This window comes from Diplotaxodon limnothrissa, linkage group LG7 (genome assembly GCF_057381915.1).
Source record: "Diplotaxodon limnothrissa isolate DT_005_m linkage group LG7, D_limnothrissa_male_GT1.1, whole genome shotgun sequence".
In the NCBI taxonomy this organism is placed as follows: domain Eukaryota; kingdom Metazoa; phylum Chordata; class Actinopteri; order Cichliformes; family Cichlidae; genus Diplotaxodon; species Diplotaxodon limnothrissa.
This window is the reverse complement of record NC_140602.1, coordinates 52,599,310-52,743,488: the sequence shown is the minus strand read 5'-3', so window position 1 is coordinate 52,743,488 and position 144,179 is coordinate 52,599,310. Positions and strand designations below refer to the sequence as shown.

The following is a 144,179-nucleotide window of genomic DNA, read 5'->3' as shown; positions in this document are numbered from 1 at the left end:
CTTTATTCTCCAACATAGCCTGAGCTCTCTTGGGCAACTTTTTTTCAGCTTTGTTTCGTCTTAAGGAATAGTTTTCCAGGTTTCTTGTTGGACATTCAAAGCTTTTCTTTTGATTTTGTCTACCTTTTGTTCTTTTCTCTGTTAAGATGGTCCTGCATTGCTTTAATAATGTTGGGGTCCATGCTCTGGGGAGGCCAATCTGTGACCAGTGGTGGTCCATTGTGTCGCTTCTATCCAGCTATTCTGTTACTGTTTTAGCAGTGTGCTTGGGATCATTGTCATGCTGTAAAATGAAGCCAGTCCTGATGACATGCTTCTCAGATTTTATTGCTGGATAGATTAAAATATATTTATTTATGAGTCGATCAGTTTTGAAAGCATCTTTGACACTATCATCAGTGTCATCACTCTAACATGTTCAAACGAATCACTTGTTTCCCCAGTCCCCCTTACTCTGCTGTAAAATGACAGTGAAACGTTGTTGTGGAAAATATGTTAAAATTCAGTTTTTTGCTTCATTTGCCAGAGACTGGGGAATTTAAACATGCACCGTATGTTAACACGATATGACCCAGTGTTGGTGACAAATCCATGCATCCGTCTGTTTAGTTGAAACAACGAACAAGCTCTCTGTCTTGTTAAGGGAACTTCATGCACTTCTCTTCCTCTATTCCCCAAAGTGACTGCTGAACACTGCTGAGAAAATACTTCAGGCATATCCTCACGACTTGCACGGCTCAAAAGAAACGTCTGCCCTATTTAAACGACCCATTCCATTTTTGATTCACTTTTCAGGTCCTACCTCAGGCTATCCCCAAACACCCATCGGGAACAAGAATAGCCTAAATTATGAAGACTGCAGTCTATTTCTGTTCCTTCAAGCTATTACTTCTGTGTTGCACTGTTCAGTTAAGCAGCAAGCACTCCTGAAGAAAAACTCTTTGGATGTGATTCAGAGGAATGGCTCAGAGCTGTTTGGTCAGTCTCCACTCCAAATATGTCAGATGTTTAATTCTGGTTCTTCATAGTTCATCAAAAAATGAAGGCATCAAACTCTTGAATTAAGAGTCACAGAGGTATCTTGAACTTAAAGAAATGTAAATCAAAACAGAAACCTCTCGGCACTATTGTTATCAACTCAGCCAGACTTCTGTTTTTTAAGCGGTTAATAATGTTAAACGTGTGACCAGCTATCTCAAACAGGAGAAAGATAAAATAGTTTCTTTTAGGAAGAAAAAGCTGGTTGGGCCTATTTATTAAAGGGGAAATGAGATGATGCAAAATAATTATTCATCTTAAGTTTAAGTTTGTTTCCTGTTTTGCTTTTAAAAACTCACCATCTCCAATTCCTGCCCTTGTGTACTTTTCCAGCACTCACACCTTTGCGTATTTAGTCTACATGTTCACTTTTTTACCACAACTACTTCTTGTCAGATGCCCTGCCTTTGTACTGACAGGATCATCAAACTGTTTATTAAACCACATTGAAAGTAATGATTGAGTTTTAAACTTTTTTCATCCTACTAAACCCTTCTATTGAGTTCATATTTGTCCAGCCAACCTGCTGAAGTTCAAACAGAACATCAAAATGGACAAGAAAGGTGATTTAAGTGGTTGTTCAAACCCGACCAGCTGGTGTGAGTTTTTCAGAAAGTGCTGATCTGCTGGGATTTCCCCACAAAACAACCTTGCCAAAAAACAAAAAAAGCTAAAAGAGATGAGATGTTTCCAAGTCCACGGATCTCAAACTCAGTGGGAGGGAGTTCCAGAGTTTGGGGGGTTACTGATGCAAAGGCTTATCCCGTTCTCATCCTTGTATGACGTACAGCCAGCAGGCCCTGATTACATCACCTCAGGGACCTGTTGGGGATGCACTGATGAAAAAGTTCACTGATGTATGTCAGTGCTTGTCCATCCAGAGCTCTAAAAGTCAAAACCAGAATCTTAAAGTTGACCCCGAAGTAATAGGATACTCCGTGTATCAACCATTTGCGACAGCTTGTTTTGATACTTCTTAAATTTGACATTTGTTTTTATATTAAAACATGTTTTAAGAGCTCTTAAGAAGGCTTCTGCTCTTTGTGCAGACAATAATCAACATGAAATTTCTTCTATAGACCACTCTGTAAATATCCTCTGTTGTTCCCTCTGACGTTGCAAAACCATTATGCACCACTGTCACATCGGTTGACGTGTTCATCAGCCTAAACATGAACATTGTTGTAAATCCTACATACAGCATCCTGCCGCTGTGAATACTTGCATCGCCAAAAATGTATCAGTCCACAGATGAAAATAGTCCCAAACAAATGCATTATTTAGTCCTGCTAAAAACTACAATGCCCAGCATATTCATGGAGAACAAATGGCTTCAGACTAATGCATTTCCAGCCTTTTTGTTTGTTTGTTTTTTGGGGGTGCGGGGGGTGGATTCTGCGCACCTACTGATGTGCGCTTTAATTAGTTCCCCGGAGAACAAATTTAATTGCTAATCAAACAGCAGCCCCAGTTAGATTAGTAAGCAGCTGTGTAATTCAGCTCCTCCACAGTGGAATGATTTGTTGGGATCTTGTGTGCCATGTTAATCGCTTAACGGCTGGCTGATATGTATAAATGGTACGTACCGATTTCAGCGAGGCTTTGTATTGTGTCGTGTTAGCCTGGCATTTTGCTTTTGTAATGGCAGCTAATGACACATGTGAGTTGTGCCAACCTGTGGCTGTGCGAAACCGAGACAAACAAAATGTCAAGCTCCTCATTCCTGTACAAATGACGTAATCACATGGTGGCGTGCTCGGAAGCATAAATATTATTTGTATGCACAATCTGAACATGATAAAAAAAAAAAAAGGGGGGACAGAGAATAAATCAAGTTTACTGGTTGTATTTTACAAGCTTATTTGTATTTGTCCCCTGATTTGGTTTCTTTCTCCTTTAAAAGCTAACCAGGCTTCTGTGAATAAAGGGCTGCCTCAACATTTATTACAACAAACACAATGGCTATCTTTCTAAGTTGACATTTCTGTAAGATTTTTACTTTCAGACAAGTTACATTTGTGCCAGCAGACACTGGCAAGAATTACAGTGTGTAATCTCACTGGAGGTTGGCAGCAACTTTGAGTGTGTTCTGTCTTGGCAATGGAAGCTGTTCAACATCTCTGTTCAGATTTAAAGAAATCAAGAAGCTTATAAAGGCTCCTTTCCCTTTCTGCAGTATTTACATGGTAAGAGTCGTACCATGATTTGACACAGTGATTCCAAAGAGTCTTCAGACAGTTAAATTATCAGCAAATTTCAGTGAAGTCCACAAGGCTTATTATTATCCTTAATTTGCTACATAAACTGTGTAAAACAAGCATTTACAACCAGTCTACATAAGTGATGTCCTACTGAAATAAATCGCCCCTTTAAAATACCGGCGACCACCAGTGCTACCCCTCAGCCTCCTCGTAGACGTGCCTATGGAATCAATTTCAAAATCCTCTTGACCTCCGACCTTGAACTTGAGGTCAAGGTCACTGTAGATCCCATCAGGGCGGATTTACTGTGGTGGCATGAGGTGGCCACCCCTAGTGCCACCCTAATTTTGCATATGGCAGTGTTGTTTATGAATATAAGCTAGCGTTAACACTTAACGCTACAATTAACACTGAATATGATTTCTAAAACTGAATATATACATATTGTAACTCCCCTTCTTTGAAAAATGGTTTACTCGAAACTTCAAAATGGCACAAGGATATTGTTATTAACCCAATAAATCAAAATGAGGTTTACATTTTTGGTGAAAAATACACAATTTTGTTCATGACAGAGTAGATTTCTGACTTTCTTCTGTCAATTTAAGCACGTAACACTTAAAAAAAAAAAAGTATGTCCAACGCCGCCCATCTGGTGGGGTGATGTCAATACCCTAAACTAAGTGCTTTCTATCTAACATTCACACTGCAATGAACACACTGAGAGCAACTCAGGGTTTAGTATCCTTCCCAAGGATACTTTGGCTGGAGCAGTCAGCTTTCCAATTAGTAGAAGACCTGCTGTACCTACTGAGCCACAGCTGCCCCAGAAAGTGAGGCAAGTTAGATTAACTTATTTGTTTTTAGTAAGAATTACTTAAGGTTGATGCAGTCATTTGAAAAAAAGTTTTCACAGGGCTTAAAAAAGCTTGTAAAATCACCATAAACAGCAATAAACGTGCAGTGTTTGTTTTCTGTATGAATTTATCAGTCACTTACATTGTTATGGAGGGATTTTGGACCACTCTTCCTTAAAATATTGCGTTGGCTTGTTGATGCACAGCTCTCTTAGGGTCCTTCTACGGCATTTCAGTCAGGTCTATGTCTGGACTTTGACTCTGCCATTGCAGCACCTCGATTCTTTTCTTTTTCAGCAGTTCTGTTGTAGATTTGCTTTGTACCACTGTGCTCGATAGTTGGTTTGAAGTGCTGGTGCTAAGTTGAGATGTTCAGTTGTCTCCAAATGTAGTGCTGAGCATCATCCCCAAACATCTTCACTTTGGTCTCATTTGTATGCTGCACTGTCAGTGAACTTTAACATGCCGACTCAGCATTATAGAGCCTGAGATGTAAGCTTTTAGGCTTTTTGCCAGCTTCTCGACATTGCACAGTCTGAACATGGGGTGAATTTGCTGGTAAGATTATGGCATTGTGTGAACACACACTTGAATGCTCCAGACCTGGATTCTGCTTTTATAGCAGAGCTTACACTTCCTGATCAGGTGCATTTGATTAGCAGCGCCTAGTTGCTACTTACCCTCTTAGTTCTGATGAAAGCAATCAGGATGTAATTAGTTTTGTATCAGCTGTAGCACTGGTATCACTGGTATGAACCCAAGAGTGTAACGAGGCAAAGAAGCTCTACTTAATTACAAGTTAAATGAACGTCAAAATGAGTTTATTAAATGGTAGTTAAATCAGTGTTCCTGTCCCTGTGTGGTGTGGGGCACCCAAATACAAGAAAATCTTTACATTATATACAAAATGTAGATATTATGTTTAAGTTAATGTTATTTTTTCTCTCCCGAGGCATGCAGTGAGTTTACATTTTTAAATAATAAATAAAGGTAAGTGAATTTGTCACAGAAAGACAACTTTCTGAAAGGCAACAGCATAAATTTAGAAGAACATACCTACTGAGAATTGGACGATCTTGGAACTGGATAGTAGAATGAAACTGCAAAAAATGGCAAAGACAAGTGAAGTATGCTCAGAGAAAAGGTCAAACACAGAGAAGGCTACTCTCTTTGTCAGCAAAAAAACAAAAAGAAAAAACTTTTTCTATCCGCCACAGATGGGAATATTGTCAAGGACTGAAAACAGGCATACCCAGAAATACCAACAGCAGATTGGAGCACAATCTGAGTGAAGCATGAAAGACCGCTTTGGAGATGAACAAAATGTCCTACTAAAACCTAATGTACTCACAGTTTTATGATCAACAAGGAATAAATAATGATGTTCATGCAAAGAATCATAGCAACACTTTAACCCTATATTCATATTATAGTTATAGGAAGAATGAATTAGCAGCAAAATTTTATATATATATATATATATATATATATATATATATATATATATATATATATATATATATATATATATATATATATATATATTATAATTATTAGACACTCAAACTGCAATATTTATTGAAGCCAAATACTTTATCTTCATCTTGAACATCAATCCCAAATACATCTTGTTGCTGGATATTTTTGGTTTAGAACAGTGTGGTATCTTCCTTTAAAAAAAGTAAAATCATTTGCTTAGATGTCTGATTGCCAAATAAATTAAATTCAGTTATTGAAGTTAGTGTGTCTCATTGTATTGAAACTTTGTATCCTCATATTGGGAAATGTTGACTTTATTGTGTTATGCTGTGAAAGAACCCGATGACTGCATATGTGGACCCCCATTACTTAGAGATGTGTGACTGCTATGGAACAAAGTAATAACTTCCTGCTCATAGAAGAAGCTTAGTATATATACTTATTAGGTTCAGCAAATCACAAATGGCTAGGAGAAATTAAAAATGGATTGCAAACAGGAGCTCGGGTTTAAGGATATTAAAAACAGGATTCAGTCTCTAGGAAAAATGGAAATAATGATTTTTAGTATATTTTGTATGTTTTCCTCTATTTGCATACCTAATGAAGGTAATTTTCAGCATTTAGATAACATATGCTCTAACTACAACTATAATTCAGTCTACATGCTATGATGGAACAAACCTATGTATTCTGTATGCTTTATATTTGACTTTACTGTTGAATGAGTACCACTAGATGGCACCCAGCGCACATTGGCAGTGAGCAGGTTGCCGTCACACACACAAAGATAGTACAGGTTTATTGGAACTCACCACCAATCAAAACACAAACACTGCACCAATTTGCACCTGCTGTGTGGCACAGTTAAATTAAATAAAACACAATGGAAAAAGAAAAACCCCCAAAACAAAATACAACAAAAAGGACAGTGGAAGTGTTTTTGGGAGAGGTTGATGTGACAGAACAGCTGTGAAGAATTGCACTTACACACTTAAAAGAAGCAAAGGATTCATTGGTGTTGTGACAGAGAAAAAGCTGCAAGTTAATGTGTGTTTTAATCATGTGATTCATATAATACTGTATGTACGTTTGACATTAGCCATTTACTATTAGCTTGTCACGTTATTGTCTTCCAAAAACCACTCCCACTGTGTTTTCCAAGTTGTTGTTTTTTGTGTGCTTTTGACGCATTTTTCATTTGCTGATGTTTTTTGAAAAAAAAAAAATGCAGTGGATATGACCTTTCAGGGCCACTGTATTTTATGCTTCAGATTTGTTGAGTGAAATCCCATTTAATACTCTGTCTCTGTGCATTGCACTTGCACAGTTCTGAAATTTGCTTGTAAACTATATTTGCTAACAATAGCTGATAAGAACTCCAGCCTCTCATCTAAATATGGTAACTTGTAGCTCCCAAATACTAACACAGCATCCTCCAAAATGCTAAAGAAAAAGGGAATTCCAAAATCACTGGGTGATGGCTCTGTCCATCTTTGATATATAGTCCAGATACCACAACAAGACTGATATCACCTTAAAAAATCTAAGTGTTTCACAAAATACTTTGGCAGTATACTTGCTTGTTTCCTCACACAGATTTCTTTTTCTCCTTTTCTTGTTCAATAGTGTTTAATATGTTGGGAGCGACTGTCTTAATCCTAGCTCACTGGGTTCATTGATTAAGTCATAAGTCAGTTGATATACAGCCAGTGCATGAGAAATACAGTATGAGAAAATATGGCGAAAGTTCACCCTCACGTTGGTTTGATTTGATTATCCTGATTTTGTTTCCAGTTTGTGGATGACAACAACACAACTCTCTGTTTTATTTTTCAAACAGAAGATCTTGCAGGTGTATAAATTCTTGCTGTACTGCACACTGAGAAGCTATGGGCAGACACAACACTTGTGGAGCACTGGAACACATAATACAACCAAAACCACTGTGCATCACTGGATACAGGAAACTCCCAACAACCTGCTGTTTTGAGCATCCTGGTGTCCAGCCCTCACAATATGATTTTCACATTTTGCCTATTTTTCTGCTTCCGGCACATTGAACTGTTCACTTCCTGCCTGTTTGGTCCAAGTCCTTGATAGGTAGGATATGAGCAGATAAACAATGTTATTCTTTCCACTTTCAGCAGCTTTAATGTTGTTGGAGAACTATTTGACCAGTCTAACTGATCAAACTGGAGCTAATTTTGACTTACTGGGCATTTTAGTGTCTAGTGGTGCAAATTCTTCTATAGCTGAATGAAAAAGAAAGTTAGTGTTAAAAAAGTTAGTTGGTAAAAAGAAAGCGAAAAATGAAGATTCAACAGCATCTTGAACCATCTTTAGCAGCAATAGCATGCAGTATTTGTTTTCTGTATGACTTTATGAGTATTTTTCATTATTGTGTAGAAATTTCAGTTCACGGAGGTGAAGGCATTCATTTAAATACAGCCGTCCTAAGGTTCCACCACAGCATTTCAATCAGATTGGAGTCTGGGGGATTGTAAGATCTTGATTCTTGTCTTTTTCAGCAATTCTGTTGCAGACAGTCTGATCTTGGAATGAGTTTCTGGGAATGTCCACTCCTGGGAAGATTGTGGTATTTGGGTTAACACACATCTGAATGCATCAAGCCAGCAAACTGCAAAAACCTTTGCTTTTACAGAGCTGCTCGTACTTATTGATGATGAATTAATCAAATAATTAGATTAGCAGTACCTGGCTGCTACTAACCTTCTTATTTTGTATGGAAGCAGTCGGGATATAATTAGTTTTATATCAAGGATAACACTGGTATCAGATTGCTGTAAGTCACATCATCTCAAAAGTGTAACAAAGTAATTGAGCTCAACTCAATCTGATGTAAATGAACTTGGCTTATTTATTTATTTGTAAAAAATACATTCAGAAAATATCACATGAATGACTTTATTCATATATTCATTTGTTCCCCATTTAAGTGGGCAGAGGTCCCTGTGTGGTGAATGGGGGACCTTAATCTAAGAGAATCTTAAAATTACATACAAAATGTAAATACTTAATTCCTATGGAGGCAGTAAGGATGTACTTCATTTCGTGCAGTCAAAATCATCTGTCATATGCATCGCTGGCTATTCAGCCTGCTTTAATTAAATGTGATTTAAGCAGGCTGGGGAGTTATTTCTAAGAAGATAGACTATGGCATGTTGCTGCACTAAAATTATGATAACTGATTTGCAATTAAATACCGGAGAGAATGTTTTACAGCTCTAATGCATTTTTTTTACATGCAATACAATAGGGATTTAAATCAAGATATAAATGAATTGATAAAGTAATTAAATGCATCTCATTTTGTTTTGTTTGAATAGAAACTGAAGTAACTGATGGAAGCTTTCGTGGTAAATGGAAGAAGAGTAACTGGAATAAAAATACATTCCCATCTTAAATGTAGTGTAGTAATAGGATGAATTACCATAAAATGGAAGTACAAATATTAAAAAGTCTGATGCGCTTCAGTAAATATCATTTATGTAAGTAAACATAATTTTCGTGTAAATACTTTTAATGGCCAGACCTCTCTCCCTGTCTTTACATAGGCTTTCCACTTGGGGGCAACAAACACTCACCTGCACGGGTTGTTTGGTTCAAGGACAAAACCGCTATTTAAAGGACAAAAAACGAAGGTAATTGATATCGTCATTAAATGTTACTGAAGTCTACTATTAGTTTCACTACACATCTAACAAATGGCTGGTAGACTTAAGAAGTGAAAGACTTTGTAAAAGCTTTGATTGCTGAGATTTCTTTTTTAGACCTGTCCTCTCACCTCCAGCAGTTTTATTCTTTATTTAGACACAGAGAGAGAACACTGAGGGAAAGAGACAAGAGTCTCCGACAGGTCCCGCTCCTGGGCCAGTTTCTAAACGTGTACTTCTATTTTTACACAATATCAAGCTCATGTTGCAATTTTAATATTCTCGAGGATGGAACAAACAGAGCAGTGGTACAGTTCTCAAGCTGTGGTCTGGCACTATTTATACCAGATATTGGTGTGCGTGAAACATCTGTTTATGTAGCCTACAGCTGCTTTTGTGAAACCCCAACACATTCTTATTCCCAAGGCATCACATAGTGATGCTTGTTCGGAAACCTTGGGTGTCAAATTTTAAAGCACTGGGAAACCCTGTAGCATAAAGGTAGCATTATGTCGCATTGTAAGCAGCTGTTTTTGACTGTTTTGCTTTTTTATCAATTAGCTCTGAGTACCTATTCTGCTTGTTTAGATTACTGATAAAAAAATGCATTATATTGCCACAAGTATTCACTCAAACATCCAAATCATTGAAATTGATATGTTTCAATCACTTACATGGTCACAGGTGTAAACAAAACAAAAAAACACAGAGGCATGCAGACTTCTTCTACAAGCATTTGTTTAAGAATGAGTCGTTCTCAAGAGCTCAGGGAATTACTTGCTATTAAATATTCCATAGTCAACTGCTAGTGCTATTTTAACAAAGTGGAAGTGATTGGGAACAACAGCAACTCGGGCACAAAGTGGTAGACCATGTAAAATCACAGAATGGGGTCTGTGGAAGCTGAGATTCATAGTTAGCAGAGGTTGCCAACTTTCTGCCAAGTCAATCTCTCCAGACCTACAAACTTCATGTCATCTTCACATTAGCTCAAGAACACAGCGTAGAGCTTCATGGAGCAGTTTTCCATGGCCAAGCAGCTGCATCCAAGACTTAACTTGCCATACTCAATGCAAAGTGTTGAATGCAGTGGTATAAGCACATCGCTACTGGACCATTGTTACGCCGGTTTATTGTCGGTTTATGTCCGACAATAATTTCACGGACCAGCCTTTAAGGTGTTGTAGATAAATACAACAAAATAAAACCAGTACCGGTACAAAAAAAAATTATTCACAACACAAGGGAAAAGAAATAACGCTCAAAACTCATAAAAATCCTGAAAACCATAAATTTCACAACCGAGCCTCAACCCGGTACCAAAACGACTCACGGACCGGCCCAGGGGTTGGGGACCACTGCTCTAGAGCACTAGAAATGTGTTTTCTTCAGTAACGAATCACGCCTCCCCGTCTGGCAATATGGGGAGGCAGTTGTGACTGTGGCCACGTCCACACTGATCTCTGTGTCTTGGCCTCCCGTCCACAGCGAAAATGCAGACTTTTGAAAACGATGACGCACGTTAGTCATATGATGCAGTCATGTGAACAATTAAACTAAGATAGCAGAGGGGATTATACAGCAGTTGTTTTGTTTGCTCTCAATTTTGACAGCCCCATTGAAGCTTAATATCAGTTTGTACATGCTCCAGATAGCTTTTCTTCAAATTCTCAATTGCTTTTGCAACTTAGTACTTTTGTGTTACTCGCAGCAACAACTCCACCTCATTGTTAGTCCATTTAGAAAGAGCCAGAAAGTGAATAAGCGGCAGACAGAAATGAGGCAGGTCGAATCTTCTTGCGTTTACTGCAGTACTGGAACGTGAGTGTTTTCGGCCGTTTCAATGTGGATGTGCAACTCTGTAAAAACGACTGAAAACGCTAGTGTGGACGCGGAGCGTTTTCAGACGAAAACGCCGTTTTCAAATCTATCCGGGCTAGTGTGGACGTAGTCTGTATTGTGCCAAGCGTAAAGTTTGGAGTAGGGGGATTATGGTGTGGGGTTGCTTTACAGGAGCTGGGCCCCCTTAGTTCTTAATACTTCAGCATACCAGGACATCCCCAAACTGACTTTACAAATATGCTTCTGGAAGAATGGTCAAGAATTCCCATAAACGCTCCTAAACCTTGTAGAAAGCCTTCCCAGAAGAGTTGAAGGTGTTATAGCTGCCATTAGATTAAACCCTGTGGATTAGGAATTGGATGTTACTGACGTTCTTATACAGACAAATGAGCAAATACAGTGTAGTTTGGGTTAATATACAGCCTTTTACACTGGTTTTCAAAACCACATGTTAGAACTAACATCTGATATCTGCAAGAGGCTGATAGCATATGGTGTTTATGTAAAGCCCTTACAGTGCTGCTTTATCAAAGCTGCCCGCACCTCAGTGATATACACTATGGTCCAGATTTACTAATGTGTTTACTAAAGCGCAAACTGGGCTTTGACTTCCAAAAAACCCCCAAAAACATGCTGTTGGTCTTTACAAAGAGAGCGCAGCGAGAAGTACAACAGCTTATCGCTTACTTGCCATAATATAACTGTGACTCGTAATTTGCTTTGCACTACGAAATTTGATCCTGGTCATTTAGCTCACTGGTCTGCCCACTCTTTATTCCTGACCCCCTCTCCATCTTACGTTCGCCATCACACTTTCGCCTCCTTTGTCCTTTCTCTCTGTGCCCCCCTCCCATCTTCCTTTCTACATCTTTTCACCTGTTTTCTTTTACAGCAACACTTAACCTCTTCACGACTCCAGATCATCACTTTGCCTTACTACCTAGCCTTTTATGTCTTTTCAGTCTTCACTTCCTATTGATACCTTTTCCATTTCACAGCCGGACCTTTTTTTGTACTGCCTTCTTCCTTGTGCTGCAGTTGCTTGTACGGTTAACACAGCAGCCACGAACTGATTCAGGTGAAGGCCGATTTCTTTCAAAATTCCCCTTACTTTTGACTTCAGGGCACAAAGAAGATGTTAAAGGAACCAAACAACAAAATGTCTTTGCTAATTCACATCGCTTTAAAGTAAACTAACATGATAAATAACAGATTGCAAGACCATGACCTGTGCATTATTAAATGGTTTATACATGAGACTGAACTCAGTTAAGTTGAATCTGCGAGTAAAACTGTGCCAGTATTGACCTCGTTGTGTTTGTGCTTTTCTTGAGCTTTTGCTTCTTTGTATTATATTCACACACTTTCAGAAATAAGAAATAAGGGTACAGTAAAAGCTCCTTTCTGTCCTTACAGGAAGATGAATGTATCCCCTGGGGCTATTAAATGACATAAAGGTAACTGTGTGTACTTTTTAGAGCGCCAAAACTGGCACATATATGTTCCCAAATAGTAAAATCTACACACTTTCACTGTCTCCTCTAGATTTTATGAATAATAACAAAAATATAATATAAATAAATGGGTTCCCCTACACTGTTTTGCACCCTTTTTTAAAGGTCAGTTTTTGTAGACCAGAATTTATATGGCACTTTTCTAGTCCTACTGATCGCTGAAAGCTTTAGACTGAAAGCGACATTTAAGCATGTATTCATAAAGTGCTTTTAATCTTTACACTTCTATCCCACATTTGGCTCACAGCCAATGCCAAATCACCAGCTAAGTCAGTGGTTCCGCGCACATGCACGCACGCACGCACATGCACAAACACATCCTCCAACCACACACACCCATATGTTGCTCCATTGCGGTTTATTTCACATCTCAAACATTTAGTAAACAATTAAGCAAATACAAGTAATCTGCAATAAATTACAGGTAGTAAGGAAATAGACTACTAACTCTTTTAAGCTACGTCCGCACCTACACAGGTATTTTTGAAAACGCAGTTGTTTCATCCACACGTAAACGGTGTTTCGAATCACTGAAAACGGAGATTTTTTTAAAACTCCTTTTTTTTGTTTACTTGTGGACACAGAGGTCAAAGGTATGTGCCTTTTTTCACGTCACGCTGTGCGCCACGTTATTGTTTACATGAGATGAATTGCAGAATGGCAGATAGTCAGATTAACAGTATTTTGTCTCTATCTTCAGGTTTTACAGGCTTACATATACACACGCAGTTACTGTCCCACTATTTAGAAAGGCAGAGGCGTCACAGTGTAATTATTTTACATGTAGTTGGATTTTTCCTGTGTAATAATATTCAACATTGCTATCAATACATTTTTCAAAAAAAAAAAAGCCTCTCTGTGCAAAATGGGTTTAAAAACATAAACAGCTGTGGGATACTGTTTGTCCGTGATTTATTGTTGACTATTTTGAATGAAACGCTTGATTGTTCGATGATCACGCTTCAGAAGCTTTGCAATTTTGAGACTGCTGCATCCCTCTGCAAGATATCTCACTGTTTTTGACTTTTCTGAGCCTGTCAAGTCCTTCTTTTGACCCATTTTGCCAAAGGAAAGGACGTTGCCTAATAATTATGCACACCTGATATAGGGTGTTGATGTCATTAGACCACACCCCTTCTCATTACAGAGATGCACATCACCTAATATGCTTAATTGGTAGTAGGCTTTCGAGCCTATACAGCTTGGAGTAAGACAGCATGCATGAAGAGAATGATGTGGACAAAATCTCATTTGCCTAATAATTCTGCACTCCCTGTAATTCTGCAGGGGAGACCTACCTTTGCACTTGTGCAGGTGAAACCAAAGGGAAGATATGCTTCACCATATTTTCTAGTCTTTGGCTTAGAATGAAGTTGGTTTGGTAACATGTTCAGCAATGCTTCATCTCCTGCTTTGCGTTTGTGTGGGCGCCCCGTGGTTGCAGTGTACAAGCATTGTTTGTTTGTTTTTTCCCTTTTCATACCGCGCCCCCCCTGCAATGGCTCTGCGCCTCCCCTAGGGGGCAGGCCCCACACCTTGGGAAGGTCTAAGCTAAGTAAACACGCATGTGCTTGGACTTTGGGAGGAAGCTGAAGTTACCCAAGGAAACTCATACAGACACAGCAAGGACGTGGTTACTCTACATAAATAGGTTACAGCCATTCTTGGCTCAGGAGGTAGAGCAGTTTGCCCACAAATAAGTAGGTTTGTGGTCCTTCGTTGGCTACAGACTGTCCTTGGAAAAAATATTAAATATATAATAAATGTTTGTTTTTAAAAAACAAACAAACATATAAATGTTAATAATTACTGTGTATGGCCAATCTTAATTCACAGTTTCACCAAGATCGGCTCACCTGCTAAGGAGGAGACAGACAGACATATCTTTCTACAATTATAAGGCTGTTGTTGAAATTAAACCATATCAGCCTCGCTTCCCTAACTGTACCCATTTCTAATCTTTTCTAATCCCAATAAAAATGTTAAAATCGTCAGCTCTGCCACCTCCAGCTCAGCAAACCACACATTTTAGCCGGTCAGTCCTCTTCTCTCTAGAGCATACCTCCACCTCTTCAGGCTTGCTTGTTCCCTACGCTCACTACCAGAGATGGGCAGTAACGCGTTACTTGAAACGCGTTACTGTAATCTGATTACTTTTTTCAGGTAACGAGTAAAGTAAGGGATTACTACTGCAAAAACGGTAATTAGATTACCGTTACTTTCCCGTAGGAACACTGCGTTACTAAAACCGTGATTTTTTTTGCGAGAATGTCTCATGACAGTGACGTAAGCGAGTGCGACCTTCGTGACAACAGCTGTGTGCAGATCAACAATGGATCATATATCGAGTGCGGGAGAGAGTATGAGCGTGCAGCGTTTAAAGCGTGGAAGTACTGACCTCATTTTGAGTTTGATTCCATAAAAAGTGACAAAAACATTAGTGTCCGTTGTATGTGGGAAGAAAACATCTTTTCACAGCGAAAAAAACGAGTGCACTACCACGTAATGGGAAACTCACAGAGAAACTCGCGGATTCTTCCACTGACCGCTGCGGCACACCTGCACCAGGGTAAACCTCCGCCTACCACACTCCTGCTTTACAGGTGAAAATAGAGCAACAGGACCGCTAGTCTTTGATGTTATTTATTTTCTTCTGTGTTTTACTTGCATCTATTGGAAAGAGTGAGTGTAAACACACACACAAAAAAAATATTTTATGTGCTGGAATGTGCAGAAAATAGGTTTAAATGTTAAACAAATTTCTTCCAGTCAGAGAATGTTGCATTTAATTAAATTTTTGCTTGATGCATAAAGTTAAAAGATTAAAACTAATAAAACAAGTTTTAAAAAGAGACTTTTCCATTTGATTACATTTTGTATGATGGATTATGTAGAAAAAGTTGAATTGGGCTGAAAGATCTATCGCTTTATCACCTATTCAGGTTGTAAATCGTGTTTTTAAAAAGTAAGTAACTTAGTAACTAAGTAATTAATTACTTTTGAAAATAAGTAATCAGTAAAGTAACAGGATTACTTTTTTTGGGGAAGTAATCGGTAATTAGTTACTGATTACTTTTTTCAAGTAACTTGACCAACACTGCTCACTACAGATCACACTGTCATCTATGAACATCTCATCGATGGAGACACCTGCCTGACCTCTGTCAGAGCTGATCCTTGATGTAGTCCCACCCCTACTTTGAACCCATCTGTCGCTCCTGTCTGTCCTCATACAGGCCCTTCATGACCCTCTTGTACTTCTCTCCCACTCCTGATTTCCTTATGCAGTACCACAGTTCCTTTCTTGGCACCCTATCATATACTTTCTTTAAACTGACAAAAACATGGTGAAGCTCCTTCTGACTTTCTGTACTTCTCCATCAACACTCTCATAGCAAACATCGCATCTGTAGTTACTAGAGATGGACCGATCCGATATTACGTATCGGTATCGGTCCGATACTGACCTAAATTACTGGATCGGATATCGGAGAAAAATAAAAAATGTAATCCGATCCATTAAATATCACGAAAGCACCTCACAAAACTTGCAACACGCCGTAACTCACCTCAGAACGTTAGCACGTCGGAGCAGTATGCATCACGTGATAGAGCAGCTGTGGCATGCGGGACCTGTCGGTGGTCTGGATAGCATGTGGAGCTTCGCTAGCAACCTGGCATTTCATCTCCGACAAAGTTATCCCCGAGAGAAGTAAAGCAAGTGTGTAAGTCCATCTCTGAATGTTTGTAAAGCATTCCCACGTTAAGCTTAACAAGCGACTGCCTCTCGCTCTCCGGCTGCTACTTCAATCATGAAACTGCTTAAATGATCAGCTGATCGGCTTTTCTGTCGCGAGTCCGTCTCTCTTGTTTGCTTTTGGCCCACTTTGCACCAGAAAGAGGAAACCAGCGGCTGAACAACAGCAGAACGTTTAAGCTTGATAAGCTGTTGTTAGAATTTATTTAATATTAATTTCTACACCAGGATCTTTTTCTACGTAGCTGACGCTGGTAACTGTGCAGGGGCGGATCTAGCAAAGTTTAGCCAGGGGGGCCGATAGGGCATGAACAGGGAAAAGGGGGCACAAAGACATACTTTTCTTTCTTATTCTCATTTAAAATGTCGAGCTTTTAATAAATAATTATCTGACACCCAAAGTTTTAATTTGATGTAAAATGAATAGAAGTCAATTACTGTATATAGTGACTATTAAGTCTAATATATACCCTAGTAAGCTATAGTACTTTTTACTTTGGGAAGGTACCATCTGTGCAGTCTGCAATTTTGTTGAAGAAAGATGTTGAATCTATTTAATATTTCTTGAAAAATAATTGATTTCTGTGCATTTTTTTTCACACTGCATCAAATTAAGGTTGATTATGTCGATTAAGCATCATGAGGTGGCGCGTGAGGGGTGGTTCCTTATTTTTTATTTATTTATTTTTGTTGTTGCTGGGAGTTGGAACCCTATTAGTTAGGTTGCTTAATATTTACGCTAAGTACTCTTTAAAATACCAGAATAGGGAGGATGGTGTAGGTCTAAGTTTATTAGATTGATCAGTATTGCTGAACTATGAAATATTTTTTTTGTATACAGGTATAACAGAATAGCTTTAGTGTAGTTGTTGTTTTAAACTTGAGTATGAACTTGCAGACTTGCAAAATGCAGCAAGATATTTTAAAAAACAGTTTTGTTGATTAAAAAACACTATATCGGATTCATATCGGTATCGGCAGATATCCAAATTTATGATATCGGTATCGGTATCGGACATAAAAAAGTGGTATCGTGCCATCTCTAGTAGTTACTACAGCTAGATCAAGCTATCCTTGATCTTTAGAATCAGTACCAGTACACTTCTTCTCTCTTTGTCAGACATCCTTTCAGTCTCCAAAATTGTGGTAAACAATCTGGATAAAAAGTCCAGTGCCCTCTCGCCCAGACATCTCCATACCTCCACAAATATTGTCATGGTCCGCGGCCCGGTGTCTGAGGTGCTGATGGGATGCCCACTCCCGCTGACTCCACACCTGCATCCCATCCCAGGCGATCACCAGGTGGACCATTTAATCCTGCCCAGCCTGCTGCTCCACGCCAGTCCGTAATCGTCCTTCAGCGGTAACGCACACCTACGGGAAAGTCCTTAGGCAATCCTATCCGTGTGAACTAGTACTAACTCTGCCTTGTATACCCAGATCACTGCTCGGCGTGTTTTGAGTCACCAGCCTGTCCACCTGCCTGTCCAGAATTTGGATCACGATCAACCCCAGCCGCCTCGCCCTTTCTGGAGCTTCTCCCCACGGACCCTCACCCCTCCCTCCGGTTCCCTTGGCCCCGCTATCATCGTAAGACGCGTACACTACCTCCCCTCGTATGCTGCCGGTTTACCCGCACCCCAATAATCCTTTTTTCTTTTTCTGTTTCAGCCTCCCACGGTCCCGCTCTCGGTGTTTCCTGCGCGATTCTTCTCCCGGTCCCTCGGTTTCTCTGGTTCCGTGCGTTTTCTCCCTTCTACTCTCCCGGGACACTCTCAGTTATAATAAAGTTTATTTTTTCTCTCGTACCGCTGTGTGTGTGTTCTGCTCCTGGGTCCAGCTTGTGTGTTGAACTTCGGTTCTTGACAAATATGGCATATGGACCAAACACCTTTCCTTCTTCTTTACATGTCGCTAATCCTATGTTGACTTTTGAAATATATACATTTATATTTAAAGTAAAACTAAGCTTTTTTTGTGCTCATTGGATGTGTGTACTCCTTGTGAATTCTTAAACTCTAAGCACCTTTCCTATTAGGTTATCAGGCAGACATCAGGCTCAGGATTACAGCCAGGATCTGTCTGCATTCCTCCCGCATCTTCATAATCCTCACAGTCTGAAAGAATAGCTTGTGAGCCTTCTTGTGGTTATGTGTGTTGTCACCTGTTCATACTTCTGTTGTGTCTTAACAGGGATGTTGACGCTTCCCATTATAGCTTCTTATTATCATCCTGTACCGTAGATGGGCTGCTACAGCACTCTGATACAAAAGTTGTCTTCGAGGGAGTTTGAGTGAAAACCAATCAAAGACAAGAATTGGCGTAATCCAATTCAGGAAAAATTTGAACTGCTATATTTGTGTAATTTGTATGTGGAGCAGCAGGTGAATCACTATCCAGTAATACACAAGAAAGAAAAATTAATGGAAATTGTAATATAATAACCATAAATGAATGCATCAGATTTGTTTTTCTCTTCTCTCTCATGGCAGATTTGTCCTTTATAACTCAAATATAACAAGACTTTTTGCCTATATCCATCTCCTATGTTTTCCACTGTTTACAGGAATCACTCAGATAGGCTTTGTAATGTTAAACGACTCAACAGCCCAATCAAACTGATGAAGGCTTCAAGATAGTGAGCACTGGACTTTACTAGATGTAAAATTATTATGATGATTTCAGTCTCACATCTAAAATATGACAAATCTTTGGTTCAAGTTAAAGTTTTGTGCAATCTAATGTTCTCATTTTTGGTTTTTGCCATGATCTTTGCAGGTTAACCTGAACAGAATGCTGCCTGTGTGATTACTCAACTTTAAGGGCAATGCCGCCAATACCCTAAAAATACCCCAAAATCTCAGTTTACAAGTCTCCGGCACTCATTTTATCAGACCACAGTCTTTTGCATCATGCACTTAGAATCTTTCAGTGCCTTTTTGTAAACTCCTGTCTTCTGCCATCTGGCCACTCTCCCACACAGTCCAGATTTGTGAAGTGCAGCACTGACTGTTGCCTCTCCAGAAAAATGTCTCGTTGCAGCCAAGCAGTGCTGTAGCCCGGTTGGGCAGGTCCTGGGATCCCTGTCACCTGCACGACTGGGGCTGGCCGTTGCATGTCCGGATATCCAGTTGTGGAAAAGAAGCTGAACTCTATTGACGTCCATATTTCTTACGTTCTCATCATCCATAGTATTTTTCATGCATTGGCGTATGAATTTACCAAAACAGTGACATGAATTTTCTGCGCGTGTGATTTGGTGGCTCGGTTTTGTTGTTTTTCACTGCAGTACTTCTGAATACTGCACTGAGTTAAACAGTAAGTTATTCCTGAGAAGCTCCTTGTCATGCTTTGTGTTTAACTGATGGTACGTGTCACAAAGTGTGCAGTGATGGACAGCAGAGATCCATCTGAGAGCTGCGGGGAGCTTAGTTCACATGCTTTTCTGATTTCTTGAGCTTTCTGACAGCATCATGAATATTTGCCCGTATCGACACCCTTCACCACTGCAACGTTTCTGAATGTTTCCTGAATCTCGTTAAATTTTCAAACACCACAGGGTGTGCAGCTTTTAGGCAAGCTCTAGTTATTTGTTTATTTATTTTTAACAGCAGCAGGCCAGCAATTAATAATTTTCCACCGTGAAAATCAGAGCAGCAGTTTATCCTCGAGGATTTGCCTTTGTACATCAAATCGTCATTTGAATCAACACATTTATCGATTCCCTAGTTTGAGGTCAAGCGCAAGGCTCAATACAAGGTAGTTATTGGAAGGAGGGATTAAAGGAGAATCGCAGCAAAGCCTAAAAAAACAGAAATAGAGTGCTAGTAAGATAAATGTTGCTCTGTTATGCTTCAGTCTGACTCTTGTAAATATATATATATATAATGTGTGTGTATATAGATCTATGTATTATTATTACTGCTTTGACCTACATCTCAGTCTCCTGACCTTGAACTTGATGTCAAATATGACATGATATTTTAAATCTTTATACAGTACTTACACCACAATTTCAAAGGTGTAAGGCTTTTTATCAATTTTTGACCAATAAGTGATTACGTTGACCTTGGCTGCGGACTGTTAACATGAGCACACTCTACACCCCTACAAAGTTTTATCAAAACATTTTCAAGCTATTGTGTTTACAAAATTTAACCTCGTAACAATAACACTGTTACATGTGTTGGCAGGAACTTTTGTATGTGTAGTATGATGTATAATTTTTTTTTAGAAATTTTTATGGTAATATTTACAGACTTTGATATTTTTATGGGCATATTTTTAAGCATTTTAAGGTGTTTACATTCAAAGCAGCAACAGTAAAGATATGATAATAATGAGGATGGTGATGATAATGATTATTTTTAAATGAGCCATTATCTAGGATTAGTTACTCCTTTTTTGACAAGTCAAAAAGTTTCTATTAGTAATGGTTTAACAGTATAGAACTGCATGGAGCACTGCTGCTCTATAAATGCATTAAGGAAATGCTTCCAGTTTGCAACACTTCAATCCATCTGATAACGGTGTGCAAGCAGTTGTAAATGTTCATTTTAAACAGCAGGTACAACATCGGGTTTTTGCGGCATATCTTGCAGTTTTACAGAGGACTTTATTTATTTATTTGTTATCTTACCTTTGTCAGAGCTGGGTAATAAGAAAAAGGAAACAAATGACTTAATAGGCACTGGTCTAAAACTAGAATGCTCCTAAAATAAATGTCACTTTACTAAATTTGGGCCACTGAATTTTGGTAAAAAAACAAAACAAAAACAAAAAACATTTTAAGTGTGCAGAGCAATATGTGTGAAAACAGCATTTCTCATGGCCACCAGGGTGTTTAAAGAAAGAAAAACAAATGACGCTATTTCCTGTTGGCTCTTATCTGCAGCTCTCCTGCTGTGAAAGCACAAGTCATGTGCTCCAGTACGTCGCCATCGTCAATGGCAGTGGTACAGCATATGATGGCATGGCAGACCTGGTCACAGATGGTACACTTAGGCGCCCCAGAGGCTGCCTGCTGGCAGGACACACACATTACACAAGAAAACACTGTTATGTTCTGCTTCCGCTTCAGACACGCTGACCAAACACCTTCGTTAGGTCCTCGCCTGTACAAATATCACTGATATGCTCTTTGGGTATCTGGCAGATTCTTCATAAAGCTCAGTCTTTCTTTCTTTCTTTTTTTCTTGTGTTGAGAGCGGTGGATATGCAGTGGATTTACAGCAGTTGTGAATGAAGTCTTGCTTTCCCTAATTGTTTTGAACGTGCTAAAATCAGATCTGCAAAACATATGCCGCAGCATGCTGCAAAAAGAAAACAAAATTCTAGCAGTATGCAGTACATTTTAAAAGCTTGACACACAGATGAGTGTATTAGTATTTTCTCATATCCTCAAGATTGAAAATCTTACATTTTTGAATTATGTTGATTTTTCCGAAGAGCTATTTTAAACACAAGCAGAGTTTTATGTAAAATCCAAAGATGTTGATAACCGGTCGCGCGACAGATAATTGCACTCCCTGGTGTTAGTTCTGAGTTCGGGTTCCTAGGTCTGCAGGGAGACGCTGAACAGGCTGCCTTTCTTGCTCTTTTTAAATTGACCTTATTGACTTCATCTCTCTCTTTCTTGTGATAAAGTGCTTTTGGCAGATCTCATTAAAGCTAGACTTTACATCTAAAAGAGGTATATAGCAGATCTCCTCAAGGCTTTGCATCTCTTTAGCAACACTGAAAAGTTGTTGAACTACTCAGAATTTTTAAAGTCCCTCCGTTTCTTTTCCTAACCTCTTCAGTCTTGATATTTAGAGAGTTCAGTGGTGACGCGAGCTCTAAGACGCCAAAAATAAAAATGCAGATGAAAGGCTAAATAAAAGTAAGGCTTGTAAGTTAACTCATTAGCAGAGTGAAAATGACTGTGATTGCTTAGTTTCCTCATTTTTGGGGTTGTTCTATGGATTATAATGGGTCCCAATTAGCACACCTCCTCTCTTTGATTTGGACTGAAAACTCTCATATATTATTGGAAGGATTTGTGTCTTCAGAGTGAAATCTCTTGAGAAGTATCGGATTACCATGAAATTTACATATAAGTCTCCTGTAAAGTCAAATAACAGCAGCTTCGCCAATGCCAAATTCAAATCCAAGTCACATGTTTATTCCTGCACAGCAGTGTGGACTTTGAAAACCTGCAACTATTGTTTTCTTATTTTAGAAACGTATTTCTTTTTCCCCCATCAGTATACAGTAAATGCACATCTGAAGCTTTCATTTGATCATTTAGACGTGTGACAGTAGCTGACACAGTGCTCTGCCATCCATGAAGAAGCTCCAAGAATGGGATGACTGTGAGAGGAGCGTTTGAGAGAGGCACGCAAGAGCAGAGACCGCAAAAGGGATGGAAATATATTTCCTAACAGAGTGTTCAACAAAAGCAGGGCAACTTGGGACGTCCTTTCAAAAACTGTTAAAAATGGAAAGAAAACAAATACATTGAAAAAAGGAGTCTTTTCTTGAAGAGATACAGGAGGGCAATGTGCACTCAAGATTTAATATAGTATTTAACACCCACAGGTTAAAGAAAAATAAAGAAATAAGCAAACAAAAAAATACTGCATTAAAACAGTGGAAGCATATATGTTACCCTGGTCAAATATTTTCACAGCATCACTTTTACTGACTTTTTGCATGCCTTCTCCAGTTTATGCTGACAGTTTCACTGAGAAGAGACCGAGCTGTTTTGTATTTAAGGCAAAATTCTCAGTCTTCAGGTGACCTAAACGACAGGTAGCGATGATGTTTACTCTGCAGATATGCTTTTCTTAAATCCTGGTGATACTTTGCTCATGTACCAAGCTTATTTAGCTGCCACGTTGTCTCTCTTGTGTCTGTTTCTTTTACAGTATAGTTCTTGCTGTGCTTTGTTTTGACCTCCATATTGCTGAGTGGCGCAGTCCTCTCGGATCTCATTTTTAATCGGCTCAGTTGGACAGGCTGAAATCAGAGAAGCTGGTTTGTGAATTCCCTCTCGGTGCTTGCACTGAATAAATGTGTAAACCTAACTGCCTTGATGTGTGATGGTTCAGCGGAAGAGGACCCAAACACGGGACACCAGAGAGAGATAAAAATAGAAAATCCAATTCTTTACTGCCAGCCTTAGGCGTGAGATTTTTAAAATAAGAGCGTTAAATATGTATCTCTATTCTTCACAGAATATTTCTTATTTTCTGCAATAAAATCTCAATTTGTCTTTTTTGTTTCGTGACAGAGTGAAGTCAGTTCATTTTTTCTGGCACATTTTTGTAAGCCTCTGTAAGCCATCACAGAGGATTTTAAATAAGACAGTCAAGATGTGATCGAAGCGCAGACTTTCAGCTTTAATTGAAAATGGTATCGCAAAATTATCTCATTAACTGTTTAGGAATTACAGCCATTTTTATACACAGCTCACACATTTTCAAAGTTTCAAAAGTAAGGCGACAAACTGACATCCGTTTAAATATAAGGGTTACTTTTAATACTCGAACGAAGATCTTTTGCAGTCAAAGACGAAGAACTGTCTGATCGGGTTTGCAGCATTTGACTGAATTTGAGCAGAGACTACAGATGTGTACACTTCACAATTCCTTCTGATACTTCTATTAGCTGTGACATCATCAGTAGACACCAGCGAAATGGCGGTGATACATGCCACCATGTTTAACAGACGATGAGGTATGCTTTTGCAATACTTTTATCTTCCCATCACTCTAGTGCAAGTTAATATTGCATTTTTTTCAGAAATGTCGCCTTCCTCTTCTTCAGTGTAACCAGTTGAGTGCACCTTGATGCAAACCTTTAATATAGAAATTAAAACATCTCTTGGTTATGGACTTTGGCATTGCACATCTATCTACTTAACAGTATCCTTGAGTTGTGATGTTGTTTTTCTTAACCAAGGAAACAATTTTGCAGTCGTCTACTGTAGCTGTTTTCTGTGGTTTTCCCCACCTTTTGATGTTGCTGAGCTGGCCAGTGAATTAGCTTTGAGGATGTGAAAGATTGTAGATTAGGCCACACCTAGCATGTCTAAAGTTTATTTGGCTTTTTAAGCCCAATAATGGGCTGATTCACTTGTGTTAACAGTTCGACACTTTCCCTTTGGTATCTTGTACAGCGCTTTCTGCTTAATTTGTCATGGTATAATAAAAGGACAGGCCTTACCATCTATGACCCTTATCGTCTAAACTCTTGATAAGTCACCAGTCACATCTTGTACATCTGATTTAAAGGCTCTGCGTCTATCTGCAAAGGTATAATTACAAAAAATTGTGCCGCTGTCTAGCTGTAAACATTAAAGTACATGGACTCTGGAACTTGAATGTGGATGATGGGGAATGACAGTCAGGTCCCTGGTGTCCCTTAATGGCTAAAGTTCCCTCATATGAATAAAAGTGTCTAGTCTGCAGATGGCGGCACCCTGCACCTGTGATTTTGGCATATCATTGCCAAAACGCATACCAGATGTATCAGTGATAAAAATGCAAAAATATTCATGCTCAACATTTCATGCAAACGTTGAAATCCCGCTGTAGAGCTTCAAACATTCTCCTTAGAACCATTTTATCAAGTGCAGAACTTCTGTCTTACATTGCAGAGACAATGCAGATGACAAACAGTGGAGACATTTTCTCCATGTGTAGAATTGGATCAATGAACTCACCACACGCTACAACAGACTGCGAGCGTGCAATATTCTCAGCACATTTCTATTCCATTTGTTTTGCAATTTTCAAGTAGGGTCATGCTTTAAAATAGCTGTATTAGCTCATGAATGTCCTCTTTTTAGTTTCAAAGAGACATGAGGTACTTCCCAAAGTCTGACCTGCACAGTGTCCTCCTCAGTCATGCTAGTTACCACTACAGGATTGCTGCAAAAGCACCAAACTACAGTGAACCATCAGTAATACGGATGTTTAAGTTTACATCACCAAATGGTATGCATTATTATAACCTAAGCAAAGTGTAATAGCAGAATTCAGCTGTGGGGGAAGGGTGATTTTATTGGGTGGACCTGGACCTCTGAGCCCCGTCCATAATGTTGACACTGGTGTGGAACCAGTTTCAGATCAGATATATTGCTGTGTCACTTTGTGTGACTTTACATCATCCCGATCGGTTTCCTTGTCACACAAAAGTCTTTGTTTTGTTTTTACATTTTTGATTTGGATAGTTTTACAAAGTTTTGCAGAATTTCTTTTTCTCATTTTTTCATTACAAACTGAGAGGCAAACAGTGTTAAATTTGCATATCCGTGAAAAAAAGTAGTTAGCACATTTAGTAATGAAAAACACGATGGAGTTAGCTTGTTACTGCTGTTTTTCTGACCTCCTCGTTTTGGCTAGCTGCAGTGTTTGTGTAGGAAATAAGCCACTGCTGTGAGATGACAGCAAAAAATAGGGCATACTAGATTAAAGGACTATCTCCACGAAATAAACAAGCGTGGACTTCCACGAAAAAGTGAGTCCAATTCACACCTCGTTTGCCTTGTTTTTCCTGTTTCTCTCACGCTTTCATTATTCGTGGTTAAATGTCGTGCCATCGCTGTTTGCACAGTATTTAACTACCTGCAGTGAAGTTCCTGCGGAGGTTTTTCACAGGCCTGGGAAATCAGGCATTCATAGTTTTCCCAGTGTGATGTTCATTCAGTCACCTGTTGTCTTTGTGATGATTTATAAAATGTGCAAAAAGGCTTAAAAAAAAGTCCTAATTTATCCATTTATGTTTTGTAAGTTGTGTTTCAGTATGAGTCAGGAGCTTATATAAGAAGTCAGGAAATATTAGTATTTAAAGCTGAACCTTCATCAGTGTACGGTTTGAGTTCTCGTTCAAACTCACTCTCATTTTTATTTTCAGCAGCACAAATGAAAATTCTGAGAAGAAATAAGAAACCTGATGATGATGATGTTAATGTAGTATTGCAAGATATTAGACTTAATATTGTGAGTGCTTTGATTCACTTAATCTGTGACCCACCCTGCTCTCGTGGCCTCTGCTGCTGTGGTGTGACAAAGGCTCCTTTTGCAATGAAACAAAGCGTCTTGTCTGCAGGACATGCTTTCTCATCCGTCCTCTGCCTTCCTAATTGTCTCCTATTTTTCTATATTGTGTGTTGCTCGAGAAAGCGATGAAGTCAGCATACGCCAAAAAGCTGATTGCCAGCAGAGGTGCATTGGAATCAGTCTTATTCATGATGATTTACTCATCTATCTAGCCTGCGCTCACAGTGCCCTTGACTGTCCAGGCCAGAGTACAGTTTGTCTCAGCATCTTAACTCCTCTCTCACCCTCGCTATCTCTGTCTTTCATGCACAGCAGGGCTTTTGAAATGCACTCCAGCAGAGCTCACATTTCAAGATTTTATGCATTTGCAGTGACACACTGTCCTCTCACGTATTAGCAAAATTTGATTGGTGGATTTGATTGATTTTTATTTCAGACGCTGCTGTCACCGAGGAAGCATTGGGGATCTGTGCCTGGGCATGACATGCAGCAATCATGTCAACCAGTCAAACAAACTGGACTTCGCACTCAATCAGTCACTCTTGGGTACCGTACAGGTGGCCTAGTGTGAGTACAAACTAAAATGCTGCTTCAGCAACAGAAAACAACCCCCTTCCTTTTTCACCTCAAGCCTTGTGTGTACTTTGGTGCCTTCATTTCCCTTTATCTCTCTCTCCCTCTCATGTGACTCTTTTTTGTTTGTTTGTTTTTTAATGTGGGAAGGTTGCAGATATTCTAGTAAAATTCTTAAAATGTCAGAATATAATTTTTCAAGCAATATAATTGTGTCAGTGGAGGTGGGAAGTAATGAAGTACAACACTTTGCTGCTGAACTTTTTACTTTTACTCCCCACATTTTCTACTTTTTCACACAAATACCTGTACTTCCTACTCCTTACATCTTCAGGCTTGTTACTTTTGGTTTTGGTTATTATTTCTGGTCAGTGCAAGCCTTCAAATATCAAACCAATTTAAGTCTAAACAGAGACACATGAAAGGCAGTCCTGTTTGTGTATTAATCGCCAGGGCATGTAGCTTAAAAACAGATGAAACCTCATGCCATAGTCAGGGGCCTTGTTACTGGCTAAAGGTCCAGCAGCTGTATTTCACAGGGAGAGAACAGAACGAGAGCTAACTTCACTCAGAGATGGAGAAAGATAAGAAAGACAGGGCAGGAGAGGAAGAAGAGAGGTTAGATTTAAAGATAAGAACGGCTCAGTAGGATTTGATAAACTGGAAATGTAAAGGTTAGATGTTCATGTTTTTAAATCAGAGATTGGGTCTGTACATGTGACATTATGTTTTTTATATTGTGAAACATGCTGCAAAACAAACTAAGGTACACTAACTGTGTTATTTAAAGCTTGTATGAAATGCAATGCATGGTGCACAGTGGCTGTGGTTCTTATGGTTGGAGTTAGGTTACATGAAGTGTAGCAGAGATTAATATAGCACACATCAGCTGATCATAGCCTTTATATCAACAAAGTCTCTCTGGAGCTCTTAATAGCAATTATTGTGAGTTGTTTCCCCGTGTTGAGTCACTACAACCGATTTCAGGGTTCCCCCAAATGCTGAATCCCACTTTAACCTCGTTCCCACTCATCTTGCTGTTTAGAGGTAAAGTCACTCCCTACAATGTCGGCAACAGAAAAGAGAGATAATGTTTTCCCGTCTTTTCTTTGCTTGTGTTCTACTTCAGTGATTCAAGCTGATTACAATTAGAATTAAAAATTAGGAATACAAACTTTATTTTAGTCTCTCTACTAATATTATTTTATTATTGCATTAATATAGCACAAGTTCGTTTTTGACTTTCTTTGAGTATATTTCAAAGTACCATCTGTGTGTCGGTATAAATGTGCTGTTTATATGCATTTTACTTAAGATGCATATACAGATTAACCCTGTTCCTTAAAAGGCACTCCAAACTGTGACCAGCAGTAGTAGGGATTATAATGCAAAGAAATTAGACTAGAAAGTTTTTTTCCCCTAAATTTGTTTTCAATTTTTCTGTAGTTACTAACAACAAGTATGTAAAGTGTTAGTTTATGAAGTTCACAGACATCAAGTTGTACATTTCCACATTAATGTACATTTGCAGAAGCAGCATAAAGGCCAGACATCTGAGCCCTTAAGTTTTACAACTGGTATTCTGGAGCGTTGGTGTCAGAACCACTGCTACCCTGAGCCTGACAGCTCAGTGAATTGACAAAGATTTTATTTTCTGGCCTGAAGCACCGACAGTTTGAGGGTTACATGCTGCACAGCAGCAGCCATTTCTCAGACATATGCCAACACATTTGAAATATGGGACACTGATACTTCAGAGGTGCGAGTGCTACTAAAGGACAGTGTGAGAAATAAGAATAGGGAAGACAGCCAGTCTAAGGGCCATTGTAAGCTCTTCCCACTTGCTTATTCGTCAAACAGTCAACAGACAATAAAACCATCACCTTGAATGTTTCAGCAGGTTGTGACAACAAGGTTAAACATTTCATTTTAGGTGGCAAAAGCATTGCCACTTAAGGATCTAGGACAACTAGAGTGTGTAGCTTCATATTTAACACACTGTAATGTGTCATTCAGTGGGCATCACTGGGCGTTTACCTTTATAGAGATAATAAAGATGGTAATGTTGCATCTTTTGCAGATGTTACACCTGTGCAGGGATCCGTGAGGTTGTTAGGATACGATGACGTGTGAACAGACAAGTTTTATTGTTTTCTGTGAACAATCTCTGGCCCAGTACTTAAAAAATATATATAGGGGGACTAATAATTATGTCCTCATCTGTACATCCATAAATACAGTCATTCATTTTCTGTATGAGAATACACCACTGAGACATGTCAGCCTTCCTGCTCCTACACTTTTAAAATATCCATTATGGGTATTAGTGCTTGACATCAGGGGGTGCACAGCAGCAGAGACTGCAGCCCCAGGTGGAGACGAGTGGCTGTGTAACCCAGCAGCCAACTGATGTTCTACATTTATGACACTAATAATTATTTCAATAAACTAGTATTTACTAGAGAAATTCTCTATACTGTGGTGAAATCCCCAAAAAGTATTAAGGTATGAAAAAGGGCCCTGCTAAAGTCAGAAACCCTATACAGCATAAACTTTGCATGCTTAAAATCAATACTGATTCTGTATCATTTATGCCATATACAAGTAATAAGCTCCGTTATAAGAACATTATTAGTATTTTATCCCTGCTGTCATTAGGGATGCTTCTTTGTGACCCAGCACTAATTTGATTTCCTCTTTAGGTAGATTTCATTATTGCTGACATGAACTGGCTGCTCCTGTGTTCATGAAGTTGTACATTGTTAGTAGATTCTTTTGGACCGGCCACTCCTCTCAGCGCTTTTTGTCTTTTTTCTTTTTTTTACGGTAAATTTGCTCTGCTCAGCAAATAAGTCGCTCTCACAAACTCACATAGCCGGTGTGTCGTAGTCTTACATAGGAGTAGTGCCTAGACACCTCACTGAACTATTTCATGTGCAGAATTTTAGCATGCTCTTTCTCTGTAATGCATCTGTGAACCTGTTAATTTGACCGGTTAATTTTTTTCATTTATTTTTAAATATTTGTGTTGGATTTTGTACCCAACAGATTTTTTACCTTCTTAAATATATATATAAATATTTTGCCCTCAAAACTGTAGTGTAGCAGTATATGGGCTGTTTCAGTTTTGACCTGTCATTAGCATCACTCACCTCCACCGTACATCTTGATCCAACTCGTTTCTTCTTAACTACAATCCAACATGTGGACTTCAGAGTGTTGAAGATACGTTTATTTCAGCATTTATTTCGGTTGGTCACTCTTCATCATCTCTGGTAAGAATTGCTAAGGATTAGAAATAATGTTGAATAAAATGAGTACCAGTATGCTAATTCTGAATGTTAATGTAGAACTTATAGTATACCCACATGACCATAGGTGGTTTAGTTTGTTTGCCATTTGTTAATTAAGGTATCTCGATGAAATATGTTCGATACATTTATATGGAAGCCCGTTTCTGCCACTAAAAAAAAAAGGATCCATAACTCAAAATTTCGAGTTACTTTCTCGAAATTTCGAGTTACTTTCTCGAAATTTCGACATATTAACTCGAAATTTCGATTTATTAACTCAAAATTTTGAGAAAAGTAACTCGAAATTTCAAGTTAGCGCTGCCAATCAGTAATCTACGTGAATGACGTCATTTCCTCGTTACCTGGAAGCTGAAGCCGTCAGCTACAAATGCTACAGCTAAGCTACCGGTATTACATCCAGCCGTGAATGCACAGATTGCTGAGTGTTTTCAGCCTGGCTTCACAAATGATGAAATCCCTGTGTTATTAGCTGAATCACATGGTGTTACTATCAGCAAACGTATTCGCGAAAGCGCCAATTTGTTGGGATCCGTTTTTGAGTGCGCGTTCCTCTGCGCCATATGCTTCCAGGTAACAAGAAAGCGACCTCATTCACGTATATTTTTGATTGGCAGAGCTAACTCAAAATTTCGAGAAAATAACTCGAAATTTCGAGTTAGGATACTAGCTTTTTTGTTTTTATTTAGTGGCGGAAACGGGCTTCCATACATTTAGAACATATATTCGTAAGAATTGTTACTTCTTGCTAACCCTATCTGCTTTTGTAGGTTGCTTAACAGTTAAAAGAACTTCTGTTGCTGTAGCGGTTTAGCTATTAAGTGACTATTTCTAAAGCAAAATTCTTACGACTAAAGAAAATACAAAACTCTTTTGCGGTATTCTTGCCTTGGTGCTTTCAGTTTTTATCCTTTCTTCATGTACTTGCAATCAGTGAATTGGAGTCCTTCAATTTTATGGAGGTTACTAACTTCTAGTACACATCGGACGAAATTCAATAAAACATCTGCAAGATTTGAACACGTTTTCACAAATATTGCAATAGCAAAATACCAGATTGAACCTGGTCTCACAGACTTTTTATGTGACTTACTAGACTTGTCTGAACAGTAAACAGTTTTAGTCCGTTTTTGGTCTTAATCTTTTTATTTTGTTAATTTTATTCATTGTATATTTTATTGCTTATTTTATTGTTTATTCTTTTAAATATTAAAACATTTTACTCATGTTTTAATATTTAATATATATTCATTATTTTCATCTTTTCTTTTTTCATTGTATGTATTTATTTTATTCTTATTTTTATATATATTTCTTTGCTTAATGTATGGTTTCTAACTGTCATCTCTGTTTTTTTTTTTTTTATTACTGGAAAGCACTTTGGTCAACGATGTTGTTTTTAAAGTGCCCTCTAAATAAAGTTGGATTGGATTGGATTGAATGCACGCAGTTACATTAAACTTTAATGTAACTGCGTGCATTCAAATGTTTTTGTGTCTATGCTTTAATGATTAAAGCATAGACACAAAAACATTTGAGTGTGCATGCCTGTGGTGTATTTTTGTGAGTTGCTTAGCTCACAAAAAGACATGTATTTAAAGAATATTCCAAAAAAGCAGTACCATGATAACAAATGAAGGATGCCCACTCTAACGCTGTCTCTGTTGTTTGTGGTAGTCTCTCCTCTGAGTTTATCACAGGCTAATCCATGAAAACAGTGTCAGTCTCATTAATTGCTTACAATAAACAGATAATAAGCAAATCCATTTTATGAGCTACTTTGCTTAAATTCACAGTTTAAGAAGTAAGTTTAATAATCCGAGTCACTTCCTAGTGTTTACTAAACCATCTATGGACACCATATACTTTCTTTTACAGTGTTGCCTCTTTAATTAACAACAGGACTATCAAAATGATTGCCATGCTAATAAATCCTTATGTACTGTATCAATCACTTAATGTACCCTGACTGAATGGATTATTTTCATGGATTGATGTGGCCAGTAGTGATACGTCTTCTGTGGTATTGGGTTTTTGTGTAGCTAGTATCTCAACTTATGTTACCTACGTTAAGTTGAGATACTACGGACTTACGTTACGGATGTTATTACTGGTCTATCCCTTTTTTCCTATCAAGTGATGTAAACAGATATCACAGTATGAACAGAAATACACAGAGTTGTCAAGTCATGTCAAGTCTGTGCAAGTTAAACAAACTCCAAAAAACCCCAAAACATGAGGTGTTCTGTCAGGCTTTTTCCACGGGGATTGTATCGAGCAATGCTTTGCTAACCATTTTTGCAAAAGATGATGAAACATGAGTAAAACTTCAGAGAAACAACTGGCCCTAGAAGAGAAATCAGGTCATGTACAAGAGATGGTAGGCTGTGTAAAGAATGACTGGCAGAGATCCCTGGGCACCAGCCAGGGGGAAGGTAATCGACAATTGTATCCGCAAAACAAAAGACGTTTAGAAAAGGAAATATTAGGGCAATAAAGACGTAGAAGCCTCAAGGACCCAATGGAAATCTAAGAAGCTGAAAATTTAAACAGGAGTCAGTGTTACAGCTGGGACGACAGTGTCGAGATGACGTGGGCAAATAGAGACGGTTTTCAGCAAACTGAGTCAGATTCAGGAGTTACATTCAAGGCGATAAAGACAAACTTCAGCTGTCGTTCTTTGTCTCTGATCTTAAAAATACACACACACACCAGCCCATCTATAAGATCATAGCGTGGTAGTGATGTCGGTGGAATGTATGTGGCACCATGTATTCATTCCTTTATCTAATGGTTGGCTGTTGAAATTGAAATCTGATTTTACACAGACCCATTCTCTATTAAAACATATAAAGCATTAGCATAAATTAAAAGATTTGTTTCGTTTTCACTAAATATTCAACTATTAAGAGGTGAAGTGAAAAGATGAGCCGTCTGCTGATCAAAGAGTTTGCTCTCATTCATTTTTTTATAGATCTCTGGGTTCAGCTCAGACTAGCAAAACACAGTGTTGCTCTGTTTTAATTTAATTGGGTAGGTTAATTTGAATATTCATTAATGTCTATAATAAACCCTGGTGTTAAAAGTGCTCAGTTTTGCCTTGAATAGTGGCATCTTTTGTCAGTTCCAAACTTATTTGTCTGTTTCTAATCACAAAAAAGGGAAGTGCACTATTTGTTTTGATGAACTACAGCCCTGTTTCCAGAAAAAAGTTGGGTTATGGTAAAAATTGTCTGTAAAGGTAACACAGCAAAAGTGAGGAACCATAGTTTTCTTTGAAACATAAGAAAATTTGAGATCTAATACCAGTAAGCTAGCTTATCTGGTTTTAAATTCAGAGGTGTGTGAAGGCCCACAGATTACAGCCATTTGTTTTAGCATTCATCTTTGTACTCAAACACTAGTTATTTCAGTTTTTGTCTTTTGTTGCTTGTTTTTTATTTTCTTGCTTATTATGTTTAATCCAGTATATGTGTCGATCACTTATTATAATCATGAGTGAGTCTTTAGGTAAAATGACAACTTGTTGCTTTTTCAAGTTTGTAAAAAAATGAAACAAACCTTCAGACTTGCGTCTCAGACAGTGTTGTGTCCCACAAATGATCTCATGTTGCCTCTTTACATCTATCTTCTAAATTAAAGCTATCTTGCGACTGCAGTTATCAGTTGTATGTGGAAGCTCGGTTGACTCGGAGCTATTGGTTTTCATACTTTGTCATTTTCATGGGTATGTTTATATCCCATTAACAGAGGCTTTTTTAGCTCTTTGCACATACACATTGTGGATAAACCTGAGCTGTCTGGCTCGAGGCTGAAGGGTGACTAGCTTGCTTGCTACTCCTGACTCTGCTTTAGTTCTGATCTGTAATTCCTGACGTGTGAAAGCAGAGTAAACGTTAGCAAGTGAACAATCAAATTACTCTAATGTGATTTCTTATCTTTAAAGATATGTTCTGCTATAATTACCTATTATTAGAAAGAGAGACTTTTAAACATGATAGCAACAAAACTCAGACTGTAAAGAAGTAACATCATTACCTAGCCTATCAACTCTAACAGGTGCAGAAATCAGCTTGGTGGACCAGATGGACCAAGTTGAACTAGTATTTTTATTTCCCTGTATACAGTATACTGACTGTTAAGTCTGTTACACATTGCTCAAGACTTCTAATTCAGCTGTGATGTTTTTTTTTATATTATATGAATACATTTTAATTTTAATTAAGGTGTAGGATTGTTTTTCTGAGCTTACAGAACACCCCTGCTACTAACTTATGACAGTGCTTTAGATTACGATTTATTACCTTAGATTAAAGTGTACACAAAGCAATGTATTAAAAATTAGCTCAAACGTAACCATCTATAGCCATAATAATAACCCAAATAACACTGATGGGGAATCATTTTCTGGAGAATGAGAACCTTTACATTTGATATTTAAAGTTTGCTAGTAATACACAGGAGTCATGTGTTTTCGTAGTGTAGTGTTGCTACTTTTACTAAGGGAACAGTTCTTGAAAAGTCCTCCACCATTGCTCATTGTCATCTAATGGTAAATATTTGATGGTAAGCATGGAGGTAATAACCTTTTTCAGCCAGGCCAGGAAGGAGTGCAGAAAATACTCAAAACTGTCAGGACATATAAAAGACTAGAAGTCATTTATCACATAATCATAAATCTGGACGTTTTGTCTCATCATTAGTGCGTTAAATGTGTGTAGTCAGGGGATGTCTTCTCTCATTAGCGCTCTACAAAAGTCACTGCATGGAACTTATATATATATAGTAAATGTGTGTTTTTTAAAAAAAATTCCTGTAAACCAATTAAACCATTAAAACCATCTGGTAAAACTGTGTATTTCCCTTTCACCCATAACAGCGCTGGCCGGGTGGGATATGAGTACAGGAGCTCTGGGGAAGTCTGGCACCAGGACATTGGCAGTGGATCCTTCGGGTCCTGTGGGATACAAGTGAAGCCTCGATGGATTAATCTTTTACCAGCACATCCCACGGATACTTGATTGGAATGGGAAGTTGGCAATGCGTTGATGAGAGTGCTTCTACTGTGGGAGCCCACAGCAACAACCTTTTGGTGGGTGGTCAGAAACAGAAATGCCATAAGCCAGTGTGTCCCAACATAACATTGTGTTGCAACCAGATGATCAGTAGTATTCAATGTCGTGGCCTATGTATTATTTTACAATGGCTTGCTATTTCCTTGCGCTTCAAACGTGCCTAATAAGCCAACCTAACTACCTTCTCTCTGTAACCTTTCTGTGTATTTTCAGTATGAAGCTGATATATATATTCTTAATAAATCAAATCTGCTTATTTCCAAAATGTAAAAGTATTTCTTTAATTTAAAATACCGTGCGCTGTCTTTACAGTCCTGAACTTCACGAAGTAACTTAGTAAGGTCATGCACTTCTTTATCGTTTCAAATCACCGACCTTATTATCAACCAGACTTAATCACGTTTTCCTTGTTCACAAGGTGGATATTTGTACTGCGTCTAGTACACTCAGTCAATAATGCATTTTTTTCTCAGCATGACTATTACCTGGTCTTTGATCCACAATGAAACGTGGGCTTACATCATCTCTCAGTGTTCTACATTCATAAACTATTCCTTCCCAAGTCTCAGTTCTTGACACCGTTCAGGCTCTGAGGGGATGAGCCCTACACACAGAATAGCTAATACAGCTACCAGCAGCTCAGACAGAGGGGAGTAATACCAGAATCCCCGTCTTGTCATTTCTCACAGGCTTAGTCCCGCTTTCATCTTTGATGTACACTGTATCCTAATGTAATGCAGCATTCATGTATCTTGATCCACTTTGTACTTCGACTGACTCAGCAATGGGATAAGTGTAATTAAACTGTAGTTTTGCATAAAATAGAAGCTTTAAAGACATTTTCGCATGAAGGTCTCGTAGCCTTGAAAGTAGAGAAGAGTGGAAGATCTGGCGTCAGGGTCAGTCCCTTGGTCACTCAGGGCTGACGTGAATCACCGTGTTTATACTGTGGAAAAGATTTTTAATTAGCCCCTTATTTTCACTGCATCTGCAAGTGGCATTTCCAGATATAAAAACTCTTTTGCAACTTTTATCAGAATAAAATAATTTATATTCTCTTGACAGGAAACAGTTCTTTGTGATTGTCAGACAGACTGTCGGTGGATAAATCGGAATAATCCGTTCGTAGTAATAAGCATTCAACACTATGTCCAAAGAGAATAAAATAGATAAAATGAATGACTTGCAATGATGCCTTTTTTCTTTCTTTCTTTCTTTTTTTTTTTTTGGTAACACCCCCTCTCCGCCTGCTAACCCCCCCCCCCTCCCCCCCCGAAAAAGAAGATGATTAATAGCAAGTAACTGTGGACACCGACTGAATGAAAAAAAGTACAATCAAGAAGGCAAATTAACAGTCATATTTACTGCAAGGTTTAGACTCAGTGTAATAAAATGCTCTTTTTGGAATAGATGTAAATGTATTTCTTTCTTTTTTTTTATAATTTATTGTAACTCCAAACAAAAATAATTTCTACAAAAAATATTCAAATAATGTCATATAATATCGATACGTGGTTCATATCTTTTCTCTCTCTTTTAGACTTCTGATTAGTTAAATTCTTCTTCCTGAATACTGTGTGAAGATTAAATCTCGCTAAGTGTGGCAACAATCACTCATTCCTATAACAACCATAATAGTGACTAATGTATTATAATTCATAACCCCCTGGATATTATATAATATGTATAATCTCAGCAACTGCTAGTGGGCACATTAGATACAATGACTGAAGATATATATATATTTTTTTTAGAAAAAAAAATGCAGCAGGAATAGAATAAATGTAAAATCAAGTCTCAGATTAAGAGAAAAAAATGAAACCTGGTTAATATACTACGTAGGCCTCAGCAATAGGATCAAACAAGCGCCTCTCCGCTCGACCCTTGTCAACATGCCTTGGTCCTCACTCTGAGCCCGACCGCACGCCCTCGACGTCAGTTGCAAGTGAGATCCGCAAGTCAACCGAGAAAGAGAAGAAATTTAAAAAAAGAAAAGAAAAGTCTTGTGATAACAACAGCCATTCCCTTTGATGTGAAACAGTGGTGATTAAGTTTTTGTCTATGCTTTTTGGTTTGATGCACATTGCTCCAGCTTAGGAATAAAGGGAACAGTGGTTGGTATGATTTTTCTTCCCCCCCCTGCATCTTTTTTCTGTGAGGTTGCTCATATTTATTCTCTGTTTGTCCTTCGCACACCTGAGTGTACACCCAGTGCCATTACAGTCCTGTGAAGTGCGCATGTGTGTTTGAAACGGGAACGGGAGTCGAGTAGTGATCGGTGAGCGTGTGCGCTTTTAAGAGTGCTGCAGTGTTGGGTCCATTACAGGGACGACCCCTTCCCATTTTGGGTCACCCGTCGCCACACAAATACGCTCTTATACACATGTTTTAGGTGTGAGGCAGGGGGGTGGGCGGAGTTGGGGGGTGAGGAGGATTTTCGTGGCTCAATGGGGCGTTAATGTGGCCAGCAGGTAGGTTAGCAGAGTGCCGAGCAGCAGGGTGGCCGTGGAAGGGTGCGGCAAAGAAGCGCCGCTGCAGTCCTTGCCCGCCTCACAGCGCGAATGTTGGCACAGTACCCCCTTGAACTCTGGAGGACAGATGCACTTCAGGTTCTGGTAGCACGTTCCTCCGTTCTGGCACAGGAGCATTTCCTCGTCACAAACGTTAGCTGCAGAAAAGAAAAGAAAGGTGAGAATAGAAAGTGCAGCATAGGGAGGAAGTGGCGTAGAGGATGGAGGGTGAAGGATTTGCAGAGGTAAGGTGAACGGGAGAGACGAGTTGTGAATAAAGAGCATGCGGGGAAGTGACAGAATGACAGGCGGTAAAAGGATAGTGGGGGAGTAAAGAGCACAAAGACGAAGGAAAGATGTATGGCAAAGAGGGAGACAGGTGGGGGATGATAGAAGGGGCAATGTTAGACAAAACATGATAGGAAACAGAAATGGGGAGGAGGAGAGGAATCCAGGGCAGAAAGAACAAAGTAGAAAAGAAAGAGCAGGAAGGAAAGAGCCGAGATAAATTCTCCAGTCTTTGCCTTGGGGACTACAACAGGTAACACCTGTCTTTTTTTTTCTTTCGTTATTGCAGCCCTTTTCTTTGACTGTTTTTCTTGAGCATGCACTTTTTCAGGGTGAGGTCAGAATCACTGTATCAAATCCAGCAGAAAATACACAACATGTGTTTTATTTGTTCAGGAGTCTTTTGGAAGAATGAGCATCGTCGGGAACCATAGGTACTTGGGTAACTGTACCACATAACATACTTGACCTAAAAATGTTCTGAGGGGAAACGCGATCCAGCTTCCGTGACAAGAAGTAATTACATGTGCTAACATTTTTTTACTACACCAAAGATAATTGGTTCTGTTGCCTGGGAGTATCTGGAGTAAGATGTCACGGCTAAAACAAACTGCACGGCCTTTTAGTGCAGCATGTTCCATATTGTAATAAAAAACTCACAGACAGATGCATTTGTTTTTGTGTGTGTGTGGGTAGTTGGGTCTACTTGAGACTGAGACCAATGGCTCGATGGTAGATGGCATAAGGAAGGCGTTTCCCCATAATAGGGTTAAGGTGCGACAGGGTCATCAATTAAATAAGAGGCTGATGTCACTAATGAGCTACGTGATCTATTCCTCTGTGAGAACGGACAACATCCAGAGCTGCACGAGCTAAATGGATGGTGCACTTGCAAAGGCCCTGGAAAGACTGCAACGTTTCCTCAACTCGAAATTTTTTTAAACCACCAAAAGTCAGTATCCCCATACTCACGGTAACAGCCTTGCTTCCAGTAGTATCCTGGCAGACAGTCGTCACATTTGGCCCCCGTGGCCCCGTCTTTACACTGACAGAAACCTGTGCCGTTACACCGGTCATGAACAGAGCCCATCTGGTTGCAGTTACACTCTGGAAGAAGAGAAGGGTGGAGAAGAAGAACAGAACGAGTCAGTTATAAATGCTTGTCTCATTTCATTTTTTTTCTGCTTTTTGGGTGGGGGCGGGGTTAATCTAGACTTGAAATGAGTTTGGCTCAAAATCTACACATTTGTATTCAGACCACTGAGTTGTGTTTGATGTTCAACATCTTCAGAGCTCTGGTTCTGTGCATGTGAGGTGAAGTTTCTCTAAAGGCGTCCAAGCGTTGAAGACATTCAGGGCTGAATTTGAGGCAATTTTTCAGCCAGAAATATATTAGTGTTTAGCCTGCAGTGTATCACCTTGTTGAACATTCAGTGTAGTTTTTTCTTTACTTTCTTTTTTCATGCAAAACTCCATGATTATGTGATCAATGTAGTCCTGTCTGGGCTACCAAACTGTTATGATTTCAAAGGCATCTCACAGGTAACATTTATTCTAAAACAGCAGAGCACAAATTGAATTTGGAGACAAATTTTCTGATTTGTCTCCAAATTCAATGCATATGCTAACATGCACAGTATATAATTATGAGTATAGAAGGAAAAAACAGAGTTTGTACGATTCTAATGAGACTAAATGTCAACATTTGGTACAGCCGCCTTTACTCTCTAAATAGCCTGAGCTCTCTCAGACAGCTTTCCTGTACTTTCTTAGTAGTAGTCTTCAGGAATAGTTCTCCAGGCTTCTTGAAGGACATTCAAAGCTCTCCTTTGGATGTTCGCTGTACTTTTTTTGTGTTCATAATTCCAGCAATTTTGACAAGACCCTCAACATCATTGGCTGAAAAGCAGCCTGAAACCAGGACAGGTCCTCCACTGTGTTTCGCAGGTTGCTGTAGACACTCACTGTTACACCTCTCTTCTCTCCTCTCAATGGTTCTTGTGTAATTACACATGCCTTAGCTTTTTCTCCCTGTTTCTCTTCCTTAAGAATGGCTTCTTAACAGCTTCCACTGAGACCATTTCTGATGAGGCTTCATTGAACAGTAGATGGATGAACTGAGGGGCCAGATGTAGCTCTCAGGTCCTGCGTCAGGTCTTTACTGGATCCCCACCCCCCCACTTGTTAGAGACAAGATTTTCAGATATTGTTCATCTGTTATAGATCGTTTTTTTAGGCCTGGCACTTCTACTTCTAGCCTCCACTTGTCCAGTTTCCTCAATTCTTTTTAAAGACACACTGCATACCATGCTGAAAAATGCCAAGTGTTCATCTATTTGCATATTTTTAAAAAAATTATTTTTGGCATTATTTGTAGATTTAACTAAAGTAATGGGAGCAAATGATGGGGTTTTGTGACAGGCTGCTAGTAACAAAGTGCCTAAACATACAATTTAAAATGGTTTCTTTTGGTTCTTTGCTAACTTTTGTGTGTAGACACTACACTGGTTCTTCCCTTGAATTAGGTAACTTTTTAAATGCTCGAATGGGTGAGAAAACCTGGAGAACTAGTGCTGAAGACACCTTTAAGAAATACAAGAATGTCTGGCTCCTTGAAAGCAAAATATCAAGAACTGAAGGATGGCACAAGACCCTTGCAGGTAAGGATTTTTCAACAACTTTAGAAGCCTTCTTAAAGTGTGAGTTTTTAACGCGGGGAGCATGGTAGTGTGGTGGTTAGCACCACTGCCTCATAGCTAAAAGGTCCTGGGTTCAAATCTACAGGCTGTGATCCAGCTTCCTCCTATAGTTCAAAGACATGCACATTAAGTTAACTGGTAATTGTAAATTGGCTATAGCTGTTGTGTCTCTCCCTCTGTGGGATAGACTGGCAATCTGTCCAGGGTATAGCCCACCTCTTGCCCTATGACAGCTGGGCTCCAGTCCAGTTATGACCCTGAATTAGATGAACCGAAGAAGATGGATGTATCCCAATGCCATTATCAGGTAGTTTTTAAATTGGGTTACAAACTGCCTGTGCTGGAGAAACAGCTGCAAAGTCACAAAAATACTCCATATACACAGTGTGCTGTGAAGTCTCCCCTGCCTGCTGTAGTTTGGTTAAAACACTCTCAGTTCATTTGTCTATTTAGTGCATTTCACTTGAGCTGATGTGAGAGCTGTCAGTCAGTGCACAGGCGCCCTATATTAATATGTATAGACTAAACATAATACTATTTTTTCTTAATAAATTGCTTTATTTCCACTAGTCATTAGGATTCCAAATCCATATATCCTTGAATAATATTGAGATCAGTGACAGCTGGCAGCAGATAAAAGGCTCACAAACTGCAGAGCTGCGTATTTAGGATACATTTGTCAGTGAGTTGATGATGAACTGATGATTCTATCATAATTTGATGTAAGTCAATAGCTTGTCTTTTGAGAAAACCCGAGATCGCCTTTAGTAATTTATTATAAAATTTAGCATTAAAAATTAATAGAAGTGGGAAAAAGTCTGAGATTAAGACAACCACAGCGCTGTGGTTGGCATTCCTGTGTTTGTGGGTCATGTGCATCAGTATTGGTTGACGTATGGGAGCTTTTATCTGTGAATGTGTGTGGGGAGACTGAGTGCAAACACATTTGTATTTTACAGTGTTTGGCTTCTTGCTCTAGAGATGCTAGTTTGAACTGATTTCTGTTGCCACACTTGGTGTGCCAGTGTGCTGGCAGATAAGCTAATGGGACCTTATTTGTGCTGACTCCAAGGCCTGGCCCTGTGTGTGCCCTGACCGCAGTGAGTTTACCCTCCAACCCCCTGCAGTTCACCTAGAGATGGATCCAAATCAACACCAGATTTTCCGCTCCACAGCTATGCAAACAGAGTGACCTCTTATCAGGACGTGCCCTTAATGTGACTGACTTTAAAACAAACACACATTATCCTGCATATCACTGCAAATAACAATACAAAACTATTCTTTTTTTACAGTACAGTTATAAAATAATCCCACAGTTTCTGTTCTTCATTGTTTTGGCTTTGCATGGTAGAACAGAAGACATGATATGAGTTTAAAGAGTTGGCTTCTAGCTCAAAGGATGCCTGAGGGTGTTCGCATTAGTACTGGCTGAACAGTGTCTGACTTCTTTTATTCAAACTGTAGTCCGCCAAGCTTTAAGATAGTAGCGAAAAAGCCCTTAGAAACTCACAAAGCTTTGATTTCCAAGCAATAAAAACTTCTTGAGTGGCCACATCAGTCACCTGTGTATACTGTTCCACTTACTTAAGACCGCGCTGAAAGGCAAGAAAGCCCTGAAACAAGCAGAGATTTCATCACAAGTAGTCGTATCATCCTTTGCTTTGTTTGTTCCTATCAATTAGAGTGGCTTTAAGATTTTGTTAGAACTGTATGTTCCCTGCAGTTTGAGAATAAGTGTCTAAAACAAGGCTATTTCTTCACTTTTTCTCTGATATGGATGTAAACGCACACGGCTTGAATCTGACAGCACTATAATCCCGTAATTATCGTGTCCTATCTAAATTCAAAGCAAACATAGGCAAATATGTTTTATAAAAGTGCCGCTGAAAAAACATTTGCATTAAACACTACGCATTAAAATTTCACTGCTACACCACCAAGTGTTGGTAACTTTGTTTTTAACTTAAGATGCATCATCTTGTTGTTTGAAAATTTAAACGCGCCTAATGGATCTTCTTACCTGTTTCACTGTCAGTCACACACACACACACACACACACACACACACACACACCCACTGCTGTCGTACCGATGCGCCCCCCCCCCTCCACATATTCTCCCCGTTTCCCAGCAGACTCACCGATGCAGACGCTCTCATCATCCAGTTCGGCAGAGGCGTTGCGGTAGAATCCCAGTCTGCAGTGTTGGCAGTTCTGGCCCCTGGTGTTGTGCTTGCAGCTGACGCATGTGACGATGTTCAGGTAGTCGATGTAGCTGCAGCGATTGGAGTGGCCGTAGCACTCGCAGTCTGAAAGAAAAAGTGGTGGATTTCAAATTTCTTCTCAGGTGTAGGAAAAAAAAAGATTCATGAATGAAATGGGATAGAGGGTGGGGGGTGTTGCAGTCTTGGAGGTGTTTTTGGGTGACACAAGGAAATGATAAATGAGCTGAGCTTATATAAAATGTCTGAAAGTTTTACTTTTAGATGTCAGTGGAGAAACAAATGATGCCGTGTGTGTTTTATGGCTTTCCTTTCTCACTCTATATTGGTTCAATAAAGACAGACCACTCCCTCTCCATTACTACACTCACAGGTTTGCTGAGTCTGCTTCACTGCGCTGCACTGATTACTGATGGGAATTGCACTATCCTGGCTATGGGTGTGTGTGTGAGTGTGCACGTGTTTGTGGCTATGTGTGCAGCTGTGTGAATACAAGCATGGTAATTGTCTCTGGGAATTTAATTGTGTTACAGAATGAGCAGATTATAAGCTGTAGAATAGTAACTAAGGGAATTAGTTTGAGGTGAGTGGTACAGTGAGTGTTTGGAGACTGCGCTTGACAATATGAAAATGGTCTGACCCTGGTTAGGCTGATGGAAAACTGGCCTTTGTTCACGCCTCGGCAACGAGTCAATCTGAATAACTATTGGAGCATGTGTAAAATACCAAAAAGTCGTTATAGGAACAGTAAACTTTGTTTCTTTATTTTTAAAATGTGATGATTTTTTTTAAATTTTAACGCAGCGATGTGTAAATTCCCACCAAGGTCAGGTTTGCCCCATGTTGCATCAGGTCTTCTATCAACAAAACTCAGTTTAGGAACTCGGTGGATCAAAATGTTGACGATGCAAATTGATACCGAATTCAGCTGCTCAGCAGTTCAGGGCTTCCTTTATAACATGCATATTATTATTATTATTTTTTTGTTTTAATGAGTGAAGGGTTTGGACTGAAGACAGGCCAGTTTAGCACCTGAACTTTTCAAAGCCATATTGTTGGAGTATATAAAAGCTTTAGTTTGCCGCTGTCTTGTGCCTCAGTCACACACTTTCTTTCTGGACAAGTTCAACCTCATTTTGATTACTTTGGTTGCTAGCATCTTGCTACAGTCACCCACTGTTTGAATGTAAGATGCCGACTGGTCCCAAGCAGTAGCGGTTTTTGATATGGGCGACACGGGCGGTTGCCCGGGGCGGCATCACGGGCATCGGCAAAAAAAATAAAAATAAAAAATTGCTCGTACTCATGCTGCCCCGACATCAACCAGCGCATATTGGGAATGGCATAAGCACCGATCGGTTTTCTATCGCCCATTTGCTGGGAGTAAGGGTGCCCTTTGTTTGCGAGGTGCGCCTGCTGCTTGCGGCGCAGGCAGGAGAGGATTCTCTGGCTAGCTGGAGCAGCATCTAATAACCAACAATATTATGATACAGACTCATAATTTGCACCGATGTTTTTTCAAAATTCTATACGCAAAAAGTGAGCGCGAGAGCCCTCAGTGCGCCTGCTTGCTGCTGAAGTCAAAGTAAACTTGATTGTCATCTCCGCTACATACAGTCCAGTATATATTGTTTTATCTTGTTGTTGTTTTAATATTGGGCTGTTTTTATTTTATGTTTTATGTGTTTTATTTATTTATTTTGGTGTTTTCTGTCTTTCTATTGTTTTAACTTATTTTCTGTACAGCACTTTGTTCCTGTGCTGGGTATTTTAAGGTGCTTTATAGATAAAATTGGATTGGATTGGATATAGAGAGACGAGACGACGAGGCTGCAGTTACAGCAGTGCAAGTGAACAAACAATAAATATAAGAACAGTAAGAAAATAAATATACACTTTAGGAGGTAAAGGGATCAATAACAATTTAAAATTTATAATTTACAGTTTGATGATTTAAAGTCTCACACACAAGCCGTCGAAAGGGGAGGAGGGCAGCTGCTTCCAAATAGAGCACATTTCATTCATAATGCTGTAAATCCAAGCCCATTATGTATTCATGATTTGAATCCTGGGTTGTGTGAAATCCCAGAAATAAACCCTTGACAAAGCGAATCTGTGAACTAAGGTGTAGGTGTGTTAGGTTATGTTGTGGTGACCTCGGGTTGGGGGATGGGTGTTCATACTGGAATGCAAAATGAAAACCAATGGAAGATGGACAAGAAAAGTTCAAAGCCATCAGGTCCTCGGTTTAGAAAAAATAGAAAAGAAGAGGAGGAGAAATGAGCAAAAGATACAGGTAAGCAGATGTGTCACTGGATAATGGCAGGTCATCCTGAAACAATCAGAATCAGAATACTTTATTAATCCCTAAGGAAATAACGTGGGTTACAGTTGCTCCAAAAAGAAATGGTAAAAATAGTAACAGTAACAGACTAAACTCCAAACAATATATTATGTTACAGATTTTAATATTAATTTGTCAGTGTCAATTGTTGATTTGTCCTGTTCTCATTGTATGACGAATTATGGCTGTTTGCATACTATGCATATTCTCTCTCTCTTCATATGTGTGTGTGTTTGTGTTTCTCTGGTGAATTTCGACAACAGTCTTATGTTAATGTACAATCCTTAATATGCTTTATGTGTGTGTGTGTGTGTGTGTGAGGGGGGGGCAGAGGGAGTGTTAGCCCGGGGCGCCAAACAGGCTGGTCCCAAGCACACTCGGGCAGGAGCAAAACTTAATAATGTGCAAGTGAGTAATTGTTGAGTGTTTGCAGAGGAGTTGCAAGGTTTTCAGTGCAGCACCATGTAGCTCTTTGCAACCAGTTTTACTTTGCAACAACAGTCCCACAACCACTTGCTAACTACTCGTTAGCAAGTGGTTGTGGGGAACTACTCGTTACAGTACTTTCGCTGTTACCCAGTAAAGGACTTGAAACATACTGTCACTGTAATTACCAGGTAACTACTGAGGACACATATAAGACCTTTCTTTTAGTGTTTATGTACGAGCACAAGACAAAAAGACAAAGCAAAGATGAAAACTGGCACAAAGAGACCTTAAAATGATTGCCATGGTGATTCTACTGTAGAAATGGAGGCAATAACGCTAAAAGCCTGACTGCTCATCACTGTCTTTGTTGCTTGTTAAAGTTCAGGGTCTGGCTGCTGGGCTCGGGTCAAAATGCACTCAACTTTAACATCAATCTGAGTTTTTTGCCAGCTTTGCATTAGGACCCTGTCTGATACTTCTCAGCATATTCCATCTGTTTCTATCCTGCATGCAGTTTGCACTTCAGCAGTAATTATAAAAGTAATGCTGATCTCTCCAATGCTCAAAAGTTGCACACCTCAATGCCAAATTTCCTGCATGTGAACAAAAATTGGGAACAAAACACAAGTTTGTTTGTGCTTTTTTTTTTGTCTTTCCATGTTCCCGGCGTGCAGATAACTTAAGAACCTTTACAACCTGAGTAACAACATAATGTACAACAATCACTGAATTATGTACAGTAACTTGTTACATTACTGCATTACCCAACACTGTAGTAATCAGGTAGTTGACAACTTCTTTCTTTATTTAAATAATCAGGACCTTGCAAAATGTCTGGCTGGCAACAAAGCTTTTATGTTGTTCAGCAATAACTGTGTCCTCACAGGTGTGCAAGTTACCTACCTGCACTACCAGCAGAAAGGTGCTGTCTACAGATTTCAGATCTCTTAATTAAACTTCGAGTTAAGTTTTTTTGTTTTGAATTTGTGTAATTTTTCTAATTGTTCTTCTTAAAAAAATCATATGTTTATATCAATGTGGACACCAGGACAAGCTGTGCATAAATGTGCAGATGCCGTTTCCTCCTTCATTATTCTATATTGTAAATATAAATCAATATAACAAAAAATGTTGTGAGTATTTTTGGTCCTACACTGCAGCCCAGCTTCCTCCTCTTTTCACTGTTGGTTTTTCCATTCACACTGTTTTAAATTCCCTTTTATAAAGTGCTGCGTAATCAGAGATCTTAATTAAAATTTCTCTTTGTAATTCATGAATTATTCGAGCGGATTTGATTTCAGGTTTTTACTCCCTTTGCTTGTACACTTGATAAGTTAAGACTTGTTACAAGTTTTGCACCCTAAAACCAAAACGAAGAAAAAAAGTGATAATGTGGAGAATGGTTTAAGATCTCTGGATAATTTTTCCACAGAGAGAGAAAAAAAAAAAGCCGGTTATAACCTAGTGTAGGATCTGTGTTGTGCAGAAGGGTGTAAGAGAGGAGAGGTTGCTCGACAGTCTCTTTACGATTATCTTGGCTGAGACTCGTACCTAATTAAGGTTTTATTAAGCTTTAGAAGTTGGCTGCAGTGGTGTGCTGCAAGGCATCACTGTCCTCTAAAGAGGCGTTTACCAGGCATGTTTATGCAAATACACATTTAAATGCACATTAAAAAGTCGGAGTTTAGCTGTTTAATCAGCCGTCACATTATTATTTTATTATTGTTTGGTTGATGATGCCAGCTGAAATATTAATGAGCTGGTTTAAAGGAAGCCAGCGAGAGGAGCACAGTAAAGTGCCTCTCTCAGCACTGAGGGAACCATGCTAGCAGTGGGAGGAAGAACTGCCTAATTAAATACAAATGGCCAATTACTCCACAGACTAGAGAGGCAATGGGACATTGTTCCACAAATGAACGTTATGAGTCAAGATGCTGCTTTATAGGTATTTATCAATTGTGAACCGTTAACATTAAACGACAGTTATATTGCAAGACTGAGAGGAAACAACCTGCATCAGAGAAGCTTCAAGATTGGTGGAATAATGGTACATTTAAATCCAAATTCTTACCTTGATCATGCACATAAACACAACCACGAAGGAGATGCATAGAGAAAGAATGAGTGAAATGAAAAAAAAAAAAAGCCCAGACAAAATACAAAGGAGGGAATTCTTCCACAGGTTTTCTACTTGAAAAGCATCATCAACAGTTTAGTGAAATGACAAAGAAACACTTTACAATTCACTGACCCAAAATCCACAGGATTTAATTAAGCTCAGATTTTCTGTCTTGTTCTTCAGACCTTGTGTTTGTGTTGGTCTCTTACCTTTGAAATCATCGTATATGATCCCAAACAACTGTTTGGCCTGGGGCTCTCCTGAGATCAAAAGTTTCAGCAGCCCTTGAGGGATGAAGCAATCTCTCTTCAAAAGTCAGCTCCAGATCATTCACTGTGCTATAGCCATCTACAGCACCATAGCTTCACACAGCAGGAGCTAGTATACCCTAAAGGTCAGTGTCAGTACTATAGAGGTGCTTATTGGAGGAGGTGGCAGGGATTCCCACTAGATCCTACCTTAAAAAAGGGGATTGCTTTGTTCTATAAAGCTGACAAAATCTTTAACTAGTGCAGTGTTTCTTCACTGGTCAGACCGCAGATTTTACAAGCATTTATATGCAGTAAAGAAAGTACAGGTATGCCACACTTGGCTTCAGCTTGGTATAGCTGACTTTTACATGTAATTTTGTTGCATAAGTACAATGCAAAATGTAAAATCTTGTGGAATTGGTCCAACATAAATGCAATTGACTGGATACACTGACTGGATATATTCAGTATATATCAAGCATATTTCCTTATTGTTTAATAACTTGAAATTAAAAAAAACTTTCATTTTAGGTAATCATCTTTTAGTTCTTTTTTTAAAAGCATATTTTTAGCTTTTAAGATTAATATCTGGTCCTGAAACACTGCCAATTAATTATAAACAAATGTGCACAAAAGTTACACAATAAATGATCATATTCAAATTCGCATTATACCAGAGGCTAAAGACAAGCCACTAATCCCACCACAGTGCTGCAGTGAGACTGTGGTGAGACTTTGGTGGTCCAAAGTAAAGAAAGGACAAGGGCGATTTCATACACATTAATATAGAAATTTTAACAGATAACTGGGTAAACTTATGGTAAATATTGTATTAACAAATTTAAAGCTACGCAGAAAATTGGTGACAACCCTGTTTCAGTTACTAGAGGCAGAGAATAAAATCCACAACATTGCGACATATTTAGCAAATCTTGTGTCCAGACAGGGACCGAATGAAACATTGCACATAATTTTATTTTCATATGTAGATAATGAAATCTGTTAGGGAGCTCAAATGAATAAAGTCATTACATTTCACGGGGTATCTTCCATGCTGGCTTTTTATAACGTTTTTATAAATTCAGGACATTGTCCCCTGTTAATCTCATCACGATAAATTTGTCTGACCAGAGATGAATCACTGAGTGATTATTTCACATTTAAAATCCCACCTCGCCTTTTCCCTTTTTGCTTCTCCTCTTCTCTGTCTTCATCCTCCTCACGACCGACTACTTCCCATTCTGCTTTTTCAATGCCATGGTGTGCTACAAATGAGCAACAACTCAGAAATCAATCTATATTGATGCTGCACAGATTATCTCAGGTTTTTGTAAAGAAACAGAGAGACTACAAAAATCAAAAAAAGATTTGTGGAAAAAGCCTTTGCTAATGCAGATTCCATTCATGCATTCTAATGTAATACGATATGTGTTCTTTCTGCATTATAATGTGTTGATCAGACAGAACACGACGGTGTTTAAAATGTGGGAAAAACACAGAAACAGCACTTTCTTTTTTTCAGGAGCATCTTCAGTGTGAAATTCATCTTCCTTTTCTACTCTGCCCATTTATTTCTGTGCCATCCTTTATGCTATTTGCTTTTTCTGTCCAGCCCTTCTGCATCATTCATTGTCTTAGATAAAAAAAAATGATTAAAAAATGGCTCTGCTTTTGCTAACAGACTTAAATTTAGCCTTATGGTTCATGTTGACAGACAGGCCATCATGTAGCTGAAGACATATATTTAGTTATTTTTTCCAGTTTTCATTTTTCACCTTAGGCTGCCAAGGTTAAGTGATGGTGAAAGTTTCTTCTACTGCCTGCATCACAAGTAATATACTCTTTCTAGCTTGTGTAACTCAAGTGAACGTCAAAAGGGCTACATATTAACAAAATGTCTTTTCAAATTTTATTTCGCTATGCTCATTCTCTTGACCGTGGTAAAATTAAATTTTTGTTTTTGACCATGAGTCTCGCATACATGTCCCTCAAATTTATGGGAGAGTGAATGACACATCAAGAAAAAATGAGCTACATTTCATGATGAAATTCCTAGCACAACATATAGCATAGATAGCTTTCCTTTCGGCTGTTGTTCATGTGAGGCTGGAGGCTTTGTGGTCACAAGTCTCATGTACATGTTTACTGTTCACAAAATGTAAAGGAACACTTTTTAACCAGAGTGTAGACTCAGCTAAGTAAACTTCTGGGATATTGATCTGGTGAGTTAAGTAGCAGAGGGGGTTGTTAATCAGCTTCAGCTGTTTTGGTTATAATAAAATTAACAACAAGTTCACTAGAGGGGAAACCCAGAGACAACCCAGCAACACAGAAATGGTTTACAGGTGGAGATATTGACATATTTTCCCTCCTTATCTTTTCTGTCTGTTTTCTCATTAGTTTTGCATTTGACTAGGTCAGTGTCACTACTGGTAGCATGAGGCGATAACTGGACCCTACAGAAGTTGCACAGGTAGCTGTTTGCTGTCTCCCAGCACAGTCTGAGGAGCATTCAGGAGATTCCTTGAAGGGGGGGGCATGACTCTAGCAGATAAGGGCCTAGCTATAAGGCCCTTAAACCATCAGTAAGACTAGTATCTACGCCTTTATGCAATGACTACCAGGATGAGCATTGCCGGTGCCCTACAATATGACCCCCAGCAGGCCTTGGTGAAGATGTCAGAAACAGACGTCATGGGTGTCCGACATCATCTAGTGGACCCTGTTCTCACGGGCACAGTGGAGTCTGACAGGGATTTGCCACAGAATTGCAGATTTGGCAATTCCACCGCTAGCGCCCCGTCCCTTTTACGGATAAGAGTAGGTTCACCCTGAGCACATGTGGAAAAACATGAAATGGTCTGGAGAAGCTGTGGAGAACGTTATACTCTGTAACATTGTTCAGCATGAGCGATTTGGGGAGGGATATCCATGGAGTGACGCACAGACCTATACAGGACGGGCAATGGCACTCTGACTGCCAATCCTTCTCAGAGCCTACACTATCGCAGTGGGTCCTGGATTCCTCCTGGTGCACAACAATGCCCGACATAGAATGCAGACAGTTCCTAGAGGAGGAAGGAATTGATACCACTGACTGACTCCCACGTTCACCTGATCTAAATCCAATAGAACATCTCTGGGACATTATGTTATGCATCTGACGTCAGGGTGTCTTTGAATTCAGCCCAGTCCAGTCCATATCAGTATAGATATCCAGAATGATTTTTTTCCCATTGACGTCTCACATGTTTTCAGTGTTCCCTTAACTTTTTGTGCAGTGCACGTCACACATGTGGTTGACAGTCATATCAAAACCAAAAAAGGGATAAGAAAATAGCTCTTTCCTCAACTAACAAAAATACTAATTGAACAATGTCGATCTCTGTTCCTTTACTTGGTCCTACTGCAGTTTCTGTCATCTCAGTTAATATGATGCTGCCATTAGTTTGAATTTTGATACATTTCTTCTGTTTAAAGTTGCCCAATTTTTAATACTTGTCAAGTGATATTGTTAACTTGTAAGAAAAGTTTTCTGCTGTATGTTTTATTATATAACTAACAAACTGACCACCATCAAATACCTTTTCCTTCTCTATGACTTTCTTCCCCCATGCCCGAGGTTGTTAATGTCATGTGCCCATGACTCTCATGAACATGTCCGGCAGACTTGTGGTGGTCTGAAACAGCCGTTGTCACTTTTAATAACTAAAACTTGGAAACATTAAAGTTTATCCATTGCATATTTCACTCACTAGCTACCCAAACACATCTACCACTATATCTAAATTATATACCTTGCCTGGGTGTATGCTCCTCGCCATGCTCAGATGAGGTTCTGTGGCCATGTGTGTGTCCCTCAGAGCTGTGCGAGACTGGCAAAATAATTGTTATCAACATTAGATGCAAACATTTCTACAATTTCCAATATGCAGTAGCAGATTAGCTAAGGTTTCTTTATAGAGAAAGACTGTTAGTACAGGTGTACTACACAAGGAACTATAACTGCAGTAAAACAATCCCAGTCACAGATACCTCTTCTTTCTGTATGCCTCTCTTCCTCCCTTCCATGTCCATGTGTTGTTATGTGGCCATGGGCCTCATGCACATGTCCATGAGACTCGTGGTGGTCTGAAACAGCAGTTGTTATTAACGCAAACAGTTTAACAACTAAAGCTTGGGAACATTCGTCTCACATCTGAGACCCCATTTCTCTCTTTTGACATTAAAAAAAATGTAATTAAAGTATATCTACTGCGTATTTCCATCACATGGGTGATCACTACCACTACCCCTATATCTAAAAAAGATATACCTTGTCTGTCTGTATGTTCCACCTCTCCATGCTCAGATGAAGCTTTGTGGCCATACATGTGTCCCCCAGAGTTGTGTGAGTCTGACAAAATAATTGCCATTGGTATTAGACAAAAACATTTCTGCTGTTTTCAGTATTCAGGTGGAATTTTCTTCTAAGGGTTGCTATGCTTTATTTATGGAGAAAGATCATCTGACAGTACAGGTGTACAATAATATACACTCACCAGCCACTTCATTAGTTACACCCATTGAGTTGTTTGTTAATAATGGAAATATCTGATCAGCCAATCACATGGTAGCAACTCTATGTATTTAAACACATAGACATGATCGAAATGACCTGCTGAAATTCAAACCAAGCGTCAGAATGTGAAAGAAAGGCAATTTAAGTGACAGTTATGTTTGTTGATGCCTGAGTATTTCAGAAACGGCTGGGATTTTGTCACACAATCATCTCTGGATTTTATGGAGAGAATCCAGGAGAATGGTTCCAAAGAAAGCCAAACTATCCAGAGAGCAACAGTTCTCTGGGCTAAAATACATTGTTGGTGAGATCAGAGGAGAATGGCCAGACTGCCCTGGGCTAATAGGAACAGCATTAACTCAAATAACCACTTGTTAAAACCAAGGAAAGCAGAAAAACTTTGAAAGCTTGAAACTGGTTGGCTTCAACAGTAGAAGACCACACAGCAATCAACCGTTGCAAGCTGAAAACAAGAAACTGAGGCTTGATTTTACAAGGGCCCACCAAAACTAGCCAACAGAAGTTTGGAAAAATGTTGCCTGGTCTGATGAGTCTTGATTTCTGCTGCAATGTTCACATGACAGAAACATGAAACCATGCATCCATCCTTCTTAACCAATGGTTCAGGCTGTTCAACCTAACGGTATAGTGGATATTTTCTTGGCACACCTAGGGTTCCAGCAGTTCCAAATGAGTACCATCCATGGACTTGACTATAGTGTACCTATCTTCTGATGGCTGCCTCCAGAAGGAAAACAGTGTCAAGAAGCTCAAATTATCTCTTTCTGGTTTGATAGATAGATATTTTTGGTTGTGACAACACTGCACTGAAATGGCTTCCAAGCTATCACGTCAATAAGAACTAACATCTCTTAGCACTTGGAAAAATTAATACAGTTCTGACAGCAAAATGGAGTTCAATCCAATACTTGCAATGTATACCTAACAAAGTGTCCAATGAGTGTACATTAAACTATTAAATACACTGCTAATCATACCTAATATATCAGATACCTTTTCTTTCTGTATGTCCCCTTTCCTCCCTTCCATGTCTATGTTCAGATGAGGTTGTTATTCTGTGGCCATGAGTTTCATGCACATGTCCCTCAGGCTTGTTGTGTCCATGTTCAGATGCTCTATGGCCACGAGCTTCTTCTACATGTCCCCCATGCTCATGTCCATCATGGTTATGATGTCCATGTTCAGTTGTTGGTTTGTGGCCAATAGCTTCTACTAAATGTCCCCCACGCACATGGCCCTCAGGCTTGTGATGTCCATGTTCAGTTGTAGGTTTGTGGTCATGAGCTTCTTCTACATGTCCAACATGCACATGTCTCTCAGGCTTGTGGTCTCCATGTTCAGATGCACTATGGCCATGAGCTTTTTCTACCTGTCCACCATGCACATGCCCCTCAGGCTTGTGATGTCCATGTTCAGATGCACTATGGCCATGAGCTTCTTCTACATGTCCTCCATGCACATGCCCCTCAGGCTTGTGATGTCCATGTTCAGTTGTAGGTTTGTGGTCATGAGCTTCTTCTACATGTCCAACATGCACATGTCTCTCAGGCTTGTGGTCTCCATGTTCAGATGCACTATGGCCATGAGCTTTTTCTACATGTCCTCCATGCACATGCCCCTCAGGCTTGTGATGTCCATGTTCAGATGCACTATGGCCATGAGCTTCTTCTACATGTCCTCCATGCACATGCCCCTCAGGCTTGTGTTGTCCATGTTCAGATGCACTATGGCCATGAGCTTTTTCTACATGTCCACCATGCACATGCCCCTCAGGCTTGTGATGTCCATGTTCAGATGCACTATGGCCATGAGCTTCTTCTACATGTCCTCCATGCACATGCCCCTCAGGCTTGTGATGTCCATGTTCAGATGCACTATGGCCATGAGCTTTTTCTACATGTCCACCATGCACATGCCCCTCAGGCTTGTGATGTCCATTTTCAGATGCTCTATGGCCATGAGCTTCTTCTACATGTCCCCCATGCACATGTCCCTCAGGCTTGTGATGTCCATTTTCAGATGCTCTATGGCCATGAGCTTCTTCTACATGTCCCCCATGCACATGTCCCTCAGGCTTGTGATGTCCATGTTCAGATGCAGATCTTTGTCCATGTGCTTCTTCTGCATGTCCACCATGCACATGTCCCTCAGGCTTGTGGTCTCCATTTTCAGATGCTCTATGGCTGTGAGCTTCTTCTACATGTCCACCATGCACATGTCCCTCAGGCTTGTGGTCTCCATGTTCAGATGCTCTATGGCCATGAGCTTCTTCTACATGTCCACCATGCACATGTCCCTCAGGCTTGTGGTCTCCATGTTCAGATGCTCTATGGCCATGAGCTTCTTCTACATGTCCTCCATGCACATGTCCCTCAGGCTTGTGATGTCCATGTTCAGATGCTCTATGGCCATGAGCTTCTTCTACATGTCCACCATGCACATGTCCCTCAGGCTTGTGATGTCCATGTTCAGATGCAGATCTTTGGCCATGTGCTTCTTCTGCAGGTCCACCATGCACATGTCCCTCAGGCTTGTGATGTCCATGTTCAGATGCTCTATGGCCATGAGCTTCTTCTGCATGTCCACCATGCACATATCCATCAGGGTTGTGGGAGGCTTAAACACCACAACAATTAATAGTAGCTGGGAATTTCAAGTCGGGGGAACAGTCTAGCCATTGTTTAGCAAAAATATAATGCAGAAGATTATTCATATGGTACCTGTAATTTCAGCTGTTCTGTGCTCAGGTGGTATATTGTGGCTCTGGGCCTCATGTATGTGTTCCTCAGACTTGTGTTGGCCTGACAAAACACATTTATATAATCAGGAAACATTTCTGTTGTTTTTTTTCTAATATTCAGATAATGTATTATATCTGAATATACGTTGGTATAATGTATATAATATGTATAATAAATTCATATTAAATTCAGGAGAATAGCTATCTTAACCTAATTGCTGTGAATCCAGCTGCTGAAACATCAAATTGAAATTATTGTTCTGAATATGATCCTCCCAGTTCCAAATGCCAGTCCTTTCAGCTTTGCTTCCTGCATGTTCCCACTAAATATACTGTAAAGTGGATACACCTCCTGTCCTGATGCCTGTGCTCAAATACGGTTTGGTGGCCACGAGTCCCATGCAAGTGTTCCTCATTATGGTGGGAAACTGAAATGCCAATTTAGTTTGTTTTGTATTTTTTTTATGCTGTTATATTTAAAATTTAGCACTATATCTTAAATGAACCAATACACAATCTAACTGCTGAGACATTAAATTCAAATTATTTTTCTTAATACAGTCCTTCCAGGCCCCAATTTTTAGGAGGTTTTTGAGTTTTAAAAAGAAACTTGTTACTACTGTGTATTAAACTGAGAGACTTTCAGCTTTGCTTCCCACATGCTCCTCCTCCCCATGTCCATGTGATGTTTTATGACCATGAGTCCCACATTGGAGCTCAACATACTAACGGGAACTGGCAACCCACAATTGCCTTGAACAGAAGAAAAAAGCAAGTTGCCATATTTATTCTGAAGGAGACTTTTAACTTGTGGTTAAAAGTCACCTTCAGAACAGCTTCGATTCATGATCGGGCTATTGGTTTTGATTTCAGAATAATAAAAACTATAATAAATAAATACAAATACTGCTACTAGTACTAAAATTAAGCTAAAATGCTATATTAAATCTAAAAAAAAACCCCTGCTACTACTAGATTTCAACAATACCTTTACCTTCAGGTTTTCTTTCCATATGCTCCTGCTGTCTGTGCTCAGGTGAGGTTGTTGTTGTGTGACCGTGGGCCCCATGTACATGCCCCTCCAATGTGTGGGGGTCTGACACAACACAGTCATTATTGTTAACAAGTTGTATTTCTTCTGTGTGCTGTGTTTCGCGTGACACTACAACATAAAAGATAAAGTACCTGTTGTTTCAGGATGTATTTCATTATTCTCCTCGTGTCTCCATCCATGCACATGCGAGGTTGTTCTGTGGCCATGAGTCTCGTGTGTGTGTTCTCCTGACACAATTTTCAGTCAGAACCAGAAAAAAATCTCACTGGGCAAACATTAATTTCTTCTGCTTTATTTATTAATAAAGCCCATGTTAAATCTATAAAGACTTTGTCTCCACTATGCTCTAAAAATACCTTTACTTTCACTCTCCTCCTCCTTTCTTTCCACCCCATGCTCAGATGAGGTTGTTGGTTTGCGGCTGTGAATCTCGTGTACGTGTTCCACAAAATTGTGGGGAGCTGAAACACCACAATTGTCACTGACATAAGCCAAAACTGAGACACATTTCCATGTCTGGCTTCTGTAGTAAATAAATCATGTTTTCATTTATCACCTGCATATTTCCTTACTCGCCTATGCCCACTGCTATATAATTCTACAGTGCATTTGTTTAGCATGAGCAGGAAGAGTGCATTTGTATACCTTTCCCTTCAGCTTTTCTTTCTTCATGCCCGTCGCCATGCTCAGGTGAGGTTGTTGTTTTGTGGCCGTGAGTCTCACGTGTGTGCCCGTCAAACATGTGGGAAACTGTCACAAGACAGGCATGAATGTGTGTTTAAATATAAAAATAAAAATGCATCTCTGCGGTTTTGCGTCAGGACACTACAAGTTTACTACAGTTAGCTACAGAGTTGCCACTACAGTGCATATAGAACTGTCACCTTTCCGTTCTTCTCCTCGTTCTCGATGCACCACCTCATGTGAATTTTCACCGTGCTCAGATGAGGCTGTTGTTTTGTGGCCGTGAGCGTCGTGTTCCTCAAATGCGTGGGAAACTGTTATACCACAGCTTTTATTCACAAAACGTCCCTCAAAAGCCTCTATAACATGTTAGTATTTAACTGTAAAAGTTGCTTAAAAGAAGCTAAAAGTCTTCTGTTTATGATCTCCAAATCGAATTGTGAACACTATGACATCATTTGGACCACTGTGCACAAAACGCAGTACCTTTGCTTTCTGCATGCTTCTCTTCCCCGTGCTGAGATTGGGTTGTGGATGCGTGTCCGTGAGTTTCCTGTACGAGCTCCTCAGACTTGTGAGAGACTGAAACACCACATATTTTTATCAACTTAACGGGAAGATGTGTAACACATGGCGAACACTACTACTATTATACACTTTAACTACAGCTCTGGTTGTCATGTATGTGTCCCTAAGACTGGTGGTGGTCTGAAACGCCACAGCTGTGATTGAAATAATGAGGAGAATTTATGATAAATACTCTGTCATTTCCAATGTATTAGGGGACCTAGGGATTGCCAAGTTTCATTTAAGTCTACAGCACATCTGCACAACAAGTAAAGTAAGGTACATAAATCTACATATGCTGTAGATTTTCGTACTTTCCACCACTAGATACCTGTCTCTTTGGATTTTCTTTCTTCTTCCTCATCTTCCTCCTCCCTTCCTGCTCCGTGTTCAGACAAGGAAGTAGTTTTGTGGCCACGAATCTCATGTGAATGTTTTTCAGACTCATGGGAGACTTAACACATCACAACCACGATTAACATAAGAAACAAAAATTTAAATACAGTTCTACTGTTTACAGTTTTTGTTTTTTGCTTTAAGTTACAAAGTGCAATCTACTTACCATGCACACCACTAACTACACTGAGCTACTAACTACAGTCGCTACACTTCATACACAAGGGATACCTTTTCTTTCCGTTTCTCCTCCTGAATGCTCCTCCGTTTTCTCCCCATGCTCAAACAAAGATGTAGCTTTGTGGCCATGAGTCTCATGCAGCTGTTCCTCTGACTTGTGGGTTTCTGACATAATCCAAAATATTCATTTGCAGAAAAAGCAACAATGCAAGATGTAGTTATTAATTTGATCTATTCCAAATTATCAAATTAACATACATAAAGAGTCACATCTTGATTCAGCCTGTTTCTCTGTTGCCTCTTAAAAGATGAAAGAACTAAAAGAAGAAATGAAGGCATCTGATTGCCCTCGTTTAATTCCACCTGATGAACTTAAAAGTAATCTTCTGGATTTGGTTGGTTGGATTACCAGTTGGGTTACAGATTATGTAAAAGGAAATATAGCTTTCTAGTCTGGAAAGTGAAGCCAACAAACGTCAAAACGTCAAGTTATCGACTACAAGAAAAATCTTCAAAACGGGACACAAATAAATAGAGTGACGTCTTCCTAACTATGTCCATCTTTTGTACTGTCCCAGTGTAAAATCAGCCTGAGTTAGTTTTCATTTACTTTTCCAATGGGATTAAGTCCACAGGACCTAATAAAAACACAGTCTTATCTTATCAATCTGTGAAACCTAATCTATATTTCACTTTTGAGAAATCCAACAAAGCTACCTAAATGTTCATTTTAACGACTTTCTTTTATAATTTAAATATAACTACCATACACAAGGTTTTTGGCTGGTTGACCTTTATCAGGTATATAGTTAATGTCCATACTTTCACTAACACCACACACACACACACAAACACACACACACATCCTCCTGAAATGTTTCAATCATCCAGTCAGAACTTAAAGTGTGATTAGCACATTTCACATGTATGTGCCATTAATCAGAATATTATTTAAAAAAAACCCAAAGCATTAGACTGAAGCTAACCATAAATAACATCTATCCAACCCTTTTCTTACCTGCACAGAAAACATCACCAAAATAGCCTATACTCATTAGCAACAACACCATGGCAAAGATCTTTCACAAATTTACACAGTTTTTTCCCACATATTCAAATATATAAACCGATGAAGACGAAATACAAATATCAAGTAGTACAAATAATTACCAACTTGTTCATAAAGTGACTTCCTACCGAGTTTTAATTAACATGTTGCAGAAGTTTTCCGCCAATGCACCTGTCATCTATGCTGGTGCGCAGGTATTTTTTAGCTGATTGAAAGAGTTTCACACAATAATCGTCAGAAACCTACCTACAACACTTTTTATTGAATCAGCCTTCTATATTAAATCAAATGCAACCTAAATCTAAACATAATGTAACAAACATGTTCAATTAAATTCAGTTTTATTTATATAACTCGAAAGTACATTACAGTATTTGAATTCTTTGAGCAAATTTAAGCTAGCGCTAGTTAATCTGTTTAATTGCATAATGCATTTGGGTTTAAATTGTGTTTCTTTTTAAGCCTAAAACCAAATAAATGTACTGGAGCCAACATTTTGGATAAGCTTAATGACAGCCTGTCAGCGAGAAGCGACATTTAGATATATTTCTGCTTCAGTTAAGAATCATGAGCTGTCACATTTCTATCACAAAACCGAACACTCAAAGAAATCGAGTAATTTACTCCACTTAGTTAAAGAAATACCCGTCTTTTCAAATATTCTCTCTGTTTCCTCCTCCTCTTCCTCCCTTTTCTGCCCATGCTCAGAGGACGTTGTTGCTTTGTGTCTCATGGAAAGACTTGTGGGAGACTGGCACGCCGCAAACACAGTTACCTCACAGGATGCCCATTCTTGTTAAGCTATTTTACAGGCACCTATCCTCGACAACCTGAACAATAAGAGCTTTATAATTAGGCTGATACTGCAGTGGGTAAAGATTTCTGATATCGTCTGCCTGCTTTCCCCTCTTCCTCCGAGACCTTGTTTTCCTCTTCTCTGCCTTTCTCTCTGTCAGATAGCGGATTGGCCCATCAGGGGCCTCAGCCCTGGGCTTGGGAAAAAGCTTTTCACTCTGGGTGTGAAAGAAATGACATGCACTTCCTTTTATCTGAATGTCATGAAATGTTCTGACTTCTTTTGCACTCGTTCACTTTGTTCCCTCGCATAATGGAGGAGGATGATCCACCTCTGCTCTTGTTGTCTTTTTATCATATTAAACTAGAACTATGAATATTCATGAGACGCTATGGATATCGGAGCAAATTCTTCTTATGGGTGGATTTCCTTGGTTTTTAGATCTAACGTGCTCTCTGTTGCCACAGTCACACAAAACATCTCAAATCAATACCAGAGACACATTCCACTTTTGCTGCATTTATAATTGTCACTCGCTCCTGCTTTTCCTTTTTCGAGCATTTTCCTTTGTATATTCCACTTTCCCAGAGGGGTTTATGCCATACCCAGAATCCTTTGCTTCAAGTTCTTAGGGCTAGAGAAGAGAGATGTAAAACTAGTTCAGTTTGTGGATCAAACCACCTCCAGCTTACACCTTTTCCGTTAACTGCACCACAGAGCGGCACAGTTCAATAAATTAAAAAAAAAAAAAAAAATCCACCACAGAGATGGTTAAAAATACAGATAGCCAATCCCATAATGTGACCACACCGTGCACGTCATCGAGGGACTAATGATCACTAGACCGCTAGAGAATACATTTCTCCTGCATGCCTCCATCTGTGTTCCCCCCCTTGAGGTGTTTTTCATGCAAGCAATGTACGTCTCCAGTTGTTCTTGCCCAGAGAGAGGGGCATCCTGCAAGCGTCCCCCGCTCCCCTGCGGAGCATCCCCCTTCAGGCAATCTCCCGCCCACATCGCTCCTCCTCTTCATCCCTCCCTCTCCCAAGGGCCTCCAGGGAGACGGGACGCCAGCAGCTGTTCTCAGAGCACCCGGGATCGTTTCACACAACTGGCACTGCGCCATCATTACATCTCATCATAGTAACCCCTGCCTACCTCTACTCATGTCCTACTCTGGCCCCACATCTGTCACAGCTGTGTGAGTGAGTGAGAGAGAGCGCACACACCGGCTGATGAACTCTCTTGTGGGAAAGCAGGATTCTGAATCACAGTTGTTTCAACTGGCTGATGTAGCACAGCGGTGAGCATAAACGCATTTAATCTCAGTAACCCGCGCTGCCTTGGGGGGGTAGGAGTGATCCGAACCATTCTTGGCATTAATCTCAATCAGCTCAGTTCGAACCATCTGACAGGAGACGCTGGCAGCCGGAGCCTTCGGTGTTCCCCCTTTGCTCCGCGCTGACTGAAAGAAGGGCATGTGTAAGAGTCAGTTGGGCTTAGTAAACCATGACAGTGATGGAGCTCTTCATTTGCTTCCTCACCGGCAGGTTGACGCTGTGCCAAAACCAGCAGAAAATGACCCCAAACGACACGGGATCGTTTTCATCTCGGCACTACGCACAATGCTTCCGGCAGTCTTTTTAAAGAAAAATGTGCTGCAGTGAGTTCACATAAATTTGGGCTCAGTCTCCGATCCTCTGATGCTCTGCAGTTCTCTCTGTGACTTTAAATGATGCAAAGACGATGTCGGCCGAACTAATCCAACTTTCTGTTTCTTTCTGTAGCTTCTCACACGCTCATTCACCCACATTAAGTGGATTTCACTGTCAGCACCTAAACTGAGCAAGGCTTCAGACATATGATATAATGGTGAGCGTAAAAGTGATGGTAGCTTGTGTATAAAAGCATGTTAGGCCTGAAAATTGCCCATTTTAAAAGACTTTGACACCCTGTAAACCCCATCACGCTGGCTGTAAAACGATCTCATTCTAAATTAGATTACTCTCATTTCTGTGGGCCTCCATTCTACTCTGTATCTACTGCTATCTATGTCTTACTTACCGCTGAGCCATGTGCAGAGTTCTTCAGGACTAGATGCGACAGATGCAAGTGTTCGGGGATTGTTTCTGAAGGCGTAAACTCCTCTGGTGTCAGGGGAACTCTGCGCTGCTCTGGCAGAGAGGATGGTGATGGAGGGTGAACCTTTGTTGTAATATGAAGTGTGTCAGATTCTCCCGTGGGTATCAGTAGAGGCTTAGGCGCAGCGCTGGTGGGTAACACATTGTGTGTTAGCGGGGCTGAGCTCTCTGTAACTCGGGTTTCTGCTGGTGGAGCTCTGCTGTCTGTTGCATCAGTTGCATGAGGACGGAGAATGTAAATGCAATGAGGAATGTGCAGGCTATGGCATTAGCATAAGAGATGCTGCCTCAGATTGTTTATCCAAAGAAAGCCTAGCGCTCCCCCCCCCTTTTTTCCCTTCAAATGAGCACATATACGCGCACACACACTCACACACAAGTATGCGCACGTTCACACACGAACGGAAGTGAGAACCCGCAATGAAAGTGCGATTTCACACTGCTGAGACAGGCTAAACTCAAAAAGCTGTTCCACAAACCCTTTCTGTGCTGAAAATTGTGTCCTTTCTGGAAAACGCTGTGACTGCTAAAAGGTGTGACTATTGTTAATGCGGTTGTAAAATGAAATCACACAGTGTTTGTCAAAGTGTATTACGCCGTTTTCTTTGCACTTACATGGATGTGTCCGTATGTGTTTGCACACACTCAGCTTTGTCGTCAGACAAAAACAATGACAAATAATGGCAACGCTTATCTCTCACCTTCAAAACAGCTACAAATCAGTTGCTGGATCACTATAAATGTAACACAGCTGCACAGAGGTGCACCAGATTGCCACATAATCTAATTATACGAAACTGCATTGAAACCGCGGAAATGTCCGGGTTGATCGTCATGCTATTTTCCACTTAAGTGAATCATCAGTAAGCAGTTAATGAGAGAGAATAACTGAGTGGTAATACTAGCTGCGCGGTTCCTCTACACTTCACTTTATTGCATCGTTAATATATTTATTTTGCAGTTGGTTTATTTATAATAATTTAATTAAGACATATATTGTGTATGTTTCCATTGAGCCATTCATTTTCTCCGCTTATCCAGTTCAGGGTCATGTGGGGGGTGGGTGGGGATTGGAGCCTATCCCAGCTACCACGGGGCAAGAGGCGGATACACCCCTGGACAGGTCACCAGTCTGTCTCTGGGCTTATTGTGTGTTTGTAGAATGTAATACATGTAAATACAGGATTATTCCCCTTACAGATCCAGAACAGTCAGATACTTTAAACTTCCTGTATGATGAGAACAAGATCAAAGCTTCTTTGTAAGATGTTTGGTGAAAAGTACATCATAAAACTCATTCTACATTCTACAACAATGTAACAAATCTATTTCTGGAAGGACAGTAGGCTGTCCAGTTCCACAGAGAGGTTTGAAAGCAGAACCGGGAAAGGAATGGAGAAGAGGAATCTGGTAGGTTTTAAACTCGGGCTAGCAGTGGATTTTGAGTATGAGGGTTTTGAAAACTCTGAATCAGATGTAAAGGAAGGCATTTTAACCATCGCACTCATAGCTATCAATCCTAATATCACTCTACTGCAATCGAAACTAAACTACATTAAGTGAGTCTCACACGGCGCCTACCTTCACTTGTATTGAAATAATGGGGGGTTTAGAGAGCTGAAATGTGATTTTCCGACCCCAGAAACAGAGCTGTGGAATGTAATAGACTCTGTATATACAGAAAAAGGGTTAAAAAATAAAAAAATAAGTCTTTGTATCATTTCCAGCCATGCAACAGTGCCACCACTCTCACACATAATGCATTGGCAGTCTAAGCTGATTCATTTTTAAATCCCTTAATATGTGCCTGTCTGTCTGCGCAAATGGACTCACTAACTGTCCCATGACACACTCTTCCATGCACACACCTCGCCTCAGCGCGCGTGCTGAAGCGAGCATGTAGTGTCTGCTGGCGCGCACTGGCATTTTTATGCATTTGCATGTAATGAGATCATTTGTCACTTCAATTAATGTAGCCCGGGAAAAAAGTATAACAATAATTTTTAATGCCACCTGTCAGTCTTAGCATTCTCATCATTTATTACCGGAGTGTTAAACATTGATTTAGAGTCACACTAATGAATACATTGGGATTCATAGGCGGTTAACATTTTGCCCGAACACCTGACGGTGGCAGAGCGCATGGATGTTATTAATATGTCACATGATTTTCCAGACATGATCCAATCTCTCCAAGACCAAGGCCAAGTTCAATCTTTTCAAAAAATGCAAGTAATTCAGTAGAGTAATGCATCATCAGTGTGTGTGTGCACACATGGTCATCTGCATGTGCGGTTCAGCATGTGACAGGTTATGCTTGTATGGCTCTTTTTCAGCCCAGAGGATCTGGTTTTGGATAAACGATGAAGTCATGGGTCACGAGGGGTCATGCGTCTGGATAGGTAGATGTACGACAGGGTTTGGGGATTTTGGTTTCTCCCACCAGCCCTCCCCACTCACCAAACACCCATCTGTCCAGCTGACCAATAGGCAACGGGCTCATTGGATCAGAGCCTCTTGCCAATGCATCGCTAATCCTTATCTGAGCATGCTCACTGACTTAACTGGGGCAGAGGCACGACAAAGGCTGCGACTACTATAACATCCTGTCCAAGCATAAGCTGCTGTAATGTTTTTTAAAAGGTACATCTGCTCGGGAAGCACAGAACATATTAAAAATACAACTTATCATTGTTTGATTTTACATCAAAATCAATGAATAACTAAGCCTGGATTTTCATTTTTATATTCCTGGAAACGGTAATAGTATTGAAAATATTGCTTATATAACCGGCTTTTTATGTGGATATAAAAAAAATCAAGCATTATAAGTGGGAAAAAGTTAAAGTATGTATTGTTACTTCTAACCTGGAGGTTTTAAAAAGGTTCTTAAGATACACTTATATAAGATAAATGAAATAACAGTTTATGCTGTATTATTCAAGACTAATGGTGTTATTTGATCTAGATATTAAAGTCAGGACCTTCAGTTACATGATATGATAAAACCTGTGTGTGTGTGTGTGTGTGTGTGTGTGTGTGTGTGTGTGTGTGTGTGTGCGTGTGCGTGTGTGTGTGTGCGTGTGCATCAGTGTGTGCATGTACAAACAGTAGTGGCGAACACTCTGTGAGAATGGAACCTAAGACCTGAGATCCCTGGGAGGTGAAGGAGGGGATGAAGATGATTTATGGGTTTTACTGAACTGCACCATATGCTCGCCATAAATCTAAACACACCTGCTCACAAACACACATTCACATGCACTTACACACACGCACACACACACAGATAACAGAGGTTTGCTCACATCGGGGTCAGATTCAAGCCAAATACATTTCTCTAAAGCTGAGATTAAAAATAGGCAAGAATACAATTCTACAATAGGATGATCTTTCACGTTGGTCTACCAGAAGTGTAACAGAGCAGTGTTGTATATTTTTTAATATTGCTGCATATTGTACATTTATATCTGGTATGTACAGATAGAAGTCAAGCAGAAACAACTTTTATGTATTAAAACTTGAGCCACTCCTCAGTTCTTGATATTCGGAACTTTTTCAGGATTGTTTTGCATGGTGAATCACAAGCTGAAAGTATTTTTTTGCATTCATAATTCCATCATTATTGACAAGATCTTCAACACCTCTGATTTCACCGCAGCCCCAAACCATGACACAGCCTCCACCGTGTATTACATCACATTTTATGTTCTTGCAACAGGCTGCTACAAACAAAGTCTGTAACACAACACACTGATAACACTGGTTCAATCTCTCAGTCCAGTGTTTTTTTTTTTCATTGCAAAACATTTCTCCAATTGTTAATTCAGTATTTTGCGTTTTGTCTGATTAATGAAAGAAAAAGAATGAAGTAAATGATAATAAAAGAAGCTGTAGGTTGAGGCCCCATTGGGAATGCATTGTATTGCTTTATTGTAGCATTATGACTAAATTTAAAAGTCTACGTGAGATATTCTGTAAAGTTTGTGTCCTTCAAACAGGACTTTAAAAGGCTCTCTGAGGGTTGTAGTCCTGTTTATGTAATGTTAAAGCTCCTGTCAGGCTCACCTAAATCAAAGCAAATGAGTGGGTTCTTTGAGTTCCTGTCGTCAGCCAAACAACAAAACTGCTGCGCTGTTCAAAACATGCTCTTAATGGATTTCCTTAAGACCAAAAAAAACTATCACAGCTCCTCCCACTTTCTAAGTGCTTTCCTGGTACAACATGAGAGGTCTGCTGCTTACCAGCAGTGATTATAGACAGGATGCACGTGAGACAGTTTTATTCCATCATCTCACAGTAACTCTAACACAGTGGAATATAATTTTAATAGCAGGATTTAATTTAGTATGAAAGCAAGCCGCGCTTTACAGGCCACTTTACCGTACAGTATATCGAGGCGGCTGACCGAAATGTTCACATCTATCCCGGACTGCTCAAAAATCATTCAATCTGAATGAATAAACTCTGAATGACCTTGATGACCTTGCTCTCAAGATAAGACAACCAGCTTTTAACATTACCATTAGAGACAGGCCGAGCATTAACACCACAGAGGCACGTTGCTCATCAGAACTGCTTTTGCATCATATTGAGGACATACTGAAAAAGTATAAAGCATCAACTTTCAATCTACCTATTCCTAATCTACTTTGTCGCACCTTCCTGAAGTGGTTTGTGGGTAACAGCGGGAGACCGTTCAGCTTCAGAGATGGTTGTGGTTGTTTCCACGTCGCCCTCGGGCCCGCCCTCACCTTCAGTTTCACCCTTAGTTTCAACTCCAGCTTTCACCTCTGTCCCGTCATCAGCTTTGGGAGCGGTAAACGTCCTAGATGAAGTTCCTGTTGTGGCTATTTGGCAACAACAAGTACAGATCTCCATTAATAAACAGAAGCTAAATGTGTGGGTAGGCTGAAACTGGAAAACCGAACCCGTAATCATCCCATTAGCTAGAATCATTATTTTCTTTGATAAATAACACCAATTTTTTTCTTTTCATTCTCTAACTAACCAGACAGTTGTGTCTAACTGTCAGAGGAGACCATTTAAAAAAGAAGGCTTCTGCAGTGCAGTCCAATTGCTCAGTCTATCCATGCATCAGCCTTTACTGTTGGGCCATGTGGAGAAAAGCCCAGTGCTGTCAGGGTTGATGTTGCCACTTTGCCGATCGTTTCTGTCTAACAGCTCGGAGGCTGCGAGTCTCTCCACAGAGAGAATCCCTAATCAAATTCCCTTTTATTCCTGCCTCCCCACGCTCCTCACCCGGAATCACACTGCATTACAACACACTAACATATGCCCACATCCTTCTCTCCCTTTTCGTTCTCTCTCTCCCTCGCTCAGCTCCCTTTTCTGCTCCATCCACCCGCCGTTCTCTCACTCAGCCCTCTCTCATCGCCCCTTTTCTTCAATCCATCAACAGAACTGTCTTTAGTCTAAATAAAAAAAACAGCAGAACTGTGGAAGAAATCCTCCTGTGCAGGTTAGTGTGATGTGTTGGGATGAAAGGACATGGGCGACAGAGAGGCCTATTAATAATGAAGCACGCGGGGCTTGAGCTGGAGCAAGTGAGGAGAGGAGATGCAGAGGGGGGGAAGAGGAATGACTGAGTCGAGAGCCAGCTGAACATCACAAAGAGAGAGAGCAGGGTGGGGTTTAGGAGATCCAGATGGCGAGGTGTGGGGTTAAAACAATGCAACAAAAAGGGGACCGAGACGAGACAGGGAGAGAAGCAGAGTAGAATAGCACTTCTTCTGCTTCGCTTTGCATTATTACTTACTAGAACCAGAGGGGGAACCAGCAATTGTACCTGAAAGAGAATAAGAAAAGGGAAGAGGATATGAGATGAGAGCTTGTTTATTTATGCATTTAGTTTGCCTAAAGACTTGACTCTGCCTCATTCATCAGACTCAGGTGGCAGAGAGAGCTAAAGAGCTGCTCTGCAAAAATAAAGGCTTGTTTTGGACTACCTCTCAAAGTCCTGAAGTAATTACTGAACCCGCCTCCTCCATTCTTCCTAATTTTATTTTGCTGCTCTCTCTCTAATCCCCATATTCACGGGCGCTCATCACATATGGATGTTTTAAGAGAGCACTACCACTTTGCTACACTCGCATCAAAACTTTCGCCTCTCTTGCATATTTTTTTTTCCCCGAGATTGTACTAACAGTTAGCCTAGCCCGAGCATGCATAATGCAATCTGTAGAGGCTCTTTCGTGAGCCGTGGCCGTTTTGTGTAGCATTTCGACGGAGCGAGCTGCAAACATTTGAATTTTTAAAATTCCACTAATGGGATTCAGTTAAAAAAAAAAAGAAAAAATGGGCGGTGGGCTCGGGAGTTGCGTCGGTACCATTAGAACTGGGTCGGAAATGTCAGGCAGATTTAAAACAAAAGGCTAACAATAGAGCCATTCTCTGCAGTGTGTTTGTGTGTGTGTGTGAGTGCACAAGTACAGGTGTGCAGTTGCGGGTTTCTGTGTGCATCTCTTGTGCTCCTAAGTGTCTCAGTGTCTGTTTGGAAGGAGAAAGGCTAGGGAGGGGCTGGCCTAGATTATTATTTTATCATATCTAGCTACTGTAGCTGGCTACTGAGAGGATTTCCTCCCCACACACTCCCACGTCATGACACGGCTCTGATGTGCTCTCTGCACAGAGGTGACAACAACTCAGCCTCTTCACCCTTTTCTTTCTTTTCCAGCCTGCTTTTATGCAGGACGTCAGAGTGACAGAAAACCTCTTTCATAAGTCGGCAACGATGGAAGCCACGGTTCAGATTGCTTCCGCAAAAAGTAGTCTTACAGTTGTGCAGCTCTATTATAATAAAGAAGGCTGATAGGTGTTATTAAAAAGAGTCAGTGATGTTATTTCTAACTTACACGTGTTGGGGGTTCCGTTGGGTGCCGGCAGGTAGGAACCTGCTTTCCAGGACTTGGCTTTGAAGCCCTTCTTGCAGCGCTGGCAGTCCTGGCCTGTGGTGTTGTGTTCACACTGGCACTGGAGGTTCCCGCCATCCTCATCTGGCAGGCACTGGGAGGCGTGGAGGTTACACTTACACCTTAAACAGAAATAGAACGGACGCCCGTAAGACAAAATGTTCATGCGATGTGTGAGAGCTGACTGTGTATAAAGCTGCGGGAATAAGCTGTAATCACACCCAGGTTACAGTTACAGTGTTAATCATACTCTGTATTTTCCATGTTCACCAAAGTGCAGCTGTGGACTGCTGAGTTCCCTGTGCACAGACATGCCGCACACTTCTTGTTCTTGTGTTTAATTCTTTAGCGAATACTCTAAATCAGCGGTCCCCAACCCCCGGGCCTCGGACTGGTACCGGTCCGTGAGTTGTTTGGTACCGGGCCGCGAGAGATGAGGCTCAGGTGTGAAATGTATAGTTTTCAGGGTTTTTATCGTTTTTCAGCGTTATTTTGTTATCGTTTTTAACTCGGTTTTCCTGGGTCTTTTCACGTGTGTTATGAATAAATCTTCTGTTTTTCGGTACCGGTACTGGTTTTATTTTGTAGTATTTATCCGCGACACCTTAAAGGCCGGTCCGGGAAAATATTGCCGGGCATAAACCGGTCCGTGGCGCAAAAAAGGTTGGAGACCGCTGCTCTAAATTACAGCACGTCACAAAGAGTCAACTAAGTGTGGCCTCGCCGGCGCACTTGTACCAAGCAAACGAGACGAGCAGAATCATAGTTAAAAAATCGCGATGCCCTTGAGACTTGTCACTGTGATAGGTTTATTACTTAACTCTGTTTTTGCTCTCAAATGTATTCAGTGCTTTCTCAGAAAGTACTGGCAGAACTTCAGCGCCCATTTCTATTTTGATGTTTGCTGGTAAAGTTTGTACAGTTGCCAGTCCATCTGATTCTGTTTTTTTGTATTTTACTGGCAGCTGTACTCACACTGACAGTCTAAAGTGACAGCAATGAATTAAACTGCTTAAAAAAAACCTTGCCGGGTAACAAAAGTCCCAACTGAGTCAAAAACACTTAATTCATCAGTTTGTCAGGTGATAGAAAATAAATCAGCAGCTATTTTGATAATCTTCTCAGAACATTATTTCAAATTTTTTGGGTGCAAGAAGTCATAGGTGAGGTTTTTCTTTTAATCACATATAATATTAAACTAAATATATTTGGCTTGTGGGGCAACTTAAAAAGGTCGATCTGTACTCCTGGAAATTTTATTAGCCCTTTGTCACACATTGTACAATATTTAGTACTACCACTTTATAGGACATCTGAGCATTAATATGATTATAATAGCCAGTAGTATAATAGTATATGAAATAGAGAAGTAACTGACAGTAGAACACATGAGATATGAGTAATAAATACTCATATGATTTTTTTTTTACATTTTATTTATTTGACTCATGATTTTTTTTCCACATTTAAACATATCAATGAACAGTGATCGTAGTAGTATTTTTAATATGTTGGTAACAATGGGATAATCTGCCAGCACATCAGTGTAATAGCTGGACTAACTAACTAATCCCTTTTTAAAAATTTTGTGATTACTCTCAGTATAACTGTGTATGTTGGAACAGGGTAAAGGTCCTTTACCATAATAATAACATGAAATGAAATAGAAACTGGTAGCGTTTAGCAGCCCGCAGTCATCAGAACTTTTACTGAACTTTACAAGGGTCTTCAGGTAGCAAACACACAAATCACAACAACAAACATAACATTTTTTACTGTATTGTCTTGAAACAAGGGAGCCCTGTATGGAACATAATGCCTGAAGGTATTTCAGTATTAATTACCGGTGATATAGTGTTAGAGCACACCTAGATAAAATACAGATCACCTCAGTTTGGTCTATTAAGGACCCCCGTACACCACACCTGATATCTGCACAAAACCGCTGCCAGGCAATTTAAAAAAATGAACAAACAAAGAAAAAAGCAGTGGGACTGTACTGCTATTTAAATGAATTCCAGTACAGAGTGATGCATCACTGATAGTAATCTGATATGCAGCAGTAGTCTGTAGCCAGTAGTCTGACATGGATCACTGGTGCATATCAAACTACTGGTGAGACCTAGGTGAATGTTAGTATGGCATCTATGTCGATTTATTTTATTGTTACTAATATTTTCATTGGGAATTTGAACATAATTTACAATTTTAATGTTATTTAGAAGTTATTTGGAGTGTGTGGATCTTCACTTCATGACATCATTCGTGTTAGTAATGGCCCTCTATATTAGACTGCTAGTAGCCCATGACGTTTGTAAAATGAACATACAGTACCCCCTTTTAATTTAAATAATGCACTCATTAAATTATTTAATCAAAAGTATGTTACCATATTTTTAATATCTTTCAAAACATATTGTAAAGATATTACTACGCTGCGATCATTACACAAATTATTATTGCCAATATTAATATGTAACTATAGTAACAGTGGAATCAGCTGATTAGTTTAATCATAAATTAATTAAAATCAAAAACAATGACTGAATTCAGTTTAATTCAATGTTATTTGCAACAACATTTGTTTACAATACTAGAAAGGAAAACCCAACGACAAGACAACTCCCTATGAGCAAGCACTTTGTGACAGTGGGAAGGAAAAACACCCTTTAACAGGAAGAAACGTCAGACTCAGGGAAGAGCAGCCATCTGCCACAGCCGAAGTCAAACTGGGAGCTGGTTCCATAAAACACAGCTAAAGAACCACAAGCAAGCCTGCAGTCCGAGAGTGGCGTACTCTATTTGAGTGATATGGTACTATGAGATCTGCATAGTGTAATTTTATCAGCTTATTTATTTGTGAGTCAAAGTATATGTTAATGTTGTTCTTCCCTTCTCAACCCCCCCCCAACTAAGTCTGGACTTTAAAGAGAAAACAAATCAGAGTACACTGAAGGTGCCACAACTGTTGATAATCCATTTATCCACTTGCTTTCTGACACCGTCATTTCTGAGCAAATTATTGTTTGCAATTAGTGCCGGTGAAATTCAAGCATCTGAGCGTAGGTGCTTCTGTGGTTGTGTGTGTGTGTGCGCACCTTTGGGCAATTGACCTCAGCAGAGGACAGGGCCCAGGTGGGCTGATCCAGAGGCTGAAGTTCTGCCAAAAAAAGGAAATGAGGATCTTAAGGACACTCGGCAGCTACGACTTTAAATTACAGCCTTTTCCAGATGAGCGACTGGACTCCAATCTAGTTTGTTCCACTGGAGTGAACACCTATCCGTCTGCATCAAATATTCAAAGAATGGCCTCTGTATTCTGACGAGATGACTACTTCAATCTTCCTTTTGCATCCTTTTTTTTTTTTTTGGGGTGGGGGGGACTTTCAAAAATATGAATTATGATGACTAAAACTTAAAACGGAAAGAAATCGAGACAGTTGATCTGCACCATGAGTCTTACACAGAGTCGCGCAGATTACCTCAGTTTCTCTCCGATCACTGGAGGAGTTGACAGGATGTGCCACAGAGAATCCATCCACCAACAAGGCCTTGTTTACTGCCTGCTTCCTGAAGGACACGAGCTGTCCACTTAGCAAAGACTGAAATTGAACATCTCTTTTTCATGGAGAGAACGGTGCGTGCGCGAGAGCGAACGTGTTTCAAATGAGACGAGTGTGTGCGTGCGCGTTTGTGTGTGTGTTTCTGCTTCGTGTGACGCATTTGCCTGCGAGCGTCGATGACAGACAACAGATCAGAGAAGCTGAGGCGCGGTGACTAATGCCGGCACTGAGTGACTGACAGCGCCGAACATATCACTACTTCTCATCTCCTGTATCTTCAGTGATAAATCTCATCTGTCTCATCTTGAAAATGTAAGCGGGCTGAGTCCAAAACCTAGAAGCTGGAGATTAAACACAATGCTGAGGAAGAGCGAGCGGTTTCTAGGTATGCTGCTGTGCATTTTCAGGCTCACGGGCTTCATGCCATCAGAAATGGCCTTCTTTCTGTCACTTAGCTGGAGAGCACAAAAACCTGCGTGTGTGTTTGTGTGGGTCTGTGTTTCGAGTTGTGAAATATCACTTGCTTTCTCATCTTAACAAAATTCTCTGTTAATTAACTCGCGTTCAGGAAGCCTCAGAGTCTCACAGGCTGAAACTTTTTCTCGGACGCTTCATCTCCTTGACCTCCTTTTCTGACTCCTTCCACACAGGACAACCCAGGAAGACTCGGAGTACATCTAGCCTTGCACTCTTTCCGCATGAATGATGTTGACACTCTTGACTTTTCAAGTGCAGTGTTCCTGTAGCTCTCTCTGTCTCTCTTTCGGATGACAGCTTGCACTGGGATTTTTCCCGATCCCTGTCTCCAGTCCCCCCGCACACAAATAATACATGGGCACAATCATATGTTAATGTGCAAGATGTCTGCCTTCGCTGCAAAGTCATCAAAGTGGGAGAATCAGCTCTGAGCTGAAGGAAGTTAAGATGGGACAGCTGGATCCATCACAACAGTCTATTTGCTTGGAGTGGGAGAGACAGGGGAGACGAAATTAGAGAAGGTGAGCGGAGGAGGAGAGTGGGAAGGGCAAGAGAAAGCAGGGTAATAAGAGTGTCTAGGAACAGGGGAAAAATAAAGAATGCAAATGAATTCCGGTCTATACAAGAAACCATACATTTAATTAGCTGCTATGATATCTAAGGATATTTTGCCTTAAAGGTAGTCTTGGTTTCTTTGATGCTTATGTGATCCCTTGCATGTTTGTTCTTCTCTCTCACACATGCATCGACACGAGTGACATAATGCATATTTCTGCCAATAATTTTACACAACTCTGCTGACCTACATGAGGCCATAATGCACCAGTTAGGCAGCAGTGTGCCAGCTAAAGCAGAAAGTAGACGACTGCCTACTAATGAACATGAACAAACACACTTTTTTTTAGACTTCTCTTGTGTTTGGTGCGAATACAGGATATAAACAAAATTGGTGTTATGTTAAGTGAAGTTCACTGACTGCTGCAGGATGTTAACACACCGTGAGCAGAAAATGTATTGCCCAACAAACCATGGGCTGTGTGACACTGTTTTTAGTTAAGAAAATGCTTGATGAACTAGCTGTGACTTCTTCTGCACCACCTGAAGTGCACGATGTACTAACTTTCCAAATTCCTGCAAATTGGTGCTTTACAGTTTGAATTGTTAGTGACAAACTCATCCAATTTATATACATTAAGCTCTGCAGTATAAAATAATTACAGCAGAGTTTAAGCTTTTGATTCATATGTGTCCACTTATTTGTCCAGACTTTCCCTTTTATAAATATATCTCCAAAGTTCCAAATAACACAACCTAACTACATCCTGGCCATGAAAACAGGAAATGAAAATCTATTTAGTTGGATTTAAACGTATTTTGTAGAATTGCGGTTATTAAATATCAGCTAATGTCATATCATGGGAGCGATCTACATACACTCCATTAACCTACACTACCATGAGGCAATACCTGGACCCTACAGAGGTTGCACATGTTGTCCAACACCTCCGGGATGGCATGTGTGCCATTGCCAGCTGTGTCTCCCAGCACAGAGAATGGAGGAGATTCTGGAGAGCTGGACAGGACCGTAGAAGGTCATTAACCCATCAGCAAGACCACTGTCTGCGCTTTTGTGTAAGGATAAACAGGATGAGCACTGCCAGAGCTACAAAGTGACCAGCAGGGAATGTCTCTGACCAAACAATCAAAGGCAGACTTCATGATGTTGTCCTCAGCACCGTGGAGCTGGTGGAATACGAGTATTGGCAGGGTCTGGAGAAGACCAACAGTCTTCTCATTAGGACCATGTCCTGACGTTGTCAGACATGCATACGAGCACGTGGGGGCTGTAAAAACTATAACATTTCGTAAAATGGACTAACCTGCCGCATCAGTGGGTTGCTAATTTTCATTTCCATCAAACGACGTGGCATCCTTTGGTTCCTAACACATTACCCAGTCCATATCAGTGTCGATATCCAACATGTTTCTTTTCCCATTGAGATCTGATGTGCCTTTAATTTTTTTGAGCAGGGTATTTTCAGGTTACCCTGAAACAATTTTCAGACATATTGCAGATTGGTGGTTATTATAGGGCATATAATTATTATATCTCTCTATGTGCATCTGTGTCCAGCCCTGTCTGCCTTTGTCTTTGTCCATTCTCCCCGCAGCGTGTCTGTCTGAAGTCATGTCGGCCATGTGTATTTAATGATATGAAGACTGCCTGTTTTAGACAGCAGAGACGCAGCAATTAGGGGAATAAATAAGACGAAAGATAAACAAACATCAAGGGGGAGTCATGTGGTGGCAGAGCCTGAGAAAGCAGCTGGAAGCAGCAGTTAGTGGGGCTTTATCTGTCTCTTTACTGTAGTTGAAGCATATTCCTCTATTCCTCTCTAGGGACACTGCTATCACTCCCTCTCTCCTATTTTCCGTTTTGCACTCTTCTCCCACTGTATCTGTTGCTACCCCCCCCCCCCCCCCCCCCACTCCAAAAAAAAAAAATAAATCCATCTCCTCCACCCTTTCCTTTGGCTCTTGATCTCTGTTTTCTCATTTTATCCTCCATCTCTTTCCCCCTTCTGTCAGTTTACGTATGTTCCCCTTTTAGCCAGTCGCATCAGTGTTCACCGAAGAGTGCATTGACTAAATTGGGTTGCGGACATGTGTTTGAGAGGAGTGGGTTGAGGAGAAAATAGAGGGGATTTAGACCATGTGGGGGGCTGAGCAGTCAGTACAGCAGGGAGTAGGGCAGTTGTGTCAAAGCCCTGACAGTCTGCCTGCCTCTCCGACTACAGCGGTGAGAGTTGGAGGAGGAGTAGAGGGAGGGTCTGCATTGACGTGCTCTAACCTGTGATGACAGACCGCATTGATGCGGCTCTGACCCAGCAGGAGGACTCCCTCCTTCTCCACTCTCTGTTCGATCAACCGTCACTGAGAAGGCCCACTCGACACTTGCAACTATTCCCTCTCTGGAAACCGGAAAACTCACAACTGGCTAAACAACCTGCTGTAGTAATAGTAGAGAGAGAGGCTAATAGGCATTGTGTGTCAGGGCCTGTTTGCCAGAGACAGAAAGCCTTAACATGACTGCTTTATGAATCTGTTTATTTCTATACCACACAGGAATGAGGTAGATGGATATACATAATGTGTGGCTGTATTAAGTATTATAATAAATTACATTTGTATTATGATTGTGGTTTTAGCTAAATTGTAGAAAGAAAAGCACATTTCAGTAACCTCAAGCAAGTGTTTTATGTGCTGTGCCCATAAAACAGTGTAATTATACTACGTGGTACACTTATGCTACTGTTCAAACTGTGTTTGTATTGCAGTGTTGGATATTTTGGCATCCAACAAATGAAACACATTTTCAGTGAACTGATAGTTTGCAGCTCGCCAGATTTCCTCATTATGTTGATTAAAAAGTGTAATCCTGATATTACATAAACACAATTTCTGTGACAGGGCTGATAAAAGAGGCAGAGAAGTGCACTATAATCATAACGAATGCAATAGTCCAGCAGTTTGTCTACAATGCCAGATTTTGTACAGATTCGATTTAGTTTCTGTGGTTTTGAGCTCGTAGTTTGGTCCAGAAACTTTTTGTAATTTATATTTTGTCAATTGTGTCTAAATATTTGACCTTCTCTGTGCAGAATGATGCATATTTGATGGGTTTGAGTCTACAAATTGTTTTTTCTGTGCCCCTTGAATCAGAATTCAAAACATGTTCTGAATATATTTTTTTTTGTTAGATCACAAATAGTTTGGAAGACCGATTGGATTGAGTATAAAAACGGAAGAGTGAAGGGCATCTTCAGTCTAACTTAGAAATTAAAGAAAAACAATGAAATCATTGAAATGTTAATTTATAGGCAGAGGTAATAGATGTACCTTCAAATTTTAACTGGCTAATTCAACTTTCTATGCAAGAACCTTATCAAATGTAAATTCGTAGCACATCACACATTTTTTAGTTCTCTAAACAGTTCTTATCATGATCACATGCATAAAAGTGTGCTTTTTCTAAACTGTTTGCATTCACACGGGCAGATAAGGGCAGTATTTTCACTTTTTTTCTGTGTTACAGTTTGTTTCCTTTAAGTTATTCAGTGGTTCAGGTATTCATTTCCTGTTACATTTTCAAGCCTTCTGTCCCTTGTATCTTGTCTCCAGTGTTACTTCCTGTTGGTTGTTTTCTTGATTGTACTCAGCTGTGTTTATCTCTAAATACCAATGACTTTGTGGAAAACCGTATTTGCATACACGTCGTATACGTCCTTCCCCTGGCTAGACGATGACAGCTGCAGGAAAGTCCTACGGCACAGTGCATCCCAAGCATACGAGAAAGCAACCGAGTATGAAGTGGGAGTTCCATGAAGCGTAGATCATTGATCAACAGCACGCCTTATTGGCTTCTGCTGAAGTCTTTATCACCACGTCCCCTCCCACTTCCTCCCCTGCCTCGGCTTGTAAATTCAGAGCAGCTAATTGGACATGACTCCGTTTATGTTCCAGCTTCATAAATTTCTTTCTCTGAAGGGAGAGGATCGATTTTCCTCGAGTGCAACCTTCCGTAGCAGCACGAGCTTCTTCAAACGTTCCCTCTCCTCTCTACCACACCTTATCTTTTTTTCCCCTCCCGCTCAGCTATCCATCCATCCACTCACGTGTACTCCCACTTTCGCTCCAGACTAAACAGGTAATCTATAACTGACCACCCCTGCTATTGGATGGTGAGCAGGAATTACAGTTTGCCTCTTTTCACAACCACAGCAGTTCTTTCACATGTTTTCTCTCAGTCCCTCCCACTCTTTCACATTAATAGCAGAGCTGATGATATCTTTTTAAACAAATCATTCCTCCCAAGCACTTTATCGGTCATTATCTAATGTAAACTGTTGACAGCAGAAAAAACACAGATGCTTTAGATATATTTTCGGAATCAATCCTTCCTTCCCTGCCTTCCATTTTTTTAGTTTGAACTTTTTGCTTTGTTCTTGGGTTTTTTTTGTAGAAAGGTTTTTAAAAAGAACATCTACTCGAACAAGGGGAAGGCCTCGGGAACTATGTGTTTATGGGCTACCATTCGTTGTAACACACACACACACACACACACACACACACACACACACACACACACACACACACACACCACTTTCTAAATATGTTCACTGTTGAGGGGTCACTGCATGTTTTCGGCACTGGGAAAAAACTGAAGTGAACAGTCCGGCAAAAATTCAAATTCAAAGGAATGACCTTGGTTGTCTTTGCAATCCACACCCTGTGTGAATTTGTACACTGTGTGTTTGTGTGTGTTTCTGCAGTGGAGTGTTTTGGGACGTGTGACCTCCTTGGTGCGTTTGTGGGGTGATTCATTATTTTAGCACAGTTTGCTCTAAATTTTAAAAAACCTGCTCTCTGAAGTATGTACTATATGCACAGCATCAAACATCTAAATAAGGGAGCCTTAGCACACATCCTGTTCTCCAGTCGGGACCTGCCAGGAGTGACAGAGATATACATTGGAACAATTCAGGTTCCAATGTTTACCATTTTAGCTGGCCTTTCACTCCGCAGAGGTAATTAATATGCTGCTTTTTATTTCCTTTGCTGTTTCCTGTGATACTTTATGTGGTCACAATTTGTAAATGACTTTCTTACTCAGTTAAACACTGAATATATAACTTGCTTTAAGAGTTGGTTCCAGGAGGAGATTGTCTGGTTTCTTAAAATTTGTGGTCTGTAAGAAAATCATTTACGCTGCCAATGTTCAGTTCCCCTCTTTAACATGCAGTTTGCTTTAATGGGCATGTAAGCAATACTCATTATACTGTACATCTATAAACTGTACAGGCTCTTAGTTGTTACCCTGGCAACCCCCTGTAATCGTTTCGGGTTTTTGATTTTGCGTATTAGAAAAAAAAAAGTGTTAGTAAAGCCATGAATATAGCAGACCCTAGACTACATCCATAGCTCCAAAACAGGAGCAGGGTCCCCATGGAGCCTCTACAAGTGGGATGTAGATATCCAGGGGAAGGATATGGAGTAAAGAGCAAGTGAGGAAACAAATTAAATTTGCTGATGCTGGTGTGCTGGTTTTTCTTCTTCTTCTTCGTCTTTTCAAAATTTCATTTAAATTAAACTTTGGCCCTTTTTTTATTAACAAATGAAGAAAATTGTGTGGTGAAGGGAAAAGAAGATAAAATAATAATTGGTTTTGGTTTTTCTTGCTATATTCATGATCATTTCTGGCATTTTTGACACCTTCATGTTTTGCCTGCCTCTGCCCTAAATACATCAGTCATTCACCAGGCATCAAATACTGCCACTTTGTCAAATCTGCCAGCGTCTTGCAGATGTTTTCATAGGCACTGGTATCATGACACACCTTGAAACCTTACAATGACAACACCGAGATAAATCTATCTCCTAACACATCTGACATCAGATTTAAATGCACTGGTATACGTGAGCTTCCTTTCAGTCATGTAGGGTTAATGTTGTGGACAGAAATGTCTTAACTCAAGCAACAGTCTTTTCCTAAACCTCACAAAGCACCCGAACAAGAGAAAACAAAAGCAGAATCAGAAGTGAACCAAAGTTTTAAAATGCAAAGCTCCCAACAGGAACTGCAGTGTCATGGCTGATGAAGTTGTCACTCCACTGCCACCCCTTACACTGCTTAATTGAATTCAGTTCAGTTCAATTTCTACAACACCAAATCACAAGAGGAGTTGCCTTAAGGCCTTTTATATAATAATAGAGAGGAAACCTCAACAATCAACCAAGGACTTGCTGACGGCGGAAAGGAAAAACTCCCTTTTAACAGAAAGAAACCTCCAGACTCATAGAGAGGCAGACACCTGCCGTGACCAGTTGGGCCAGTGGGTGACGGCACTGATGTGTTTTTTAGTGCAGCGCCATGGGACGTGTGACCGAACAGTAAAGCCAGACACACTGAGATGAGAACCATCAACCAACCGTGCTGACTGATCAACCCCTTTAGACAATGAATCAAAATGATAACATTAAAAAAAGCTTAAAATATGTGACATCATTAAAAGTCATTAATAGCATTTGTATTTGAAGCTGCTGAGTAGAATCTTAGATTTTTTGATTCTGCATCAAAAACAATTAGAAAACCTCTCATGCAGCCAGAAACTGTCATTCATTCTTTATGCGCTTTAGTTACAGTTATACTAATCTCTGTGTTTAGTATAGAGACAGAAATGAGAAAGCCCCACATCGACGTTTTTGCTTGGGCGATCGTGGCTCAAGAGTTGGGAGTTCGCCTTGTAATCGGAAGCTTGCCAGTTCGAGCCCCGGCTTGGACAGTCTCAGTCGTTGTGTCCTTGGGCAAGACACTTCACCCGTTGCCTACTGGTGGTGGTCAGAGGGCCCGGTGGCGCCAGTGTTCGGCAGCCTCGCCTCTGTCAGTGCACCCCAGGGTGGCTGTGGCTACAATGTAGCTTGCCATCACCAGTGTGTGTGAATGGGTGGGTGACTGGTTGTGTAAAGAGCTTTGGGGTCCTTAGGGACTAGTAAAGCGCTATACAAATACAGACCATTTACTTTCTTTTTTGTTTTGTTTTCTTTGTTTGGTCGTCTCTACATGATTCTGATGAAAAGTTATTGCACTATAAATAACATATGCTGAATGTTATCACCCATGAATAGATGCACCCTCAAAAGTCAGTGACCACTGTGATGGGTGACCCTTATTAATTCGTACACACAAGACATATTTTACTGGCATTTGGCACTTGGCAGGTGGTAATTTAAGAGCCTGCATGCCAGCATTGTAATATTCATGATGCATGATGCAGCATGAATGATGCAGGCTGGCTGACACTGTCGTACTGAGGCAGACATGTCACTGCATCTTAAGCCCTCTTTCACTAAAGAGAGAGTCCAGCCTTTTGCTCCAGCCGGCCCCCGGTTGTCTTGAGCTCACCGTGTGACTGTGCTGGATATTATAGTGCAGCCTCCCTGCAGAGTCCTTACTGCTGCTGAATGTATTTTAATGAACACTACAGCAAAGACTAACACCTGGGGAGAGAGGAAATTGGGTGTGAGTTGTAGGGAGGGAGTCGTTATACATCCTCCTTTATTTAAGATATAAACAAGGAAGATGGCCTAATAGATGAAGGGAGGCAGCTGGGTGTGTGTACGTTCGTGGGGAGGCAGGGGGGTGAAAAAGTGATGAAGAAATAGAAACTCCGGGACAATATGCAAGGTTCTTCCTGTTGTGTGGTCCCCCGCAGAGTCCTGAAGGGCGATATAGATCTTTGCAGGATCTTTAAGTTGTTTTTTAGGCTTTTTAAGCTGTTGCGTATATCACAAAACTCATATGTGGATCTCTTCTCTCTGATGGCATATACCCGCTGTATGAACTTGAAATTTGAACCATGAATGCACTTACAAATCTGTTTTCAGAAATTAGCATTGTGCAAACACATTTGCAAACCTACACCCGCAGGCTTTTACCCGTGTTTAGCTACTCATCTAATTACTTTACTATACATGCTTTCTTTTTGTTAGGTGCATGTCCTTTCATTTAAGCAGAAAAAAAAACTAGTTTGTAAAAAGTCTCCCAAAAGTCACTAAAACTTGAACATGTGCATTCACACCAGACGCAAACATACACGCGCGAATGCAAACAGTTTTTGTATTACAGCGCAATTTGTGTTTCTGTGCGTGCGTGTGTGCGTATGTGTTAAAGTCTAATTCCGGAGAGACCGTAGAGGGGAGAATGCCTGGGGAAGAGGAGCTGAGCTGGGATCATCCAGAGGACAAGGGTTAATATAATTATCCTGCTAAAACCTTGAGACTGAAAGAACATCATTAGTCATAGCAAGAGGAGAGCTACCCAAGCCGCAGGCCAGAGGAGATGAGGAGAGAGGAACAGAGGAGGAGAAAGGGGAAATAGGAAAGCAGAGCTTCAAAACCCCACCAGTGCAGTTAGCAAGACAATTAGCACAAAGAGTAAAACTTGGGGGTCCTTGTTAAAAAAAGAAGAAGAAAGGACAGTGTTTAATAGCACTCTAAGCAGTGGCTGAAACTGTGTCGCTTATTCAGTAATTGTTATATTCTGCTTAATAATCTCTCTATAAATGAATTACTGGAGGAAAAAAATGAATTGAATGAAATTACAGTCATATTTAAACTATATACATAATGATGCTCTTTTGAGGCAAATTCTCAGCATAATTTTGCAATAAATGGAATGAACTCTGCTTTAAGGAGGTTTAACATGAAGCCGTTTTTATCGAAGGGCACAGTATTTTCTATTCATAAGCATAATAAAGACCTCAAAGATTCACTTGGAGCAGGTGAATTCACTGATCAGTCCTCCTCTTGTCACTTCAGGTGAAATATGTGAGGATGGTGGGCATAACTTGTGTGGTGGGGGTGACTTTGTATGAAATATTGAAAGGGATGGGGAGCAGCGTACAAACTACAGGGGAGCCCGCGTGGGTTGTCTTAATAAGACCCAAGCACCTCTGAAAACATGATTTGTTAAAGTTCAGGGAGAAGGAGTCACGTTTGCTGTTACGACTCTTTCAACAAACAACGACTCTTTGACCGACCTTGCAACTCTCCGTGAGTTTGTAGCGCTGAAAGATGCACAGGTGACTTGTTCCTATTATTAATGCAAAAAAAAAAGAAGAAAAGAAACCCCACCCTAAACCCTACTGGCGAAGTTAAGGTTTTGCTAGCCCACTGTATGTAGCCAAATGACAGAAACTGGGTTGTTTATGAACACATAACATAACAGAATGATATATATGGGTGGCGATAATCACCAGAAAACTTTCAATTCAATTTGATATATACAGGCCCAAATCCAAATAGTAGTCTCTAAAGGTGTTTATATTGTAAAGATGCTACAATAATGCAGAGAAAACCCCAACAACCAGACAATTCCCTGTCAGGAAGAATTTGGCAACAGTGGGGAGGAAAAACTCTCTTTTAACAGGAAATAACTTCTAGCAAAACCAGGCTTAGGGAGGGCAGTCATCTGCCACGACCGGTTGGATGTGAGTGGAGGGGGACGGATTATAAGACTCTGTGGAAGAGAGCCAGAAATGAATGCATACACTTCCTACAATCATTATAATAAGATTCTTATTAATAGAGATAATGATTAGAAATAAACCATATCAAGTGCTTTATGAATGCTGTACATTTTTCTAGCCACGCAAAAAAGTGGCATGATTTTTTTTAATGCTTGAAAAATAAGCATGGCTGTCAATTACAACAATTGTCTAATCTATTACTTTAATCTTTTAAAATTTAATCTGTTAAATGTTGCTTTTAAACTTAAGCTGTTATTTACTAGGGGTGCAACGATACACAAAATTCACGGTTCGGTTCGGTTCGATACTTTGGTGTCACGGTTCGATATTTTTTCAATACAAAAAAAATGTTCATGCCTTTTTAATTTGTCATTTATTAAAATTATAAAAATATATTTTAACTCAAAAGTACAGTTTTTAAATTTAATGTTGCTGAAATAACAAAGTAATAAAAAAAATTAATCTATCTGATCGAGAAATCACTCGTCTTTGGAAAAGAGAGTTTATTACAGAGAAATGGCTCTTTCCAAAATAAAAGCTATACTTTACGCTTCTTCTGGGCTATATTCTCAGCAGCATATTAAACATATCAGGTCCCCATAAGGAGAATCGTGTGCTAACGGCTGTCTAAATGACTCGGGTAAAGTTTGTAGCATGCTTGTTGTTTTTGTCTGCCTCCACTTGTCTTTGCACTAGGGTGATGTCGGCGTAAATGTGCAGTCATATTCGTTGTGTTCCCACTAGTGCTGTCAGCGTTAATCTGAAATGACGTTAACGCCACAACACGGCAAATCTCTGTTAACGAGCTACCGCGGATCACCCCGTGCGTGGGGCTGGACAGCCAACATGTTAACGAGCTAACTGGGCTAACACACTAGTTCCCACCAATGTAATTGAGCATTGCGTGGCACATCCAACATGCTGTTTTACTTTAGTCCGTGACGCGCTTACCTTCAGGGTCATACGTCACATGAAAACCAAAATAGTTCCTAACACACATCTGAATGAGGGTGGGGGAGGTTCAATTTGCCATGTTGCAAGGAGAGCTTAACTTCTGTCTCGCTAGCTTGCCCTGCACTCAGTGAATCTGCGTTCGACTACTCCGCCTAGGCTGCACTGTCGAGCTCAGATCTACAGAGCGCTCAACACAGACAGCATTGTCAGAAGGAAAGTTGATCAAATAAATTAAAAATTTTGTATTGTTCGATACATATGCGTACCGAACCGAAAGCACTGTATCAAATGGTTCAATATCGATACGAGTATCGTTGCACCCCTATTATTTACTTATTTATCCGTGGGTACGTAGAGTACAGGTTAGCCCATTTGCCGAGCACGTGAAAGATTCCTTAACTGAGTATGGGAAGACTCCTTGGTACTGTTGCGTCAGGAAGAGAATTTGGTGTAAAACTCTTGGCCAAATCGAGAGAGTAGCTGAAAGAAGCTTGTGTTTATTTGTTACTTTTAGTACAAATTGCATTAATTAACCCTAATACACTATGCAGCATATATAACTTTGTTAATATTCTCTCATTTATTTTTGGAGACTTAATATCAGATTGCTGGTTAGCTGAGAAACACAAAAGTACACAGCCAACTAAACTGACGTTATGATTAATAATTTAGCTTTTTCATAATGTGATAAATGAAAAAAAGGTGTTAATTCTTTATTCTTCGTGTATTTAGCAGCTAATTAAAACTTACAAGGAATATAGGAGAAACTGGTCAGTAAACTGAGCTATTTACTAAACTGTACTCCTTCACTACCATAGCAGGAAGTTGCAGCAAGTTCTTGACCTTGAAAAGCACAGTTGACAGAACAATATCTTGTTATAGAGTTTTTGGCTGGGCTACATCAGCAGATAAAGATGAGTCTTCAGCAGATGACAAAAAAGTCAGAAAAGTGCTGAGAATTATTGAGAAGGCGAAAACTTGCAGACTGCAGTACAGCTGAAAGGTCCGGAGGTAGCGGTTTAGAGCCATTTCAGGTCTATTTCTATACAATGGATTTCCCCAAACCCTGCACTAGACAACCTGTCCAGCATGTGTGTCCCCTCCTTTCAGCCTGTAACAACTGAGACCGGCTCCATGCCCTCCTGGGTTTTAATTGCACCTTAGAACACATATGCATCAACACTACAATGAGCGGGTGGAGGGAGGTTTGGAGTCTTCTCCCACCCCCATTCTCTGCGGCCTGCTGGAGCGGGAGGGCTAGTAGGAGGAGTTGGCCGTCCGACTGCGGTCTGGGGTGTGGGGCCTCCCTGCTGCTGCGGAGTCGGGGTGGTCTGCCTCTCCCCACCGCAGGGAAAAGGGTAACACCACCTGGGTCTGGGTGCAATTCCCCCCTCCAGGGGCAAGGGTACCTAGACCCGGTTCGTAGAGTACGCTTGGGGAGTGTGATTGTGTGTACAGCGTCTCTTTATGTCTGTCTCCACGTTGGTTGAGTGTGGAGTGAGTGCATATGAGAGCATGAGGGTGGGAATGGATGTTTGTGTCTGTGTGTGCCTGTATGTCTGTGTCTATATGTCAGGTTGGGTATCAGACGCCACCTCTCTGGGGACACCTCAGGCCCTCCAAGGTTTGGAGGCCTATCTCCACCCACCACCACTTCCCCTGCCGGTGGCGGACTCCCTCAGGTGTCGGTGTGTTGGTGGTTCTTTGTGTCTGGGGGTGGGCGTCCGGGTACACACCGGCTCACTCCTTGGCGGCCGCTTGTCGGGGCCTGGGGCCTGGGGCTCGCTCGGGCCCCTTTGGAGGTGGGGTGCCCCCGGCCTCTCGGCCTGGGGCTCGGTCACTCAGGCGCAGCTGGGGGCCGGCGGAGCTCACGGGCGCGTCACTGCAACTCCCCCTGACTTCTGCTCCGCGGCTGCTGGGCGAGCCCTCATCTGGGACTCTCCTCAGCTCTTACTGGAACAGTGGCGCGGCTGCCCCTCTGTTGGTCTTCCATGGTCTCTTGTGTTCTGGGGGCCTCTGGATGTCTGGAGTTTTGATCTCCTCCATACCCGCTTCACACCCTGGAGGACGGGGCTGTGGCCCCCCCACACTCCCTAGCAGATCATTACATGGAGAAACCTTTGGAATGCAAGCATGCTGATCCACACAGGTATGCACACATGGGTATTCACAGACGCGGACTAAAGCTTTCTTGGCTGCTACCTCAAAGCACACTGTGCGCTGTCTATCTTGCGTGCTGCACAATATCGTTTATTATTTAGTAAATATTGATATCTATGGCTAGCTAGTTTATTGTGATGGTGCTTTGTTTTCTCTATTATTATGTTGCTCTTTGTTGTTTGCTGTCTCCTCTGTTTGTTTTTTTTGTTTGTTTTTTTTTTTCTCCATACAGTTCTTTTTTTTTTTTTCTCTCTCTCTTCCCCCCCCTTCTCACCGTCTCTTCTCCCCTTTGGTTTTCTTTCTTTCTCTCCCCCTCTTTCTCTCATTCATTCCCCCTGTCCTATTTATTAAAAAAAAAAAAAAAAAAAAAAAAAATGACAAAGGATGAACTGAAGCTCTGCCATCACGTAATGTCGCATACTGCTGTTTCTGATGTCATTTTAAAAAAAAAACAAAAAACAAAAAAAAACAAAAACAACTGAGACCGGCTCCATCCTCCCCTGGAGACCCTGAACTGAATAAGCAATTAAGAAAATGAATGGATGTTCTCACTTAATCACTTAATGTGATCAACAGTATTGGCCTGACGGTTGTGGAAGGTGTTAATTATCATTAATAGCTGTAACAACTCAATATTTTTCTTATTCTCTAGTCTCTTTTTTTCTGCTGCCTTGTTTTGCTGGTTTGAAAACTTTGAGACTCCACGGCACATGATGGGACGATGCGGCTGTAAGAGCGAAAGTCTCCGACATCAAACGGCGGCTGATCACAGTGTGAGCCGTTGTGTTCCTCGCAGACAAACACACATTGTCTCTCACGTTGAGGCGCCAGTTGACGAGTTGTTTACCTGTCTACATGTTAGTAATGACAGACGCCTTCCAGGAGCGAAGATGCTGTGTGCTTTTGAGCACGCCTGTAATAATGCGATGCTAATTAATGTGGCCGACTGAGAACAAGCCATCTTTCCAAGGACACCCTCCCTCTACCTCATGTTCTCCCACTTACAATTCCCAGCATGCTTTTCAGCTTTAAAGCACGCTTGCGGTATCAAGAGATTCCCCCCTCACCAGATGCTGGGTAGGGCGTGATGCTGGCGCATGGTGGGGAGTATTCTTTATTGTATTTGTGAATTTAAAAGGATGGTTATGGGATGAGTTGGCGAGCGCGGGCGAGGGCGTTTAAGAAGAAAAGAGAAATCAATCGAAGAGGGCGGGGATTAAAGAAAAAAAATTAATCTGTGAAACAAAACAAAAAAAGACGTGGAATAAAGGGAAAACAGGCAAAATCGCTGACTATAACTTTCTTCCCTTTGGAGGGGAAATAAACTGTGATTATCAAATCAGTTACAACCATTGTGTCATAAATCATCGCATATGAGGGGAGCAATGACACATTCCTCATTCCGGTCCCTCAGCTTTCTGCATGCCTTTCTTTTCTGGGGGAGTGCTCATGAATGATTTAAAAAGTGATCCGTTTCGGAGCCTCGGCTGCCTCGGAGGGAGATAACTCGGAGGGGAGGAGTCTGGGCGAAGGAAGGGTGGGCCACGCATGAAGGTTCCCCGAACATACGAGCCACCACCTTTATGTTCTCCTCATCGCACATCAAGCACAGACTGTGTATTTCATTCATGAAGGGTGGTGAAAGGTGGCAGTATTCAAGCACAAAGCAGTTTTCCTCATCAAACAGAATAAATGCGGAAGTTTTCAACTGTAGTTGGGAAATGCGGCGAGTATGTGGCGAGACTGTGACACTATGCGAGACTATGATGTGCACCGCGGCGGTGGCTGTGTGTGAACTGGAGAATAATATTTACAGAGCATCGCACCTCGCATCATTCATCACAGAATCACACACCCCAGCTAGTCCCATGAAACTAGGAGTTAATCCATCATCTGCCTCCCTCTTTTCTCCCTCTCCCCTCTCCCCCACCTGATCCAGGCTTATACCTCCCATCCTCTCACCTTCACTCTTGCAAAGGACACGAAAGGAAACTTTGGTGTGATTCAAAAATAGCGTGGCAGTCTCCAAAGTCAAAGTCACCCTTGGAAGATAATCAAGACATGAAAAAGACCGGAGGCTCCAAAAAAGAGAGAGCAGAGCAGAGGCATCTGCTCTCCGGTGAGGGAAACGGACACACGCCGAGGCCTCCGAGATCTCCCGCTACCTGCCCCGTCATCCTCATTCATGTTTCTACTACAACGATAGAGCTTTGTAACAATTGGATTAAGCACTGAGAGCCTTTCGGGGTCTAATTAGTCCTTCCTGTAGGATGGAGTGCAACTGCAGGGTTACTTAATCAGGGTTACTTAAGGATCGTGACTTCCAGGTTTTAATGAGTTACAACTTCTTAGCATTGTAATTCACGTCACTGTCAGAGCTGCTAAAAAAAGCAACAATAAAGGATTAAATTAAAACAACTTTTCTTTGAAGCAGTCCTCCATAAAATGCAATTTTATTTAAAAAAAACAACAACATAAAAACAACATTTAAACTTTAGATCAATAAAAGGAGCTGCAGTCTGTTGTATTCAAAGGTACCAAAGAGAAATTAAAGTGGGGCATTAAAGTGACAGATTAACTGATTTTAAGGTTTAATGGATGGAGAAGTGCTCTTTATTGTTAATTAATTTTTTTGTTCATTCTGCAACCCCTCAGATATTATACAATCCTCCGAGGAAAGGGAGCCCAGATAGGAGCCTCTGCTCCAGACAGCGTGGACTCGTTCACAATGCGTGTTGCCCATGTCGTGTTTCGTTTTGGGTTTTGCGGTGTTATTTAATTAGATTCGATTAAAACGTCTTCATAAAGAATCTAAAGATTTGGCACCAGAAATGTTCCCCCTTCACGTCACTGACTGATGGCATTAACACACTAGCTGCCTGTGGATATCCCATCAGTACAATGGAAATCTGTCAGTGCAAAGTGTAAACACACACACACTGATTTTGAATGTTGGACTCTGGTAGAATCAGCACGTTTCCTCGTAGGTGATGAATAGCGTACCTAACGAGGCGCAATAAAATAATTTACATTAAAAAACTAACGTTCCTAAAAAAAAGTCTTTAAATTTCCTCTATTTTTTTTCTCAAAGTTGAAACACATCTCATTATAGATAATATTCACGACTACAGCATTTTACTTAACAGAAGTAAAGCCATTTGTTGGAGAATTACAAAGGACTTCTGCTGCAACGGCTGTTTTGATAAAACCACAAAAGAAGAAGATGTACGAGTACATGAAAGAATTCACACAAAACTCCTTTTACTGCTCTTTCCCTCTGCAACATGTTAACAAACACCAGGAAGGTTTTCTGTGCCAGCTTGTTCCAGTCTGTGAGGAGATGGAGAGCTTAAACCTCTCAGCACATTAGCTGTCAGCATGGGGCCGGCACTGAGACAAACACACGACGGATAAATGAGTCGAGCAGACATGAAACGGCATGACACTCTGAATATCATTAGCATTCATGTGCCTTGTTTCCTGCCTGGTCAGCTCTTAACTCATTTTCACTATTGGAGAATAATTAGTTGTTGGTAAAAGATGGGCCTTTCAGACAAGACTGGGCCTACCAGCTGTAATTAGTGTTTAAAGCCCAGAGAACGTTCTTTGTGTTCCTCTGCCTGCAGATGTATTTTCAGTGGTATTGATATTAATACTCTTTACATATTTTAGCTGCCCAAGGGCCTCCTTATTTGAGATAAAAGGCTGTTAACATATTGCTAATTATTAAACAATTAGTAGTTGACAGTATTTGACAAAATGATGTTTCAAACTTTGTTTGGCCTTTGTCTAGTTGATTACTCTTTTGTGTTAAAATGAATATAATAAATAATAATGAACACGCAGTCTCTGCAATCGCCACCAGGGGGCAACTTCTCTGGTTGCAGAAACAAGTTTGTCTATGAGGAAATTACACCTCTACTCCCTTGATTTATTAGTTCAATAAACATTTCCCAGATTACTTTTTGGTCCCAACTGCAAGTTTATTGCAATTCTTTTTTCTTTTTTTTAATAATATGATGTTTATTTGTAAATAATGACCAGTAACACAGGGTAAGCATTAACACATAGCTGCCTTGTGGCTGTGGACTCACTAAACTGTATAAGTGTGGAGCTTCCCTTTGTTTCCCAGGTGGATTTACCTCTCACTGAGACCCACTATCTGACTAGGTGATGTCATGGTGGCTAAGGTCATCTTTTGGATACAGTCTATGACTGTGACACGTCTCCCCTCACCATTTGTTCTGTAGTTTGCAGAAGCCTATAGATTTTAAAAAAATACCGATTGAATAAAAATGATAGAGGTGTCAGTGATGGGTTTATTTTACAAACATTGATACAAATTATGTGCACACAAATATTTAAAATCTGAATTTATATCCCCAGCTGCATACCAGGATCATTAATGTTTTCTAGAAACATAATCAGTGCTGTAATGTACCTGCGCAAATCGCACCCATTACTCAGCTCACTGACAATGAGAAGTAAGAGACACTCAGACTACTTGGCTTCTCTTAAATGTCATCTTCTTCCATAAGCCAATCAAATCAAATTGAGAAGTTAGGCAGAAGCGAACTCGACGCTGCAGCGATTATGAGCGAGGGGAGAGAAACGCTGCAGACTCCTCATCCTGCTCCATCTCCTCCTCTCTGTCTTGGCCCCTAATCCACTTAGTTGCCTCTTTCCTGAGCTTAGAGCCTTTCCCTTATTCCATTATAAAGACCCACTGTACGACCTGCTGCTTATTTCATTAAAAAGGCCCTATCCATGACCCTATGTCTAATCCATAATGTAGACTACGGGCCAGGCACGGCCTGCTATAGTCCACGCCACGTTCCAGCTGACAGATGGAACACCGGGAACAGGGATGGAGAGAAGGAGGCCCAATGAATGAGGGAGAATTTGAGAGCTCCGCTTATGAGTGAAGCTTCCCGGTGAATGTGATTTCAATGATGTAAATGATGATAGAGCTGAGGCTGTGCTACTCTGCCTTTGATGGTTGGAGATGGCTTTCACATGGCCCATCAATGATATGGAAATGGCCAGATCTGGGGTTTGAATATAGCCTGCAAAATGAACATACAGCCCAGGGCTTTTAAAACCCCAAACACCTTGGCTTAGAGTTTCAATTGTAGTCAGTACTTTTGCTCATTACAGTTAACCTTGGGAGAACTTTGCAACACAAAGTGAGTGACGCTGAATCCTATGATAATATTCTATCAACCCGATCCAATTTAACTTTCCCCACGCTGCCTCTGTTTGACCTTCTCTCCACTCTGCCCACTTCAAAACCCCCCGCCCCACCTCTGGCTGTCCTCTACCCCAGACGCCCTCTCGCCGCTCGCCCGAGATCCGGTTTGCTGAGTGTTTTCATCGCGTCCACAAATCTAAATTTACAACCTCACTCTCATCAAATCCAACTTGCCTGCGTTTGCACTTAATGGCCTATCAGGTTACCTATTTATTGATAAAGCAGCAACATTTGCCCCCATCCTCCCCCAAGTACCTGACTTCCCGCATACCTGTGCCAGCTTTTTAGAGCCTGACCAGTCACTCTGACAATGCAGCGTCAGATAAAAGTGAAACGCTTTCCACAGAGGTAACATCTTACACCGTTTGATGGGAAAACAGCTTGCTCTGCTGTCTCTGTCCGCGGTCAGTTTGGGTTTTTAAAAAGAGTTAACCAATAATAATTACTTTTAACTGGGTTCAGTCAGAGAGCCACAGCTAGAGGCCCGGGGACATACAATACGGTCAGGAAGTGACTACAAGCCTCTCTCCATCGATAACACCAGCATATCTCATTACTGCTGCGACCTGTGGTACACTGCCACTCGGGCTTGATCATATAAAACCCATTTCAGCGCGCTGTCCCCAGCGGAGCTCCAGCAGAGTGGAATATTCATTATTCAAATTTTAAGCATTGGAAATCCTAATATGTTACTAAGGCCAGATGAGATGAGATGGAATGGCTTAGCCTTTTGTCCAGGGAACATTGACTAATCGTCTCGCTCCCCTAAAATCAATTTCCCAGCCGTAAGCATCAGACACTCCTGATTGTACTGTACTGTTGAGGACCCCCCACCACTATCACCTAATACTCCTCCTGGCTGCCCAGAATAACTTATTGATTACTGATTATGTTACGGGAGGTGTGGGTGGCCAGGGCGGAAGACGGACTGGCCTCAGTCATCTCCACAGAGCTAAATTTGGCTCCTCTGTCACCAGATCCAACACACGCTGACACTATCACCAGCTGCCACTGGCCAGGCTCTGAGGATGAGGAGAGAAGTTAAGAGACGTACACAAAGAGAAATTTCCCCCGAGCTAACAGTGTAAGTGTAGCTGTTTCAAGCAGAGTGGCACAGCGGGGATTTCATGTGTGATGATGAATTCTTAGATGCTGCGCGCTTGTAGGCCACTAAATAAAGCGTTTGCTCGAATATATCAAAGCCAGAAATGGTTGATTGTTACATTTTCGGAGTTTGGTTGCGGCTCTGGTTTGGCGAGGGACTGTTGCAGCCAGGGGTCGATCCCTTGCTCTCTCTGATGCTATGCTGAGCCTGAAAAGTGGCTGTGATCAATACCTGCAGGCCCTTTCACCACTGCCAGAGGGCTGTTTGTGTTTGTGTGCGTGTGCTGTGTCAGCATCCACTCAGGACTTTATCAGACATCCCACCCCCCACCCCCATACCTTGACTCAACACACACACGCACAAACACACAAACACGCACACACAAAGGCCCCATCGGTCAACGCCTCACTCAAACAGTAGCTCATTTTCACTTTCCCCATCTCACTCTCAACCCCTGTCTGCTTCTCTCTCTCTCTCTCTCTCTCTCTCTCACACACACACACACACACACACACACACACACACACGCACAAATTATGCCTTCTTCTTCTGAGTCCATGCCATCCCAACAAGGATGTTAAATACCATTCAAATGTCAGCCTGCTGTATTGATTGGAATAATAATTCTGGAAGAATTCTGAAAGGCAGGAAAGATGGCTTGTTGATGCTAAGCAGCAGCATGACGGCCCGGGCATCATTCACTGTCACAAAGTTGCCATGTAAGGGTTCCCAGCTCCTCTGGCAGAATGTGGATGGCGGTTTACGTTCGACGACCGAGGCCACGTGTTTCTGTCATTAATCATTGTCTTCACAGGCCAGTGACAGCCAGACCAGGACTCAGGCTGAGAGAGAGTATGTGTGGAGGTGTGGGGGTTGGTGGGGGGGTGTCATTTGAAATGCCCTCAGATCACAGTAGCTGTGTGTGAAAGTGTGTGGCTGAATGTCAGAACAGAGGGTACATTCACTGGCAGGTGAACATACCTTATCTGTCATGTCTGAGTGCAGGAAAAGTAATACTGAACTACAAGCATAAATATGATCAGTTCCATATTGGATCTGGTCTGCGAAGATTCACTAATCTCATATTAAACAGTGTACGCATGTAAAATTAACACTTTCACTTTTATAGCTGGTGCTGGATGTTGCATTCTGTGGCTGCAGTGCCAGTTAATTCTGTATCAGCTACCCTGAAAAACTGGTCTATCGGTCCAAGCGGCTTCTCTCCAAGCCGTTGACTGTACTCTGCCAAATAGTGTGAGTACAGAGAAACATCCCACTATATCGTCAACGACTGCAAGCGTACAGTGTTTTTTTTTAAAGTTAAACAGAGTGCTGACTGTTCTGCAGAGAAATGGTCTAGTTGATCGTTACTGTGATGCATACAGAAGGCTCCAGTTAAAATTTTCATACATAAGATCAATATTTTGAACTAATTAACCTCGCCGCTCTGAATCAAGACCTTCATTATTTTGGTCGAGTTGTGTGAATGTAATGTCAATGTGTCCGAACAATCAATGTCAAAAAATACGCCTCTCACTTAAAAAATTTCAAATTTCCACTGAAATTAATAAAAACAAAACATTTTCACTAACAACGAAACTCAAACACGGAAATCATTCTCAAAGCTAAAAAACTAAAACTAAACCGACGAACCTTTAACTTTCATACTTTGTGGCTGAATTGCTGGGGTTCCTAAACATGTTAACTTTGCAATAATACCACCCACTCTTGATTGTTGAACACCTAGAAAGAAATTTCACAAACTTATTTGCAGCAATGGTGGGATCCTATTACACTATGGCGCTTGAATTCACGGCGCTCTTTAGAACAACTCATTCTTTCACAAATGCTTGTAAAGACAAAATGCATGGCTAAGTGCTTCATTTCGTACACCTATAGCAACTGGACTGAAAACATCCAAAGTTTACAGACAACATACAGCTTATAAAGCAACAATTAATTACTAAAAAAATCAAGCAAATACAATAACATTCCCAGCAAGAATCATTTCTAGCTTCTTGTACCAAAATAAAATTATGTAACATCATTCAACTTCATTGAATAAGTTTATATTTCTAGTTTTAGTTACTTAAAAAATACAAAGCTACATTCAAGAATTGATAAAAGATTCAGTGGCATTTGGACCCTTACCAAGTTATATGAAATGGAAAACTGTTACTGATGTAATTGAACTGTTGTGGTTTTGCTTTGGTATTTAATATTTCGATTGGAGACTATGTAAGTCATTGTTAAAATGGTTTTCAATTAAAACAAAGTTTAATATTATTTAAATTATGATATCAATATTTTGCAGCTTACCTTTAGTCATTGCTAGCTACTTCTAGCTACTTCTAGGAAGTAGCTAGAAGTAGCTAGCATACATAAAACATGTCTTCCCTGATGGGTTTGTTTGTTGCTGGCTGTTGAACACAGGATTTTGAACACATTTCTCATTAGCAGCTGGAGGTTGTCAGGTGTTTGCTGACTGGTCTAGGCCTTTAATGTGTTTTACAGAAATTTAGCAGCTGAGCATCTTTGAGATTTCTGCTCCTATCCTCAAACATTTATTTGTGCCCTTGACAAAACCCTTTAACCCTTGTTAAGCTATTCTTATTAAGAGTAATGTTTGATTTTTAAAAGGATGCTGGTATTTTATCAAGATATTATAACTGGATAAACCGAATAAAATGGCTCCCATTTTATAAATATATAAATCTGTCTGAGTTTTAATACTTTGCAAATGTTCCTCTTAGTGAACTTCAGTTTAACACATATGTTTTTAATAGTTTTATTTATTTATTTATTTATTTTTTTTGTCCTGTACGGAGTTCTTAATAGTTTCATGTTTTGTATTCTTCTCACCAAAGAATTTCTTATGTTCATAATCAGATTTACATTCAAAGGTGTGAATTTGTATCAAGATGTAGTCAAAAGTGGCTCTCACCTGGCAGGTACCTCGATGTTGGAGATGGCGTAGAAGTACTTGAGTAGGTTGTCTCTCTGGACATAGGTACCTCCGAGGGCAGGCCTGAGCAGCCTCAACCTAAGGTTGGTGAAGGTGAAGAAGTCCTTCAGTCCCTTCATACTTTCCATTCGGGCGTACAGGTTGTCCATGTTCTGTAGCCGAGGTCCAGCAAACACAGCAAATCGTGCCCGCACCTCAAACTTCACATTCTTTTCAGCCTTGGAGCCAACCCAGCGCGAGTACTGCTCAGTGCAGATGACCCGTGTGATGTTAGCAGGTGAGAGATCGCGCACTTGTTTGGGTGGCATGTTGAATGCATCCAGACAGTCGTCGGCATAGAACTGGTAGGGCTGCCAGGAGCGTCCGTGGTCCATGGACTTATCCAGAGCCATGATCGTAGGGCGGCCATATTCAAAGGAGATCTGGATATCGTCTGTGAGCTCCAGACTCTTGTTCCAGGACATGGTGACGTTGGCCAGCAGGGGCAGTGGGTGGTTTCGCCATGTTACTGTCTGCCAGTAGGTAAGTAGGCCGTTGCGCTCATTGTCCTGCATCAGCTGAGGAGGGTGGGCAAGGTCTGGATTTAAGGCATCGCACTCGTCACTACATAGGTATGGGTTCTCCTAAAAGAGAGATAAAGACAGACAGAAAGGATTTCATTCGGGGTTCGGGAATGACTCTAACAAGAGGAACAGTAATGAATACTTGATAATACAGTGCATATTCCCGAAAATTGCATTTTTATTAGATTACTGCAAATTCACATTGACACTGGGGCCCTTTGAGTCCCTTGGGCAGTTGTCTGCTTTTCTCTTCTGGTCATCCAGCCCTAAATAGGCTCAGCAAATTCTCAATTGACAAGACAACAAAATGTCTTTGCTTTAAAAATGGATTTGTGGTCCCTGCAGTAGCTGCAGCCATCATTACTGCAACGGAAAATTATGTTAAGCTACGGATTTACAAATTCTATTCACAATCATCAGGATGTTCCTTTGTTCCCAGTACAAATGCTGATTCAAAAGATATTTATTTATTCCCACAATATCCACAGCTCAACACCAAAATCTTCCATATTATCCTCCCAAAAAAGACAAAAAGAGACGTGTATGGAGGGCCTTTCCAATGCACCAAGGGACAGAGAGCTTAAAAGTAAACTTGCCAAACAACACAACAGGAAGTGTGAAGGTCAAGAGGATCGTGCATCATCACTGTCTTTGCATAGACAGCAGAGTGCTGCTGCACTTTTAACTCCAGAGAATTGATCCTCCTCTTTTAGTGATGCCAAGACTTTCAAGTTGCTGCCCCTCTACACAACTAAAAGTCAACAGGATTAGTCACGCTGCTCACAGAGAGCTACAAGCCTCTTTACACCTGCAACGAGAAATGCTTCTGTAAGAATATCTCATGCATCTCATCTTCCCTTGATACCAGTAAGACAAATTCATCTTCCACTTGTTTAGGCTTGCAAATTCTGAAACAACCCCCCAAAAAACAAAACATAATGAAAAAAAACTCCAACAAAAAACATCAGGTCCATTACTACTTTATATACGTGATACAGCACGGCTTTCTCAGCATTGACAAATGTAATCTTTGGCTGGATTATGTTTGGGATCAGGGTTGAGTGAATGAAGTGCTATATTTAGTGTATGTACTGCAGCACAGTCACAGAGAGGAGGGTAAAGGGTGGGCTGCAGCTCCTGACAAGTGATTCCCATCTCTATGTAGATTTAGGCGACAAGGCTGTGCCTTCAGTTCATTTTGTATCAAGACATTTTATATATTAAACCAGACCACAGTCCTTTCCTAGCCCAATTTCTGACTGTCTACACATAACTATAAAATATATCAGTGCTATAGTCATTACACCAATGTTCTGCATGATCTGATATTCCAGCGAAAAGCAAATAAAATAGCTTGGCTTTAATCATTTTAGTAACTTGCCAAATATGTTAATTAACAAAAAACATGGTGTGATAAATGTAATTTCTAGGAGCCTAAGTTAGCATCAACTAACATTAAGAGTTGTCGCAACTCCACCAACTTTTCAAATAAGTTTTATACATCTTTAATTCCACAGATGCTGGCTCGTCATATTAAAACCACTGCAGAGGTTTCAGTGAAATTGATGCAGCTGACTGTTTTAAGCCAGTTGTCTGACATCCCCATCACCACCCAAGTAAAAATATTTACATAAGGAAATCCCACAGATCCGCAGCCATCTCTCTTGGTGCTTAATTTGCAAAGCTCAGCTCTCGTGCTGTTTGGATTGTTTTACATTCAGAAGGCTAACCATGCCCCCAAGATGCACTAATTAGACTGTTAGAGTTATGATTTTCTACAATATTTAGCTGAAGTCACTAATTGCATCAAATACAAATATCTTTGTATTATTTGACCAAGCATTCACTCTATTGCCCTCATATACTGTCTTCTTTCATTACACATCACTTCACATTTAAAATTCAACATGTCACAAACAATACATGTCAGTATATTGTATTTATATATTGAATGTGTGTTTAAATTTATGTCAGTATATTTATTTGTTATTTAAGTTTTTATGTACCTTGTGAAAAAGGATTCCCATAACAGCGTTATGTTTGCATAATTACAATAATGAATCTTCAGCTGTGTTTTCATCCTCCTCTCTGGTTTTCTCCACTCGTAGTAACTGATTGCAGTTCTACAGCTGATGTCATCCTTATTCTTTTATTTATTCGAAATCTGGCTGTCGTTCTGTGTTTTACCGCTGCGTGCTTAACAAGCTCTTGATGGACTAGAGAGTATAAATATCCCTCTTTTTTTCTTCCACCTCTACCGCCCCTGCTTCTCCGCTGCTTCCTCCCCTTTCTTCTTCTCTTTTTTCATCCTCCCATATTATTTTTACTTTTAGCGTTTGTGCTGTTTCTAATTGTAGTGTTTAAGAATGCACCAGCTCAACTTGAAATGTCATTTGGTAAAATAATAGTAATTAGGCTGAAAATAACTACTACAGGGAGAAAAAAAAACATGTTTAGTTAAATAATTAGTTTGAAGATTTTCAATTATTATGCAGTAAAGATGGGCTGTTGTAAAGCAGACAAAGTTAGCTTTCATATTTACACCATATAGAAAATTCTTCAGCAAGGTACTGATTCTTTAGCATTTGACCTGCAAGTGAGATCCCAAAACTGGTAGGTTTTTAAAAATTATTTCAAATTTTAAGTTGTTGGACAGGTTTTTATGTGAGTTGGCAAACTGTACAAGAGTCTCGGTGCAATAAATGCAAAGGCTCAATTACCTTAAATGACCTTTAGTCGTTTTTAGGTGAAAATGGGGCCAATGAGAGAAGTTGTTGACAAAATGACCTCAGGGACCCAGAGGCAAAATATGGATTGAAATTAATAGAGTTGATCCACAGGGAGGCTTGAAAGACAACCTATAACCTTTTTAAAATTAATTTTGTATTTAGCCAGGACAGCCAAGCCAAAACAGAAGTGACATGTTATCTTTTATTTGTACCAGTTAGAGTCCAGCTGTGAGGTGATAAAGCTGTGGATTTATGTTTCCATATCCTTTAGAGCCTAAACCAGCTCTAATTAAGTGATGCTTCTCAATTAGTGAAAGCTGAGTTTGCTGATTTGATTAATAAAGGAACTTTCCATAGAAACACCAAGATTTTCAACCAGGAGCACCAGGTGTGTTTGTTAAGATATTTGTGGAGTTTGATGGACCAAACTCAATAGTTTTGGTTTTGGTATCATTTAGTTGAAGGAGGGTCCACAATTTGAGACAAAGACTTTTTTCACTGAGAAGATATTTTCAAGTGTGGCAAGTAGATAAAGTTCAGTATCATCCAGGTATAAGGGAATATTGTGTTTCTGAAAGCTAGAGCATGTATACTGAGAAGAGAAGAGGACCTGATATGGGTCCCTGGGGGTTGTTGCGTTTAGTGGAAGGTGGGGAAGAAGAACAGTTTCCTACTTGGACCTGTAACATCACATATCATGAGCCTTAACAACCAATGAGATGTTTTAACAATTTATCACAAGGATCTGCCATATTGTTTATTCTTGTATTAATTAGACCAAAAGAAAGAAAGAAAAAAACATTTTTCTCTTGATAATACCAATTTCTTGGTCCTGGCTAAAATTCAATGCACATATAATGTGTGTTGTTAAAATATTGTCAAAATGTAATGAATTTATTTATGCAAATATAGTAGTCATTCGATCAATTGAGATCTAATTACTTTTGGTGTAGCCATTTATCAAATTGTAGTCATGGCTACATGTTGAACTGAAAAAGTGTATTACACCATGGATAGAAGCCTTAATGTAGAGTAATGTAATGGTGCTGCTGCTTAAATTTTAACAAGGCTAAATTTGATCGCCTGATGATTTCACCACAAATTTGTGTTTCGACGATCAAACACTGACCCTGCAGGGTTTAAAAGTTGGTTGTATAGAATTTGAAGGGGCGCTTGAACATCAAGATGACACAGCTGCTAACAAGCTTGACAGAGTTGGGTCTGAGGTGCAAACGTTTCATGGATATCTGAGTATTTGTAATATATTGAGAATACAGATGGAGAGTAGGAGAAGCGGTCAGAGAAGCTCCTTTGGTTCCCCCCCCCCCCCCCCCTACTAAAAAGAAATCAAGCTTTCTACAGCCACCTTTCAGTTCCATAAAGATTTTGGGTGGAGTATCACATGAAACAGCAGTTTCTTCTTTCTGTGAAAGCAGTACTGCACAATATTGATGAACCTTGCAAGTGCGTATCACGTGTCGCTGCTTCTTTGCATCTATTGCCAAGCCCTCTTGAATAAAGTCATTGGACTGCGCTACAGAAAAGTGAGCAGTCACTCAAGCTCACTCTAGTGGCCTGATAACAAAAGCAAAAGTTACAATCCTGCGAGGCTGAGATTATAAATCATCTGATTTATGGTGACAGTGCAGAGTGGGGAAAACTCCAAACATAAGCAAACGCTGAGCTGGTGCTGAGAGAAGCTGTATGGCACAAAAGACACTGTGCGGGATCATAATGCATGTGAAGACACAGCAGTGGTATCTTTATACCAGAAACTGCAGATAATCTATCTCTCTGCTCACTGGAGCAACATAGCAGCATTGTTCCCCATCTGATAACCCAATTATCTCTCTTTGCACTGACTCACATCGAGATCGCTGTCAGCGCAAACACACTTAAGATGATCATCTACAATGCTCATAAACAACTGCAACCAGAAAAAGTAATTAGGATCAGATGAAGAGGGTTATAGCGAGCCTCGGAGTGAGAGTAGCAGCTCCGTGGTGGATCAGCTGCTTCTGTGACCTTCAATCCAGACCTGTCCACACACGTGTTTACACACACTCAAAGTAAGATTAGTACGCCTGTTGTTCTGAGGATGACCCTTGACCTACAAATCCGATTGAAAATGATCGCACTGTCACACAGTCCCAGATAGAGCACATATAGGTTAGCTCCTGAAGTGTACCGGTGATAGCATTTCCTGTTTTGTCTGACACAGAAAGCATGTGAGTACCAGACAACATGAGGGAGTCATTACAGTATTTTACAGCATCAGGTCGAAAGCGTTTGCCAACCTCCTCCGACCTCAGCCGGCCCTTTAGGATTAACTAGTCTGGAGGTGATATGTACTGTAATAAGCTGGAAGATTTTATCCCCCGTGAGAGACTTACATGAGGTTATGTTTAAGCCCTTTGTCTGCCCGTGTCCTCCTTATTCCACCTCCTTATTCCCCAGCCAGGCTCAACATACATACATATATATATATATATATATATATATATATATATATATATATATATATATATATATATATATATATATATATATATATATATATATATATATCACTATATTCCAGGATACACACACACACACCAGCAAACACAATCTTTTCCCTCACAGAAGCACACAGACACACAGATCCCAGCCAAATGCTGCGGCAGGTGGCCCGCACTGCTAAGCCCCTCCAGCAATTATCCTCACCGGGATCCCGTCTCCACGACAACAGCCGCCATGATGCCCCTGCCGTCAGTGGCTTTCTTGTTTTCACTCACAGGAATACAGTGAGATCCTAAATGATCATTAGAAATACCTCAAGTGCTAAAAATGTGGCTCATGCTACGGCTGTGTGCCTTGTTTTTGAACACATCAGGAGCGACGAAACAACTCTTGTTCTGTAAAGAAAAAGAAAAAGTCCACCATCCATTCACAAAGAAGTATGCAAAAAATTTTCCTTTACATTTCTGTCCCTTCCTTTGCTCTTATGACTAGTTGTGTTCCCAAGAAATATTTTCTGTTGCCACCTTTCTCTATCACGCTGTCTGCTTTATTTCTACCTCCACTTATAGAGGTTTCCACAATACATTGCTAGCGAGGGGAATAGAGGTACCGACCCTCACTCAGAGAACGCAATTTATTTTATTTTGGAGAAACATCAAATGAAATGGCCCTCCCCATTAAAAAGGGCACAGAGGGGAAGAGAAAGAGATATTGCTTTTTCACTTATAACGTAATCTTTTATTTTGTTGGAAGCTTTTCCATCATGCTGCAAGTTCTTGTTACCCTGGATGGAGACAGTACATCAGTATGTGTGTGTGTGTGTTGCCAGCGAGCGTACGTAACTGTGTATTTGTACATGTAAAGGATTACAAACCTTTTACTTTACCTGAAAAAGTGATTATCCGCTTGCTGGAAAATGTCTTGCTGGGTGCAAAACAGCAGTTGGCAAGTGTAAAAGTGTCTTAGGTGTGTGTTTGTGTGGGCGGGTGTTGTTTATGTCTGTGTGCGTGTATTCGTGTGCATGTGTGTGCGCAGGCAGGAAAAAGTAAATGTTTACTGTAGGCATGTGTGATTGTGCATGAGGAGGAGGAGAGAATAAGAAGGACCAAGCGGCGACACCACGCTGATCTGAAGCAGCAGCAGAGCTTGTCCTGTTCAAATTACCGCAGTTGAACCAGCACGAGTTTTATTAGCAACATATCTTAGAATTCAGGCAGTGCTTATAGCAGATCCAAAATATCTGGCAGAGTTACTGTTGTCTCCAAGTGTAGCGATTAGATGGATTCAGGGTCCGTTGTAAAATCTAAACCAATGGTAGTTGAGATGTAGGTAAGGTAAGGCAGAAGAGATGAGATGTGAACTGTGCAACAGAGATCTTTATATCATTTTCTTTACCTTTCTGTATTTTTTAAATATTGCACTAGCAGTTTATCTCAAATGCAGTCTGCAAACACAGCTGAATTCACAGTTGACAATTTAAGAAAAGCATTAAAACTCATATAACAGAATCAGATATATCATGTCCAGTGTTGGTCAAGTTACTTGAAAAAAGTAATCAGTAACTAATTACTGATTACTTCCCCAAAAAAGTAATCCCGTTACTTTACTGATTACTTATTTTCAAAAGTAATTAATTACTTAGTTACTTAGTTACTTTTTAAAAACACGATTTACAACCTGAAGAGGTGATAAAGCGATAGATCTCTCAGCCCAATTCTACTTTTTCTACATAATCCATCATACAAAATGTAATCAAATGGAAAAGTCTCTTTTTTTTAACTTGTTTTATCAGTTTTAATCTTTTAACTTTATGCATCAAGCAAAAATTTAATTATATGCAACATTGTCTGACTTGAATAAATTAGTTTAACATTTAAACCTATTTTCTGCACATTCCAGCACATAAAATAAAATATTTTTTGTGTTTACACTCACTCTTTCAAATAGATGCAAGTAAAACACAGCAGAAAATAAATAAAGTCAAAGACTAGCGGTCCTATTGCTCTATTTTCACCTGTAAAGCAGGACTGCGGTAGGCGGAGGTTTACCCTGGTGCAGGTGTGCCGTGGTCAGTTGAAGAATCCGCGAGTTTCTCTGTGAATTTCCCATTATGTCGTTGCGCACTCGGTGCTTGCTTGGAAGTTTAGGGAGGTTTTTTCGCTGTAAAAAAAAGTTACTTGTAACGCGTTACTGCCCATCTCTGATCATGTCTAACTTGCCTACACTGACAGCTATGAGTTGAGAGTTGGCGCACCGGTTATGCTAATGGTGGCTAACCTCAAGTGGGGATGAGGGGTGGGATATAGAAGTGTGGCAAGCTTTTATGTCACACCTCCAAGTATTTTGTCATAACAGCTTTACAATCTTTGGCCCACTGCAACTGACACTGACGGATCACTTGAGGTAGGTCCCCGCTTCTTTCTCGGATCCCTCTTAAGCTGCATGAAGTTTTATTTTAAAGATGCAGACAGTTGTTTGTAGATTTTGTTTAAAAGACAAAGATAATATTGTACTTGCACTTGTATGCTTTGTTAGGAACTGAGAATGAATCCATTAAAAATACATTGTATTGTAGATGATAGGGCAACAAACTACAGAGGCTGATATAGAAAATGCAATTCTGTCTGATTGTGTTTTATGTCTGTGGCTAGAGATCGGCCACATTTGTAGTATGCCAAAAAGTGGAGGAAAATTTTAATTACACATTAAAATTGGACATGCAACCCTGCTATTTCTGGACAGATGACAACGCGCCAACTAAACAACAACAGCTGGTTATAAGCTAACATTACACCAGCTAACGTTAGGCTTGAGTGTCCTAAGAATCACACTCTCACTCCGATGCACAGTTTGATTAATTTCTCATCTTTTATGAGAATTTGTTCTCTAAGTGTCTGAGTCCAACAAAGTTTCATTAGCGCAGCAAAAACAGCACCGCTTACCAGCATAAAATTCAAGACATCCTCACCCCTCACCTCAATATCAATGTCATTGGAGAGTATTGGACTGCTTTCACAAAGTTTCTTCTTCTCTTCCAGGGTAAATAGACATGGATGTTTTCACCCACGATATTGACAAGTAAACTTTGTGAGGTAAACAGCCTGACAGCATAGCCAGAATGCAAAAAACTCAGATCAAGTCTGAACTTACTTTGCTATCTCGGTTCTACAGATGAAAAGCAGCCAGAGTTTTCGAGAAGACTTGAGGGTAAAAACTGAAAATATAGCAAAGTATTTAATTGACACATATCCATTTTTAAAATATAATGTTTAGAAAAATTGTTTTTTTACACAAACAGTAATATAGTGAATCTATCTGTTATGGGATGGAATCAAAATTAAATATTTCTTATCTCGCTTGCTTGCCTAAAACATGTTTGTCCTACAGCAGCCACTGTAGCTAGAATGATACACTTGAATTGAAATCTACTGACAACTGGTGGTCGAATTTTACAAACTGTACCTTTAAGTCCTTTAAACTGACTTTTACACCTAATTTAAAGTTGGCTTATCCCTCCTTCTTCTTGTGCACATCTGCACTGCTTCCTTGTTGCTATATTTAAATCACTTCCTGGAACTCGTTGCTGTTGTTGATGTTATGTTTTTTTAAAAATTCATGGGTCGTTCTTTGTGAAGTCAACCCCGAGAGTCAGACTGTCAAGACTAATGTAGGCATCTGACAGAGAACATTAGGCAGAAGCGACCTGAACTGCATGTGCCATCCTTCCATCAAATCTTTTAGGCAGCAGTAACATAAAGTTTGCTCACCACCAGTCCTATGTCCTGTGACTTTAAAGACAACCTTTTTGACACACTGGAGTGATCTAAAAATAGAAAACAGTGAACTGCTACCCAAGAAGACTGCCTTGAAGGGGACATCAGCCAGATTTAAAAAATGTCTGTTTTTTTTTTTAATCTTTTTGAGCAGAACTGTGCATCTTTTTCTTCTGCACACTTTTTGAACTGAGGAGCTGCGCTAAGAGAAATAAATGTCAAACTCTGGTATTTGTAAGCCTGGGCGTCCTCATACTTTCAATCTTTGCTTTTGAAAACACTTTAGTCACTACTTCTCCCTTATAGATTTTTTGGTAAACCAAGATGATCCGTGTTCACAGCTTCACTGAAAACCTTAATCTGAAAACTTCTTATATGCACCTCAAATCATCCTGAAAGTTAGCACAGGAAGTATGCTCGTGTGCAAGTGCGGGAAAGCGATGCAGGAGAGTGGAGGGTTGCTTTTGATTTTAAAGGCTTTTAGAAAGTTGACATCAAACTATTTGTTTTTTTTTTTGGGGGGGGGGGGGTGCTTTGCCTTAGTGTAAGAACATGTGGATTGTAGTGAGAGCCGGGGGGCCAAAAACTCTTCAAATCAAAGGAAATCATACCAAGTACTTGTCAATAGGCTGTTCCAGGGGATATCTGTATTTTCTCTGTCTGTTCTGATAGATTCTGATACACTGAAGCGTTTGGACAGCTGCAGGATGCTGCATCCTTGCCCTTGTTTGAATTTTCTAACCCAGACTTTTAAAGGATCCTCCTTACACTGTTGCCACTCAATCTCTTGTACACTGGACGGATACATGAAAGCTTCTTGCATTCGTAGTAGTATCCCCACTCAACACATCCCTCAGTACTAAGCATTACTCCTCTCCACACATCCTGATAGGTTAAACAAGGTGTTTTGCTAAGTTCACCTCAGACTGTCTAAGCCCTGCAGCCAATCCCTCTTAGTTTCACCTCAGTCAGGGATAAATCTCACTTATAACTATCCTCCCGTTCTGCCAACACATCTAAACACTCTCTGATCACTTTCAACTGTGTCCTAATGGGGGAAGCAAGCCATGCCATTACATCACCGCACCCTCCCCCTCCTGCCTTGTTTGTATAGTCACACTCTGTCATTCTCTTTAGCTGTCCGCTCCCTTCTCTCTCTCTTTTCCCTTCGATAATTATGCCCCTGCGCTGTCAAAGCTGCTCATGCTGTGCCCAAATTCACCTCCATGGGTGTATTATTAGGACAGTGGCCACCTGAGCTATCTTTCACCCCCAGGGAGGCTGACTGACGATGGCCCACTGCTGGATGTGGGTGGCCCTTTTGCGCAGCCTTGAAGTCCCGCTGCTGGGCAGGGCAAGCCAGCCGGGCCTGGCATGGCTACACTGGGCAGGGAGTATGAAGTATGGCCATAGGCCCAGTCTGGGATGCACTGATCCACGCTACCAGCTGCCATCTTCCTCCCCTTCCTGCATGCTCCCTTTCCGCTGCTGCGCGGCTTCTCTCTCTTATCATGTCTATTTTTAGAGCTGGCAGATTTCTACCTTCTAAAATGGGCAAATGTGTTTTGAAACAGGAAGGTGTGTGTGCGTCTGTGCGCGCATGTTTTTTGTGTGTGTCTTTCTTAGACATACTAGTGTGCACTGTTGGCCAACTCGTGCACGTTTCATGCAGCCCTGCTGGTTCACTGTACATTCCAGTACACATGCACGCTATCCATTTGCATTCAGCTGCTCTATGTTCTCCGCCCCGAGGGAGAGCGTTGATTGAAGGTTTTGGTTCAAAACCGAGAGACAAAATAACAAACAACAGTACGGTGAGACCTCTTTGAATGCTACATTGTTTTTTAATATATATCAACACCGTGTGCATTTAGTGTTGATTTCATCTATCTGCTTAGCTAAGCTTGGATCATTATTACTTCTTCTTCATTATTACCTATCCACCAGTACACCGTGCTGCCTCAAATCTCCTTAGACCATCGCCCCTCGACTGCAAGCTACAACTCCATAGCAGCTGCCGTACAGAGAAGCTACAAAGAGACTACTGAAGCTCCTAACACAGCACTAGTGACAGTAGCATCTTTGTCAAAGTGCTTGGAAGCCCGTCATGTTGAAAGAAGCCAACATGCTGGCCTGTTTGGCGAAGGAGAAAGGATGCTGCATTCCCAGGGAACAAGAGAGATAAATAGAGTAGAAAAAATGCATCCCTGTGGAGATGGAGGGAGCAAAAAAAAACTACTGTAAACCAATGTGAGCGGGAGGGGGTGGACGGAGCTACAGCATGCCTCCACATCAAAACCCCAAAAGTAAATTCTCCCCCAGCTTTTGTTCTTTTACTACGACTGCTACATAGCAGTCGTAGAGTGAGAGAAGTGGAGGGGGGAAAAATTATTTTACATCTTCCGCAGTATGTCTGTAGTCTTATTAAGAGTGAGCAGCTCTGCGCTTTGGGTGATGCTTTTTCTTTTTTTTTCCAGAGTGCCCTGACTTTCTCTTGACTTGTGGGACTGCTGAATGAGTGAATGTAAATGTACACCAATTAGATAAGAAACTGGCTTTTCTGTAAAGCTGCCAAATCTGTAAGGGTGGGAGGGGAGAAAGAGGAAGAGGAAGAGGAAGAGGGGGAAGAAAAATATAGCACTTGCTTGAAAATAAATGATCTGTATCCTAATATCACTCAACCAATACCTGTTTGGCATGTGCAGCAGAAAGAAGCACAATATGATATCCCCGTGTTGGTGCTGTTCCTGGATTATTAAAATTAAGGTTCAGCATTGCAAGCGACCAATCACATTGTTGTGATGTCATTGTTTTGTGATGTGGAAACACCATCACGCCAGACCCTAACCCCTTAACTAAAGCCCTGTAAGCCTAACCCTAACCACGATCGCATCCTGACCTCAGTGCTCAGTGATTCTGTAGCGAAAATGAACAGATTTCATGGGTCATTACAAATCAGAATGAGGACTTAAAGTGATGACAAGAATATAGTCACGGTACAGAATTAAACCCGCTGTTCTGACATCCCTTGCTTCTTAAGTAAACTTTTATCTGACAGCTTCCCCACTCACTAAATCCCCATCTAATGCACTTAGAGGGGAGCGCTGCTTCTAAATCCCCCCACAACCACCGACGACCTGAGAAGAACAAGAACTTTCTGCTCTAAAGACCCAATCCGATGTGAAACTGCTGACTAAGGCCAGACTCCTTCCTGTCCCGCCCTCCATTCCTCTTTCTCTTTCTGTCTCATCTACCAAGCAACACCACTCTGGATCCCCGAGAACGAGAGACGCTGGCCAGTCCTTGTAAGGAAGCCCATTAAGGCGTCCATCAATATTTCATCATTGCTCACTCAGAAACATAGTTATAGAAGTTTCCAGGCTGAGGCCATTAGGGGGCAGACGTCAATACGTTATGGCAGCGAGCAGTTCTCCTGACTTCTCTCTTTCCCCCCCCCGCCACACTCTTTCCACTAGCTATGTCCATCTCCCCTCTCAGGATAAGTCACATGAGAGGCTTCTCTCAAGACAACAGTGGTATCCTCTGCTGCTCCTGTCAAATGACCCCTCCACCCCCCAAATGCCAGCCTATGTGGGAGGAAGGGAGGCAGACAAGAGTGGAGGGCTGTTTGCAAAATCGTCTTAACAACTAACAAGTCTCCAGTCACTCAGAATATAAACACCTAATTAACAGCATGACATGATTTTATAATGTGTTGTCGGCCGACCAACGCTCTGCGGAGACACTTGTTGTGAGATTGACTCAGGGCTGTTGAGACGGGTCTGGCACCCCCGGTACTGGCCCTGCCAGTGAGTGGACACTCAGCGACAGCAGGGCTGATCATCAAGAGGGTGAACTTGTCTCACACACGCACTCAATACACACACACACACACACACACACACACACACATACATACACGTGCTGTGAGTCAAATCATGAGTCAAACCTCAGATATAAAACTTTCCACGGAAGAGGCGGGAGGAAGCTTAATTTCATTCGTACGATTTTATAACCCTTATTTCTAATTATTACACCTACATTAGTTGGGAGTAGCCTCCAGGCTAAAGTGTGTTAAATACTGCTGTAGCAGACATTTTAACGAGTTTTCCTGCAGCTCACGCTTTAGTGTCCTTGGAACTAAGGTCCCAGTGTATGCATTTTACCACAGGAAATGCGAGCCCCTCTAGAAGCCCTAAATTAAACCGGACACCGGGCTGGCAAGTCCATACTAATGTAAACAACACCTTTAGGTCAGTCCCCAGTCATTGCACTTGTGTCGTTCCTTTCGGGTCCCTGGGGCTTTTACAGTGTGAATCCTGCTCTGACCTTAGTTAGAAATGCCTGTCATTACTCTTTTACGCTTCAGCCCTGTGAGCTGGTGATTTCCAAACTAATAGTTTCAACTTTTATTTCAACACTTTTAGGTGCATTTCATTCAAGACCAAGGCTACTGTGCATGTGGCCCATGTGTTCCTGGTCACTATTTTTTTTACCACTTTGAAACATTATTATTACGATATCCTACATTTTAAAGTCACTAATAAAAGTGAAACATATATGATACAAGCCCTGACATGGACTCACCAGAGTGCAGAACCTCTCCGGTGGCCTTCCACATGTGATCCCAGGCGGATCCACCTTGATCCGCATAAAGTCTTTCATGGACCTAGGTTTTGGCTGGCAGGCGTAATGCTCCCACACCGAGCCCTCGTCCGTGCTCACCAGGGATTTGCACAGTTCGTACTGGCCCAGAGTGGAGGCCAAGCAGCGCAGCAGCAGCAGCAACACAGCCTGAAGGAGCATGGCAGGCTGGGGGGGTATTTGGAGAGGGGTCCGGCACAGGGTGAGGGGGCCACGGAGCTCAGAGGACAGGTTACGAGCATGGAGCGATAATCATAGGGAACGAGTGCACATCCCTACCACCATACTGCTGTGTTTGGAATGGAGAGGTCAGGGTAAATTGACATCACCTGCCTCCAGGTTTATTAATTCCCCAAAACGAAACACTGAATCGGCAGCTTTCTCTCAGCGTTTCTCGTCAGTTATTGGCAGCCCCAAAGAGGAAAGGAAAGCAGGACACTTCACTGTTTTGATGGCTGATTTCCTGAGGAAGATGGGCAGTGGGCGTGGGGGTGGATAATGTTACGGAGAGGAGTCTCGGCATGCACTCTAACCATAGTGTTGCAGGGAGTTGGGTGGGAGATGTTTGCGCGGATCCATGTCTCACAGAGCGGTGTCCTTCAGGGAAACGGCGGAGCTAGTTGGAGAGGATGGAGGAGAAGTTGATGCGTCTCCAGATGTATCCATTGGACATTTCAGATTTGTTGAGCTCTTCCGATTGTCCTGGAGGTGAAATGGGGGGCATAAATAATAGGTTAATACCTGTGTCCGCAATTTTTCGCATTCTTAATTTCACTGCAAATAAATACACGTGGCATTTGACAGGACTATGCTCGATAAAACTTAAGTGCCCGTCTTCGAAATGTCATTTTTATAGTAACGTTGAGCTTTTAATTCGCGGTGTCAGATTAAAAATGCAACAAATCCCACTGATTTACTCTGGAAAACATCACAACTGCCCCCAAACTATGAAAACATTTAAAGTGAATATATGCCACGAACAGTTAGTTACAAGGAGTTTGTTTTACATACAGCCCGAATATCTGAGTGTTAAAATAAAAGAAAGAACAGAAAAAAAACGCCACACCGCGTGGATAACCTTATGCGTAAAAACACGTGCTGCTGCCGGGTGCCGCCTGTGCGTGTGTGTTTTTTTGTATGTGTGTAAGAGTTGTTTTTGCTCCAATACCGGCGACAGAGAGTGGACTATACAGATGGTAATAACTGCACTGCAAGAAATATCCGTCGGCAAGAGGTATTTAATAGCCCAATATAATCTGTTTACTTTATGACCCGGCAAATGGTGCAAAAAATAAAGAGTGACTCATCCACAGTCTAGTTCAAGAACGTTCTTCAGCGTAGTGTCATTTCATTTATACTTCATCAACCTCGGGCCTATCCAAAATTCAGCTTTGCTTCAGCACATCAGTAACTGGTGTGATAATAAAGTTCCGGAGAAACAAACTGCTAATTGAGTTATTCGCTAATATAAATAAATAAACTAATATTATTTGTATTAACTATGTTTCCATTTTAGGCCGAGTAAATGAATAGCTACTCATGATGATTTCCCCCCCTTTTTGCAGCGTGGACTCACTGCTTATAATCCGCCCGTCATCCCACACCAAAGGAAGTCTGGTGCTTAAACAGCCTATCCCATGCACACCCGGTGACTTACTTCACTTGTCAAGTGAAGTCGCCAAAGCTGTTTCCCGGCCCGGCACTGGCAGTCTCGCAGGGGTGTGTCAGTTTCTACAGTAGTGCATCCTTCCGTGGAGCATCACTCCAATTTTACATATATATGTATGTGTGCGGGCTATAATGCACGCTCAAGAATGAATGCATCAGCGCGTTTGTCTAAAGCAGAATGAATTATGCTGCCAGTCCCCCCGAACATCCTGAAGTGCTCCGGATATTGTGGAGGCTACAACTCATCAGCAGCTCTCCGGTGCTTGTCTGACTTCGCAGAGCTTTCGCAACAAACGCATCCCGCTGTGAAATGCTTTAATCAGATAAAACACTTACTTCTGACATGCATCTGTCGGGCAGGTCAGCACTTTGCTCGGAGTGCGTGCACGTCCACCCCCCCTGTTTGGCCAAAAAAAAAAAAAAAAAAAAAATCCCCTTTACCATCCAGTGTACTCGTCCCCCGCCGCGGTCCTCACTGTACTCCCGTTATCAGCCGGCTCGCTGTTTGTTTGGTTTCTTTTTCTGTTTTATTTCTTTTTTTTCCCTTTTTTTGCCGTCCGACGGATACTTTTTGATCACAGCGTAGATGGCTGCGCACGGTAGATCGGTGTCCTAGATCTGGAAACGGCTGCGAAAACAGGACTGAAATCCAGCGTCAAGGAGTATCAAAAGTATAAAATATTGAGTTTGTGAAAAAAAGGCTTGTGCCCGCCCTTCTTCCCCTCCTCTCCACTTCCTTTTCCCACTTTTACAAAGCTCGGGTTTACCCGGGATGCTCAAGGGCAGAAAGAAAGAGAGGAGGAAAAAAAAGGCTTTATGGAAAATATCTCCCTCCCTCCTCTCTCTCTCTCTCCCTCTCTGTCCCTCGGTTAATTCCTGGGCTAAATCCTTTTACCATCACTTTCAATCACTATCTGAGCTTTTATCTGCTCCAGCCCTGCTGCCTGAACCGGGGCGGTGCAACTTCTCCTATCCGCTCCAGCTCCAAACTGTTCCCCGTCAGCTCTGATCAGCACTCCGCTCGGCTTTAAAGGAGCAGCCGGAGAGAGAGGTGGGGGTCCCGGTGGTACCGTAGCCTTTACCTCCGACCTTATCCGTCCAGATTTGTGAAGATAACGTCATCTATTCTTCTGCCCGCGCTGTTTATCAGTTTATTCAAAATAATCTCCCCCTTCCCTTCAAAAATAGGTATTCCCGCAGTACTCCTGACGGGACTTGTAGTGCCGGAGAACGTTGTGACCCTATCCCACTTTGTTGAATTATTTATCATTATTCCTGAACCGCAAAATCGCCTTAAATTTACTTGTGAGGTTCAGTAACAGCAATTTTAATTTTAATGTTTTGCAAAGATATTAGGATGACTTTTGCATGTGTCTGCAGTAACTGCAGCATGTGGTGCCTGTGTGCACTGCATCGAAGTACTTTGATAAACGTGAGGTACATGTAGTTAGTTTCCTTACACTGCTGCGCGTGTGTGCGCGCCCGCGCAGTGATGTGTAGTGCTTTTGTCCTGTCCATGGTCCTACTGTGAAACAGACTCTTTAACTTTTCAAGCAGTGAATGTGTTTTTTTGACTCAAGGTTGTGTGACTTTCACCTGATGTATGCTGTTAGACTTGAGTCAATCAACAGTATAGAAAAAAAAACACATCAGTACAGAAACAAAACGAATCCAGTTCTCATAATCATAACTGTGCACCCACTTACACAGCATGGCATCCATTAAAGGAGCAATGTGTTTTTTTTTCTTCAAAGCAGTTTAAAACATTTGAAAGTTGACTAAAAAAAATATCATCAGAATGTGAAGAACAACTATGGTGCTACACTAATTATCAAAAGTATTTCCTTGTTTTTTCTAAACACCAAGTCTCTGTGGCTTTTAAACCCCAAAACACGCTGCGCCAAAAATCGGTCCACCCCAAGGATCGGGTCCTCCGACACAAACAGAGTAACATAGTGTACGCTGTTAAGTGCCAGGAGGATTGCCAGGATTTATACATCGGGGAAACCAAACAACCTCTGGCGAAACGGACGGCACAATACAGAAGAGCCACCTCATCAGGCCAGGACTGCAGTCTATTTACACCTACAGGCCAGTGGACACTCTTTCAAGGATGAGGATGTACACATCCTGGACAGGGAGGAACGCTGGTTTGAGCGCGGAGTCAAGGAAGTCATTTATGTGAAAAGGGAAAGACCATCTCTGAATCGAGGAGGGGCTTTGATCAGTCATTATGCAAATGTACTGTTTATAAGATTGGGGAAACCTGCAGTCAGCTGAGACTGAAGAAGTCACTTGGATGAGTGACGAAACGTTTCTCCCACAAAACGCTACGTCAAGATGAACAGAATCAACTTTCTGGAGATTTACTTTCCTGGATGATTGAGAATGCATCAAGACATCATCACAAAGGCGTTTTATCGGGTTGTGGTCAGGACTTTTTTTTGTTGTTGACCTAATTTTGAGCGTGCTTCTCTTATTAAAAACGTGTTATTCCTAGGTTACAAAATCTGTCATCTTCAGGGTTAGACATAAACAACTTGCTTATCAGTGAAAGCGATTATCAGCTTCTCCTGCTAGCGCTGATTGCCAAGCTCAGAATGTTTATATCTTGGCAAGATGTGAAAGTTCAAGAGTGGTCACACCCAGCATCAGTAGTTTATTTATTTTTTATTCAAGTGGGTTTACAGGTCAGAAACACTCTGACCGTGGATAGCAGAAGTGCAACCAAAAGCCTCTGACTTTAAGAAAGTTGAAACTGGACTGGGAGATTAGGCCAAAAAATGTCAAGAGCAGTGAAACTTGGGGAGCTGGTGTGTAACAGAGGCAAATACTGTGATGTGACATATTCAAATCTCAAACAGAGACACTGCTGTTGGGACAGGTTTGCTGTGGTGCCATTTTTAGCTCACGTAGCATTTCTCCATATTTTACACAGCACAGCAGTGCCAAATGTAGCAAAACAGAACCCTCCACTAAGGTGATTTAGTGACTTTTCTTTGGTCTTATTCCACTCAGAGTGTTGTTTGATAGATCGGGATGTACCTCATAATTCATTCTAACATATGCAAACGGTTTATTTGGCATAAGCCTAAAGGTCCGTGCATCTGGAAACCACAAACATCAACGTGATATCATGATATAATGTTTTAGATCCACACATTTAAACTTCTTGTGTGATGCATTGGAGGTAATGTCTTGATGCATGCTCAATCATGACTGCAGGTTTCCCCAATCTTATAAACAGTACATTTGCATAATGAGTGAAACCAGCCCACTGAAGGAACAATGGGCTGGGAGGTCAGATCCTTAATCTTAATTATGCAAATTCTCATGACCATTGATCAAAGCCCACTGATCACTGGCCATGAGTACCATTCACAGAGAGCTGGGGAATGGCAGCTATCACAGCATTGTAAGATGGTGACAGATGTACCCTTAGGCCCCCTCCTCGATCCAGAGATGGTCTTTCCCTTTTCACGTAAATGGCCTCCTTGACTCCGCGCTCAAACCAGCGTTCCTCCCTGTCCAGGATGTGTTCATCCTCATCCTTGAAAGAGTGTCCACTGGCCTGTAGGTGTAAACAGACTGCAGAGTCCTGGTCTGATGAGGTGGCTCTTCTGTGTTGTGCCATCCATTTAGCCAGAGGTTGTTTGGTTTCCCCGATGTATAAATCCTGGCAATCCTCCTGGCACTTAACAGCGTACACTATGTTACTCTGTTTGTGTCGGGGGACCCGATCCTTGGGGTGGACCAGTTTTTGGCGCAGCGTGTTTTGAAGCCACAGAGACCCGGTGTTTAGAAAAAATGCATCTCAAATGCTCCGATACTCCTGACACGTACGGGATCACTACAGGTTTTCGCTTAGGCAGCGGTTGTCCTTCTCTCCTGGATCAGCTGGAGCTTTCTTTTGGTCACCACATTTACTCTGGGCCTTCTTGATGTGCTGTTCTTCTGCCTCCCTGGCCGCTGTGTCAGTGGGGATGGTGTTCGCTCTGTGTTGTAGCGTCCTGATGACACCCAGTTATGCAAATGTACTCTTTATAAGGTTGGGGGAAACCTGCAGTCAGCTGAGACTGAAGAAGTCACTTGGATGAGTGACGAAACGTTTCTCCCACAAAACGCTACGTCCAGATGAACAGAATCAACTTTTGGAGCCATACAATAATCACTTGTTATAGTACTCAGGTTACTTCTTTGTTTTTTGTTAATTGTGCACTTTGTTATGATTAACATTACCATTGTTTAGAAACTATACTTAAAAACTATACTTAAAAATCTTACTGTCATGCTTCTGAAGCAAATACAACTGTCAGGCAAGCAGCAACCTCCAGGGCTGCAAAATGAGAGCCAACCCAGAAGTGCCAAAAACTTTAGTTCCTCTAGTGGACACTTGGGGCTAGCTCCATGATAAGATGCCCAACTTTATAGCATTAAACGCTTGTTTACTAGATACTAAAATGTTCTTGGCCTTAATGGGTAAGTCCCCAACCTTCATGACAACTCCTCAGCGGGTGAGAAGTTGTCATGCTCCAGTATTCTTTCACCTGAATGCTGGATTTTGGGAATAGCAGATGAAATCCGCTTATTGGAGCAACCAGTATATTTATTTTTGGTGTCTTTCCAAGCATTTTAATGGGCGTTTCTGGCAAATATTATGGCTTGCTTTACACAAAAGTTTGTGCATTTAGTTTTGGTGGATGAAATTCTAGTGATTTTATTAGTCTGTTTACTTGTGCGGATGCAGCTTGCTAACAGAGCTTGCTAACCTCCAAAAAACAATAATGTCTAACTGAAAAAAGGCAACACTGTGACAGCCAAAACACTAAACTAAACACTACATTGAACCTTGAAAATGCAGGTACCTAAGTCAACGGGCTATGTCACGGTGGCTAAACATCTGCCTTCTTTTATGTCAGTGCACTTATGTAGCTCAGTTTGGGGAGACGGCAGAATTAGCATCAGTTTGATTTTGTGGATGTAAAGAACAACGACAATAACAGTGAAATGTAACTGGTGCCAACTACTGGTGGTCCATTCTGTGCAAAATAATCATTTTAACTGATGAGCAAAAAGAATTTTTTTTTAAAGTGTCCTTTTTTGACTTTCCCCCGCAGTTGTTATGCAAAAAGGTAACTGTGATTAACCTAAGTTGTCTGTCCTTGTTCTTTTATCATTTTAACAAATTAAATGGCTTGTGGTTAAAGTTAGGGTTTGCTTCAATTCAATTCAATTCAATATGCATAGCACCAAATCACAACAATAGTCACCTGAATGCACTTTAATGTGCCATTCATGCAGATAAAAAAAAATGACTCCAAAAGCAGAAAAATGACCCTCAATATTGCTAACTAGGGAAAGCAGTGGTTGTTAACCAAGACATGGCCGCAATTACTGCTGTTGCATGCTACAAACCTGCAATCTTGTTCTCTTTTAATGGTAGCTTATAAGATGGTGTAATGGTGGGCGGTAATAACCAGTCCTCATGAAGAACAGTGCTCTTTAATGAATTCAGCACAGACTAACATCCAAGGGATAGCAGTGACACACATCGGCTATCAGCTAGTAGTGATGGTTCGTTCGCGAACGAAATGGCTCTTGGAGCCGGCTCTTTGACGTGAACGACGCGAGCCGGCTCCTTATGTTTTTTTTTTTTTTTTTTTCTTTCTCTCAGCCTCTCTCTCGCACTTTTTTTCCGCTTCACTCTGCACGCGAGCCTTGTGCTTTACGCTGGGCAGAGGGGGGAGGGGCGGTAGTTACACTCAGTAGCACAGGAACAGAGCCAGAGAGAGAGAAAGAGAGGCAGGGACAACAACATTAGAAAGGTATAGTAATCATCCACAACTATTTTCGGTTGCAGATGATAAAGGATTGAGAAAGTTTATTCATGCAGGTCCATATGACAGAGAATATGCATGTTCTTTTAGTTTTCATATTATAATTTATATTTAATTGTGTTGTGGTTTGCAGGTGTTCTTTTCACTTTAAATTTGTGAAAGGAAAAAGCTGAAAATTTAAATAGTTAAAACTTGAAATGTGAATAGTTGATTTTTGTATTATATGATTTATTTATTACATTTTATGTGGAGTGAATAAATAAAAGTATATTTACGGTGGCCCCTAGAGACAAAGCACATACAAACTTCAAATCACGTACGAACTCTGAAGCATGTACAAACTCCAAAACACGTAAAAACACGTACAAACTCCAAAACACGTAAAAACTCCAAAACACGTAAAAACACGTACAAACTCCGAAGCACGTAAAAACTCAGAAGCACATAAAAACTCAAAACACGTACAAAAGACAACAGAAGTGCTCCAGGATGCTGGGCGCAGTGTTGAGCCTTTGTTATCTTGTGGCTACACAAGCCAGCAAGTACCAACGACCGGATTTGATGTGTGGTAATAACAGGTAAATGAACTTTTTTTTAAATTATTTGAATATATATATGAGTGCCTGTGTATAAATACACAAACAATACACACATGCTTTAAATTGTGTAATTTAAGTGATCTAGTAGCTCTGCTTTGGAAGTTCAGTTCATGCTAGAAATGTGTTTTGGAGTTTGTACGTGTTTTGTCTCTAGGGGCCACCGCATATATTTATATATAAACATATATAAATAAAACCACTTGTTTTTACGTTAGTAATTCCTTTTGTGCATAATTTTATATTATTGTTAATAATAAATTAATTAAAGCAACAAAACAACCTGAAGAGCCGGTTCGGAGCCGAAAGAGCCGGCTCTTTTTAGTGAGCCGAACCGAAAGAGCCGGATCTCTAAAAAGAGCCGGAAATCCCATCACTATCAGCTAGCCACCTAACTGTATTCTATCTCTTTCTATTCTCTAAACCTTTTCCGGCTCCGCTTTACCTCTTATTTTGCGACACCACCCTCTAGTGGTGCAATATGATATAAACATTACGGAACACAACATCTCCTCTCTCTTTATAAAACGAGTTCACCAAATAGCATAGTACAGAAATAAAGTAATTCACTGTTTAGCAAACCAAACATACACTGGTGAACTTAAATGTCGCAATAGTTATAACATCAGAATACTACAGCTAGAAAAGCTAAATAAGCCTGACATTGTAAAATGAAAAGAAATTATTCCAGTTTTTCCATTACAATATTTTTCTCTAGTGCATTGGTGACAGGAAATCAGTTCTTAAACCCAAAATAGAACAAGTAATGACATTTCTCTAATGTCCTTTTCAAGCAACCTATTATGGTACAATATAGTCTTTGTGCCAACGAGGCTTGTACTTGACGCGTGGCAGTCTTCTGGCAGTAGGTGAGCCAGTCTGGGTGTGGTGCAACCTAGCAGTGTCAGCGTTCTTTTCAGTCACTGGGCGACAGCGTGCTAGATGAGTGGCATTCCAAATCTTCCCATCACTCAGCAAGAAGGCATTCGAACCTTTGGCTTTTGTTACTGTTACAGGAGGGGTAAATCTGGGATGTCCTTTGGGAACATGGTGGGGTTTCCTTATCCTCACACTCTCTCCTGGTAGAAAAGAAGGTTTCCGTGCGTGACGCCTACCATCAGTGTAACGTTGCATTTTCAACTGATATTTCTGAACTGAGTGATGTGCAACGTCATCCAGTGGAGACACAGCAGGAGGCAAAGGGAGGACATCCAGTTTAGTACGCATCTTCCTGCCATACAGGAGTTCATAGGGAGAGAGGGAAGTAGTTGCATGCTGTGTTGCACGGTAAACTTGAAGCCAATCCAGCACAGTCGCCTTCCATGGTTTTGACTGCTGGATTGCTGTCTGGATACAGGTGCGGAGGGCACGATGAAACCGTTCGATTGCTCCGTTTGAAGCTGGGTAGTAGACAGATGTTCTGCTGTGGGAGATGCCTCTATTCTGGAGGAATGAGGTGAACATTACAGAGGTGAACTGTGTACCATTGTCAGTCACGATGTTCTCTGGGTTGCCATGACGACTAAAGACAGATGAGAGAAACTGAATGACATCATCAGGAGTAGCAGAAGGTGAAAAGGCAAGCTCAGGCCATTTGGAGTAGTAGTCAGTCAATGTTATGACATATCTACAAGCAGGTATAGCAGTATCAAAAGGCCCAACAATGTCAAGACCAAGTTTTTTCCACGGTCCATCAGGCAGTGGGACGGGTTGGAGAGGAGCAGGGTTAGTATTAGAGATGGCACGATACCACTTTTTTATGTCCGATACCGATATCATAAATTTGGATATCTGCCGATACCGATATGAATCCGATATAGTGTTTTTTAATCAACAAAACTGTTTTTTAAATATCTTGCTGCATTTTGTATAAGTTCATACTCAAGTTTAAAACAACAACTACACTAAAGCTATTCTGTTATACCTGTATGCAAAAAAAAATTTCATAGTTCAGCAATACTGATCAATCTAATAAACTTAAACCTACACCATCCTCCCTATTCTGGTATTTTAAAGAGTACTTAGCATAAATATTAAGCAACCTAACTAATAGGGTTCCAACTCCCAGCAACAACAAAAACAAATAAATAAAAAATAGGGAACCACCCCTCACACTCCACCTCATGATGCTTAATCGACGTAATCAACCTTAATTTGATGCAGTGTGAAAAAAAATACACAGAAATCAATTCTTTTTAAGAAATATTAAATAGATTCAACATCTTTCTTCAACAAAATTGCAGACTGCACAGATGGTACCTTCCCAAAGGAAAAAGTACTATAGCTTACTAGGGTATATTAGACTTAACAGTTACTATATACAATAATGGACTTCTATACATTTTACATCAGATTAAAACTTTGGGTGTAAGATTCAGATAAATATTAAATAATTAAAAGCTCGACATTTTAAATGAGAATAAGAAAGAAAAGTATGTCTTTGTGCCCCCTTTTCCCTGTTAATGCCCTATCGGCCCCCCTGGCTAAACTTTGCTAGATCCGCCCCTGCACAGTTACAGCCGTCAGCTGCGTAGAAAAGGATCCTGGTGTAGAAAGTAATATTAAATAAATTCTAACAACAGCTGATCAAGCTTAAACGTGCTGCTGTTGTTCAGCCGCTGGTTTCCTCTTTCTGGTGCAAAGTGGGCCAAAAGTAAACAAGAGACACGGACTCGTGACAGAAAAGCCGATCAGCTGATCATTAAGCAGTTTCATGATTGAAGTAGCAGCCGGAGAGCGAGAGGCAGTCGCTCGTTAAGCTTAACGTGGGAATGCTTTACAAACATTCAGAGATGGACTTACACACTTGCTTTACTTCTCTCGGGGATAACTTTGTCGGAGATGCCGGGTTGCTAGCGAAGCTCCAAATGCTATCCAGACCACTGACAGGTCCCGCATGCCACAGCCGCTCTATCACGTGATGCATACTGCTCCGACGTGCTAACGTTCTGAGGTGAGTTACAGCTTGTTGCAAGTTTTGTGAGGTGCTTTCGTGATATTTAATGGATCGGATTACATTTTTTATTTTTCTCCGATATCCGATCCAGTAATTTAGGTCAGTATCGGACCGATACCGATACGTAATATCGGATCGGTCCATCTCTAGTTAGTATGTGCAGTTTTGTCATTGGACTGACAGAGGAGGCATGAGGTTATGGCAGACTGAACTTGTGAGTCCATTTTTGGCCACCAGTAGAGGTCTCGTAGTCTTTGTTTTGTGCGCACAATCCCTTGATGACTTTCATGTGCCAGTGCAATCAGTTTAAGTCTCACTGAAAGTGGTGCAATGAGCCTTGAGCCTCTGAGAACATAATCACTTGGGGTTGAAAGTTCATTACGGATTTTGTAGTAAGGTGCAAGCGTGACATCAAGTGCTTTGATTGAGGCAGGCCAGCCGCTTTGTATTTGTGAACGCAAAGCAACCAGTTCAGGGCAAGTTGAACAGGCAGAGTCAAAGTCCGCAACAGGAAGAGAGGACATGGCAGCAGAAACTTGGGCTACCATTTCATGATCTGCATCCGATGTAGGATGGGAAGAAACAGGCAGGGGCAGGCGAGAGAGACAGTCAGCTGTATAGTTCTGAGAACCTGGGTGGTAAATAACATCATAGTCAAAACACAGGAGGCGGGCAGACCAGCGGGCGATGCGCATTCCAGCCCTATTAATCCCTTTGGTGCTCAGCAGTGTTGTCAGAGCTTGGTGGTCTGTCCGCAGAGTAAAACGTCGGCCCCACAAATACGTTCTCCATTTCTCTGCAGCCCACACACAAGCATAAGCTTCTTTTTCAACAGTTGAGTACTTTTGTTCTGTTGCAGACAGTGTGCGGGAAGCAAACGCCACAGGTTTTTCTGTGCCATCAGGTTGCACTTGAGCAAATACAGCACCAAGCCCATAGTCACTTGCATCAGTAGAGATCACGACACGCAAGGCAGGGTCAAACAGTGCCAGTGCAGAACTATTCACCAGGAGTTTTTTTACTTCTTCAAAGCTCGCTTGTGCATCTAAAGTCCATGTGAAGGTGTTCTTGTCGTTAGCACAGGCACGCATAGGGGCTACAACAGTTGCAAAGTTTGGCAAGAACTTGGAGTACCATGACACCAAGCCCAGGAAGGATCTCAGAGCAACAGCATCAGATGGGGGAGGGGCTCTCAAAACAGCATCCATATGCTCCTCATCAGGAAGAATGCCATCAGCAGTGACAACATGACCTAGGAAGCGTAGCGATGTCTTCCTAAAATGGCATTTGTTTTCGTTAAGCACAAGTCCAGCATCTTTGAGCTTCTGCAGGACAGTGCTAAGGTTTTGGTCATGCTCAGCTGCACTTTTACTGTAGACAATAAGGTCATCCAGGTAGTTTTGGACACCTGGGAGGTCTTTAAGAATTTCAGCCATCATTTTCTGAAAAGCTGAGGGGGCAGAGGCCAGTCCATAAGGTACTCTACAGAATCTGAAGAGTCCATCATGTGTAATGAATGCTCTCAAATCTCTGCTATCTTCATGCAGGGGCAGCTGGTAGTATGCATTTGCAAGATCAATTGTAGAAAACACTTTTGCACCCTGTAAGCTGGCAAACAATTCATCCACATGTGGTAAGGGGTAGCAATCAGTGATCACAGCTTTGTTTGGTTCACGGAGGTCTGCACACAGCCTTATTCCACCAGTTTTCCGTCCTGTCACAACAATTGGGGATACCCATGGTGATGCATCAATCCGTTCAATGACACCAGCTTTGAGTAAACGATCCAGTTCTGCTGAAACTGAAGCCCTCACAGCAAACGGGAGACGTCACAGCTTCTGACGCACAGGTTTGACTGTTGGGTCAACTTTCACTTTATGCACAAAGGCACGCACACAGCCAATATCTGGGGCAGCAGGGATGCAAGAAGCAGGTGATGGATTTGTAGACATCACAGAAGCAGTAGGATCAGTACATGGAGGTAGAATAGTATTGCCTGCAATGCTGACATTCAGCGCTTCCATCAGATCTCTTCCAAGAAGAGGAGTTCCTTTCCTTACAACAAAGAACACAGCTGAGGCAGATGCATTTCCTCTGCTCACTGTGACTTGCAGGCAGCCTAACACAGGGATTGTTTTCTTTGTGTATGTAACTAGTTGAAGGTCAGGTGGTTTTAGTGGCGTACCACTGAAGTGCTCTTCGTAGATGTGGTTAGGCAGGATAGAAACTGCAGAACCTGTGTCCACAATCAGTTCAATATCCTTAGCTGATGACGTAGGTGTGCTCACATTTATGCTGCATTGCAATCCTTTTGATGCATGAGAAGGATCTGTTAAGTAAAGGACTGTGAGTTTTGGTAAATGGACTTCCCGTACATCTCTTGTCTTGGATGAGCAGCAGACACGAGCAAAATGTCCAATTTTATGACACAGTTTACAAGTAGCTTTGGCAGCAGGACACTGACGAAAGTTGGCTAAATGACTGTTTGAACCACATCTAAAACAGTTCTTAGATGTTTTTGTTGCATGAGATGGCTTTGCAGGGTGAGCATTGTACTTATGTTTCCTCTGCATGGAGTGCGAGTGAGACTGCACAGCTTGGACTGGGGTACTACTGTCTGCAGCTATGGATTTAGCTTGTTGAACTGCAGATTCCATTTGTGTTGCCAGTGTAACAGCTTTATCTAGTGTCAAATCAGGTTCCAGCAAGAGTCTTTCTCTTATGCTGGGGCTAGACACATGTTCAACTAGCTGATCACGGATCATTTCTTCTGTCCTGTCATCAAACTCACATTTAGAAGCAAGGTCACGCAAGCTGGCCACATACTGGATAACAGTCTCATGTGAAGCTTGTGTTCGCTGTCTGAAAGCATGTCTTTCCACAACAACATTTACCTTGGGTGAAAAGTATTGCTCTAGGGCAGTAACAGCAGAGGCGAAAGTGTCACCTGTATTTGGCAGTGAGTAGAAAATCCTTTCCCTCAGTTCCTAAGCAGTGAAGTAAAGTAGCTCTTCTTCGTGCTTCAGGCCAAGCATTCCCTGTTGCATTGATCACAAGCAAATAATTGTTGAACATACGCATCCACATGTTGAATGGCAAAGGAGGGTCTCCAGGGCAAGGCAAAAACATCGGTGGCGGATGGACGTTTGCAGTCATGATGACTCGGCAAAAAAACTCAAAGCAGAGAAAAAAAAACACGCAGGGTTACTCGTCGCCAAAATGTAATGGTGGGCGGTAATAACCAGTCCTCATGAAGAACAGTGCTCTTTAATGAATTCAGCACAGACTAACATCCAAGGGATAGCAGTGACACACATCGGCTATCAGCTAGCCACCTAACTGTATTCTATCTCTTTCTATTCTCTAAACCTTTTCCGGCTCCGCTTTACCTCTTATTTTGCGACACCACCCTCTAGTGGTGCAATATGATATAAACATTACGGAACACAACAGATGGGAGCAGGTCTGCGATCACTCACAGTCAGCTACTGTCTCTAAAGAGACTGCAACAAAATGGACATAAAATAGCAATACAAAAAGGAATCAGTCTTTCATAAGTGTGAGATTGTTTGATTTGAGATTGAATGAGGTCAAGTTGGCAATTGCATGAATTCTGTTTGCAGTAGTTTGGCAATGAACTGTGAAAAATCAGCAAAAATTGCAAAATCTGTTGCTACTTGTTGTGAATCTGTTGGCATTTAGACAGAAATTTATATTTAGTACTTACATTCAGAGTTCAGCTGGACCGTCATAGGTCCGACAAAGAAATTCGGCACTCTATATACAGGGAGTGCAGAATTATTAGGCAAGTTGTATTTTTGAGGAATAATTTTATTATTGAACAACAACCATGTTCTCAATGAACCCAAAAAAACTCATTATCATCAAAGCTGAATGTTTTTGGAAGTAGTTTTTAAGTTTGTTTTTAGTTTTAGCTATTTTAGGGGGATATCTGTGTGTGCAGGTGACTATTACTGTGCATAATTATTAGGCAACTTAACAAAAAACAAATATATACCCATTTCAATTATTTATTTTTACCAGTGAAACCAATATAACATCTCCACATTCACAAATATACATTTCTGACATTCAAAAACAAAACAAAAACAAATCAGCGACCAATATAGCCACCTTTCTTTGCAAGGACACTCAAAAGCCTGCCATCCATGGATTCTGTCAGTGTTTTGATCTGTTCACCATCAACATTGCGTGCAGCAGCAACCACAGCCTCCCAGACACTGTTCAGAGAGGTGTACTGTTTTCCCTCCTTGTAAATCTCACATTTGATGATGGACCACAGGTTCTCAATGGGGTTCAGATCAGGTGAACAAGGAGGCCATGTCATTAGTTTTTCTTCTTTTATACCCTTTCTTGCCACCCACGCTGTGGAGTACTTGGACGCGTGTGATGGAGCATTGTCCTGCATGAAAATTATGTTTTTCTTGAAGGATGCAGACTTCTTCCTGTACCACTGCTTGAAGAAGGTGTCTTCCAGAAACTGGCAGTAGGACTGGGAGTTGAGCTTGACTCCATCCTCAACCCGAAAAGGCCCCACAAGCTCATCTTTGATGATACCAGCCCAAACCAGTACTCCACCTCCACCTTGCTGGCGTCTGAGTCGGACTGGAGCTCTCTGCCCTTTACCAATCCAGCCACGGGCCCATCCATCTGGCCCATCAAGACTCACTCTCATTTCATCAGTCCATAAAACCTTAGAAAAATCAGTCTTGAGATATTTCTTGGCCCAGTCTTGACGTTTCAGCTTGTGTGTCTTGTTCAGTGGTGGTCGCCTTTCAGCCTTTCTTACCTTGGCCATGTCTCTGAGTATTGCACACCTTGTGCTTTTGGGCACTCCAGTGATGTTGCAGCTCTGAAATATGGCCAAACTGGTGGCAAGTGGCATCTTGGCAGCTGCACGCTCGACTTTTCTCAGTTCATGGGCAGTTATTTTGCGCCTTGGTTTTTCCACATGCTTCTTGCGACCCTGTTGACTATTTTGAATGAAACGCTTGATTGTTCGACGATCACGCTTCAGAAGCTTTGCAATTTTGACACTGCTGCATCCCTCTGCAAGATATCTCACTATTTTTGACTTTTCTGAGCCTGTCAAGTCCTTCTTTTGACCCATTTTGCCAAAGGAAAGGACGTTGCCTAATAATTATGCACACCTGATATAGGGTGTTGATGTCATTAGACCACACCCCTTCTCATTACAGAGATGCACGTCACCTAATATGCTTAATTGGTAGTAGGCTTTCGAGCCTATACAGCTTGGAGTAAGACAACATGCATGAAGAGGATGATGTGGACAAAATACTCATTTGCCTAATAATTCTGCACTCCCTGTAGTAATATAAATAGAATATAACCAGCTGGAAACTAGTTGAGTCAAGTCCTCAATTGCAAAGAAACCAACAGGTTGTGCTCATCAGCTCAGACTGACTCCGATTATTTGCGCTGGTTAGAGACTGGTTGTTCCCTCCCGCTGACCTGCGCAATCATCGTGTTGCAATTGGTTGCTGAATGCAAAAAGAAAAATTAAAGACATTTGCCAGACAACCATCTTTTCCTAGTTGCAAGGAGGTTACTATTTTTACACTAGTGTGACTAAGCTGTAACACACAAAATGACTTGGTGTGTCATTCGTGTGCCAGTTCATGACACCAAGCTGCATAAGTAACGCTGTCGTGGTGCCAAAACACAAGAACAGATGTGTAATCAGTTCATACTGGGCCAGAACACTAATTCACACTTAAGAGGTGAACAACAAGCATTTGGGATTACATAATTCACACCTCCGGTCACATTTTAGGACAAACAGAAGTAGAAAGAGGCCAGAAGACGCAGGGGGTGGGACAGAGAAAGAGATGTACAATTGAAAGGAAATTATGAACCTCTGTATGAAACGCCGGCAGTAAACCCAGGAGAGGATCAATACTTTGTCCTTGCCAGGCCTTCCCTCTCTTTTCGTGTCTTTGAGATGAGTTTTAACCCTTTTTTTTTTTAAACTCCCAGAGCATTTTAGAGGCAAAGACCATTTTTCTAACTAGTTTAAGCAGGGCCAAGCTGAAAGACAAATCCCTCCTTCTGCAATCAATAGGGCATCTCAAATATGGCATTTACCGTTATAAGAGGCTATCGATATAGAAAAAACATAGACCTTTAATCGACACTGCACTATAAGAGAAGAAAAAAGGCCCCACTCAATTTATCAAACCGCCTCGGAGTCAAAGATGAAAGACGAACAGTGTAGCATTTGTCAGAGGCTGCGAAAAAACTATGTAGCAGCCTATATTTCACTTTCAGTATTAGACTTCCAAAGGTCATCAGATTTTTACTAGTTTGAATTTGAAACTTTGAGCAACTGACCCTCCTACTTTTTCTTCCGCTCCTCTGTTTTCCTGGTGTGACTGATTTGAAGCCAGAGTTCATCACTGATTCAGCAATGGCCAGAGCGCGTCAGCCGTGCTTGAAATGTGACTTAGTGTGAATAAGCTCCAAACATTTATTTCACAAACGGATGCAGATTACGGGTGTAGGCAGTGAAGCCGGTCAGGCGTCATTTACCGCTTATCGCTTCTAACAGAAATCCTAATCGTGTTTTTAGCCATTTTCGATATGTACGTTTGATTTTTTCCCCCCACTTTTCTTAATTCACTTGAATGGGCATCAATAATCTGATCGAAATGTCAACCCTCAATGTGATGAATGACTGATATTGTATTTTGGAATTCAATTATGTCTACCTAAATAGGAGCATCAATAACAATAGCACAGGCTGTCCTGGCTAATAGACTCGCGCACATAACAGCATGTAGCACAGCAAGCGACGCTGCCGTATTCATTTCCTGCAACAATGTTAGTCCATGACCACGCAGTGTTCAAAGGGGTGCTGCTGACATGACATGCCATCCTTTAAAAAAAAAAAAAAGCACTTAATCTGCAATCGGTTTGGATTGAAATCTGCTGTGTGAACCGCACAAATGAACGGTGTCAAATCATACTCTCCTCCATCCTCTGTTTCTATTTTGTGTCTCCCCAACTTTCTCTACACTCTCCCAGTCTTTCACTCTCACTCCCTCCATATTTGTGTTTTGGCAGAGGATAGGGCTGTGAGAGTAGCCTAGCTGGCAGACCTTGATAAAATATACACCCTTGATCGTGGCAGCCTGTGGAGTTTGGAAAAGGTTCAGGAAAGGCCTCATCTCTCGCTCTGTCGCTCTCTCTCTCTGTAAAAACCTGCTTGTGCAAGACTCACATTTATGCATCCTTGGCAAACTTTAGCAAAGCCCATAATCAGTTTTCGGTCCCTTTGCTACAGGTGCATAAACTCAAGCACCTAACTATGCAGTCTGCTTTTACATCCATTCATGAAAGAATGGGTCGTTCGAGAGTGCTCACTGATTTCAAGTGTGGTGCTGTGATAGAAAGCTAACAATCAGACAGCTTGTCTCTTTACACCTAGATGTTCCATGATCAGCTCTAAGTGGTATTATTGCAAAGCAGGAGCATTTAGGAACCATAGCAACTCAGACCTCGATAAGTTACAGAGTGTTGTCGCCTAACCGGCCAAACCTCCTCTGACATTAACATCAGTACAAACGGTGTGAGCCGCGAGCTTCATACCATGGGTCTCCATAGCCAAGCAACTCCTGTTGGTGAAGGTAGCCCAGTGCTCATGTTCATCTTCTTTTGCTGCTTGTGCATTAGGTTTCTTCAGCTGGCTAATATCTTATAAGATATATAACTACATAACTTATAAGAAGATATTTAAAATCACTAGCACACAGGGACAAACAGTGATAAGAATATAGATGGAGGTTTTTCCCTTAAAGAGACAGTTCACCAATCACATCCATATATTTTGGGTTTTTTTGTTATTGATTACTGAGTTTTTGTCACTGCTTTGATTTTGATGATGTTCTTTCTTGTGTTTGTAATGTTATTATTTTTCCTAGTATTCCCAGTGTTTCCGAGCTTTTTTCTGCCTCTGTTTTGTTAGTACCTCCTGTCTTCCTTGTTTCAACTTCCTGTTTTAAGTTGATAATTGCTTTTCCTTATGTGTTTCCTGTCTTTGGATGTCCTCTGATTTGCTGATTTGCCTTTCCTACCTGTGCCCTGAGCCCACCTGTATTGTTTGTACAGTCAGTCCGCTGTGTCTTGATCTGGTTTGAGTTTGGATCTAACACATTGACTATTTGCCTTCTCCTGGATATAATCTGCCACTCTACACAGCCAAATGTTTAACTAACTGTGTTTTTTGACATTTTTATAAATACTGTTGATTGTTTTGCTCTTCTTTCATGTGTTGTTTAAATGTTTAGATGAATGTACTTCGTGGCATTTTCACCAGTGAGCCCCATATGTTCTGTCCGACTACAAAACACCTGTCACTATGAACACATTTCCTTCTTCAAGGAAAAAAAAAACAAAAAACAGATGGGCCTTCCAGACAATGAATGAAGACATACACACACAAGCATGCACACTTGTGTCGCTCACACACAGACACACACATACACACGCACACACACCAATCATGGTCTCCTAGCAACTCCTAGTTAGTCATCCTACCTTGGGGAAAGATGCTCTTTTCACTTACATCTGGTGTTTGCCCACCAGGGAAACCAGATATAACCTTGGAGTGACCCTGAAATGTATTTCACATCATTCCCAGAAACCACCATATTAAAGAGGTATCAGCACTACATCTACCTCTTTGTACTATAGCTTTATTTTTATTTCTTTTACTCCTAACATAAACAGTTGTAGATGTAGACCTCTGTGTAATTTAGTCCTAGGAAGTCTGATGAGAGGTAGCGCTTAAAGATGCAAATGAAGCGCTGTGACACACACAGGCGCTCGTCTTTCTACATCACACATCCTCTCTTTGCAACACGCAATGACAAGGTGCTGTGTCTGAGATTAACAGCATTTGTGGAGGGCCCGGTTGGTGTCCTGTCCCACACTGGGCCGACAGCAGACACATTCTGCTGTAGTGAGTGTGTGTTTGGATTTGTGTGTGGAAGGACCTGGTCACTGTCTATTTTTCTGTTTTTTGTGTGTATGCAGCAGTACAGGGGTGTTAAAGCTGTATCCATCTGTGAGACGCACTGCATTTGTGCATTTGTGCAGGTGCTTTACAGTGAGTGGCCTCTTTTCTGCTCGTCAGCTGCAGCTCGACTGAACCTCCTCAGAGCTCCCATATGATCCAGTGATCGATGAGAACTTCTGGAGGTGCCTTTCACACACTCCTCACTCCACTCTTCAACACCGCAAGTGTCTGTCGCCACTCAAGGTTACAGTTAAAAAGACGACCTCTCTGTCACCTTTTTTACTCACTGGATTATTCGATTAGTCATTCGCGTCCTCATTCCTCCTTACTCACTTGTTTGCTCGCCTATCTGTCAACAAGGCGACCTCAACAAATGTAGAGGTGTACTGGCTCTTGCCAGGATTTTGCCCTGCTGGTAAATCTCACTGACATGACCAAAGCAGACACTCGAGCAGTGCTCACGTACTCTCTCACACTTTAGGCTGATCTCATTGTTTACTGACTCAGTCACACACTGCTGAGCCTGCCTTGTTGCTGTCATTCTCATGACACTCCCCAATGGATTTGGGTTTCACATATATGAGTGGAAAAGGACACTTTCTTTCTGAAGATTTCAAGGGCCATGTCTGTCCTTTAACTGTGGGAGGAAGCAACAGTACCTGGAGTGAATGCATGGAGACACAGGGAGAGAGTGCAAACTCCACACAGACTGGATTCAAACCCAGGACCTCATTGGTGTGAGGCAAGAACTAAGCACTGTACCACCACGCCACCTGATTAAAACACTTTGGATCTGAAAATGACATAAGCTCATCTGACCAAAGGACTGCTATTACAGTATGAAAATTATAAAACTTACATGCAATGATCATCTAATGAGTCCATCCATCCAATAGTTCCATCCAACCAGCCAACCAGCCATTTTTTTCCCGTCTATTTATTTCCGGGTCATGGGAGCACTGGGACCTATCTTAGCTCCACCCAAATTGTACACAAGGTCAAGGTCAGGGTAACATTTATGGACTGTGTGGCAAATGAGCTACTATGTCATTAATGTTCTTGTTGTATATTGATCTGCTGCAAGGGATCTACTGATACACAACACCATGTATTGTATGTAACACAAGTGTTTTCAGGGTGCTTTAAAAAGTAATTCACTTTGAGTTGAGCGCATCACAAAAGACACAAAAATCAAAGTTCGTCAGTCTTTTGCACAGTCATGCATGGCTACAGGAAGTGGGGTGCAGAGGGTGCTGCGGCACCCCCTACTGATAAGGTGTAGCAAAACATGTCAGGAAAATTAAATTAAAAACTGGGGGTGGTAGCTTACAGCAGCAACCTTCAAATACTGATAAAGAAGATGTAAGAATCAAAGGCGTAGTGATTAAAATAAATAAATAAATCAAAAGGACTGGTTAAAGACATGACAACTGCACTGAAGCTGATGAAGCGATACAGTGTTTTCTGTATGATAAACGGACCAGCGAAGCTGTCCTTTCTGTCTGTGTAAAGAAGTTTAACGACAGATTTAATCACTGCAATGTTTAAAAATAACAAAAAGAAGTGCGATTTCAACACTACATCTTAAACGGTAAGAAATAAATGTGTAAAATTCCAGAAAAGATTCTGTTAGCCCTTTGTTTGCCCTATAATTATAAAATGGAAACTCTTTATTTACTGCCATCGGTGAGATCTTGATCAATACAAAAAGCTGTAAAACTTAAAATACAGTTAAAAGTCTACAGTTAAAAGTCCTCCTTCACATTGTCCAAAGCCGTTCAGTGGGCCAGATATGATTGACACTCCTGCTTTAACAAGTTTAATATTGCAATTCAAGTCTGGAAAGGCTTGTGAGAGGTAGTAGCATGTGCAGACGCTTTGACATCTGGACCTTTAATCCTCAGTATGATTCATTCTCCAGATTCGCATCTGTCAAATTTGTACATTGAAAAAAAAAAAAAAAGCCTGTCCACCCACAAAACATTATCTTCTTTGTAAATCCACACACCATTTTATAATGCAGGCTTTCATTCTTGAAGCATTGAAAGTTGACATAACCTTGACGCTTTCATCTGGTTAAATTTGTCCTTTCAGAGCTCCTTCGTGGCCTCCTTCAGTGAGTTCTCCTCATATTCAGAATATTTTTGAGGACTTTGATATGTAAAAAAACAGCGTAGTGCCCCTTTAAAGAGGGGCTTCTCATCTTACAGGTTGCGATTCTACTCTCTTGATGTCATGGGAATTACTACCAACTGATTTATTTATGTTTATATTTTCTATTTATATCAGACAAGATTGAGCACTCCTCATTTAACACTGCGATTCCTTATTGAGTTGTTCCTTTTAATGGTGATGGTTATTGATTGATCCTAATGGTTGTTACATCAGCGTTTTATGAAGTGGTTTCGCACTAACAGTGGTTTCTACGTGGCGCTGGAGGTAATGAATGTGCAAATTTCATGTAACCAACGGCGAACAAATTATTTGGCATGCGCTACAGCCGCTCGTGTGCCCACTTCAAATTCATAACTCAGATTTTTATTTTCAGCAAATAGATGCCGGATCTAGAGCAGGACAAAAGATTTACAGTCTGTTCAACAGAATGGTTTGCTAACAGTCTCTCAGCCTACTCACACCATTATATCCTTCACTAAATGAGCTGCAGAAGAAAGACCGAGATTTATCCCGGTGCTCTCAGGGCAAACAGGGTGCAGTCTCCTCTTCATACTGACGCTCCATGTTGACATTGGAGGGGCGTGGGGGATAAATCCAAGCAGGATCAATACCAGCTTCTCGTCTCATTGATTTGCTCACCCAACCTCGCCCTCGTCACACCCGGAGGTTTTTCCTGCCACGCTGACCCCTGATGTCACCTGTGGATGCTCTTCTTCATTCATATAGCTACAAATAGTGCCTATCAATTTCACCAGCAGGAGATGGTGCCTTTGTTTAGTGACAGCAGCTCTTAGAGATCTCACAATATCATCTTTTAAAACAGGAAAGAAACTATCCCTAACAGTGATTGGTGAGATTTAATTTCTGTCTGTTTGTACGTACGATGCAGACGGTGCTGGCAAATCTCTGAGTATGAACAGATTCTCAACAAAGCCACAAACAAAGAAATCCAAAGAAAACTTAGACTCACACTTGTGGACTATTTATGCTAATTGATCCAAAATATTGTACATGATCATTTCTGATTTATGGACACATCAACATAAACATCATTATTCAATGAGGATTTTTATTGCACAAAGGCCAGCTCTCAGCAACAACAATGCCTGTGTTTTGGTATTACCCTACACAAGTCTATTACGTTGAAGGTCTTTCCGATTATGTACAATTACACCAATTAACCGTGTGAGATCTAAGACCTCACTGATGATTACTAAAGGCCTAGACAAAAAGGACTTTTTTGGGGGAGGGTGAAATGTAAGTATGAAAATAAAGCATGTATTTCAATAGCATCAGGGCTAGTTTAGGGTCGGGCTGATCACAGATCAGGACGTAGACCTCAAACAGACATAAAAAACTATAAATGTGACCAGCTGAATGCCTGTAGCATCAGCTTTTGTCCCACGATGACCCACAAAGGTATTATCAACGAGGCTGCCACCGGAGGACCTTTGAGGCTCTGATGTGCTTTTCCTTTTATTTGTTTGTTCTCTGGAATCTCACACGTCTTTCTTCTTTTCTGGTTAAAGTCAGTTTTTGATGTTCTGTGATGGGATTTAGATACACCGTTCAGTGAGATCCTTTTTTCCACTTTGCCGCGTGTAACAGGCCTCATTTCTTATAGCATTTTCACACCTAGTTTGTTTACCATGGTCTGAATTAGATGATGAGTTTGTCAACTTTTAACTTTGTCTGGTGGTTTTATTTGTTTTTAAACAAAGAAAACTCTAAGGGAGCTCTAAATGAGCAAGAAATCAGTGGGAAAATGAAACAGAAATCATTTTAAACAGGTCAGGTGTGAAATTTATTTGGGACTTCTTTAATTGGAAGAACCATATTTACATCTTCCAACTAAACTGGAATTCTTTTTGAGGGACTTTTAAACATGCTAAACTATCAGAGGAAACACATTGTTGAACTTAGGATCGGTGGTTGTTGGCTTTTGTGTGCCTGTATAAATGATTGATGATGAGTGATCCAGTTAATCATTAACCATCATTTATAATATTTCTGTTCAATTTCACAAAAAGTACAAGGACATGTCAAAGTGACTGCTAACCTTTGAGCAGCTGTATAATATTTCCTGAGTTTCAAAATTTTAGTTTTCCACCACTGCTTCAGACAAAGTTGGGGAAAGGCTTGAGCCGTTTGGGTTTTTGGTTCTTTGGTAATTGTCAAAAGAAAGCAAAAGTGACAGAAACAGGAAACTATTAAGTGCATTCCTGCATTAAAGGTGATCGCTTCGTTGACCCATCAACCACCCTGACCTCCTCCCTCTGTGGACTCTAAGAGCAACATCACAAACTTTCTCTTTGTCTTCTAATGGAAAAGCATTCACCATATCATGAGCCTGTATGCCTTTTTAAAGTACTTGTCTTAATTATTACCAATGTTCTACTGATTTGCCGATGTAGCACATGGCACACTGATAGCTGGAACATTGTGCATTTTCACTGCTAATGACGGCTTGTCTATAACCAGTCAGTAACCCATAACTAACACTCTAACATGGCTGTTGTGATAATTAACATGTGTAAATGTTGTTTATGGCTGACATTTTTGTCAGAATTGAGACAGTGTCAGCGACATTGTGTTTCTTTTTTTATGATTGAAAGCCAGTGGGCACTGAACAGGATGTCGGGCATCGTAACCTTTTACTGCAGTGGTGTTTTGTTTCCATCACTCAATCAGTGGTGGTCTTTGTTTATTTCTGTCCTTCCTCGGGGGTAAATAAGACCCCGCTCCGCCAGAGAGGAGTCTGGGTAATGAGGCTTGCGTCTTTGGAAGCTCTACATCTAACAGGTCATGAGGTCAGCAGTGGCGATCCAAGGGAAATGGATATGAGGCTGGAGGAAACTATTTATGCTATATTTCTATGTGTATTTATGCGCTTTCCCACTATGTCCTGCACTGCTACCCACAACCGTTGTCATATTAATCAATGCATCGAAAACACAAAACATTACAAATCAAGAGGCTCAAAAGAGTTAAGACACAACAAGACAAAAAAACAGCAAAACCGATCATGTAAAAAATTTAAATACATTAAAAAAGTAAAGCAAAGGTAACGTTTTTGCTCGATATTTCCTAAATGTAAGGATTATTTAGAAGTATATATCTATATACCTATCTGAGTAAACAATAATAATAAATGTATATATTTAAGATATTTTGGTAACAGATTCATCCCCAAACAATTTCTCGAAGTTGTTGTTGCCTAAGACGAGAAGAATTCGATTAAGAAGAAAAACGTTAGAGGAAATTAGAGGAAAAGCAAGCATAATCAATCCCTCAGTCAAAACAGGATGTAAACAACTCTTCATCTTACTGCAGTTTTACTCTCCAAGCAGCTCATCTAACATTCTCATTTCAGCAGAAACTTTCATGAAAAACTTTGCTGAATTTTCCAACTTTGATGGCTTTGGTTTCAGTTTCAGTGAATTTTAATGTGGCTTATTTTGCTGCTCGCTTATTGGACCTTCTTAGCATATTGCAAACACCAGCCCAAAAGGTATCATATACAATATATCAATCGCTCCATATAATTACTGCACTGCACAATATATTTTTTTCCTCTGTATATCACTCAGGGTCTCCCAGTGCTGTTTGGGTTCTGGGTTGGAAGACCAGCTAATTATCAGTGGATTAAATTAGTGTGTAATGTGAAATGTATCACTCGCAGGGAGAAATGCAGTGAAACTTACCACCCAAACTCCGGAGCTCCTCTCGCCTTTAAAGAGCATTGACAAGTCTTTCAGCTCAGTGTGTGGAGCCTGTGATTTTACTGACTTGGTGTGCTTTAACACAGGAAAAGTGTTTAGTCATTATTAAAGAGTCAGATATTTCACACACAAATTATTGCTCCTCCATGCCTGCTGCATGGCTAAGCATATGATCATTAGCTTGCATGTTAGCCTAATAGGCTTTAAAATATATATCACAGCTGAACATCCATTAAGTCTACCAGAATTCCTTTTCAGTTCAGTTCAGTTCAGTTCATTTTTATTTCAAACATTTCAAACATGTGCCTTCACAATCATTACAAAATATCATTCCATTATTTGTTTGAAAAGGAGTAGGCTGAAGTATTTACTTATTTGTCCCTACCCCCTCAAGTTTTACCTCTCATTCATTTAATTTTTTTTTTGTCTTAAATTAAACAAACAACATATGAAACATATAAACATATGAAGTAAAACAAAACATAACATACATAAATCAAAAACAAGAAATTAGCAAGCCCCACCACAGTATAGTTTCTTTCATATGAAAAATACAGAATGTGTATATTTGCAGATACACAAGTTATGGAAAAACAACAAAACAAAACAAAAAAACAAAAAAAGCCCATTAAAACCAGTAAAGCTCTGTTTGGTGATTTTTGGACATATGAAACATCTGACTGATCAGATCATTTAGTTGGAAGCTGTGTTTTCACTAACTGGTAACCATGCATCAAACCTCTGACTATTTTATTGGGTGGGGAACTTGTTGCCTTTTTTTTTCTGCATCAAAAGCCCTTTATGTGAGCTACAGCTCATCAGGACCCAGTGCCATCGGATGGAAACTCTGTTAATTACCGTCAGATCCAACGCCCTACAGTAGCTGCACGCTGCGGGGGTTCAGTGTATGCCTTCGCTGCAACCTAAAGTTTTCAGGATTTTAAAGCATTTCTTCCCTCACTCCCTAATGTTTCCCTTATTAGACCGAGACAAAGAACATTGATTCTCGTGCAATTATTTTTTCCGCTCCACCACAACTGGATGATTTCCTTCATGCTTTTAAGCCTGTCTGCTTGGGTCACAGTTTACCAGACTATGTGCTGTAATTTACCTGTGCTTGAATGAGCATGTGTGCAGCACTTCTCCTGCTGTTCTTCTCATGAGTATGGGCTCGTCTTTTTTTCATTCATCTTTCTGTTCTGTCTCTGTGTACGTGTAGCATGTGTACAGTACTGCATGCATGGATTTATCTTTTTCCCACAGCATGCAGATGCGAGGCGATGGTGTTTGTTGGTGTACCTTTCCTGTCCACTTAGTATGGGAATAAAGCAGACAGTGGGTGGAGGTCTGGCCGTAAGATTAGCCCTCCTCGACTGCAGCAAAGGCAGGGCCGGCCTCTCCTCTGCTGCTCCCCACGTAGCCATTAATGTAAACACGATCAATATGTTTGTTGTGAGACCTGCACAGCTAAAAGGAGAGAGTGAAACCACAGAACCATGAGGTCGGAGTCTTCCCTCATTCTCACCATCTTTCTGTAAGCCATCATATTTAAATGTCCTTGTTCTCTTGACTGCACTTGAATGTACTTTGTGTCTCTGACTTACTCGAGGGCTCTGGCTAAAACTACTTTTAGCCAGCTACCTCAAGTGAGTCAGAGTCCTGTCAGGGTTTGGACTTTGCTAGAACCTGCCAGCGGGCAGTTGGATTGTGTGCTGATAACAGACAGCCCTCTTTTTTAACATCTTACCTTTTAAAAATGCATTTCAAACTTCTGTACTGCTAAATCTCTATGGCACAGCTATATTGCTAACTTTCTGAATGTTTGTGAGGCTCCATTGCTGTAGAGTGAATGGCAATGATGTGACTCTTCCAATCAAAGGCTCTGGTTTTAACTTTTAAGTAGCAAAGAGAAATTCTTTTGGAAACTAATAAGTCAGTAACAGAAGTTCAGTCTTCACATTTACCCTAGAGTTACAGTGATGTATGGAATAGTTCATGCAAAAGGTTTTCAAAAAGTTAAAAAATAAAGTTGTACACTTAAACATCACTTGTGCTGCTTTGTGTGGTAGAAAAAACACACCATTATCGTTTTTCCTCTAAAATGTCAGTGAATCAACAGAATGATGATGCCAACTGTTTGGTGGCAGCTATATACTTGAATGAACTGCAACTTCAGAAAGAGCAAACATGTATCTAAGGTATTGTATGACTTATGCACCTAAAACACACATTACCTTGTATCTTTTTCCCTCTTACAACACCAATGACTCCTCTGCTGTCTCTTCTACAGCGCTCTCGGTCATGTTATTGGCTCAACTTCCTTTGTGTTTTATCCTCAGAAACAACAACAGACACGATGGAGTTTTTGCAAGTATAAAGGTTCTCAATCCAAATGTTGTAGCAAAGCATTGTATACTCTACCACATTTTGTACTGGCTGCAAGTGGTTTCATATTCCAACCGTCCTGGCAACACTCTACTGAGAACAGGAATATGTTGCTCTCCTTCTTCATTATTCAGCTTTGTTAGTGTTTAGTCTCCACACTGACTCCATGTAATCCGTAACTCCAAGAGCTGAAAAATTTAAACGTACATTCAATACCAAACCTGTGGAATACTAGTGTTACAGATGTGCCGATGTTTTGTGCAGTCACGGTGTGGTCCGTACCAGTTTTGATGTCATATTTATGATGTTCTTCATCCTTCTGTCTCCCATTAACATTTAATGTGATATTTTAGGACTTCTGGGAAAACAAACGAACAAGCAAACAAAAAAAAAAAAAAAAAAACTGTTAATTTTGTCCAATTTCACATCGGTCTAGAGACTTATACATAACATGAGATTTAACTGGTTGGGTCATTTTATCTCGCTCAGTTATGTTATTAGTGTGAAGTCTGTGATCGAGCCAAGATCTGTAGGTAGCAGCAGGCTGGCTGTTTCACAGCCACATCACACCATTCTGAAGCGTACAGCCAAAGGCAGCCGGTCACAACGCGCTCCATCCGGAGATGGACCCCAGAAAAGGAGGATGCTCTGAGGGACTGTTATGACACCACAGACTGGGATGTGCTCCTGAGCCCACATGGTGAGGACATAGAGGGGGCGACACACTGTCTTACAGACTACCTCAACTTTTGTGTGGACACGGTCGCCCCTGCTAAGACGGTACGGTGTTATCCTAATAACAAACCGTGGGTAACACAGGAAGTCAAAGCTGTCCTCAACATGAAGAAGAAGGCTTTCAGGAGCAAAGTGAAGGAGGAGATGAAGGCAGCACAGCGGGAGGTGAAACGCTGCCTGAGGGAAGCAAAGGACACCTACAGGAGGAAGGTGGAGCAGAAGTTGGAGAGGAACAATATGAGGGAGGTCTGGAATGGTGTGAAAACCATCACAGGCCACAACACCAAGAAAAGCACAGTGGGGGGGACTGTGGAGAAGGCAAACGAACTCAACAACTTCTTCAACAGGTTTGACCAGCCCACAACCCCCCCACCCTCACCCTCACCTTCACTACAGAGTCCAATCCCCACTCTCCTACCTCCCTCGCTTCCCCCCCTTCCTGACACCATGACACCCCCCTCCTCCAATCCCTCTCTCAGCAGCAAGACATCTCCCCCCCTCCCCTCTTCCCAAACATCTCCCAGTGTCACAGTGGATCAGGTCAGGAGACAACTGAGGAAGCTTCGCCCCAGAAAGGCAGCAGGCCCAGACAAGGTGTGTCCTAGGATGCTAAAGGCGTGTTCTGCTGAACTTGGGGAGCCGCTACAACGAGTCTTCAACCTCAGTCTGCGACTGGGGAGAGTGCCCGCCCTATGGAAGACATCCTGCATCGTCCCGGTCCCCAAAAAGAACCGGCCCAATGAGCTGAATGACTTCCGACCGGTGGCACTGACGTCACATCTTATGAAGACTCTAGAGCGGCTCTTCCTCAACCTCCTCCGACCACAGGTACAACATGCCCAGGACCCACTACAGTTTGCATACAAGGCGGGTGTCGGAGTGGAGGATGCCATCCTGTACCTCCTACACAGAGCCCACTCACACCTGGATGGGGGAAAAGGCACGGTCAGGATCCTGTTTCTTGACTTTTCCAGTGCCTTTAATACCATCCGGCCCTGTATGCTTCAAGAAAAACTGAACAGGATGGAGGTGGACCCCTGCCTGGTGGCTTGGATCTCCGACTACCTCACCGACAGACCACAGTACGTCAGGCTGAAGGACATCACGTCTGACACAGTGGTCAGCAGCACAGGAGCACCACAGGGAACTGTGCTGTCCCCTCTTCTCTTCACCCTGTACACCTCTGACTTCTGCTACAACTCTGAATTATGCCACATTCAGAAGTTTGCAGACGACACAGCCATCATGGGGTGTATCTGGGATGATCAGGAAGAGGAGTACAGAAGTCTGGTGAGGAACTTTGTCGCATGGAGTCACACAAACCACCTGCAACTCAACACCTCAAAGACTAAGGAACTGGTTGTGGACTTCGGGAGGTCTAGAGCAGGTCCACTGCCGGTTCAGATAGAGGGGGAGGAGGTGGAGGTGGTCAACAAGTACAAGTACCTCGGGCTGTGGGTGGACAATAAACTGGACTGGTCATGCAACACAGAGCACCTGTATAAAAAAGCCCAAAGCCGACTGTACTTCCTCAGGAGGCTGAGGTCTTTTAACATCTGCAGGAAGCTCCTGAGGATGTTTTACCAGTCGGTGGTTGCTGGAGTACTTTTCTATGCCGTGGTGTGCTGGGGGAGCAGCACAGCAAAGAAGGACTCATCCAGGCTGGAGAAACTGATCAGGAGGGCTAGCTCTGTGGTCGGCATGAAGCTGGACACTCTGGTGACAGTGGCAGAGAAAAGGACATTAAAGAAACTGATGGACATTATGGACAATGCCAGGCATCCTCTGCACACGGCCATAAACAATCAGAAGAGTCTGTTCAGTGACAGGTTGCTTCTCCCAAAGACAAGAACTAACAGACTTAAAAACTCCTTTGTCCCACACGCCATCAAACTGTTTAACTCCTCTCTGGTGGGGAGAGGGAGGGGAAACAGGAGGACAAAGGAGGGAACAACTAAGCTGTAGTGCCTCTTCACCTCACTGTACAATACCTTTTGTGCAATACTTTTGTAAATAGTCAACGGTGCAATAGACTCAATACTTGAAATGTGCAATTCACTTGTATTTTTATTTTTATTCCTATTTATTCTATTTATCCCCTTCGTATATTTTATTTATATTGTCTCTGTATTTATATATATGTGTGTGTGTATAACTCTGTAACTTCTGTCGGTGCTGTGCTTTTTTGGAAATCGAATTTCCCAGAGGAACCCACCCGAGGGATTAATAAAGTTCTGTCTTATCTTATCTTATCTTATCTTAATTGCAACGTTTGTAGTCACTTCAAAGTATATTGACTTTTTTGTGTGTGTGCAAAGCTCAGGACAAGACTCTACCATGGAGTAAACCTGTCAGAAGTCTGAGAATACACACACACACACACACACACACACACACACACACACACACACACACACACGCACACACACTCGTGCATGTACTTTTCTGCCTTACAGCTTGTGAGTGTTTGCAGGAACAGAACTGAAAGCACAGACAGTGACCTGAATGCTCAGACTTATAATATCAATCCATCGAGCACAGTTGCATATACACACGACTGTTATGCAGGATTTCAGTGTGCAAAACTCAAATTCAAGCACACCATCAATAATATAGTATTCCATATCAGTGTGGGAATTGTTAAAATGGGAGTCTGTTTGACTGATAGGCATCTTCACCTATATCACTCAGGTTGCTTTCTTTTTTTTTCTTGTTATTTGCCCCAGTCTGTCTTTACACTGTTTTTCTAGCTCCAAACACCTGAATAGATGGCTGCAGGTTGTTGTTCAACCTCCAGCATTTAGATAACTCCCTTCAGAATCCTGTAAGTGATAATGATGTTATCCTCAGCTCGTCTGTACATCTGCTCAAATCTCCACTGTATTTCTGACATGTTATAGCATTTCTTTATTCTTTCAGGATGTGAAAACCTATTTTAAGTGCAGTTATATAAATATCCTTTAAACGTTTCTAAGTTTATGAAATATTTTTTTGTATTAATTATGTGCTATTATTTATTACAGGTTAGGTATTTAACCTTCCACCGTTGAGTTTGGTCATCAACGGAGACTGCGGTTGATATTTCATAAGCATTTAAATTTTGTGTCACTCTGTGCTCTGTGTTCAAGTTCACAGTTTGTTTGTTCTTCTTTTTTTTTTAAGAAGGTTTTTGAAGGTTAGGAGCCTCTGCAATGTTAGATTTGGTATTATTCAAGAAGTTTCTGTATGAATCTTAATATTCTCTCTCCTTTCAGTGTCAAAAAAGGCAAAAGGATTTTCTGATAAATCTATTCTGGTTTTGTTGACTTTTGACAGCTTTTGAGCCTAGTCATTGTTTTCTGAATAGCACACTGGTAGGTTGAAGCAATTTGCTTTTAAAAATAAAAACTTTCTCACTGATCTGTACCAAAGTGAAATCATTTAGTTATCATGATTCCGGCTTTACTGGTTGTTTTTTTCTGTCTCTGCTGTTCCTCACCTGTCCACCACTTGTCATTCACATCCATAATCAGTTCATCTGCATTTTCCCCCCCAAACATTAATCTTTTTTTTTCAATGTTTATCTTTAATCATACCTGGAAAGACTTTGTGTTTGCACATCTAAAATCCTCCTCAGCTCCTTTTTGAATGATGTGTTGTCTCATCTGCTGTCACTAGAAAAAAACACTACACACTCAGTGAAGTATAGAACCATAAACTATGGATGAATACTGCAGCTCGCAGGCTGTTGTACTAAAGATATAGAAAATATAGATAAACATTGCTCTGTTGTAGGGTCCACCTCTTGAACCTAAACTGAAGACACACTATGATAGAATAAAGACATTTTCAGATCAATTTTAACTGTCTATGAGCAAGCATTTGGCGAGAGTGGAAAGGAAAAACTCCTTTTAAACAGGAAGTCTATATGCATGCATGCATTCATGTTTTTTTGTGTTTAATAGAAAATGTCCTACTTTTCAGCATCTTAGACCCATCAGATCTTCATTTTGGGTTTGTACATCTGGGTTTAAAATAAAATTATCAACATATTGTTAGTTTTATCATTAGTCCTATTATTATTGCTTTTTTAAAGAGTAGTAAAGAAGAAAATGGCAGACCTTTTCCAGACATTTCAAGCTATCACTCATTAGTAAATAATGCATGTAGCTGTTCAGGTATAGTTCAGGTATCCTGATCCTGGTTTGCTGACTATGAAACTGAGTCACCACAACCACAGTCCAACTTAATATTACTTATTATCTATTATTATCAGATGATACTGGACTTGGTGGCTTCATCTATCCACTGATATAAAAGAATGGATACTCAATAGCGACATTATTTATACAGACCTCAGACAAAGGGTCAGTAAGCATTATTAAAAGCTTTACATGATTTAATTTAAAATAAGTCAGTATAGTAATTATTTGTGAATAATAGCAGAGTGCTGAAACTGAACTCTTAAATGGATTGCAGCTATCGTTAATATAAGATTGGCTTGTGGTCTCTCTGCTTTGTCAGAATCTCCGTGGTGAAAACACCTTGTTGATTAACTTTGTAGTCAGAAAACGTGTGGGAGACAAACGACAGGCAAACATGAAAGTTAACTTTAGCTAACACTTAAATCTCAGGAGAATGTTTTAATGCACCTACAGGGAGAATTTTTAAAGGGCTGTGTGGGTGTGTAAATTGTTCACATCCACACAGTTCTTTGTAGATTGTGCTTTATTGACGTCTCTGTAACTAATTTGCCAAATTCTTTTGTAACTCTTAACTCTCTTTACCAGCCTAAATTAATGTTCTTTAGTGATCTCGTATAATCCTGGGTATCAATGAGCAGGACTCTATTCAGTCACTCTAAGTGAAAATAATTCTCACATTTCAAAGGATGATCAATGATAATGCTTTTATGATCGGCCA

The 144,179-nt window shown here is 40.9% G+C and overlaps 1 protein-coding gene across 1 annotated transcript; it reads right to left on the bottom strand.

Moving 5' to 3' along the window:
• Positions 1-37,375: 37,375 nt before the first annotated feature.
• ntng2b (netrin g2b) lies at positions 37,376-110,436 on the bottom strand. Its single transcript, XM_085357117.1, is given in 27 exon segments — positions 37,376-38,035; positions 39,138-39,272; positions 43,007-43,174; positions 48,189-48,263; positions 49,403-49,495; positions 50,122-50,193; positions 50,196-50,234; positions 51,815-51,910; positions 52,028-52,105; positions 52,266-52,361; positions 52,546-52,626; positions 53,806-55,428; positions 55,533-55,613; positions 56,541-56,648; positions 57,252-57,356; positions 57,491-57,604; positions 57,777-57,872; positions 57,957-57,998; positions 58,189-58,311; positions 58,485-58,598; positions 64,021-64,045; positions 64,047-64,108; positions 67,101-67,289; positions 68,219-68,248; positions 69,315-69,493; positions 95,914-96,557; positions 110,089-110,436. Coding segments are annotated over 27 exon segments (4,911 nt in total). The 5' UTR covers positions 110,308-110,436; the 3' UTR covers positions 37,376-37,811.
• Between the last annotated feature and the right edge of the window lie 33,743 nt (positions 110,437-144,179).